This window comes from Micromys minutus, assembly GCF_963924665.1.
Source record: "Micromys minutus genome assembly, chromosome: X".
NCBI classification, from domain to species: Eukaryota; Metazoa; Chordata; class Mammalia; order Rodentia; family Muridae; genus Micromys; species Micromys minutus.
The window spans coordinates 14,656,003-14,796,518 of record NC_137970.1 but is presented as its reverse complement, the minus strand read 5'-3'; the positions used below and the strand labels follow the sequence as shown (position 1 = coordinate 14,796,518).

The 140,516-nt window shown below is 46.2% G+C and overlaps 7 protein-coding genes and 1 pseudogene across 14 annotated transcripts; 6 read left to right on the top strand and 2 right to left on the bottom strand.

The window, feature by feature from the left end:
• Window positions 1-8,816: 8,816 nt before the first annotated feature.
• On the top strand, window positions 8,817-22,207 carry GPKOW (G-patch domain and KOW motifs; the record flags this gene model as incomplete). Its single annotated transcript, XM_080911064.1, has 11 exons — window positions 8,817-8,986; window positions 10,075-10,235; window positions 10,338-10,462; window positions 13,522-13,631; window positions 14,682-14,895; window positions 16,848-16,980; window positions 17,698-17,836; window positions 18,034-18,157; window positions 18,244-18,313; window positions 19,336-19,421; window positions 19,520-22,207. The coding sequence occupies 11 exons, from the start codon at window positions 8,817-8,819 to the stop codon at window positions 19,652-19,654; spliced, it is 1,467 nt and encodes a 488-aa protein (XP_080767190.1). The 3' UTR covers window positions 19,655-22,207.
• Window positions 22,208-24,076: 1,869 nt separating this feature from the next.
• On the bottom strand, window positions 24,077-24,683 carry LOC308415863 (NADH dehydrogenase [ubiquinone] iron-sulfur protein 8, mitochondrial-like; annotated as a pseudogene). The gene has a single exon. The product of its transcript is annotated as an NADH dehydrogenase [ubiquinone] iron-sulfur protein 8, mitochondrial-like (transcript).
• A 7,104-nt stretch (window positions 24,684-31,787) lies between these two features.
• Window positions 31,788-37,353, top strand: WDR45 (WD repeat domain 45). 4 transcript variants are annotated; one of them, XM_080910996.1, is made up of 11 exons: window positions 31,788-31,922; window positions 33,352-33,423; window positions 33,526-33,600; window positions 33,689-33,793; window positions 35,145-35,250; window positions 35,390-35,484; window positions 35,908-35,987; window positions 36,102-36,310; window positions 36,394-36,495; window positions 36,575-36,720; window positions 36,962-37,353. In XM_080910996.1, exons 2-11 carry the CDS (start codon window positions 33,369-33,371, stop codon window positions 37,069-37,071), a joined length of 1,083 nt encoding a protein of 360 aa, XP_080767122.1. In that variant the 5' UTR covers window positions 31,788-31,922; window positions 33,352-33,368; the 3' UTR covers window positions 37,072-37,353. The 4 variants fall into 4 exon arrangements, with proteins under 4 accessions (XP_080767122.1, XP_080767119.1, XP_080767121.1 ...); XM_080910993.1 differs by having other exon boundaries at window positions 35,142-35,250; XM_080910995.1 differs by having other exon boundaries at window positions 31,791-31,922; window positions 33,356-33,423; window positions 35,142-35,250.
• A 415-nt stretch (window positions 37,354-37,768) lies between these two features.
• Window positions 37,769-40,254, top strand: PRAF2 (PRA1 domain family member 2). The gene is made up of 3 exons (XM_080909726.1): window positions 37,769-37,971; window positions 38,950-39,167; window positions 39,475-40,254. The coding sequence occupies exons 1-3, from the start codon at window positions 37,793-37,795 to the stop codon at window positions 39,612-39,614; spliced, it is 537 nt and encodes a 178-aa protein (XP_080765852.1). The 5' UTR covers window positions 37,769-37,792; the 3' UTR covers window positions 39,615-40,254.
• A 1,343-nt stretch (window positions 40,255-41,597) lies between these two features.
• Window positions 41,598-48,429, bottom strand: CCDC120 (coiled-coil domain containing 120). The gene is made up of 10 exons (XM_080910369.1): window positions 48,373-48,429; window positions 48,167-48,257; window positions 47,893-48,026; window positions 46,650-46,790; window positions 46,041-46,326; window positions 45,105-45,167; window positions 44,673-44,847; window positions 44,443-44,541; window positions 42,533-43,447; window positions 41,598-42,074 (listed from the first exon to the last, which is right to left on the bottom strand). The coding sequence occupies exons 2-10, from the start codon at window positions 48,213-48,215 to the stop codon at window positions 41,960-41,962; spliced, it is 1,977 nt and encodes a 658-aa protein (XP_080766495.1). The 5' UTR covers window positions 48,216-48,257; window positions 48,373-48,429; the 3' UTR covers window positions 41,598-41,959.
• A 22,023-nt stretch (window positions 48,430-70,452) lies between these two features.
• TFE3 (transcription factor binding to IGHM enhancer 3) lies at window positions 70,453-82,659 on the top strand. 3 transcript variants are annotated; one of them, XM_080910720.1, is made up of 10 exons: window positions 70,453-70,773; window positions 73,153-73,266; window positions 74,223-74,511; window positions 74,967-75,212; window positions 75,425-75,529; window positions 76,942-77,059; window positions 78,275-78,331; window positions 78,500-78,575; window positions 79,899-80,046; window positions 80,924-82,659. In XM_080910720.1, the coding sequence occupies exons 1-10, from the start codon at window positions 70,658-70,660 to the stop codon at window positions 81,362-81,364; spliced, it is 1,710 nt and encodes a 569-aa protein (XP_080766846.1). In that variant the 5' UTR covers window positions 70,453-70,657; the 3' UTR covers window positions 81,365-82,659. The 3 variants fall into 3 exon arrangements, with proteins under 3 accessions (XP_080766846.1, XP_080766847.1, XP_080766848.1); XM_080910721.1 differs by lacking the exon at window positions 75,425-75,529; XM_080910722.1 differs by lacking the exon at window positions 70,453-70,773 and having other exon boundaries at window positions 73,149-73,266; window positions 74,276-74,511.
• A 13,726-nt stretch (window positions 82,660-96,385) lies between these two features.
• Window positions 96,386-123,143, top strand: GRIPAP1 (GRIP1 associated protein 1). Of its 2 annotated transcripts, none has more exons than XM_080910616.1 (26): window positions 96,386-96,463; window positions 98,393-98,459; window positions 98,579-98,640; window positions 100,511-100,537; window positions 101,236-101,343; window positions 105,071-105,209; window positions 105,927-106,111; window positions 106,305-106,352; window positions 106,962-106,993; window positions 107,083-107,130; window positions 107,270-107,369; window positions 108,915-108,992; window positions 109,203-109,295; window positions 109,972-110,106; window positions 113,619-113,714; window positions 113,933-114,145; window positions 114,290-114,403; window positions 115,807-115,884; window positions 115,986-116,081; window positions 116,213-116,269; window positions 116,356-116,455; window positions 118,179-118,309; window positions 120,888-121,010; window positions 121,158-121,251; window positions 122,063-122,232; window positions 122,914-123,143. In XM_080910616.1, exons 1-26 carry the CDS (start codon window positions 96,422-96,424, stop codon window positions 123,004-123,006), a joined length of 2,529 nt encoding a protein of 842 aa, XP_080766742.1. In that variant the 5' UTR covers window positions 96,386-96,421; the 3' UTR covers window positions 123,007-123,143. The 2 variants fall into 2 exon arrangements, with proteins under 2 accessions (XP_080766742.1, XP_080766741.1); XM_080910615.1 differs by having other exon boundaries at window positions 96,404-96,463; window positions 122,078-122,232.
• Window positions 123,144-126,606: 3,463 nt separating this feature from the next.
• Window positions 126,607-137,882, top strand: KCND1 (potassium voltage-gated channel subfamily D member 1; the record flags this gene model as incomplete). Its single annotated transcript, XM_080909611.1, has 6 exons — window positions 126,607-127,727; window positions 133,177-133,339; window positions 133,438-133,521; window positions 133,604-133,702; window positions 134,261-134,511; window positions 137,645-137,882. 6 exons carry the CDS (start codon window positions 126,607-126,609, stop codon window positions 137,880-137,882), a joined length of 1,956 nt encoding a protein of 651 aa, XP_080765737.1.
• Window positions 137,883-140,516: the final 2,634 nt, after the last annotated feature.

Genomic DNA, 140,516 nt, shown 5'->3' with positions numbered 1-140,516 from the left:
CAAAGAACAACAAAACAAAACACACGCACGGGCACGCACACACCAAAAGAAAAAAAAAACCAAAAACCAAAAAAACAAAAACAAAACAAACAACAAAAAACAAAACAAAACAAAACAAAAACCAAAAACCCACCACCAACAACAACAAAACAATAGCCAGGTTTAGTGGAACACACCTGTAATCCCAGCTTCTAAGGAGGCTCCAAGGCAGGGGGATGACAAGTTCCAAAACAGTCATCTGGGTTGTGTAGCAAGAGCCTGCATTGTTGATAGCAAAATAACAACAAAAGCCTAGCTAAAGAAATAAGCCTTAAAATAGATAAATGAAAAGGAAGATAATAGTTTAGCACTCAGGAAACTCAGGCAGAGGGATTGTCAATGCACAGTAAGCTCCAGAACAGACTAAGCTATAGAAAGTGACTACACATGCAAAATTCCCATAACTCCACTGTGGTGGTTTGGGTAGGTTTGGGGCCCCATAGATTCATGTGTTTGAATGCCTGGCCATAGGGAGTAGCACCATTAGGAACAGTGACCTCACAGGAGAAGGTGCGGCCTTGTTGGAGGAAGTTTGTCACTGCTTTGGGAGGCTTTGAGGTCCGCTATACCCAGGTTCTGGCACGTGTGGAATTGAGTCTCTTCCTGGTTGCTTCGAATCAAAAGGTAGAACTCTCAGCTCTTCCAACACTATGTCTACCTGGACGCTGCCATGCTTCCCACCATGATGATAATGGACTGAACCTCTTAACCAGTAAGCCAGCCCCAAGTAAATGTTGTTCTTTACTAAGAGTTGCCTTGGTCATGGTGTCTCTTCACAGCAATGGAAACCCTAACTTTGGCATTCACATAAGCCAATTAAAACCAATTTTTAAAAACAAAAAAAAAAAAAGGCTTTAAAGAAAAGTACTTTGTATTAATGGATAATTCTGCACCCAGTGGCCATAAGTTATTAAACAAAAAACCCACTTGCAATGTAAGTGCTCCTATGGTCAGGGACCATAGGTCCTGAGAGTTAGGACACCAATAGCTGATGTTTGGGGTTTTGTTTGTTTGTTTTTACTAAATAAACATCTTGTCAAACCACTTATTAGATATTTGTATATTTATTTTTGTTGATTTATTTTTGAGACAAGGTTTCTCTATGCATCATTCTCAGGGATTCACTTGCTCCTGCTTCCCAAGTACTGAATTTTATGCACTGCTGTGCTCCGCTCTAAATGCTTATGCTTAAGACCACAAATTAATTTTGTCGGCAGTGGTGAATGCAGAGCCTCAGAACAAATCAAAGCGAGGAAAAGAAGTGACTTTGAGTCCTCGGTCCTAAATAAGACATTTATATTACAATTACACACACAGAGAGACAGACAGACAGACAGAGAGACACAAAGAGACAGAGACACAGAGAGAGACACAGGAAGACAGAGGCAGACAGACGAGAGAGAGAGAGAGAGAGAGAGAGAGAGAGAGAGAGAGAGAGAAGGAGTAGAGGTGTAGAGACCGGCCATGAGCATGTGGAGAGAGGGGGAAAGGAGAGAGGGGCAGAAACAGAATGACAGCAAGAGAGAGAGAGGAGGGGTCAAGCAGCCCCTTTTATAGTGAGTCAGGTATACCTGGTTGTTGCCAGATAACTGTGGGGCAGAACTTAGACCAAATCCTAACAGCTGTTGTACTCATGAACGCATTCACAAAACGAATCATCAACTCATCATTGATGGGGGAAGACCACAGCAGGCCCCATCATTCCTTGGGAAGTCTAGGCAGTTATTAGTTGGTTGGTGTTATATTCCTCAGTGGTATAGCTGCCATAAACTGCCCTTACTCAAGTAAATAACTCCTCTCTGTGCTTATAAGCAACCCTAGTTAAACACAGGGTGGCAATGAAGGTACCTAAAGAGTTTAGCCACACTGAGAGTCTGTGGTCTGAAAAATTCTTTTTCCTAAGGCTATTTTTCTATTGTATTTTATATGGATATTTTTCTATTGTATTTTATATGGATATTTTTCTATTGTATTTTATATGTGTCTTAGTCGAGGTTTTATTACTTTAATAAAACATCATGACCAAAGAGCAAGTTGGGGAGGAAAGGGTTTATTTGGCTTACACTCCATATCACTGTTCATCAGTGAAGGAAGTCAGGACAGGAAATCAAGCAGGGCAGGAATCTGGAGTGAGGAGCTGATGTAGAGACCATGGTGGGTGCTTCTTACTTACTCCCCATGGCTTGGCCCAACCTGCTTTCTTACAGCACCCAGGACCACAAGTCCAGGGATAGCACCACCAAATGGGACAGGTCCACCCCTATTGATCACTAACTGAGAAAATGCCTTATAGCTGGATCTCAAGGAGGCATTTCATCAACTGAGGCTCCTTCCTCTCTGATGACTCTAGCTTGTGTCAAGTTGACACACAAAACCAGCTACTACATGGTTATTCACTTTACATATAATTAGATACAATTTGTTTTTTATACTTTATTTATTTGTTTCATGTATGTGTGTATGCATCTCGTGACAGTTATGGGGCTGTCAGAGGCAACAGTGGCTAGTTCTATCTTTTCACTATGTAGGTTCTTCAAGGACTTAGGTCTTCAGGCTTGGTAGCAGACACTCCTACCCATTAAGTCATCTTGTATAAATGTAACTTTTATTTGTCTGATGTAATTGTTGGTTTACTGCTTCCATCTGCTAAAGTAGGCCTAGCTCTGGAAGCTTCTATTCTCCATACAATTGTTGGATCCACGTGGTCCAACGATTGGGGTGTCAATTGGGGTGTCAGAGACACAGATAGACTGAGACTGAGGCAATGACAAGAGATTTAATTCATAAGTCCAGTGCACTGGGGTCATTCTGCAAGCAGGACAGAGATGACCCCGAGGTTTCAAAGTACACAGTTTTTATACAGTCCTGAGGGCAGATTTCAGCAACAACGTGGGGTGGTGGTGTCTCATTGGTGGGTTACAGTGGCCCTTGGATTCATTGGATGAGGGGGTTTAGGCTGATGATGATGATGTATATTTGGGTCTTTTCTATAAGACCTTGGGGCTGTCAGCCAGCAAATTCTGTGGGTTTTTATCCTTGTTTTGTTTCTCAGAATTGGGTGATTAAAGCATGAGCTAATTATGACATTCGTCAGGACCCTATCTAGGGTTTTCTAGAGGGCCAGGTGGCATATTCTGCGGTTTTTCTGAGAATTACTCTGGGCCATTGTTTTTATTTGTCAGTCACAGGCAGAATCTCACAGCCTTGGGATGAATGGAAAGTCTCTGAGTGGAACTTCAGTCATTTCTGTATCTTTAGGGTCCCATATCCCACCCCCCTTTTGGAGATTTTATTTCAATCTTGAAATTATAGGTTATTCTAGTGTAATTCTTGATATTGTTGTCTGAGCATCATAACATGGACTGTACTTATGCGTTCTCGGATAAAGGTTAGCAGGCGATTTTAAAATGTAAGGCCGGAAGGTGAAAAGCAACAGCAGAATAATCAAATGTCTTATCAGAGTTGAAACTAAAGTGACACCCCCTGCAATAAAAACAGTAGGTCTAGCCCTCTTCTGTTCTATAGGACTACCTCTGCCAGGGAGGTGAGTGACTCCTGAAGGTGGGAGATAGAATCTTTTATCCTCTGGATATCAAGGTCAACGGCTGCATGCAAACTGGAATAATGGTTAACAAGGAGGCAATTTTCATTTTTAACTCTCCCAGGCTGGCTCCCAGAAGCACACTCAGGGTTAAGGCTGTAATCAGTTCTCTCTTTCTACAGCTTAGACCCATTCCTTTCTCTAGTATCTTAATGACCTTGGATCCCTCATGATATAGCAGCCGAGGCATCAGCTGAACTAAGACACAAAACCCCTTGGTCTGATTCAGGACCTGAAGGTGTACACAAGGGGTCAATCTTGAAGAGCAAGCCCACCAGGTATCCTCAGGGGGAATTGAATACCCATCTGGTCTACAATAGTCATGAGTAAAGTTACAAAGAAACTTTTTTCTCTGGGAGGACAGTGCCTGTGCATAGTCTTTCTCTCAGTTTCTGAGTGGGAATATCTCATGTGAAAAACCCAGCATCGAATTTACACAAATCAGGGGTTAAAGTGGGCCACAAGGTGTAAGGTGGTGATTCTTTAGATGTGGACCACACCTGTAGCTGATAGGATCTGCCATGTAAGTCTAGCAGGGGTGTGGGGGTGTTGCTCACAGTTCTCAAAATGTCCCCCACCAACCACAGACAAACCAGTTCATAGTGTTCAGGATATCTTGAGTTTTAAGGGGTTGTCGGTCTTTTCAATTTTTTAACTGGAGATGTCAGACGGCTCAGGTCTGTCAGCAGGACAAGGTAGGGTCCTTTCTAGCAGGGCTTGAGTATCTGGGCCCAGTGTCGCCGTACATGGACTGAGTCTCTAACCTGGAACTGATGGATGTCTTAGGAGTCCCCGGTTCATAGGCAGCTGCCAGCTGTGACCATACTTCTCTCTGCACCACCTGCAAACCTTTTAGACACATATAAATCATTATTATTATTACAGGTTTATTCTAGGGTATCTCATATAACAGTCAGAGGTGTTGAAGTTTCATACAAAACTTCAAAAGGAGTCAGACTAAAACGGGATGGGGTGTTTCTAGCTCTTAACAGGGGGAGGGGGAGGAGCACCACCCAGCCATCATGGCAAGGGATCTTGATGGCTTGCAAGCAGACATGGAGAAATACATGAATTCTACATCTAGACCTGCAGGCAGCAGAGACAGAAACCCTGGGCCTGGATTGAGCATTTGAAACCTCAAAGCTCATTCCCAGTGACACACTTCTTCCAACAAAGCCACAGATAGCCCAATAAGGCCACACCTCCTAATCTTTCTCAAGTAGTGTCACTCCTTGATCATTAAACATTTGAATATATGAACCTATGAGGGCCATTCTTATTCAAATAACCACACTGAATAATTGAGTAAAACATTGGAATTTTTTATGCTAGAAAAAAGTGATTATAGCACTCAGGAGACAGACTGATCTGTGTGTATTTGAGCTCAGTCTGGTCTACATGGTGAATTCCAGAACATCCAGAGTACATAGAAGGACCTTGTCTCAAAACAAAACAAAAAAGTGATTATTTTTAGGGTCAAGATAAAAGCAAGTCTTTTCTTAAAAGGTTAGTGTACTGGCTGGTTTTGTGTCAACTTGACTCAAGCTGGAGTTATCACAGAGAAAGGAGCCTCCCTTGAGGAAATGCCTCCATGAGATCCAGCTGTAAGGCATTTTCTCAACTAGTGATCAAGGGGGGAGGGCCCAGCCCATTGTGGGTGGTGCCATCCCTGGGCTGGTAGACCTGCTTCTTGGTTATGATGTTTTGTGCAGGAATAGAAACCCTAAGAAAAATTGGTGCCAGGAGTGGGGTATTCCTGTGACAACCTGACCATGTTTTGGGGAGGACTGTGGAGGAACTTTGGAACTTTGAGCTAGAAGAGTCATTGGGATGTCAAGAGCTCTGTGGCAAGTTCAGTAGGAGCTTGAAAGATAACGTTGAGACCAGTGTAGAAAATGGAGGCCTAGCTTGTGAAATATCAGAGGGAAGATTAAAGACTCTTGTCAGGGATGTTGTTGTTTTGGTTGTGAAGATTCTGTTGTTTATATTAGATTAGCTGGGGCTGAAGAATCAGCTGTGATTAACGGATACCTGAACTAAAACTAAAGCAAAATCTTTGCATTACTGGAACTATTGATGCTGGTCAGCTGGAGTTAAGATGTTTTAAGAAGAGACCAGCATCATTGAGGTGAAATCTTCTGGAAAGTGTTTTCTGAGAGCACAAAGAGGATGTGTTCCAGAGATAGCCAAGGTTGTACCTCATGCTGAGGCTGGACTTGGTAACGTGTAAGAGTCACCCAGGTGGTACTGGTTTTGAAGGCATGAAGGGGTAGTGAAGAGCAGCTGAGGCTTGGCACTGTGAGAGGCCATGGAAGGCCACTGGTGAAGGTTCAGCCTCAGTTGCAATTAGTGCCCCAGGACTGACAGTAGTGTTTTGGAGATGCCAGTACCATGAGATGACCACCAAGAACAGCAACTGCAGTGGAGAACAGGCAACTGCAGCCTAGAAGACAGGGTGTGTGCTACAAAGGGCAGAGCTGGAGAAGTGACCCAAGCCTTGGAGGAGCCCAGAAGTTTGTGAGTGGATCCCAGACATTGGATGGTTAGAGTTTGATTTTGCTTTTTATTGTGACTGTGCCCTGATATTTTTCCCTCTTGAAGGAAGAAAGTATTTTAGTGGAGCCCTCAGTTAAGAGACTGAATTGAAAAATGACTTTGAATTTTAAAAAAGATTGGATATTTTTAAAAGTATTGAAATTTTAATATGTAAAATTTTGTAAAGACTGTGGGACTCTTATGGTTATTTAGATCTTGGGGTTGAATAATAAAGTAAGGCTTAATAGTGATGTGTTTGTGTGTCAACTTGACACAAGCTGGAGTTATCACAGAGAAAAGAGCCTCAATTGAGGAAATGCCTCCATGAGATCCAATTGTAAGGTATTTTCTCAACTAGTGATCTAGGGGGGAGGGCTCAGCCCATTGTGGGCGGTGTCATTACCTTGGCTGGTAGACCTGGGTTCTATAAGAAAGCAGGCTGAGCAAGCCAGTGGAAACAAGCCAGTAAGTGACATCCCTCCATGGCTTCTGCATCAGCTCCTGCTTCCTGACCTGCTTGAGTTCCAGTTCTGACTTCTTTTGGTGATGAACAGCAATGTGGAAGTGTAAACTGAATAAACCCTTTCCTCCCCAGCTTGCTTCTTGGTCATGATGTTTTGTGCAGGAATAGGAACCCTGACTGAGACAGTTAGTTTATTTAATTTTGGTTGTAGTTGTTATATAATAATTGTACACATTTAGGGAGTTTAGTGTAATGCTCAAATATGTTTGCAATGCTGAGCAAATAAATAAAGCTAATTAACAACTGCAAAAAAAAGCTCAAGATTTCAGGCATGGTGATGCATGCCTATAATCTCAGTACTCAGGAGGTGGAGGCAGGAGAACCAAGAGTTCAAGATAAGCCTCATCTACATATTGAGTACAAGATCAGACTAAGCTAAAAGAGACCCTGTCTCAGAAAGGGTTTTTTAATACATAAAAAGTAATAAAACATATAAACGTCATCATAACACTGATTCATGCTAAGAAGGGCATATCATCAATGAAATTTTTTTTAATTTTATTATTTTATGTATGTAAGTACACTGTCACTGTCTACAAACACACCTGAAGAGGGCATCAGATCCCCCATTACAGATGGTAGTGAGCCATTTTGTGGTTGCTGGGAATTGAACTCAGGACCTCTAAAAGAGCAATCTGTGCTCCTAATCACTGCATCATCTCTCCAGCCCATGAAATTCTTTTTTGATTTAATTTTATACGTATAAATAGTATGAATGAAGAGCATGTATGTGTCTGGTGCTGGTGGATTTCAAAGAAGGACAATGGGTCTCTAGAACTGGAATTGGGATGGTTGTGAAACACCATAAGGGTGCTGGGAATTGAACAAGTGGTCTTAACTGCTGAGCCATCTTTTTAGCCTTGCCTCTGAAATTCTTGTCCCAAACTTATAACCTCAGACTATTTATGAAAAGTTAACGGAATAAGTCATATTGGCATTATGTTCTTAAAAATAACTGAGCTATACCTTTAAAAAAAAACCCTACCACTAAAGACTACAGAAGGCAAAGGAGACATACAATTATATTGCAGTGTATGAGATATCAAAACTGGATCCTGGAGGAAAAAAATGACTTAAATAACAGAATTGTACCCAGGGCTGGGGGTGTGGCTCGGTTATTAAAAAGAAACAGCATTACACAAACGTTAATCTCCCGTTTTGAATAATTTATAACACTGTTATGGAAAATACATAATGTTTTATGGGGGCTGAGCATGGAGGCACACGCTTTTAATCCCTGCACTTGGGAGGCAGAGGCAGGCAAATTTCTTTGAGTTCTAGGCCACCCGGAGCTTATAATGAGACCCTGTATAAAAAGCATGGAAGGAGGAATTTCAAAGGGTAGCTATTCTGATAGTGCCTCCTCCAACACACACAACCACCTTTTGTTATTGGCAACTAGCAACAACCTGCTGTTCTCACGGGGGTGGGGATTGAGCCAGGCAAAGAGGCTCCAACCCAGAAGACACTGCCTCATCCAAAATCTCAAAAGGGTTAGAAAATTGCAGCACACAGACCATGTGTAACAAAGGCACTTTACAAGAAGGCATAAAATACTGAGGGATGTGGGAGATAAAAAAAAGAAATTAAAAGAATATAGTTTAATGGTACAGTGGTTGCCTAGGCGAGGCCCTAAGTTAAATTATTAGCACTGCAAACTGAACCACATCCCTGACACAATCCTGATTTTTCACCTTATGACACTTTCTACATCATTGTGGAAGTCACATTATGTGCTTGTCAAACACAAGGTTTATTTGTTTTGTGTATATACACATTTTGCTTGAATTTATGTATCGTGTGCATGCATGGTGCCTGCGGGGATGTCGGAAGAGTGTATAGGATACCCTAGAACTGAATTCCTAACCTAGGAATAACCTAATCAATCTTCCACTGCGATTATACCACTGAGAACTACATTTCCCATAATGCTTGGTACGGCTCGTTTCTATGACGCTTGAAAGAGTTTCCAAGTTCTGATTCCTGTTTCCCACGGCTTCAAGGCACCTGTTCATGAGGCGTTGCATTCTGGGATAGGTTCTTGCGTTTCTGGGCCGGCCCTTAAAGACGAGCTAAACTTCCCAGCAAGCAGAGCGCTGGGCTGGGACTAGAGCCAAGATGGCGGGCAGTGAGAGTCCGCCACCGGCAACCCCGTCAACGGCTCCGATTTCTTTCGGTTTCACTCGCACGTCTGTTCGGAGGCGACTGGCAGACCTCGGAGAGGGCGAAGGACAGGCCCCAGAGGAGAAAGATTTCTTGAAGACCGTGGAAGGGAGGGAGCTGCAGAGGTGAAACGCCGGGTCTTTGCACGTTTTGAAAATCGGTGAAATGGGTTTAAGCGGGAGGACAGAATAAGAGTAGTTTGTCCTGGTGGCAGTGGCCTGAAAAGCCTGAAGCACAGCCTCGGGAAATGTATGGAGGTAACCAGGTGTATCGGCAAATGCCTATAAGTCAAGACCTGGGAGGCTAACTCAGGAGGATCAAGAATTGAATGCTAGCCTGGCCAACTTGAGAGCCTATATTAAAAAAAAAATAAACAGAAAATACTATTTTTTTAAACAACTTTGTTTTAAAAAACAGATAAATGTACAGATTTTAAAAGCATTTTTACCTAAAACTATATGAAAGTACTAATTTAAGGGCAGGAACAGGGAGGTTTGTTAGGTGGGTAAAATGGGGCCTGAGAACCAGAGGTAAAGAGTCCTCTGAAAAAAAGTTGTTGGGACTTGACGCATGCGTTTTTTTGAAACGGAAAGGAGGGAGAATGACAGGATTCTTCCCGTCTCAGCTGAAATGTTGGGAGCTTATTCGATTTGGAGAACGGGCAAAGTCAAGTTTGGGGAGCCCATCACAAGCAAAATTAAGAAATGAAGGTCCGAAAGGCCTAAGTGGGGAACATCTAAAAGGCAGCTTGTGGACCTATGAATCTAGAGTAAAGGTGGTGATTTGTAGGTCATTGTGGTTGGAGGCCTAAGAATGATTCCCACAAGACACAGTTAAAGCTGGAGGCACGAAGAGAAATGAAGAGGTTGACTGAGAGTTTATAAGACCAGCCTGGGCTACATTGTGAGATGACTCAAAAAAGATGAGTGGACCTATGAATAGTAACCTGTGGAACATAGTCCATAGGTCTGGGCATTGATATTTATTTGGTTTGTTTCTTCTTTTCTTTCTTTGGAGGGGGTGTCATGATGATGTTTCTCTGTATCCTGGCTGTAATGCAACTCACCTTGTAGACCAGGCTGGCCTTGAACACAGAGATCCTCCTGTCTCCTGAGTGCTACTGGGATTAAAGTCATACCTTGCCATAACCTGGCTGTTATTTCTACTTTCTAATACATCTACTTTCCCAACCCCTTTTCTCTATCCACATTAGTGTGAACCCTCCAGAAGTCCCCAAGGAGCTGGTTATCCCATTGATCCAGAATGGCTCTCGCAGGCAACCACTGTCCAAGAACCCTAAGCCATCCTCAGAAACTAGCACTGTGTTGATGTCAGATGGTGTGTTGTCCCAGGCCGTGAAGGAACTCATTGAAGGTGAGTGAAACCTTCCTCTTTGCTCTGCCCCAGTGCAGATAGAAGGGAAAGAAGTTGGAAGGATAGGGTATGGCCTCATTTATCCCTCCCATTCTTCCTTAGAATCCAAGAAGTCTCTGGAGGAGAGGGAGAACGCAGGTGTTGACCCCACGCTCACTATTCCCATGATCCAGAAAGGATGTACTCCCAGTGGGGAAGGAACAGACAGCGAACCTCAGGCTGAGACAGTGAGCTGTCCCTTTGCCTCCCTCCTACACTATCCCTCTACCCTGTCTGCCTAGCCTCCTTGCACTTAGCAGGGAAAGTGTGTGTGCATGTCCCAAAGCCCTGCCAATTAGCATTTCCTCCTTCCATCCTTATTAGAAGAATTAAGAAACTAGATAACAGGGTGTCCTAAGAAACATACTTGAATTCTGGGATTGTCTGAATGAGGTGGATATACAAATGCCATGAGGGTATGTACTGTTTGGAGCCACGTTTGTCTGTTTCCTCTTTCCATCTTTCTTTGTTCTGATTTTAGCCTGCAGTGCTTGAGGAGCACAAAGGAAGCTTATTATTGGATTGGAATGAATGAGGAGGGGTTGGGCGGTAGATGAAGGCAGAGGGGGCCAGATCAGAAAGGGTCTTCTGACCCATAGAGCGGACTTTTGTCTTTTACTGTGAGTGAAGTGAGAGCTAAGGGGAAGTCTTGAGCAGACAAGGTTTATAACTGGGTCCCCTTTGTCTTCCCTGACCAAAAATAACTAGGAAGTGAAGGTAGGGACAGAAGGAGTAGCCTAATCCAGAATAGATGTCGAAAGGACACACACATACATAGGAGTGGCTGGAGTGAGGCCTGGAAGGATAGTTAAGGTTTAGTGAGAGAAGAACAATCAGAGTGGATACTCTTAATGGCAGTAGCAGCACAAGAACCCCACACTTGTGGGAAATCACTGTTATGTGTCAATCTGAGGCAACTTACAGTGTGCTGAGTAATCATAAAGGAATGAAGAAATGACAGCAGAAGAGATGGAAAGTGTGTTTGTGGAAATAAGTTTTGACCTCAGCTTCTTAGCTTTTTAGCTTTTTTTATCCTTTTTGACACAGGATTTTTCTGTATAACAGAGCTCCTCTGGCTGTCCTGAACTCACCAGGCTGGCCTCAAACTCACAGAGATCCCTCCCTCTGCCTTCTGAGTGCTGGGATTAAGGGTGCTCAGCTAACGTTTTAGCTTTTATTCATAAAATTTTTGTATATACACCCTCTCTTTCAGCTTAGCTAGTCTCAGTCTTCCAATGTGCTTTGGATTCTTCTTTTTGAGACAGTTTTATGTAGTCTAAGCTGGCCTTGAATTCACTCTGTTGTCAAAAATGACCTTGAACTTCTGGTCTTCTACCCCATCTTTTTTGAGACAGTCTTGCTGTATCTCTGACTGTCCTGAATTTCTATGTATATTAGGCTAGCATCAAACTCAGAGATCTGCCAGTTTCTGCCTCCCAAGTACTGGAACTAAAGGTATACAAACTACATTCCACTTTGCCTCCCTTAAAAAAAAAAACTCTTTTTTTCTTTTTTTCTTTCCATTCTTTGGTTGGAACCCAGGACCTTCCCTGTGCTAGAATGCCTGTTATTGAGCTATACTTCTTGCCTGTACTTCATTTTATCCTGTTCCAGCCTTGACCTTGTTTCTCTTAATTTCTGAATTTCCAAGCCTCCACACCCTCTACATCTCAGATGACCACAATTCTATCCATCCTTCCTCTCAGCTTAGAATCCTTGGAGCCAATCCTTGACTTCCCTTTTTATTTCATACCCTATACATAGCCAATCAGCTTAACCTCATTATCTCCACTTCAGAAGATCAGAAGCCGATAGCTTCTTGTCATCCACATTACTAGCATCCTGGGCAGAGACAGCATCTGGACTAAGTTTCTCATGGGTCTTTTTTGAGACTCCCATGTGACTCTTGGTCCCATGTCTCTTTTCCAGCTCTGCTCATTAATTTCTTGCCATCTCTGCTTCCCCTTTTTGTGTTGATTTTCATGGTTTTTAACCATGCATACAAAGTCTTTCCTTACCTCAGGCCTTTTTTGTTTGTGTTTTAAGACAAGGTCTCACTGTGTACCTCAAGCTGGCCTTGAGCTCACAGAGATAAAATGCTCCAACCTCCCAAGTATGGCCTTTATTTTTACAACCATGTCTTTTTGAAGCAGTCTTCTCATATCCTCATCCGTTCTTCTATCTTTTATCATTTATCTGATTAAATGTTATATCAGTGGCTCCCCTCTCCCTTTGAATTCCCTTAGCCAGGTATTTTTTGGAATTGGTTTTGAGATGGAGGTGGGCAGTCTCAGCATGTTGCCGAAGCTGGTTTCAAATTCTTGGGCTTAAGCCAGACTCCTCCCTTACTTCATACGTTGCTGGAACTACTGAACAATGCTACTTTATTTTTAAATGTATCACCACTTGATATATCATGTTTTCTGAACTTGATTTATTGTATGTACTGACAACTAGAACATAAGTCCCAACAGAGGTTTTCCATTTTATTGGTTCCTTATCCTCAGCACCTAAATAAAATAGCACTTTTCATAGAATAGGTCCTTTAAATTTTTTTGAAGGCATGTGTATTTTTATTTCATGTGGATGACTTTTTCATGTATGTGTGTATGTATGTATGTATACCATGCTTTTTAACTGCTGAGCTGTCTTTCCAGCCTCTATAATAGGGTCTTTATAAATATTTGTTGAAGTTGGGTGTGGTGGTCCATGTCATTAATTCCACCACTTGGAAGACAGGGATCTCTGAGTTTAAAGCCAGCCTGGTCTGGTCAATGTAGAGAGTTCCAGGACAGCTAGGGCTACATAGTGAGGGCCTGTCTCAAACAGCCTGCCTCAAACAAACAAACAGTGGAGGGGAAGGAGCAATAGAGCAGTGGCTCAGTGTTAAGGGCACCTGTGGCTCACAACCATCCATACCTCTAGTTCCAAGGCATCCATCCTCTCTTCTGACCTCCACTGAAACAAAACACAACACACATCATGGACACACACACACACACACACGTAAGCAAATCATTCAAACAGATAGCATAGAATCATTGTAAAAACGGTTTTGTTGTTACTGAAAGATGGGGGGTTGTGAAGGAGCAGAGTGAGGAATGATAAGGAATGAAAACTGTCCTGGAGTTGTCTGTTAGGGGCCAGAGCTGAAGAAAGTCATCCCTTGATTGACAGGCAGCAAATGTACCGCAAACAGGGCTCATCCCAAGCAAGGTCTGACACTCTTCTCCTGCCTGACCAATAGGTGCCAGAGGACGCCGACTATGAGGCAGTCCCTGTGGAGGCCTATGGGCTGGCCATGTTGCGAGGCATGGGATGGAAACCTGGCAAGGGCATCGGGAATACTTTCAGTCAGTGAGTTTGGTGGGGGGTTTGAGGGGAACAATGGGTATAAACAAGACCCCCATAGTTACATTTAATCTAGAACCATCCAGATGGTGATCATCGCCCTCACCAGTTCAGTAGTTGCCTACTACTGTTTCAAACTGTGCTTTCCACAGACTGTAGGGTTAAGCCTCTATTCCAAAAGAGCAAACAACCTCAGATTTCCTTCTAAACACTAAGAAGATCCTCTCTGTGAATCAATTTCCTCGTCTGAAATATGCAGGTGGTACTGCCCTCACAGGCTTGTTGCAAGAATTAAATGATTTACTCATGAAGTACACATGGTAGGATTTAGTCGCTAGTAAGTGGAAACTAAATATCATTACTCTTATAAAATTATAATACTTTCATTGGGGTGGTGTGTAGCCCAGTGATACAGGCTTGCCTAGCATGTAAAAGGTCTTTCATCCCTAGAAGCAAAATTTCTTTGCAGTTGTAAATCCTAAAGGATTCCTAAGTCATTTTGTAAGCCATATATGACTATGATTGCTAGTGAACATTCTTTACTCTTTACTGTTCCCCTTGTCTCTGTACATACTATAAGATTTCTTCTGAGACATACTAGTACATTTGTTTATACAAACTTGGCACTTGTAGATAGGAGTAGTAGAAGTATATGAGACAATTTAGTTAAACTGCATGCAATTGCTAAAAGTGAAGCTCAATGGCAGAGTATGCTTATGCATTGAAGCCCTGGATTTGACCCCTAACACCACAAAAAAGGCTGACATTTTTATAGCTCAAAAAGTTCCTATATGATATCAGAAAGGGTAATTAAATATAGATATGAGGCTGCTGAGGTATCTGGGCAGGTAAAGCTCTTGCCTGTAAACCTGATGACCTCAGAACTCACATGGCTGAAAGAGAACAGACCTTCCCACCCCCCAAGCAGTCCTCCGATTTTCACATGTGTCAAGCATACATAAGTAAATAAAATATTTAAAATTTCTGAGGGGGGTTTGGATGCTGGAAGAGTTGTGTTGGGGACTTGTACTCCCACAAGCCTATGTTTCTCTGCAGGGTAGTGAAGCCCCGAATCAACTCCGTAAGGCCGAATGGCTTAGGGCTGGGTGCCAACCTGATGGACGCTCAGGCATTGGTTTCCACTGGTTCTCACTACCCACTAAGACCAGATGGGGATCGCGAGAAAGCTAAGGAAGGCCAACCTCAAGGGCTGATGCATGGAGGAGCTGTGGTTGTCCTTTCTGGCCCCTACCGCGGCCTCTATGGGAAGGTAAGAAACAACACGTCCCTGAAGCTGTGTCAGGTAGCAGGGGAAATTAATAGGAGGGCTGCAGTAAGGAACAATGGTGGCTAGGAAAAGTTGCCAGGTGTCATGGTACATGCCTGTAATCCTAGCACTCCAGAAACTGAGGCGGAGAAATCACAAATTCAAGACCCTCTTGGGAGCTGGAGAGATGGCTCAGTGGATAAGAGCACTGACTGCTCTTCCAGAGGTCCTGAGTTCAAATCCCAGCAACCACATGGTGGCTCTCAACCATCTGTAATGAGATCTGATGCCCTCTTCTGGCATGCAGATATACATGCAGAACACTGTGTATATAATAAATAAACGGATCTTTAAAAAAAAAAAAAAGACCGCCTAGCAATTGTCTAAAGTAATAAAAATGTTAAAAGCATAGGGATCTAGCTCAGTAGTAGGAAGAGACACCTAAAGGAAAAAATAAAACAATGAGAAAGAAGCAGTACTGTACTATACTATACTATACTATACTATACTGGACCATACCTATAATACCAGCACTCAGGAGACTGAGGCAAAAGAATTTCCAAGAAGAGTTCAAGGCCAGCCTAGGATATTCTCTCTCAAAAATAAATAAGAAATACAGAGTTGTGAAGTCCAATCCCAATGGAAACATCTACAAAACACTTTGAACCTAAGGCTCAGAGAACATTGCAGAAGAAGGAACAGAAAGACTGTAAGAATGGTGAGGACTTTATTGTAAGATTGTCTCCTAGCAATATCAGAAGCTATACCATAAAGTGTCACCAACATGACTGTCCAAACATGAGCTAAACGAGAACAACACTGGTCAACATGTCAGAATGGATGGAGAAAGCCCATCATGAGGCCTCAGCCCTACACAAAGAACTCTATGCAACTGAGGAAAGCTGGGAATGGGAGAGATGACCTTCCTAGGGAAGAGCACACCAACTGATTGGTCAGTGCCAAAGTGCCAAACAGCCCTGAAAATGTACATACAGATAGTATTATATGGACTGAACAGGTTTTGGAGAGGGTGGGGGAAGAAGGGAGGGAGAGAGACAAGGGATGGGCACATGGTGGCATAATTGAGAGACTGAAGCAAAATTCAGGGCTATCCTGAGCTATGTAGTGAGTTCATAGCAACCTCAGGTATTTAGTAAAACCTGTGTCCAAAGAAACAAGGGGTTGGGGATATAGCTCAGTGGAAAGTGCTTATTACATGATCTTGAAGATCCCAGAGCCCATGTAAAGTCCAGGAGAGAGTAGCAGCTGCAAGGCCTTTTTGAGCCTCAGTTCTGAACCAGAAGGGAGAAAATGCCATATCCCACAACCTCCACAGTAAATGTGGGAACTGGGGAGATGTATCCATGTGTAAAGTGACTGACTAGCGTTGCAAGCACGAGGACAGGAGTTTGGATCCCCAGTACCCACATAAAAGCCAAAGGTAGGCAGATCTCTGCAACTTTGAAGACAGCCAGCCAGGACTATCTACATCTATATCATTTTTTAAAAAAGGAAAAAGCATGTTAATAAACATTTAAGGAAGATACCTGCTGTCAACATCTGTCCTCCACACACATGTGCACACACCACATAAACAGCAGGTATTTGCATGTATACCACATATACACACGAGTCTTCCTTTTACATTTTGCTAAGGGAGACACAGGAACATATAACTGGTCCCATTTTTCAGGAGTCATGGTTTGAGAGAAGAGACGAACGGTCACAACCTATGTTTGGGGATAGTGGTGTACACCTTGAATCACAACACTCAAAGACTGGTGGATCTCTAAGTTATAGGCCAGCCACAACCACCTAGAACTATTCAAAAACAAATGCAAAGGTCACCGCCTGCTCAGAGAGAGAACCCAAGTCTGTTGGAGGTAAGACCTAGATATTTTAGGTCTAGCAGCATTAGTCCATTTACCCTCTTCCTTCCATCTCTCACATTTTAGGTAGAAGGCCTAGATCCTGACAATGTACGGGCCATGGTTCGGCTGGCAGTAGGCAACCACATTGTGACTGTTAGTGAGTATTGCCTGCGGCCTGTTTCCCAGCAGGAGTTTGATAGCCACACCTCCAAACCAGGTGAGACTCTTAGAGCTGGAGACTTGGAGAAGCATGGGGACAGGCAGGCTCTCCAGATCTGTAGAGAGAAGGGGCACTTTGTGACTTCCAGTTAGAGGTCAGGAATGAGAGACAAGAGTAGTTTATTTTTCATCATATATTATGTAACAAATTTTGTAGCTATAATAATATTTTATAAGATAAATAAATTAATAAAAAAGAGTAGTTTATTTACTTTTTGTTTGGTGGTGCTGGGATTAGAACCCAAAACCTTGACAATGCTAATCAGGCTCTACCAAGTAACCATACCCTCAGCCTAGTTTGTTCAGTTTAACTGAGAAGAGCTTGATCTAATACCATGCATCTTCATCCTCTCTGAGCCCTAAGAAATGAACATGGAATCCAGTTTCTACCCCAAGAGGTCCTCATGTATTTAGAGTAGCAGTCCCCTCTTTTACTAAGTATGAGACTATGGTGTGAGCAAGGAGAGACGAACAGAACAGTGATGGTTGTAGGAAGGCCAGTTTGGAGGTGCCTGCAGCTCTTCGTCCAGTCTTGCAAATGAACACTAGGCAGTTTACTCTGCTGTCTTTGTTGTGGGCCAGGTGGTTGAGAGGGACTTCTTGAAGGAGGCGGATAGGGAATGGGGCCTTTGCCAAGAGGACAATGACCCTTGGATGGAAATGTCAGTGAGATAGTGAGGCTTTCTTCTTGCTGTCCCTATTGCCCCTTGAATAGGCCATGTGAGCAAAACTTCCACAGAGCAGCAGAAGAGAGCAACTGGAACAGCCTCGTCATTGAAGGCCCTGCAGAATCGGGAAGACTCAAAGAGGAGGCAGAAAGATTCAGAGAAGAAGCGGAAACACTCTCCTGACAGGTAGGAGCTGGTCTACTGGGCTTGCACAGTATGGGGTGGCTCAAGCAGTCAGGGAAAACTTCTAAGGCAAAGCAGGGCATTAGAAGCAACTGGAAACAGCAGTAGGGGTGGGTTTTACAGCATGCATGGCTTTTAAAGTTAAGCCAGATGCAACATGTATGACAGAAAGCTAAGCCAAGTTCTGGCTTTCTCCTCAGGCAAGATGGACCTGATCCCAAGACTGAGAAAGCAGGCTCTAGAAACAAGCACTGGTTGCACAGGGACCTACGTGTGCGATTCATTGACAAACTGCACAAGGGTGGCCGCTATTATAACACCAAGGTATGAACCCCACAACTTGAGGCCCTTTCCTCACCCAGGACTGGACCCTTTAACTTTCTAGCATCTTACCTCTATTATCTCTCTAGATGACAGTTGAAGATGTCCTGAGCCCAGAGACATGTGTGTGTCGGACAGATGAAGGCCGAGTTCTGGAAGGTAAGTCTGAGCTACTATACCTGGGATGTTCCCATCTTAGAGGATAAAGAAAGGGTCTATTTGAGGAGCTGGAGAGATGGCTCAGTGGTTAAGAGCACTGACTGCTCTTCCAGAGGACTCAAGTTTAATTCCAAGTATCCACATGGCAGCTCATGAGTATAACTCCAGTTTCAGAGGATCTGATGCTCTCTTCTGACATCTGTGAACAACAGGCACACACATGGTACAAGCAAAACACTCATGCCCATAAAAGAAATAAATCTAAAATAACTTTTAAGAAGAAAGGATCCATTCCAGTTCCTGGGTGGCTGAGGCAGGATTCCCACAAGTACAGGGTCAACCTGGGCTGCAATGTAAGATCCTATTTTAAAAAGAAAAGAAATGGGGGCTGGAGAGATGGCTCAGCGGTTAAAAGCACTGATTGCTCTTCCAGAGGTCCTGAGTTCAATTCCCAGCAACCACATGGTGGCTCACAACCATCTGTAATGGGATCTGATGCCCTCTTCTGGTGTGTCTGAAGACAGCTATAGTGTACTCATACATAAAATAAACAAATCTTTTAAAAGGCAAGAAATAGCAAAAAAGAGGGGAGAGGAAAAAGTACAGACCAAAAAAAGCAAGAGCAATGGAGTTGTACAGGGTTCCGGTTCTTAGCAAGGCCCAGCATCCTCTTCCAGAGCAAATACTTCCTTGAGAGGGATAACCTAAACCCTATGTATTTTCCAGTTTGTCCCTGTCAAAAACTATTGCCTTTACTGGAAGAAGTGTACTGAGCTTGTGCTGCAGGGCAGGCTGAGAATCTACCCAGTATATAGTTTCTGTAGGAACATGCTCCTGTATGGTGGTTATTTCTGTGACCTACTCCTTGTTTTTTTTCTCACATGTGAAATGGGTAGAGTGGCACTCCATCTATCAACCAGGTGTAAGAGTAGCTCTAATAAATATTAGCAAAGGCTCTCCTGACAGAATCTGGCCAGGCTGGCCCTTACTATGGACTTTATTCCCCTCTCTCTCATCTGTAGGTGTGAGAGAAGACATGCTGGAGACCCTGGTTCCTAAGGGAGAGGGCCACCGTGTGATGGTGGTGCTGGGACCACATGCTGGAAAGGTAAGTCCCATGTCTGGAAATGAGAGTCTGGAGATCACATCACTGAGGATCTGGGGGATCTGGGCTGACCTTGCTCACTCTGCCCCATCCCTCCTCAGGTCGGACTTCTTCTGAGTCGTGACAGAGTACAGAGTCACGCTTTGGTCCAACTTAGGAGAGAGAATCGGGTGGTGGAGCTCCACTATGACGCCATCTGCCAGTACGTGGGCCCCGGTGACTCAGATGAAGACTGACACATGGACCACTACCCGTCACTCAGGCTGTCACTACTTTTGTTACAATCTATAACAGATGCCAGGGAGAAGATGGGAGATAATTGTTCTGTCCTTTGAGATGCGAGGATGGGGATGTGACTAGATAGAGCAAACTATTCACCAAAATTTAGAGTGTAATAAAAACGTTTTAAATAGTGGAAGGATGAAATTCAAACCAGCATGTGAACTGTAAATTTGGGTGGGAACTGAGATAACAGAAGTGGAAATACTTCAATTCTTAGCCTCATTTCCCTGCTGAAGGTCCAGGACAAGTTAAATTACCCATTCAATACATGGCTCATCCTTAGAAGATAAAAACTATGAAGTCTGTCCCCAGACAAACTATAGAATCTGCTGCATCTCAAAAAAAACTTCCTAAGTTTGGATCTTGAATGGCCTTCAAAGGCCCATATTTTTTCTAAGATTTATTGTATTTTGTTGGTGTTATTGTTGTTTTATGTGAGAAAAAGAGTATGTGATTGTGAATACAAATGCCTCTGCAGAGAGAGAATATGTGTTATCAATACAAATGAACTCTTTTAGAGACCATGAATGTTGAGTTCCCCTGGAGTTGAAGTTACAGGCAATTGCAAGCTGCCCTGCATGGGTGCTAGAAACCAAACTTGGGTCCGTGGGAAGTGCGGTAAGCACTCTTAACCACTGAGCCACCTCTCCAGCTCATATGCCCATATGGTAAAGGATTCTTGCTCAGGATTGTGCTACTAGCACATACTTTTGAACTTTGAACGATAAAGGCCTGGTGGAGATTACTTAGGTCATGACTTAGAACCTCCAAAACTGATCCAAATGAGACCTTTCCTCCTTAAAATTTAATTATGGCTGGTAGTTTGTCAGAGGTAGGGGAAACTAACTGTTGTGCCCATTGACAACTCTAGTAGGGACATGTTTCGTCCTTGATCCAGGGAAGAAATCCAGGATTGTCCCTGAGCTGATGATGCACTGAAGAGAAAGAAGGACTTCTTCACGAATAGAAGGGTTAGTTTCAATTTCCAATGGAGCTAGTCACTTTTAGTCCCAGAATGTTACTTAGGTCAAAAAGTATATAAGACTCATACAGTTTCTCTGCTTGCCCTAGGTGATTATATTCTTTAAAAAAAAGTTGAGGATTATGAACCATTTTCCTGCTTAATGGTTGGAGAAGAAAAGTCAGAGCCTTAGACACAATTGTTTCTAAATCATCCCTAAATTTTATACACACGCACACGATGTTTGACTTAGATCTGGGCCACAGGTTAAAAAAAAAAAAAACCTAACTTGTCAGCCTGTGGCACACACTGAAAAGAATCAAAACACCCCTGAACAGGTTGATACTGGTAAATGTGGCTAGAACTAGGGCTCAGTATTGGTATATTTGCCTCGCATATGTAAATCCCTGGGTTCCACATCCAGTACCATCAGGGGGAAGAAGGAAATTGCTGTCTCTGTTGAAGTCAAACTGAACTCTTTCTGGCCAAATTGAACAGAAAAAAGGACATGAGTTACACCGAGTGCGGTGGCCCATATCTGTAATCTAGCACTTGAGAGGCCAAGAAAAGTTCATATGAGTCCCAGGACTCTGAGCTTCACTGAAACAACCTTTCTTCAAAACCTAACAGGAAGTGTGCTAGGTGTAGTGTAGCACACACCTTTGATCCTAGCACACAGGAGACAAAAGTAGGCAGACTGGAGAGATGGTTCAGCAGGTTAAGAGCACTGACTATTCTTCCAAAGGTCCTGAGTTCAATTCCCAGCAACCATATGGTGGCTCACAACCATCTGTAATGGGATATTATGTCCTCTTCCGGCGTGTCAGCAACAGTGTACTCATAACATAAAGATTAAATGTTTAAAAAAAAAAAGGTAGGCAGACCTCTATGAGTTCGAAGCCAGCCTGGTCTACATAAGCTCCAGGCCACCCAGAAGTCATAGTAAGAACCTGTCTCAAAAAACAAATAAGGATGGTGTGGCTTTTTCCCTTCCTATTATCCCTTTTATGTCTCTCTTATCTAATTGCTATAATCTAAGACTTTATTGATACTTTATCAAATAAGATAGGAGAGAGTGGATATCTCATTCCTGATTTTAGAGGAAATGCTCAGTGTGTGTATTTAATATAATGTTGGCTATAGATTTATTGTATATGGCCATTATTATTTTGACATATTTCCATGCATTCCTACAGTCTCCAGAGCTTTTATCACAAAAATATGTTGGACTTTGTCAAAGGGGTTTTCAGCATTCATTGAAATAAGTCAAGTTTTACTGTCCTTGAGTTTGTTTATATGCTGTATTCCATTTACTGGTTTATGTATGTTGAAACACCTTTGCCTTTAGGGAATGAAGCCTACTTGTTCATAATGTGTAATCTTCTCCATATGTTCCTAGATTCAGTTTTTAAACATTTTGTTAGGAATTTTTTAACATATTTTTATTGACTCTCCAGGAATTTCACATCATACACCCTGATCACACTTCAGTCCTTCCATGTCTGTCCTACTTTGTGACCTCCCTGCCAAAACAAGTTAAAATAAAAATAACAGTAATTTAAAATTAGAAAATAAAACTATGTCCCATTTGTGTTGTCTCTATACTCACTGGAGCATGGTCACACTCTCAGTGGCCTGTCTCCTAAGTAGAACTGACTCCTTCCTATCTAGACTATTACTTTTGGGGGGTTGGGTTAGGGGTTGTTAAGGAAGCCTTTCATGTCCTTCCATCTCAGCTGTGCATCTGCAGTCACCAATATTACAGCAAAAGTACCCTCCTTGCTCTTCACAGCAGAAGCACAGATCATGAGCCTTCACAAAGTTTATGATTACAGCAGACTAAACGTGGCCCCAGGCTGCAGTAGGACCACAGACCCAGACAAGGCCCATCTGGCAACAAGGACACCGTGGCCTCAGGTGGCAGCACAGACCATGAATATCCCCATGGTCTTCAGTGGTAACATGGATCACAGACATCAGGACAGATCCTGGCTGTAGTAGAAGCACAGACATGGTTCTCAGCAGCAGTACATGCCAGACATAACCATGGCCTCAGATAGCAGTGCAAGCCATTTGATTCAGTATGGTCCTCAGGCTGCAGCACAGTCAAAGGTATCTGTATGGTCCTCGGTAGTAAAATAGGCTGCAGACATCAGCCCCCTGTGGCTAGCTACCATGCCTGTCTAGGAATTTTTGAATCTATGTCCAAAGAAATTGCTCTGTAATTTTCTGTTCTTTATTTTCCTTTTTCTTCTTCTTTTTTTTTTTTTTTTTTTTTGTAGTTTCTTTACCTGGTTTTGGCATCAAAATGATTATGTCCTCCTCATATGATTCTTTATTTAAAAGACCCTATTCAGCCTACTAGAAAATTAATGGACCAGATACACACTCAGAATAAGTTGTAGGATACGAAATATGCATTGAAAATAGCATTTCAACACTCAGAAATCAGAGGCAGGCAGGTGTCTGGGAGTTCAAGGCCAGCATGGTCTACATAGAGAGTTTCAGGCCAGTCAGGGCAACATAATTGAAATTTTGTTTCAAAAACAAAACACAAAACCAAGTAGCCCTCATTTATACTAACAGTCCACTTATCCAAGAAAGAAAACAGGGAAAGTACTCCATTCAAAGCAACTCCCCCCAAAATAAGTAGGAATATGTAGAACCGAAGAAGTGAAAGAGTGAAAGACCTCTACAAAGAAAATTTCAAGATACTGAACAAAGAAATCCCAGAAGATATTAGTCAATGGAAAATTATTCCATACTTCTGGATAGGCAGAATAAATATTGTAACAATATCTATACAACCAAAATTAATTTACAGAATTAATGTAGCACTTGTCAGAATCACCAAGTCATAGTTAACAGGTTTAGAAAAAATTCACATGGAACAACAAAAGACCATGTCAAAGCAATTATTCTGGACCTCAAATTATACTACAGACCTGTGGGGATAAAGACAGTGGTACTTCATAAAAAGGCACATAGACCAATAAAATAGAGAACCCAGAAATAAAACGGCCAAACTATACCCACATTGTTTTTGACAAAGGAAATGAACATTCTTTGCAAAAACCCTAGGAGCTAGAGTCCATTCAGTGGTTAAGAGTACTTGCTGCTTTTGCAGAGAACCACGATTTGCTTCCCATAACCCATATTGGATGATTTACAACCTCTATCAGATGCCATGATTTATAACCTGAAATACTCAAGTTTAGAAGAAAACATAGGAAATACCAACATAGTCTTAATATTTAGTCCTGGACCTCTGCCTCCCAAGTGCTGGGATTAAAGGCATGTATCACCATGTCTGACCCAAAGACCTTTTTTGGGGGGCAGGCAGGGATCATAGTTTCTTTATGGGCTACGGGGGCCATGAGGCTGAGCCAGGTGGCCAAGGTCACCAGTCACCTGGTCACCAGCACAGGTAGTCAGCCTGGATGTTGGCGATCTCAGCCTCCCACTTGTCTTCATTGTTGAGTAGCTTCTTGTATAGCAATTCCTCGTGTGTCTCCGTGGAGAACTCAAAGTTGGGGCCCTCCACAATGACATCAACAGGACAGGCTTCCTGGCAGAAACCCAGTAGATACACTTGGTCAGTGTCAGCGTGTAGTCCGGCAACTGCCATCGGCTCTTAGCTCAGCCTCAGTGGTGATGGCCTGTGCAGGACAGATGGCCTCACAGAGCTTGCAGGCGATGCAACGCTCCTCCCCAGATGGGTAGCGGCGCAGTGCATGCTCTCCACGGAAGCGTGGGCTCAGTGGGCCCTTCTCAACGGGGTAGTTGATGGTGGCAGGCTCCCGAAAGAGGTAACTTAGGGTCATGCCCAGTCCTCAGAAGAGTTCTGTCCACATCAGAATCCGAGCTGCACTTCATGTCCGCCTCAGACTCCTGTGCCTTCATATTCACATACTTGTATGTAGCCGCCCCCGCACTGCTACGAAGGCTTTGGCCATTAAAATGTTCTGTGCGCATGGCCTGGGCCAAGGCCCTGGCAGCATTGACAAACTCAGACAGTACATCTTGAAGTGCGGTGGCTCCCTCCCGCCAAAGAACTTTTCTTAATAGATCACCAACAGCACAGGCACTAACCTAAACATGAAAATAAACACTTTCTGTACAGCAAAGAGGACAGTAGGCAGAGCAAAGAGCCTCCGGAAGAAACTTCACTAGCTCTACCTCAGACAAAGGGCAGGTACCAAGCATTTACAAAGAATTGCAGAAATTAAATAAGGAGATAAGTCTTCCAGTCATCAAATGAGAAAGTGAATAGACAACTTTAAAAATTCAAATGGGGGCTGGAGAGATGGCTCAGCGGTTAAGAGCACTGACTGCTCTTCCAGAGGACCTGAGTTCAATTCCCAGCAACCACATGGTGGCTCACAACCATCTGTAATAAGATCTGATGCCCTCTTCTGGTGTGTCTGAAGACAGCTGCAGTGTATTTATATATAATAAATAAATAAATAAATATTTAAAAATTTTCAAATGGACCAGGCACATGCCTTTGATCCCAGCACTCCAGAGGCAGAGAGGCTAGTGGATCTCTTGAGTTTGAGGTCTACACAGAGAATCCCTGGTCTTAAAAAAAAAAAAGTCAGTAACAACTTTGAAAGAGTTCAGGATCCCTGGCCATTAGGAAAATACAAATTAAAACCACTTTGAGATAACACCCAATCCCGGTCAGAACAGATATTGATAAATATGACAATGTTACAAAGGATGTTGGTGGTGGTGCAAATTAATAAATTTGCATTGTTTGGAGACTTCTCAAAGAACACAATACCTTACCATAGAGATATTGACACCCCCATATTAATTGCTGCTTTAATTACTATAGCAAAAAATTGGAATCAGTTGTCCATTAACAGACACACACATACACCAAATTTTCATTAGCCTCATTAAAAAATGAACTCTTATTCAGTTCTTAACAAAAGAAGTTAAAATTTTTGCAGAAAAATGGATGGACTTAGAATGTGTGTTATGAGAGGTAAAAAAAAATGTGCACACATGGATACAGTATAACAAGGAAAAAGAATAAGAAAGGCTAAGTCTAATAAGATGAGGAAGGACTGTATGCAGGTAATGGACATGAATTATGAGTGAAGATAAAAAGCAAATTGTTTTTTATTTTACATCTGTGCACCGCGTGAGCGCCTGATGCCTGTGGAGGCCAGGAAAGGGCTTCTGATCCTGGAACTAGAGTTACAGACAGTTGTGAGCCACCCTTTAGGTGCTGAGAATTGAACTGAGATTTGCTCTTCCTTTGGAAGAGCAACTAGTGCCCTTAACTGCTGGGCCATCTCTTTAGGCCTTATTGTTGTTATTTTCCTTTGGGGGGGGTGGGGGACGGGGAGGATGTGAACATAGGGTTTTACCAGAATCCTGTCCTGGAACTCAGTATGTAGACCAGGATGTCCCCAAACTCACATAATTTTGCCTGCCTCTGCTTCCCGAGTGCTCGGCTCCCGACTGTTATTTTTATAAACTATCAGAGTGATGTTCAGTACTCCCCCAAGCCCCCAATGTGGCCAGCACGGTATGCTCGAGGCCAGCTTGGACACACATAGTATGCGACCTTGTCTCAAATAAGAACCAGGTCGCCCCAGCAAGTCTTCCCTCTCACAAACGTTTGTGATCTCAGGACTGAATCGACCCTGAGAATTTGCGCCCAGGGAAGTATCCACTTCAAAGCCTGTGACGCGAGCACGGCCCAAACCACTGCGTGCGGCCCGAGGGGCGCCCACCCTCAGCCCGGCACACGCGCCGCCCCGGACTGAACCAAACGGGCGTCGGGCGTGGGGGGGAATCGGGAGCCGAGCCGCCGCCCGGGCCACTGCGGAGGGCGGCCATCTTGGAAGGTTCCACTTGTTGGTGGGGGAGGAGTGAGGAAGCGGCACCTGGCACCAAACGGCCACCCGTCCGCTCGCCCCAGGACCCCGTCCTGGCCTGTGTCTAGCCGTGTGACTCTGGCGGACCGCAGGATAAAGTCAGCGGAAGGACTCTAGCCCACCCACCGCCTTCCCACGCTTTCCTCTGACCCCCCAATCCTTCCGTTTGGAACCTGCTCCCAAGGCACTCGCGCAGGCCATTGGATCGGGAGCTGCTTGGTGAGCTCTGATTGGTCTCTGGCTGGATGGAGGCGGGTCTTCTCCGTTCTGAGGCTGCGGCCTTGGGGATAACGTGGCTCCGCCCCTATTATACCCTTGCGCCAAGTTCCGGTTGACTGCTTCCGGGCATGTGCAGTGATTGTAGCCAGTAACTGGGCATAGGGCGTGGATCATGGGTTCAAATACCACGTCAGTCTGTAAAATTGGTGGGTAAGGGTCAGCGCAGGGTACTTGTTTACTGTTGAAGCTCTCATCAAAACTACTGTTTGAGATAGCATTTTTAAAAGTTTTAAAATGCTTTCCTTTTAAATTTTAAAATTTCCATCCTTCTGTGTGCATGGTTGAGCACACCTTTAATCCCAGCACTACAGAAGCAGAGCCAGGCTGAGTTCTTGAGTTTGAGGTCATCCTAGTCTACATAGTTGCAAGCCAAATGGGCACACGGTGTTAGAAATGAAGCAATAATCTTGGCCTTGGATAAAGGGACACTTAAATAGAAAAGTAGGTGTTGACTGCATTTTAACCCATTGGTGGGAACTTGACTTCACTATCCGACACAATCGGCTAACCAAAGCTAAGGGGAATAGAAAAATCCCGGAATACAAGCCCTTGCCAGACTAACTAGTTTTGATTGAAAAGAACAGCATTTTCTCACTATTCCCCCTGTTTGCTATGCTTCGTAGCAAGCATATGTTGACCATTTGATGTCTCTAGTAAAGATATCACTGTTATAAGTAATGACGTAAACATGCCTTAAACAGTGATTCTCAACCTTCCTCATGCTGCTTATGTTGTGGCTACCCCTAAACATAAAATCATTTCCTTGCTACTTTATAACTGTAATTTCACTTCTGTTATGAATTGTAATGTCAATATCTGTTTTCCAGTTGTCTTAGGTGGGGGCCAGTGGTGGGCCATGGCCTGCATGTTGAGAAACCCTGGCTTAAGGTCAGTATGCTTCCCAAAGGGTAGTCCTTTGATCAAGCAACTGAGCTGTCCCAACTAGAATGTGAGGTTTATACCATGTCCAGAAATTCTATTACTTGACTAGAAAGAACCTTATCTTTACAAGCCTTTATTGCTATTTACTATTCTGCCCTCTGGAAGGGTCACTGTAGAACTGTTTAGGAGCTAGATTAGAGGTCAGGTTTCCCAAAATATGCTGGCATGTCTAGTCTTGGACAAGGAAGAAGCTTCAAATGGGCACAGATATTTTTGTCTTTTAGAAATGCAGAAGAAGGAGAGAGAGGGAGAGGGAGGGAAGGAGGTGGGGGGGGGAAGAAAACTATTTACTTTTCCTTGGCCTTTTCACTTTAAACTGTCTAGCCAATTTCTACCTCCCATTCATATCATCCCCCTGCCTCTGAAGAGGTACCTCTAGTTGCCATTATGGGATTGGAGTGAGGACTATCTGATTTTGTCCAGCTAAATTTTTAGTGTTGGGTGTGGCATTCTGGAAGTAACCTGCCTGGGGGCCTATCCTAAAGGCCATCACAGTCAGAAGTGAGTAGGAAAGGAAGTCCTTAACTGGGCTCTGGGAGAAGTAAAGGCAAGAGGTAGGGTAGACAGGGAATCAGGAGAATATGGGAATATGTCAAATCAAACAAAATCCATTAGGATTTCCTTTCTTTTTTACAGTTTTTTTTTAATGTATGCAAGTTCACTGTGGTTGTCTTCAAACACACCAGATGCCATTACAGATGGCTGTGCGCCACCATGTGGTTGCTGGGATTTGAACTCAGGATCTTTAGAAGAGCAGTCAGTGCTCTTAACCACTGAGCCATCTCTCCAGCCCCGTCCATTAGCATTTCTTGTTGGGCTCACAAGAACACCCATCTACTGGACTCCTCCTTTTTTTTTAACCTAAGGCAGGATTCAACAGTGATACACTCAGGATCAATGTGTTCTGGAAACGCATTCCATGTCTGTTGGAAGAAAAGCCAATGTTCTTCTAATCACTGAGCTGTCTCACCAACCACAAAACATACATAAGGTTTTAAAATATTATTTTGTGTGTATGGATGTTTTGCATGCATATATGTCATGTACCACATGCATTCAGAGCCCCAAAGGCCATCAGAGGACATCACATGTCCTGAGACTGAAATTACAGTTCTAGCCTTGGATGGCCTCGAAACTCAGAGATCTGTCTGCTTCTGTTTCCAGCGTGTAAGGCCAATACCACCATGCCTGGATTTGGTGAGCCCCTGGGTCCTGTCACCCCTCCTGTGCCCCACTGCTGGTAGTACACACAGGACTCTGTGTAGATTTTACATGAACTCATGTCCTCAATAAGGCCTACTCACCAAGCACTTTATCCACGGATGGATCTGTACAGCCCATTTTAAATTTTATTTTAGTGTTTAATGTGTATGGGTGCTTAGTGTGTGTGTCCATCTGTGTGCGACTTTGCATGCCTGGTACCAGAAGTCAGTAGAGGTCATTGGAACTGGAGTCACAGTCAATTGGGAGATACCTTGCTGCTGGGACTGAAACTCAAGCCCTCTAATAGAGTGGCAAATGCTCTTAATTGCTGAGACATTTTCTAACAACCCATTTGTTTTTGAAACAGGGTCTTATTTTCTTAAACATTTATTTTCATTTTTTATCACACCAGAAGAAGGGATCAGATCCCATTACAGATGGTTGTGAGCCACCATGTGGTTGCTGGGATTTGAACTCAGGACCTCTGGAAGAGCAGTCAGTGCTCTTAACCACAGAGCCATCTCTCCAGCCCTGAAACAGGGCTTTTTAAGTCCAACTTACCTCAACCTTGTTATATAACCGAGGCTGGCCTTGAGCTCTTGATCCTTTTGACTCCACCTCTCAGATGCTGAGATTGCAGCTTGGGCTACCAAGCTAATTCCCAGATCATTTTGTTTTTCCTTTGGGCCTGGAACTTGTGACAATCCACTTTAGCCTTTTTGCCTCCTATGCTGGAAGGATGAGCATGAGACAATGTGTTCAGCCATTTCTGCTATCTTGAGAAGCATCTCTAGATCTTTTGAATGTGGAATCATGACTGTTCTCCCCAGTTGGGGACCAAGGCTAAATGGTCCCTGTTCTCAGGTTTAAACTCCCGGAGCTCCAGTCGCTGCTGGACGCGCGCCCTCTGCTGGCAGGAGGGGAGAGCAAGGTGTTGGTTTTGGTACACTGAGCCACATTAAGGGCTTAGCCTCTTCGGTGGGTCTGAGTTGGCCAAGAACAGGGTTCTGGGGGGATGAGGGCCCAAGACTGTTAGATAGGTTCCTGGCTAGGGGCAAGTGAGTGTACTTCAGAACAGAAGGCTTAGGAGACGGGACTTTAGGTTAGCTTAATGTATTCCACATACACAGCGTTCTCAACCTTCTTAATGCTGTCACCCTTTTACAGAATTCCTCATGTATGCTGACCCCTAATCATAAAATTATTTCATTGCTACTTCATACTGTAATTTTGTTACTGCTATGAATTGTAATGTAAAAAATTTTTTGGAACTAAGAGTTTTGCCAAAGTGTTTCAACCCACAAGTTGAGAACCACTGCTTTACAGTTTTGGTTTCTGTGTTAGAACATGTGTTGGGTCAGGCACTCAAGCCTGTGATCTGGACCCTTAGGTGACTGAGGCAGGATGACTGTCATGATTTGGGGGCAAAAGAAAACTCCACAATTTCTCAATGTTAACAACTATTGAGGATAGATATAAATTATAGATAAAGAAGTAAATAGATGATCATGAAAGAAGCAGCACTGGGTGGGAGCCCCTGGACAGTGTTTAAGGCTTTACAATATGTTCTGAGTGGAGGTCTCATTCTGTATCTCTGATTAGTCGTGCCTGAAACTCAAGAGATCCACCCTTCCCAGTCTCTGGAATACTAAAGTTAAAGGCATGGGTCATCATGCCCAGGTATCTGTTTTGCCTTAAACATTCTTTCAAGAAGATGCAACACTTCACCTTAAGCAAACTTTCTAGTGTCATACTTTCTTTTGGTACAGTAAGCCATGAATTTATGGAGATTGAGCTCCACCAGCTCAGGGCTCCTTCCCATCAGCTTAATTATTTAACAGATTTTCCTCCTTGGCTTTGCTTGTTTGAAACAAGGTGTCATTATGTATCCCTGGCTGATTCACTATATAGGCAAAAGGGCCTCGACTCCCAGAGTTCTGACACCCTCCTCAAGCATCGAAAGCATGTGGTGCACAGACATACGTGCAAAGAAAACAGATACGCACAAAATAAATAGATGTCAAAATGGATTCTGAGGATCAGTATCACAGATGATTATAAAACTTCCATTTATTTTCTGTAACCCAGGATAGCATAAATCCTCCGATCCTGTTTCAGCAACCAGTACCAACTTCTCACAACTGTTGGGCATACTGCACTAACCTCAAAACTCTAATATTTTCAGTGTGTACTTTGGGGCTTTTTGTGTTTCCATGTAAACATTCTTCATTTGTACTATTTCTTAAAAGACAGGATTTCATACAGCCCAAGATAACCTTGAATTCTTTCTCTTACCTCTTCCTAGCCAAGTATTATGACTACAGGTGTGTGAGCAAACACGCCTGGAGTACTCATACATTTTACCATAAAGAAAGAAAAATCCCACTCCCACCTTCTGCCCAAGACGATCTCAACTTTCAAGATCTTTTATCTTCCAGCCAGGAGCTTCCAGAGGCTCAAGGTAAACAAACATCGGGCAGCCACTCTAGCATCACTCCGAAGACTCGTTAGCCTAGGAGGTTTACCCTTCTATCTCTCTAAGGGTTAACGAGTTCAATGCTTGGCCCGTTTCCGTTAAGGGAGGGGCAGGCCCTCTCTCTCCAGATAGTCCTGCCTTTGTGCCTCTTGTGCGTCCAGTCCTCTAATCCGCCCTCATTCTCCTTCCGGAACTTCCCTCGGAGGACTCTACTACTGGTCAGGATGCTCCCCAAGTCGGACAAGTGGGTGAGAAGATCCAAGGCTGGATTTTCTGCCCAGAATGAGTCACTTCCGGTCACAGACTCCCTCCTCCGGAAGTAAGACCTGATGTAAACAGCAGAGCCGGGCACCAAAGCCCGGGAGGTCAGAAATTCGTGCCGCAGGCGGCACCCACGGTTAGGGAAGGGGCCGGGGAGTGGTGATCAAGTCAGCCAAAGCGACGTGCATCAGGAGCAAGATCCAAGGGTTGGTCACGGTCATGGGTTGGGTGTTTCTACTAGAGGTCTTGACAGGTGATGGCTGGCTGGGGATGTGGGGTTTGAGTCGGTGCTGTCATGGAAAAGAACATGACTTTTGGGAGAGGGCGAGGCATTTCAATTAGGGTTCTTGGCTAGTGTGGGCATTTGGAGCAGAGATTTAAAAGAGCTTCTTGGAAACTAGTGCTATCCAAAGCATGGCTTATGTAGAGAAGCTAGACCCGGGTTTTACACCAGAAATTTGAGATCTTAGATGATAGGTAGGAGGTGTGCCTGGACAGGGTCTTGGGAATGATTGGATTTGAGAAAAGGTTGAGGTTTCTAAGGAAGGAATAGTTAAAACAGAGAGACAGAGCAGCAGCCTTGGTAGGTTGAGGTTTTCCTAGGCAGGATTATTTCTGGGCAGGGAAGCGGGGTTACTGGGAGAAGGTCTTTAGAGGGTGGCTGTGTCCCTAGGGCAAGACCTTCTGGAGATAAGGGGACAAATTTTAGGGGGAGGGGGATCTTGAGTACCTATGGGTCAGCTCAGGGGTCATGGGTAGAGAGTATAGGGAATGGAATGTGTCAACTGTTTAGAATTTATAATGTCAAGGGAATGCCTCGGGCATGGGTGGGGTGTGGATTGGTCTTCTGTACTTGGAGGGAGTGGAGGGGGTTCTCAAGCTTGCCTTAGTGCAGAGTTAGCCTTGTGAAAGAAGGGTTGGGGAAGTGTGTTGCAAGGGAGGATGTAAACGAGATGCCCTGGAGGCAAATAAACCTCCAGGTGAAGTTAGTTCAAAAGACTTGAGGAGGGGAGTTCGGTGGGTGATGAGCCATTCACAGCTGTCTCAAGAGGATGCAGGATACCTTTGCTCTTGTTCCACTATTTACTGACAGGTGGAGTTGGGTTCCGGTGTGAAGATGAAAGCTTGTAGAAAGAGGTTTGAGGTCATATCAGATGTTAGAGCCAAGAATGGCTGGGAGGGAGGAGGTATCACGGGATATTCCCTACCCCATTACTTCCTGATGGGTTCAGTACGGGTTGGTGTTTGTGGCCGTCGTGAGTCTATGTCATTGTAGGCCGGGGTACGTCTGCCTGTGGTCTTGGTTTAAACAGATACTCTGAGGTATCCTCCACTTGTTTTTGTTTTTTGCAGTCTGGCAAAGAAAAGTATCAAAATGGGGAGGAAGCCAGGCGTGGTGGCACACGCCTATAATCCCATCACTCAGGAAGTGGAGGCTGGAGGACTGCTGGGAATTGAAGGCCAGCCTGTGCTACATAGGGAGTACCAGGACAGCCAGGGCTACATAGCAAGACCCTATCTCAAAACAAAATAGACCAAGTGGTGAGGAAGAGGAAATCATTTGGGGGACAGAAGTTGTAGGACTTAGGAGAGGACACTGGGGACTCTTCACAATGCTGTCTTTTTTGCGTCTAGGAAGGCAGTCCTGAGCCATGACTCAACAGCCACTTCGAGGTGTGACCAGCCTACATTTCAACCAAGACCAAAGTAAGCTTATGCTTGTGTCTCTGTGGGAAAGAGGGACCAGAAGGGTCAGAGATGACTATGAGTCCCAGAAGTAGGAGTCAGCCTGATTCCTTCCATCTCCAGGCTGCTTCTGCTGTGCCATGGAGACAGGTGTACGGATCTACAATGTGGAGCCACTGATGGAGAAGGGGCATCTTGGTGAGTGGCTGCTGTGGTGGGCCAGTGGGCAGAAGGGCTGATGTGGACATTGGTATCTACCTCTCCTGACACCTCTGTCCCTGTCCAGATCACGAGCAGGTAGGCAGCGTGGGCCTTGTAGAGATGCTGCACCGATCCAACCTGCTGGCCCTGGTCGGCGGTGGTAGCAGCCCCAAGTTCTCAGAGATCTCAGGTAAGTGCTTTCATCCTGTACTTGACCCAGATTCCTCAAATTCCTCACGTCCCACATACACCCTGAAGCACTGGCAGATAGTCATCGGCACTTCAGAGTCCCACAGTAAGGCACAGGTTGGAAGTCATGGATCTTACTCTTACAGCTTAAAAAGTTTGGTATCTTATTTTTTGAGGCAGGGTCTCAGAAACCAGGCTGGTCTCAAGAGTGCTGTTGGGGCCGTAGGTATAGCTCAGTGGTAGAACACTTGCCTGGTATATACAAGGCCCTGGGTTCCATCCCTAGCACTATAAAAACAGCAGACCACTCATTGCCTGTCTCCTATTTGCCACATTTTTAACAATTGGGCGCTTACTGGGATCCTAATAGTTATTCTAAGTGCTTTGCACACAAAGCCTGATATGACTTTGAATCGCTGTATCTCTCAAGTGCTGGGATTATAGGCTAGTGCCATCACATCAGACTATATATTAGCTCATTTAGTTCTGTGGTGTTCTTTTTCTGTTTTTTCTTTCTTGTTTGTGTGTGTGTGTGTGTGTGTGTGTGTGTGGTGACTTTTTGAGACAGGGTCTTTTTATGTAGCCCTGACTGTCCTGGAACTTACTATATAGACTAGGCTGAACTCAGATTTTCCTCCCCTGCCTGCTGAGATTAAAGATGTGCCCCTCCATCACTGGCTCATTCTGTGTGGTAGGAAATACTATTATCCCTTCTCCATTTTCATACTATGGATGGAACCCAGGGCTTTGCATGTGTTGTAACACTAAGCCATACTCCCAGCCTCCTTAGCCTCATTTTTATTGATGAGAAAACTGAGGCTCAGTTAATGAACTTAGCCAAGATCACACAATTAATAGGGATTCAAATCTCAGGGCCATCTCTCTTACTTCTTGGCTTGAGTCTGAAGTGCCATCCTTTTTTTTTCTTGTTGATCCCACCAAGACATGGCAAGGGTTGCCATAGGTGAGTCACAGAACCCTAGAGTTCATCACAGAAATTTCCTGAGGGTACAGCCTGGATTCTGAAGGCTGAAGTAGTTACTGAGAGGAAGTTGTAGGTCTGAGTATGCATCCTTTTAACTGTTTGGTCTCGTGCTGTAAGGCACTTGACCACAGTCAGGTCATTTGAGCCTCAATTTCCTTACCTCCAAATGATATAGCTGTTATAGAATGAGTTTTTTTAGAGATCTGGTCGACAAGTGTTCACCTAGTGTGAGGCACACATTGAATATGTAGTGAAAGCTGAACCAAGTGGTTGAGGTCCCATAAAGAGTTGGAATGCCGCCCTATGTCGCCCAGTCTGCCTTTCATCCTAAACCTTGGTCTTACCGACCCACCCATCTGCCTAGCAGTGCTGATCTGGGACGATGCCCGAGAAGGCAAGGACTCCAAGGACAAACTGGTGCTGGAGTTTACCTTCACCAAGCCAGTGCTGGCTGTGCGCATGCGCCATGACAAGTGAGCTTGATGAAGACTGGGGAAGGGGGGGGCAGAAGGTCCCAACAGCAAGTAAGTTCAACCCCCCACCCCTGCCACCGCCCTGCCCTGGCACTTGCCCTCTCCTTATGGCCCTCTCTGTTCTGTGTGATGTCTACAGGATTGTGATTGTGCTGAGGAACCGCATCTATGTGTACTCCTTCCCCGACAATCCTCGAAAGCTGTTTGAGTTTGACACTCGGGACAACCCCAAGGGTGAGAGTACCCAGTTATGCAGGTGTAAGAATGTGAGGCTGTGGAAGAGGCAACGAGAGGAGGGGATTATGGAAGGGACACATACTGACATGCTGGGGCAGAGGCTCTGTGCAAGAGATGGAGCCCTTTCAGTTCCAGTCCTCTTCCCTACCCCCACATGACAGCAGAGAGCACTCACTGAGAACATGAGTAGGTATGTCCATGAGCCCTGGGTCTCCAAGGATCTCCTAGCAACTTAGAATCTGTTCAGACCGTGGAGAGTAGAGCTTAATGCAAACCCTACCCCTGTGAGGTTACTATGGGTACCATGCCACACAGGGCTAAAGTCTGGCCCTCCCTCATCCAGCTCTGTCCATTCTGAGACTCAGCCTTGCCCTGGCCTCTCCTTCACCTGCCCATCCCCACTTCATCCTCACAACTTAGGGCTGTGTGACCTCTGCCCAAGCCTGGAGAAGCAGCTGCTTGTGTTTCCTGGACACAAGTGTGGAAGTCTGCAACTTGTGGTGAGCCATCCAGTGGGCAAGGGTGGAGAGCTGGGTGAGCTGCCTCTCTCTGTGAACATGTGGTCCCTCCTCCATTAATCACCCCCAAGCCCAAACTACTCCCTCCTACTCCAGGATCTGGCAAGCACAAAGCCTGGTACTTCATCAGCTCCCTTCACTATCAATGCACATCAGAGTGATGTGGCCTGCGTGTCCCTGAACCAGCCAGGCACTGTAGTGGCCTCAGCCTCCCAGAAGGGTACTCTTATTCGTCTTTTTGATACCCAGTCCAAGGAAAAGCTGGTAGAGCTTCGAAGAGGCACTGACCCTGCCACCCTATACTGGTGAGCACAGGATATGTGTTGTGGGCTGGTTGTCTTACAGCACAAGTCATCATGTTGTACATCATTATGGGTCTGTCTTGCAGCATTAACTTCAGCCATGACTCCTCCTTCCTCTGTGCTTCCAGTGACAAGGGCACTGTCCATATCTTTGCTCTTAAAGACACCCGCCTTAACCGCCGCTCTGCGTGAGTATCTTCACCCTATCTTATCCCAATCCCTCTCTGGCCATGTGCCATACCTGAACTTATCAAGTGCTGCCTACAGGCTGGCTCGTGTGGGCAAAGTGGGACCTATGATTGGGCAATACGTGGACTCTCAGTGGAGCTTGGCCAGCTTTACTGTGCCTGCTGAGTCGGCATGCATCTGCGCCTTTGGTCGAAATACTTCCAAGAATGTCAATTCTGTAATTGGTGAGTGACAGCAGCCCCTTGGTTTGTGGTACTAAGTGGGTAAAGGACTACAGGTCCCCTAGAAGACTTTAAGGGCTATAGAAGCTGGCGGAAACTGGAAGGTGTGGCTCAACCTCATTAGTAAGGGGTGTGGTACTTGGGCAAGGGCCTGGAGTTAGACCGTAAGCCACAGTGGGATGCCCGAGAAGTTTGGGGTATGTGGCTGGGCATCTAACCTTTACAACACCTCAATCCTCCCCAGCCATCTGCGTAGATGGGACCTTCCACAAATATGTCTTCACTCCTGATGGAAACTGCAACAGAGAGGCCTTTGACGTCTACCTTGACATCTGTGATGACGATGACTTTTAGGAGTCCTGGCAGCTGTATCAGGAACCTACAGTAGCCGACAGCTGAACTGAGTCTTGAGGGCGGTGAACCAGCCAGCAAGCATAAATGAGCCTTTCCACTCTGCATTCGAACACAGCTGTGTCTAAATAAACAGCCCACTTCCCCTACGCACTTTTTCTGACTGTGCTAAAGGCCAAGGACAGATTCCCTGGGCCACCTAGTCTGGAAAACCCAGTGATCCAAAGGGATTATCTGAATCCAACCTATGGATTTAAAAAAAAAAATGGTTACCAGGAGATAGTCTCTGTGATGTATATGAATAAAAAGCCTTTGAATGGCATTTACGGCTTGACCTCCAGGGTGGGGCATACTTTTCCAGGAGCAATGTGACCTAGGATCCTGACGGGAAGTAGAATCCAGCTTGGGATCTGACTTCCTATTTTTAGAATAGGGGTGGAGTCAACACACTGTCCGCTGTGGTGCTCCGCCCAGGGGTAACGAAAAGTTTGAGTTTTAAGCTTCTCGCCGCGTGGCGAGGCTCCGTTTCCCAGCAGTCTCTGCTGCCGGAGTTGGTAGTTTCTGGTCACGTTTTTTTTTTTTTTTGTTTGCGGCTGCGCAGTATAGTTACATTGCTGGTTGTCTCCTCCCTAGACTCCATTTCCCAATGTGCCTCGCGGTGATGTGAGTGATAACTGGGTGTTGTAGTCTCCCCGCCCTTCGGGCTGGTCCAGCAACCCGCAGGATGTCGGAGGTGCGGCTGCCACCGTTGCGCGCCCTAGATGACTTTGTTCTGGGGTCTGCACGTCTGGCAGCTCCTGATCCAGGCGATCCACAGCGATGGTGTCACCGCGTCATCAACAACCTCCTCTACTACCAAACCAATTACCTTCTCTGCTTTGGCATCAGTCTCGCTCTGGCCGGGTGAGGGAGGGAGGGAGCGATTGGCTGAAGATACTAGTGGGACTCAGGGTGGATTTGTGGGTCTTTGAGGATGAGGAGAATCTAAGGGAAATGCTAGACTTGAGTAGTGTGAATTCGGTAGAAATTGAAGGCCTGAGGGGTATGAGTGGAAATTTTTGAAGGAGGTAGATCTTTGTTATAAGGAGGGTCATGGAGGTGGGATGGGGGAGGTGTCTGGAGGAAAGACACAAGACCTGGGTAGAAAGGGGAGGAGGGTTGAAGAGGAATGTGGGCTAGGAGGTGGACTTTGGACTTAAGGAAGGACTGAGGGGGATGTGAGAGTATCTAAGAGGTTCAGCGATATGAGTGATAGAGCAGATTATGGGAGCCCTGGAATGGTTAAGACTACACCTGGAGGTGTGGTAAAGACAGGCTTTGGAAAGGGAGCTAGCTGGTAGAGAACCTGCTCATATTGGGCCCAGAGGGAAGACCCAGAGCTGAGAAGCTTGAGGCCAAAGACAAACAATCTAGAAGAGGTACTTGGGCAGGGTTATAAGAATGGGACTGAAACCAAGAACAAGTTTGTCCATTCGCGTAACTGGGAGAGGGTGGCTCTATACAAAAATAGGGTAGTGGAGGGAGGGCCTCTTGAAGGAGATGACACCTGGAAGTGCCTACGTCGACTGAAGGCCTGGAGGGGGATCTGCCAGGGTTAAAGTCAAAGTAGAGGAACGTGGGAGCAGATGTAGGAATACTAGAAAGAAGCCCTGCAGGTCCAAAGTCAAAGAGCAGAGACGTGTTGGGAGCCTAGGACCTCCAGAAGGACGTGAGGATCTGGTAGGACTATAGTGCCGAAGAATTGAGAGTCCACAGGAATTGCTGGGGGGTGAACTTGTTGGAGACGGGCCTGGTGAGACTATTCTGGGGTCAGGGAACAAAACTCTTGGGGTCCAGGATTGGGTGTACAATGAGGCTAGCCGACTGCTCTTGTTCCCGCAGGTACATTCGTCCACTGCACACCCTCCTGAGTGCACTGGTTGTGGCGGTGGCCCTCGGGGTGCTGGTGTGGGCTGCTGAAACCCGTGCAGCTGTGCGCCGCTGCCGCCGCAGCCACCCTGCTGCCTGCCTGGCTGCAGTACTTGCCTTTAGTCTCTTCATCCTGTGGGCCGTGGGCGGCGCTTTCACCTTCCTTCTCTGCATCGCAGCTCCTGTGCTTTGTAAGTCTCTCCTCTCCCTGCTATAGCTGGGGAAAATGGGCAACTCAGGCCTTCCCAGCTCTAGTTTCTGAGCTAAGAGGGAACTAGAAACCCTGGAGGACAGACATGCTTCCATTAAATGTGCCTTCCTTTGCTTCCTTTCTCCTCTGGGAGCCTCTATTACTTTTGTGGGTCTTCCAGGGTTAAGTGCCTTAAACCGTCCAAGTCCCAATTTACTGGGATGTCCTTTTTGGCTATATCCCCCCGCATCACCCACTCAATTAGCCTGCCTCTGGGTGAATTCCCCATTTCTTGGTATCATCTACAGTGATCCTGCTGCATGCTTCACTACGCCTGAGAAACCTTAAAAACAAGATTGAGAACAAGATTGAGAGCATCGGTCTAAAGCGGACACCCATGGGACTGCTTCTAGAGGCACTGGGGCAAGAGCAGGAAGCTGGATCCTAGGACCTTGGCATCTGTACCCTGGATCTAGAGGACCCCCACCCTATACCCAAGACCAAACCTTTTCCTAGCCATTAAAATAGGTGCCTAGAGCCCTCTGGCCTGTCCAAAAAAAAAAAAAAAAAAAAAGCCACCTGTGACTGCTCACTGCAGCTCCAAACTGGTCATATTAGCCTCTAGCCCCTGTTATCTAGGGACCAAAGTCTTCCACAGTCCTGAATTTGAGACTCAGTCACCTATATCCACCTTGAAACTGGATTTCTAAGCCACAGCATCTGTGGCCAATCTCAAAACTGGACCCAAAGATACTCCCCCAACCCAAATGTGGGACTCACTGGTCTTCCATACTTCAAAGCTAGGCCCTATGGCAGGGCATTCTCAAATCTCAAGCTCTAAAGATTTTTCAGACCCCACACAGCTTGGAACATAGGTTAAGACCTGGCCAGATCTTGAGCCTAAGTCCAACTGTTCTCAGCCCTGACCACACTGAACCCTTGAACTCAGATGACCCTAACCCTCAACAGTCCCAATAGCCTCCCTCCAACTGTTTAGAGGTTCTCTCCCTCCCCTACAACGTTCTCAGTATCAAGGACCAATGTGTGGGGCTGGTTAAGGATAGCCCCAACTGGGAATGGGGCACATATAACAGTGTTGCTACAATAAAGCCTTTGAATCTCAAGCTGGTTTGGCCTCCTGTGTGAAGTCTTTGTACCTTTCAGTGAACAATCCAATGGCTGTCTTCAGTTTTGCTGGACACTAGCTGGCCCGGTTTATGTATAGGTGCTGAAATGGCGACTACTATGGTCCTCAAATCTGCTACTTCTGAATTAGGACAGAGGGATACACAAATGTATACTATCATTTTGGGCTGTCTCTTGTTACACATGGGCTAGGGATATAAGCACAGGAAGGCAAAGAAGCTGCCCCATCTCACAAAGTGAGGGAAGTCAAAAGATGACAGTTGAACATGGTGCCACATGTAATCCCAGCTCTGGGGAGGCTGAGGCAGGAGGACTGTGAGTTGTGGCCAGCCCTGCCTACATACAATCTATTCCAAGGAAACATAACACATGACACTATTAAAAGCTACTTCCAGTTGGTTTTCTTCCCATAAATTTTTTTTTTTCTGGCTGGGCATGGTTGTACATGCCCTTTATTCCAGTACAGGTAGATCTCTGAGTACAATACATAGTAAGTTCCAGGTAAGCTAGGGCTATACACTGAGTTCCTGGTCAACTCCCAGCAACCACATGGTGGCTCACAACCATCTGTAGTGGGATCTGACTCCCTCTTCTGGGGTGTCCAAAGACAGCTACAGTGTACTCAGATACACAAGAATAAATAAACCTTAAAAATATATGATATTGACTTAACTAGAGGTATGAAGCAGACACAGAATCCATCAAGTTCAGTTGTTTATACATTTATTATAGAAATCCCCTTCCAGTGTGAGTAGTGTTTTGGGCCCAGATCCATTGGTACAAAAAGAAAAATTTCAACACCAGGTAAAGGGGGTAAGGGAACCCCCGGCTCCAGAAAGTCACAGACAATATAGAAAACACAGCTTATATGGATTCGTTTAAAAAGTGGTAAATAGAAGGAATGCCAAGGATGACATGATGTGGCCTGTGGCCCATGGCCAGATGTCACCTGAGGGTTTTACTGGCATGTACTAGTTGCCAGGTTTAACCACTGCAGCATCCCAGGATGCAACATACTCAAACAGCTCTGTTTCTTGACAACCTCTTGTATATGGCCTTCTGACTGGGGAAGGACATCACAGAGGCTATGGGCAGAGACAGACGTAGCTCCTTCAGGTACCCCACTTAGACTTCCATCCTTCCAAATGTAGACAGAAACCCATCTGCTCAAGAACTCTAGCAGGAGGAGGCAGAGAGTTCTGTTCACAGCGGTCTCCCAGCCCCGAGACTATATAGTCCATTTTGTTGAGGCAGGGTGGTGGCTCTGGAATGGAACGGGCTGGACATAGGGACAGGAATGAACCCAACCAGGAATGAGCTCACAGTTTCCCTTTTATAAAACACCTAGTGTTGGGCAAAGATAGTGAGTACTAAATCACAAGTGTAAACAGAAATGGAGGGAGGGGCAGAGTCCCCACACCATTATCCCATTCTTTGAAGCTACCTGGGGCCCTCCAGTCCCCCAGCACAGGATGAGAAGGAAAGCAGGGGTATCAGATTATCTTCCTGGGCCAAAAAGAAGCCAGAGGTCCTGTGAGATCAGGCAGTTGTCCCTCAGGACCAAGAACAACCACATCTCAGGGCTCAGCGAGGTTGACTGTGTGCTCCTCAGACTGGAGTCTGTCCAGACCGACACAGGGCTTAGGGTCAGACCAGTGTCCCTGGGGTCTGGGTATCAGAACTGGAAGACTGCTCCCCCTCTAGCGTCAGGTCACTTAAACGAGCGCTCAGCTCCGGGGGATACAGGAAATCCGTGTAGTATCTTTAGAAAGGACAGCAGGAATCCGGAAGACAAGGTAAGAGAGGAAAAGACGGATAGGACACACACAGAGAGAGGAAAAGCTTGTTAAAGAGCTGGAGACCGGTACAGGACAGCACCTTCAGGTTCTCGAGCATGGAGTAAGCTTGGAAGAGAAAGCCAGGGAGAGCACAAGTCCCTTCCTCCCAGCGCCCTGACTTCAAGGCTCACTGCCTGCTGCCATACACTAGGGAGAACAGAAACCCCCTTCTAAAGCTTGGGAAAGAACTCCTGCTACCAACACCCAAGATCCTCCTCACCCGGACCCCGAGGACTAATAAAAGTTATATCTGATAGTGACCCCATGCCAAGACTACAGTTCATTTCCTTGTGGTCCCACTCATCAGCTACAGTGACAAAGTGCTCCCTGGTTAGGATACCTTTGTTAACACCCCTACCCATCAGTAAAAGCACCCCCATACCTGCCAGAGACAGGGGGCGCTGTAAAACTCCTGGAGTGCGGGAGCGGTGCCTGGCTGGGAGGGCCATACAGTGACTGGCCCACCTCATAGCAGCGGGCATGGAGGAAGGGTGTGTGTGTTGGCCCCACGTGCGGGAGCATTGGCCGGCGCTGGGGACCCACGGCCAGTCCCGAGTTCCGGATGTACCAGTCCCGCAGCCCCTCCAGGGCAAGATTCTTGTGGCCACCTCGCTCACCAGCTGGAGGTATCCGAGTGGGTGGGGGCATCCAGAGTAATGGGTTTGGATGCACTTCCAGGCCCTCCACAGCTTCTGGGGGCAAGCCACATGGCTTGGAACGGATGGCACGGGTGTTTGGGTCCTTGCTGCGGAGGAGAGGGCTGCTACCATCAGCTGCATATATAGGTGGAGGACCTGGGAGCATGGCAAGAAGCCCATCTCTGCGGGAAAGGGGTCCTGGGACTTCAGGAGCAGGCAGCAGCTCTCCCCAACCTGCCCCGCCACTACCACGGGGCAAGCCTCGGTCCAATGAATAGTCCAAGAGGAAGTCTCCACACACAGGTGGGAGCCGGGGGGGCCCACGGGATGCAGGGGCAGCTGAGCTAGGCCTGGCAGCCCGAGGAGGGTCTGGGGGGCCAGTGGTACGGGAAGAGAAGGAAGGGATTGCTTGGGGGCGCTCATACAGCACCTCACTGCTCTTGCAAACTGGGGGACCGGCAGCAGGGGGAGCCAGTGGAGCAGGTGGAGATCCAGCTCCCCCAGCAGCTGCGCGGTCCACCAGCAGGGCCTCAGAGCTATTGCTGCGGCGGGTACGAGCTGCGAAGAGGGAGGCCCGATCCGAAGCAGGGTCAGGCCGAGGAAAGCCCATCTGGGAATCCTGACTACCGGACCACTGACGAGAATGGAGGCCTTCGGGTCTGGAGAGCAGAGGTGAGGCAACAAGGGCAGGGTCAGACAGAGAAGGCAGACGATGAGTGCCCTGACTGCCCCATCTCTTCCTGAGCTGCCACTATCTCTAAAATGGGACCAGTATTAGAAGGTGTGTTCCTATAGCTGCTAAGTAGTGCGTGTGATGGAATGGGCCAGTGAGGCTGGCTCCCGCACAGGGAAGCTGGAGCATAGAGCACGTAAATGTACACCAGGATGGGGTACATGCTCTTAGGGTTACGTAAACGTTTCTGGGACGGAAGTAGTAGCTAAGGAAGGGCACACCCAGGTACTCTTCTGTTACCCAAGGGCTCCTACTCTTCCCCTAAGGTTATCCTTATGGCTCCTTGCTACCTCCTGAAGGAAGTCTTAGGCCTTATGCCTGGAACTACAGGCCTCGCTGAATTCTAACCCACCACATCTACGAACCATCCCCAAACAACTGTCCCACCACGCACAGAATGTAGGCTTCTGTCCACAGCATGGACAGATGGACATTTAAACACTGCAGAATCATTCCAGTAGAGTGCTTCGAGGCTGACACTAGATTCCAAAACTTTCCAGGGGTTCAACCGTCAGAACTTCAGTTTGCTCACAGGCTACCCAATTAACCTTTCTGTGCTTCCGTTTCTACATTTATAAATTGCAAATCATAGATAGCATCTCCTCAGAGGGATCTCGGGATGATTGAAGGAGTTACTATCCACCGCGAGCGCTACCGATTATTAGCAGACAGTAGGCATTTGGTACATGCTACCCAACATGCACTATGCCTGTGTCTTTCAAAGGCAGATATCACACTCCACAATGAGGAGACAAAGATTCAGAGAAAGAAAATGACACCTCTGCCTCCGATTCCCACTCCAACTTCTATCCACCTTTCAAAGGCTGCCCGTGTCCCACATCTTTGGGTATTCAACATGTACAGTTAGAACTAAGGTTTTCCTCCTCTGGTATTCAGACCCACCCTCAAGAGTCCCCTTACTTGCAGAGCCGGGGGCCACTGCCCCGGGTGAGGACAGGGGTGGCAGGCACACTTCGCCCCTCAAAACTGGAGGCACTCCTGGGCAGCGAGCGTGTGGGGCTAGACAGAGATGGCAGGCCCACATCGGGACCCAGGTTAGAAACTGGACCCACCAGTAGACCCTCCTGCCAACCCAGGCTCAGGATCCCACTCCTGGTCCCGGGAAAGGGGGAAAACAGATTCCTCTTTACCTGGTGGGGCTGGCCACAGAGTTGCGCCGGCTCTTCAGGTCCCCATAAATATCTGATGGTGGAGGTTTCCATGGGGCACGTCGCTCAGGGCTCCCTCCAGATACTGCCCGAAACTGGTCCCAGGCTTTTGGTGGCGAGGGACGCTCCGTTAGAGGGAAGCAGCTATGAGGCTCCTCTGGGTAAGGGAAAACGGGTAAAATTCAATGAGAGAGGGCCTAGAAGGGGCGGGGCAGGCTTAAAGGGGAGGGGCATGTGCTAGGACAGGGTTCAGCAAGCTAAGAGATGAAGCAAGGCAAAAATAAGGTAGTATAGGGTCTGGGGCAGAAGAGGCAGTGACAGGAGAAACTAAGGACACATAGGGAAATGGGTCATGGCTAAAGAGGAGCTATAGTAGGAGGGGCTGAGCACAGGTTTAATGGGGACAGTTCTCACCGTTATCGTGGCTGGCCCCTGACTCTGAGAGGGAGCTGCTCTCCGAATGCAGAACTACATCCTCTACAGGTGAGAAATGGAGAAGTAACCTATCAGTCAAGGTCTGGCTTCTATCCCCTCACACCCGTGGATAGAGGCACCTCTCTGTAGCCTGCCTGATGGCTACTGGCTCTGACCCCTCCCCAAGAACCCATCTTTGCCAGACACAGGCGTTTAATTCCAGCTATCTAAGAGGCTTCATGAAGTGGTGTGTGCATTTGTGTGTGCGCGCACATGTGCCTGTGTGTATGTATGTAATGTGTGTGTTTGTGTGTCACAAGTTCAAGGCCAGTCTGGACTACGGAATTAGTTCAAGGCCAGCCTGAGCAACTTACCAAAATTCTCTTTCAAAATCAAAAGTAGAAACAAAGTAAGGTGTTGGAGAGATGTCTCAGTGCCTAAGGACGCTTGCCACCCTTGCAGAGGACCTGGCTTCAGTTCCAGCATCAGGTACCTCACAATAGTCTACAACCCCAGTCGCAAGCGTTCTAAAGCCCCTGGCCTCCATGAGCTCCCGCATGCATGCAGTAAACACAAACACATGCAGGAGCATATACATGTAAATAAACGTGAATAAATCTTCAAAATTAAAAAGAGAACTGGGGCTGGAGCTCCATGGTAGAATGCCGACCTAGAATGCTTAAGGTGGGCTAGGTTCAACCTACCACACCCAAAAGCATCTACCGCTACCGGAACTCAAGACCACCATGAGCTGGATGGAGTATTCATCTTCCCGTTGTCTACTATTTAAGCCCTCTCTTAACCTCACGTCAGGTTATCGCAACTCTCCTTGATCGGTGAGTCTATTCAGTCCTGGGGCCTCTCCGCCATCAATGGCTGCTCAGGCTCTCCACCACGCCCACATACCGGGAGGATGCTGGGACCTACGTAGCTTACCTTGGCTGAGTTGAGCAAGGCGTGTACCCAGGCAGACACCCTGGGCATTGACTAGTGCTCCCGCAGACAGTGGCAGTGGCTGGAGCACCGGGAGGCCAAGGCGGGCCCGGAAGTCCCTGAGCTGCTCCTCCAGCTCATGCAGCCTTCGCAGTGCATCGACCTGTACCTGGCGCCTGCGCCGCCTCTGTTCCCCATTGAGGTCAGGGGCCAGGGCCAGGCGACGGGCAGCAGCTGCAATCTGCTGCTGTACTGACACCTCCCGCTCCAGGGCCTCAAGAGCCAGTTCCTGCACAACCCAAAGGGGGGGGGGAACAGAACTAAATAATAGAAATGACTAGGCGTAGGAAAGGGAAGTTGGCAGAGCTGGGCTACACAGGAAGTGGAGCCTGTTCTTTCTAGGGGCAGCCTTGTTTGCCTGAGAAAGGAGCTTAATTCATCCTCAAGAGACAGGATAAGGGGCTGGGCCTGTGTATCTTCCTAAAGATGAGAAGCTTGCTTGTCTTGATAAGAGTTGGGCCCCATTTCCTTCCTCAGCTTCTTCCCCTCCCGGCGATAACTGTCATTCCACCCTTGCTTGTCCCTGACCCTCACCAGCATCATCTTGCTCACCTCAGCAGGACACAAGGAGTGGTGTGCTGGGTTTGAGTGTGGCGGAGGGTAGGCACGTGCTGCAGGGGGCCTCCGGCGTACCAACTGAGGTCGTTCACCAGGCTCCAGTGGGCACTCAGGGGGCAGCTGACCAGTTAGCTCCTGGAAGGAATGTAGACAGAAACTCCAAGAGTTAGAGGGATGGCATCAAGTAGCAAGAGTCAGAAACTAGCCCTCCCAAGAAGCCTGGCCTTGCTCAATACTCCACACATATTAGGTCTCCACTTCTCCAGATCTCTACCAGCTAGGGTAGGATGTGTTCATTCTGAGTCCTTCAGTGGCCCAAGTCTCTGGGCCAGTGAGCATGGGGATCTTGGAAATCTGGAGGCCCATATTCTTTGTTTTTATAATTATAAAAGTCCAGACCCTATGATGCAATACTGGGACCGTATTTCTGAATCCGTGTGTGTGTGTGTGTGTGTGTGTGTGTGTGTGTGTGTAGACCAGAAGCTAATCCTAGCCGTTGTTCTTCAGGATGCCAACCCCCCGACCCCCGACACACACACCTCATCCTCTGTCACCAGCTTGGAACTTACTGATTCAGCTAGCAAGCCTACCTGACCCCCACTTCCCTGTACTAGGATTACAAGCACAGCCACTACAGCTGGCTTTTCTTTTTTTACATGGGTTCTATGGATTGAACTCAAATCCTTACATTTCCACAGCCAAGTGAACTAGTTACCCTGAAACCCATGATTAGCTTAGGCAAAGGATGTGGACACTCACACTATGAAGGGTAAAGTCAGAACTACTGCCGGGTGTGGTGTGGGTCATGCCTACAGTTCCAGTTCTTGGCAGGCTGAGGCACGGGCAAGAGACTATCTGAGACTACAGTATGAAGTCTAAGTTAGCCTGGGCTACAGAGTGAAACCTTGTCTCCAAAACCAGATGAATGGATGGATGGATAGAGGGACTAGTGGAGGGAAGGAAAACACTCCTGTGTCAGTTCAGGATGGATTTTGTTGCCCAATTCTTCAAACAGTCGTTCCTTTGGGGGAGGTTTTAAATATGTGCAAGTAGCTATGGGCCTGTATCACCATATTGCGCTGATTCTGAGACTTCTAAGTCAAACTCTGAGGACACATGATGTACCAAAAACTAAATGTCAAGACAAGAAGTTAGGCGCCCATCACTGCAGTATGCCCACCTAGGTCCCCAGGCTACCACTCCCTCCAGGATGTCAGCCCTGGGGCTAGGCCCTCACCGCCTCCTGCAGGCACACTTTCCTGAGCTCTTGAAGTTTCACACTCAGGGCCTCTTGCAAGGCCCGCTGGCGGTCAAGCAGCCCCCGAAGGCGGTCAGACTTCACCTGTGGGGCAGCCTCTCCAAACAGGGCAGCTGCACAGAGGGATCAAAGGTAAGGAAGGACAGCTAGAACATCCTGGAGAACTGCAGGCCCATTGGCCAACCCCTCCCAGGCAGGCACAAGGAGAATCCGGGCAGGGAGAGGGCAGTCGGAAGTGGAAGCAGCCACTGACCTGGGGCATTGAAGGTAGGAGAGCTGATCAGCTGACCTTTGACTTCCATCCTTGCACTGTTTGGACCTTGTGGCTGATGGCTGGATAAAGCCTGGCAGTGACACAGCACAGGAGGCACTGAGGAAGCATACTCCATGGAACCTAGCCCAGGCCCGCTACCCGTGCTCCAGCTCCGAATATAAAGTCCCAGGGCCCCACCTGCCTACCTGGCCTTCCCGCTCAGATTCCGTGTCAATGTCTGGACCCGCTTGGCCTGGTACCTTGGTTCCCTTCCCATTGAGTGCTAACACAGTAAGTGGGAAGCTGGGCAGACTTACAACGCCTCCTCAGAGGCCCATAGGTCACACAGTCGGGAGTCTCACCTAGGGAGAGAATTAACAGTAGAAAATCGACTGGGTCTAAGAACACTGAGCACGTCTGAAACCCGGCAGGCAGAAGGTCCGTCATCATTAACTTCCCCTTTGAGATCAGAAGTGGAAAGCACACGGAGGTGAAAGAATTCCCCAGTAAAGGGCAGAGCCTAGGACCACCTCTCTTATGGGAACAGCTCCAACCCCAACACTTTCCTCTTGATCACCTCAGCCCATCCATCAAAATTTGGGGGACCTTTGCCCAGGCTGTGGCCACAGTCTAGGGTGCTGTTTACAGCCTCTTACCACCTGAATCTGTTTCTCCCTTAGCATTTTGTTTAGGCTCTATTTGTAGCCCAGGCTGGCCTGAAAGTCACTGTGTAGCCCACACTGATCTTAAACTCATGGCAATTCTCCTCCCTTAGCCCCCCCAGATGCTAGGGTTCGAGGCAGGCACTATTGCCCAGCTCATTCTGGGGCTTAAATGTTCCTTTCAGAGGTGGCCCCTGAGTGACGTCTTCTCATAAATACTGTGGAACAAGACACTGCGCCTCTCTGCATTGTCATTTAGACAAGAAGCATGTGTGCCCCAGTGTATCCGACACCCCAAACACTGCTGCACACAGCAAGCAGTACACAGACGGACGGCAGCTGAGCCAGGCATCAGGGGTGGATCTGCGTTTCTACTCCCTCTAATTCCATCCCGCTGCCCCTCTTCGCACCCACCCTGTTCTGAGACTGGCACACGGAAGTTATCTTGCCGGGATGGGTGAGAAGCACCATCCACAGCCATAGAAAACACATTACCTGCCCATTTTCTGTCCCTGGAAGCCCTGGCTGATCATGGAGCCTGCTTTGGCCAGCTGCCAGCCCTCCTTCTGCTTTTCTGGAGTTTGCTCCCTCCCTCCCACATCCTGCTCAGTCCCCAGCTGGGCAAGCAGGTGACATCACCTCCCACCACCTGTCCTAGCCTCCAAGGCAGGTGACTGGAGAGGCCCAATGGAGACGGCGGAGTTCTCATTTTAACCTACCTTGAACTCCACAGCTCGTCATGATGTGATAGAGTGGACCCAGACAAGAAAGCCTAGGGGGAAGCCCCTTCCCATTTTCACACTATGGGATTTGGTCACACTGCTTCCAAGGTCCCCCCAGTTTTCTCTGTAGTCTTCCTGCTTGTTCCACAGAGTCTGTATCCCTCCCTCAAAGGACTCATGAACTATCCTCAACAGCAATGATGAAGCAATCCCGTAAGCCGTTCTTACAGACAGCGCGTATGCTGCAGAGTCTCTCAGGAGTCTGAGCACTTCCAGCACAGTAGGACATCTTTAATGTCCCATCTCAGCTTCCTTGGTCCCTCAGCTCCCGAAACGCCTACTTTCCCAGGACCCGTTTTAATTTGGAAAACTTTCAGAAAGCTTGCCTGAACCCTCCTCAACCTGAACAGAAACCTAACTCCTCCCACCTTGGGTCCGTTTACCCTGTTCGCCGTTCACCAACATTAGTCTCATGTTTCACATCAGGGAGCTTCAATCCTTCCTTCTTTAGAAAATTAGAGTGTCCTGAAGTCAACACAGGGTCCAGTCAGAAACCCCGACTCCACCCTATCAGCCTGACCTCAGGGACATAGTTAGAGCATGAGTCATTGGGTCACTAGGCAGGCTAGACATGGGTCAACGCCCCACACCTCCATACCTGACTCAGGAATCTGCTTCTACTCTTCTGCGCTCTGTACACCTACCTTGGGACTTCAGACTGCTTGACAGCAGAGATAGTAAGAAGGCAATCGGCCACAATTCCAGCATCACTAACACACTCTCACACGAAACCGAGACCCTCCTGTCCATACCAGAGCTTTGCCTTGTCATCTCTGGTCCTGTTCCAGAGTTAGGTTGCACCAAGAGAGCTACGGAGGGCACATGCGGGGACACACACACACACACACACACACACCTAGAGGCAGGCCCAGCAGGTTTTTCAGGTCTGCCCTTCTGACACCATGGCTGAGAAAAATTCCTGGCTGTAATGACTGTTTACAACCGAGCCACTTCACCTGGGTGGCACTCTTAACACTGTCAATGAGAACTCCGTTTCCACATCCTGCCACCACTTGAGCAAGTGCACAGAGTCCGGACCTGCTCCCCAGTGCTCCCCCAAACATACAGCACACCCCCTGCCTATCGCTCTAGGTGAACAAATGGGGGGACCAACAGATATAGATTCCTGAACAACAGAGGTTTCTAAAAGGTTCAGTCCAGATTTTCTGAGGCACTAGTCTTGATAAAAGGCCACTCTGAAAAGGGCAAAGGGCTGAGGACAGAGGGGTGAGTCTCTTTGCCCCATCTCTCCTCCTCCATTTTCCAACCAAGAATTACCTTCTATCAAGAAAGGAAAATGGACATGTGAGGATCCTCCTGTACTGAACACCACCCCTCCTATCGCTACCCTAGACTGTCAGGGTCCTTCTTCCTCCTGTGCCGTCGCCATCTCGTGCCCCTGGCCCATCGCTCTGAGGTACTCACCAATGCCAGAGTGCTGTATGGCAGTCTCAAATATCTCAAACAGAATGCCTGTCTCATCCGGACCGGACCCTAGCTTTCCGAGCAGTAGAAGTGAGCAGCAGGGACTGCTCTTGGCTACCTCCCACTAGGTAAAGGCCCAACCTACCTGGACAGGAACGGGGTGGGCCCACACCTTTTAACCCTTACCTGCCCGCTTCCAGGGCTAGGGCCACCTCTGGGAAGGCAGTCTTGGGGGCTAGGAGCCTTAGGGTGCCAATCATGGTCAAGGAGAAAGCATAGAACACTCTCCTCACCGAGGATATCTAAGAAAGAACTGGGGGGAAAGCTCTAAGAATTGTGGGAGGAGCGACTGCCTCTCCCGGCTGCCCAGATCGGCTGCCCAGATCCCCAGGCCACTGGAGCGTGCCTACACAAGGTAGCACCTCAGGGCATCGGGGCTAGGAAATGGAAACAGACAGACAGACAAACAGATGGACAGACTGACTGACACATACACATATATCTTGGGACAATTTCTCCCATAATTAGAAAATTAAGGTTTTTTTTAAGGTTTATTTATTTTATGTATATGAGTACACTGTCTTCAGACACACCAGAAGAGAGCATCAGATCTCATTACAGATGGTTGTGAGCCACCATGTGGTTGCTGGGAATTAAACTCAGGACCTCTAGGAAGAGCAGTCAGTGCTCTTAACCACTGAGCCACCTCTCCAGTCCAGGATAATGATTTTCTAAGTTGCAGAGAGAAGTTAACCTTTCTAAGGAGAGAGCAGATCTTAAGACACTCCCACGTTCTGTACTCCAGGAACAAATGATCCTAATAAACATCATAACTGATACCATACAAACCTGAAGAATGGCGCAGAAACAGCCTCCTCCGAACCTTGTTACAAATGGGAAGCAGAGGGCCTGACGGAGAACATACTAACATAAAAGTATAAGGAGCCAGGCTGGGGTGGTGCACACCTGCCTTTAATTCCAATCTCAGGAGCCAGAGGCAGGCAGATCTGAGTTTGTGGCCAGCCTAGTCTACAGATCGAGTTCCAAGACAGCCAGGGCTATGCAGGAGAAAAAGAACAAAACAAACAAAAACAAGCATAGGAAGGAGTGGCATCAGGATACCAGCGCTGCACCCTGGGCTAGAAGCGGCCGGTGGCTGCTCCTGCTGAAAGGAGAAAGAAGAGTCCACTTCTTTATCCCTGTTCTCCCCCACTCCTCCTCCTTAACATTTCTAGCCCGGAGCGGAGCTTTACACCAGATAAGGAAATTGAGAACTCTGAGTCCCTATAATGCCTGTCAACAGGACCCTACCTGGGCTCTGAGCCTGTCCCGGGCACATACCAAATGTCCTGTACTCCAGGTAAGACAATCTATTTTGTGATGTGAGAACCAAAACCTAACTTCTACAGCAGCCCCTGGCATGGAGGAACAGGGAGGGTTGTTAGGGGTGTTCCATGTTGGGGAGGAGCGTTCTCTCAGTCACATGCTATTAAGGCCTGCTGCCACAGGTGCCCACCCTTCTTCCTGGTTGGGAAAGTTCTGTGTGTAACACAAAGGACCCTTTCATGCCTTGCCTCCCCTTTCCCTCCTTTGGTGGAAGCAGCAGTGGGCTGATGATCAACTTGTCGCATACCGGTAAGGATATCTTCTTGGCATCCATGGACTTCCTCCCCCCCCCCCCCCCGCAGGAGGCCACTAAGCATGTTGGGAAAGTGGATTTTTTTTTTTTTTGGTAGTGTTTGGTTTTTTCGAGACATGGTTTCTCTGTTTAACAGAGCCCTGGTTGTCCTGGACTTGCTTTGTAGACCAGGCTGGCCTCAAACTCACAGAGATCTGCTGCCTCTGCCTCCTGAGTGTTGGGATGGAAGATGTGCGTCACCACAGCCACCTGGGAAAATGGATGTTTATGACCAGGAACAAGAGTAATGAAAAATTAGGCAAATAATTCAGAGTTTAGGTTACCTCATCTGTAAAATGGACAAGATAGACAACTGAGGTCAAAAGAATTTTAGTACACATAACTCACACCAAATCACTAATGGCCGATCATAAGAACAATGCATTTGTAGTTAGAGTGATAATTTAATAGTTAAAGAGTATATACAGTTCTTCTGGAGGACCTGAGTCCAATTCCAAGCATCTATATAGGAGCTCACAACCGCCTATAAATCCAATTCCAGGGGAATCTAACCTCTAAGGGTACCTGTGCACATGCACCAACACCACACACACACACACACACACACACACACAAACACACACACACGGTTAAAAATTACAGCTTTAAAATTTTTTAAAGATTTTAATTACTTTTCTTTTTTTCGAGACAATATTTCACTATGTAGCCTTCGGTGTCCTGGAACTCACTATGTAGACCATGTTGGCCTCAAACTCAGAAATCCACCTGCCTCTGCCTCCCTAATTCTGGGATTAAAGTATGTGCTACCATGTCCAGCTTATTTTTTGAGATTGATATATATCTTTATATTACATCATTTCACTAAGTTTTGTCAGTTATATGTTGCCATTTTATTTACTATCGATAACATGTCACATTTCTATGTGTTGGCCTGATTGTATGTCTGGGTACCATGTATCTGCAATGCCTGTGACGGCCACAAGAGGGCGACGAACTCCCAAGACTGGTGCAACAGATGAATTGTCATGGGGCTGTTGGAAATTCAATCTGGTTCCTCTGGAAGAGCAGCCAGGGTTTTTAATTGCTGAGCCTTCTCTCCGGCCACAACCATTTGAACAATTTTGTTTGTTTGTCTGTTTCTTTGTTTTTAAAGAACAATAGATTTGAGACTTGAGAGATCTGGCTTAGTGGTTAAGAGCGCTTGCTCTTCTAAAGGACTGGGGTTTGCTTCCTAGCATCCTTACCAGGCAGTTCACAACTATCAACTCTAGCTCTAAAGGTTCCAACACACCCTCTTTCTGGCCCCCATGGGTACCACTACACAGGTGACCCAGATACATATACAAAAATAAAAACAAACCTTAAACCTTAATGTCTGGTGATGGTGGCCGCACAAGCCTCCCTTTAATCCCAGCAGAGGCAGGGGGCTCTCTTGAGTTAAAAGCTAGCCTGGTCTACAGAGTAGCTTGGTCTACAGAGTGAGTTCCAGAAGAGCCAAGGTTATACAGAGAAACACTGTTGTGAACCCCCCACCCCAAAGCTTTTAAACAACAACAACAATAATAAAATCCACAGAGGTATACTAGTTTAGAAGAAATTAGGAAAGATATAGTTACTAGACAAGTGTGGCTGAGTCACCCCATACATCATGGCCCCCTTCATGATGTTTTTTCTCAGTACTGGAAATTGAACCTAGGGCCTGGAGCACCCTAAGCAAGCATTCTCCACGGGCTACAGCACTAGCCACCCAATTTTAACAGACTAGAAGATAGTCTAACCTCTAAACACACATGGACCCGGCACAAATGGTAAATGGTGAATCAAGGATTTAACTCTATTGTCACTCACAGTGACAGTATGTGACTACTTAGAAAACTCACTTTTCTGTGCCTCTATGCCCCCATCTGTTAAAGAGGGAAACCAGGGTTGTGAAGGGGACATTATAGGGACACAGGGTCTTCAATGTTAAGTTATAGAAGAATTAGTTACCAGGTAAGGAGCTGTTTAATCCCAGCACTCTAGAGGCAGAGGCAGGCAGATCTCTGGGAGTTTGAGACCAGCCCGGTCTACAAAGCAAGTTCCAGGCCAGCCAGTGGCTTTATAGTGAAACCACGTCATATATATATATATATATATATATATATATATATATATATATATATATATATATATATATATATATATATATATAATTGGTAACAGACACACATTGAGTTGGTTCAAGCAAGTGAATTAACCCATTTACAGCTTGCTAGGACACAGCAACTGGCTGGGTATTAGTACTCAAAGTGTGCCACTGTTATAATTACGAGTGTTCCTTCCCACTTGATCAAGCAGACATGCTTGGATGCTTCTTTTGAGACAAAGCTGGATCATTCAGCTTTACCCAATAAATCAGAAACAGACGTATATATGTATATATGTATGTATGTGTGTATGTATGAATGAATGTATGTATGTATGTGTGCATGTATTTTTTTTCTCTTTTCTTGGGTAACCTTGTCTGAATTCTCACTATCCAAAATCAAGAACTGAAAGTATTCATGGAGGCATCCAAAGAGATGCCTTAGCAGGGAAAAACACTGGTGAAGTCATCCCCACGTTTGGATCCTTAGAACTCATATAAAAGCCAGACACAATGTTGCAGGTCTGTAATCTTAGCACTCCCACAGCTATAGCAGGCAATGATAGAATTCCCCTGAAACTTGTGGGGCACCCAGCCTAGAATACACAGCAAATGAGAAACCCTACCTCAAAGGAGTCAGAGGCCTATGACCAACATCTAAAGTGTTCCTTTGACCTTGACAGGAGCCCTCACATACAAGGACACACAAATACAAAATAAACAGAACCAGCAGGATAGGTAAAAAGTTACTTGCCACCAAGCTTGAAGACTGAATTCAACCCTTAGAACTCAACATGGTACAAGAAGCCAGCTGACTTCTGAAGGTTGTCCACACCCACACACTCACCTGTGTGCCTGCCCATGCTCCTGCACTTCCCCCCCACACACACAGAGAAAAATATTCCTTACTTCCTCATATGAAATAAACATAGCAGACTGGAGAGATGGCTCAGTGGTTAAGAGCACTGACTGCTCTTCCAGAGGTCCTGAGTTCAATTCCCAGCAACCACATGGTGCCTCACAACCATCTGTAATAGGATCCGATGCCTTCTTCTGGTGTTCCTGAAGACAGTGACAGTGTACTCATATAAATAAAATAAATCTTAAAAAAATATAAAAGGTTTCATATTTTTTTCTATAAAGAACTAAACATATTCAGATGCACATGAGATAGACAGAGCTGGTATCTCAGCCCCTAAGTTCTCCCTCCTTGCCAAAAGCAGACATATTTGAAAGAGAGGTGTCTCCCTCCAACACACACATGCACACACAACTCAGGAACTGGGATAGGTGTAATGCATGCCTGTAATCCCAGCACCAAGGAGGATAAAATACTGGACAATCCGGACTTCCAAGCCAGGCTGGGTTATGTCGTGAAACCCTGTCTCAAAAATCACAGGAACCAGATACATTTCACATCCATTGCTGTTCACATATATTGCTTCAACTCAATCTGACCCAAGGAATAAGTGCCTGCTAGAGATAAAACTTTGGGCCTTAGGAATGTACTTCTGAGCAAGATTCCTAGCTCCTGGATGTATCTTTTAGTCAGCCATTGTCCCTATCATTTGAACCCATCTTCCTATATAAAACACAAAAACAAAGTGCCTTCAGATAACTTAGTGTTTTTCACTACTGAACTCTTAGAAGTTTCCCTCTCTTGTAACTTATCCACCAAATAGTTTGGGACAGGGAGTAAGCCCTGAGTTGGTAGTAGGATAGGTAAGAAGTGTCTCACAGTCCTTACTCATAATCAACAGTCAAAGAAACTAACACATTAGCCTCTGTTCTTCCTATTTATCTCAAAATCAAGGATCCGGGCAGCACGGGAATCTCATTTTCTTGTCACTACAGGATGAGCCTGAATTTTTATTTATTTTTTCCCACAACACTAGGGATGAAACTTACCAGCTATATCCCTGATCCACTGTGTTTGTGCATTTGTTTGATGTCTTTGTGTTCTCTGGGCAGGGTCTCCCTATATAGCTCTGGCTGTCCTGGAACTCACTGTGTAGACCAGGCTGGCCTCAGACTCAGGATTTGCTTGTCTCTGCCTCCCCAGGACCAGGGCTACAAGTGAGTACTGCCTGGTCCGTATTCCCACTGTTTAAAAGAGATGTGTTGTCATGTCCTCTGTGTCTATACAGCATAGCTCTCAGTTTCATTTTTAGTTTTTTTGTTTGCCTGTTTGGTTTTTGGAGACAAGGTTTCCCTGTGTAGCCCTGGTTGTCCTGGAACTCAGAGATCCACCTGCCTGTGCCTCCTGAGTGCTGGGATCAAAGGCGTGCGCCACCACTGTCCAGCTTCTATTTAGTATTTTTCTAAAGATTTATTTATTTATTTATTATAAGTACACTGTAGCTGTCCTCAGACACACCAGAAGAGGGCATCAGATCCCATTACAGATGGTTGTGAGCCACCATATGGTTGCTGGGATTTGAACTCAGGACCTCTGGAAGAGCAGTCAGTGCTCTTAACCGTCGAGCCGCTGCTCTTAACCACTGAGCCATCTCTGCAGCCCCCAGTTTGGTATTTTTATAGGACTCCTGTGTATGCAAATGAGTGGACCTCTGACTCTTGGACCTTTTCTTGGGGTCTTTTCCTTCTATTGGTTTACTTTGTTCAACTTCAATGTGGTGGTTTTTTCTTTAAATCTTATTATATTTTATTTTGTCAAAAAGTATAAAAGGGGCCCCAATGTGGCCCCCATCTTTTTAATCCCAGCACTACAGAAGCAAAGGCAGATCTCTGAGAGTTCAAGGCCAGCCTTGTCTACAATACAGCCAAGGCTATATACAGAGAAACCGTGACTTAGTTAAAAATATATAAAAGTATTCCAGGGGCAGGGGTGGGGCGCGGCGGCAGCAGAATGTGTCTTTCCAGGTATTGTAGCACACATTTATTCTCGGCACTCTAGAGGGAGAGTCAGGTGTATCCTTGTGAGTTCAAGGCCAACCTGGTCTATAAAGGGAGTTCGAGGCCAGCTAGAATTACACAGTGAAACCCTATCTGAGAAGCAAGCAAACAAACAAATGGTGCATCTTGCTATTTCCGGGGTCGAACAAGGACTTCTGGGATCAACATTTGCTTCTTGGGTAGCTGGAGACACAGGTGCATAGCTATCAGGCTGAACGGGCATGACTCTAATATTCAGCAAAAGTCACTGCCTGTGCCCTCCACACTCACACAGAGATGCTGTCGGAGGAGATAGGTTTATCACCAAAATGTTTATTGAGAACTTCGTAAGGGAAAGGGAGAAAGCCCTTCTTTCATTCCACCCCTACCAAGTCCTGAAGTCTGTGACCTAGAAAAGTGTTTTGTTTTGTCTTGTCAGTTCCCGAAGAACCAAGATCAAAGTCAGGTGAAGCAGATACCATGACTTCAAAGATTTACACATACCCCGAGTCTGTCTCTTAACCTAGTACGTTTCCAACCTCCACACCTCCCATACCCAACATGGGACAGTCCTCAATATAGAAAGGCTGGAAACATGATGCAGACCTCTCAGACTCCCAGAGAGTCAATGAATAATTTAGGCTGTTCTTTCACATTTGGGGAGAGCCGGGAGGTGTAGGAACATTTCCATGCGCTCCTGGGGCAGTAAGAGAAATGCAAGCTGCATGTGAGCTCACTAGGATGAAGGTGGGGGAGGGGGAAAGCCCACACAAAACTGCACGTGCCACCAGGAGCTTACAAGTGCTTGTTCCTGTTAAAAGCAGTAGAAGGAACATATTTTAGGAGCCCTGGGGACAACAGAGCCTTCAAGTTCTAAAGCAAGGTATAATGAGATGCAGATTGTAAGAGGGATAGGAAATGGGTGTTAAGGAAGAGGGACTGAACGAGTTGGAAGGTTACAATAACAGGCAAAATAGAGGGCTTGTTTTGGGGGGATGGTATGAGAGGCTAAGACACAAATGAGACCAGGATGTAAAACAGAAAAAGTTCCTATAGGATGGAGATCAAAGGCAGGGCAGGTGCCAGCTAAGGTTAGATCCACCTGTAACCCTAGCACTCTGGAGGGGCAGACAGAATGATTGTAAGCTCCAGATCAGCCTAGGCAACATAGTAAGACCCTGTCTAAAACCAAAGGTATGGTGCTGGTACATGCCTATTCCCCCAGCACTGAGTAGGCAGAGGCAAAAGGATCCCATCACAAGTTTGAGGCCATCCTGGAGTATATAGCAAGTACTAAGACAGCCAAGGCTACATAGACAAATCCTATCTAAAAGGAAGACTACGGCTAAGATGAGATGCTGGATCAAAGACTAGGGTTCAGAACAGGACAGAAACTACAAGGAGACAAACATCAGTATAGAACAATGGCTAGAAGGCATGACTGAGATAAGCCAGCCAGTGATCAGGGGAGGGAAAGGGGAAGCAGGTTCAGGGCGAGGTCAGGAACAAGAAAAGCCCGGGGCAGAAGGAAGACAGGGATGAGGTGGTGCTGCTGAGACAGAAAAAGAGAAAACTGCAGGAGACAGAAAGGGGTGTCTGAAGGTAGTGAGCCATGATGGGCATGAGCAGTGAGGGGGGCATGGTAGGGAGGAAGCATTACAGAAGTCAGAGGTCAGCAATCAGGATACAACTGGAACAAATTAGGGTTACAGAGCGTCTGAATATTCGACTGGAAGGGATTCAGAGATTAAGCATTTTAAGAACAGTGTGGTCAAGCATCAGATCAGAACTGGAGTTAGTGCCGGACATTGAAACAAGGGCTTTGGAAACAGGATAGGGTCAAGGAAGCAAAGATATGGACCAAAGACAAACCTGGTTGGGGCTGGGAATCAAAACTGGGCGGACAAAGAAGGGGTTCAAGATTACACCACGCCAAAATAGAGTCAGGTCAGCGGTATAACCGAAGGTTTTGGCCAAGGTTGCTAGGACTTTGGGGTTGAAAAGAGATGCCAGGTCAGACAGGGGTCAGGGGTGGGGGCACAGGGTCAGAGGGTGTAGGTGCGCGCGCAGGTCCATCCTTGTGGGCGTTTCCAGAACTCGTCCCGCCCTGTCCCCACCCTTCTTCTCCTGGCAGGCACGGTTACTCACCGAGGGTCCTGGCACTGCCGCGCAGTTGGGGTCCGTTGAGGCCCAAAAGGATCTAGTGGGCGCGCCTTCCCTCGCAGCGCCCCGCTCGTCCCTGGGCGCGCGCCTCCTCGCCTGCTCCCTACCTCTGGGCCGCGTTTGACCGCACGCAGAAGCGTTCGCCTTCAGGGGAAGATGGGGGACCCCCTGATGGTTGGGGAGGTGCGGTGGCCCCGCCGTGGGCGGCGGCTCGCGTCCCTCACCTTTAACTCAGGACGTCCGTTTCTGGCTGCACAGCCACCTCCGCCGCTGAGCGCGAACCTAGGGGGCTGGAGGACGAGGGGGGCGGGGCGCGGGACCACAGCAGCGGCAGAGACAAAGTGCGCAGGCGCCTGCTTCGGTCTTAGATTTTCCTGCTTTGGGAACACCAGGAATGAAGAAGAAGCGGGGAGTTTGTGCGCACGCGCTTTTTTGGGGCGGCAGAGCTTTAAGCCACACCCCCTAGGTGAGCCGCCCTGATCCTCTGACTCCAAGTCACTCTTCCCGGAGACAATATCCCAAATGTTATCTATAAGCCTTTATCACGTCTCTAAAGTACTCCCAAAAGCTCCTCTTGCCATCTCCTAGATGCCCCCCAAAACGACCTTCCATCATCCTCCAAATTATATCTCCAAAGTATTGTCTCATCTCAAGCAGTACCTTTAGGCTAGGCCATTCTCTGCTGTCAACTGGCCTGCACCAACACACAATTCTATTAATTAAGCATGCAGAAGTCATTTGTTGACCTTAGGTTAGACCTGAAAGTTATACTCCATGTATGTCAAAACTGTATGCTCAATTTCTTATAGCATGCCCTTAGAGTGTGTGCTTCAAGCTACACATCAGTAGCCCGCAAATCACTCTTTACTTCTGAATTGCACCCCCCAATAATTTCCCATAGTTCCCTCAACTATTAATCCTAAACAATTATTCTAACAAAAATCCTAAACAAAAATCCATTCATCAATACTCAGTCTACACTAGTGAACGGCCATCTATAGCCTCCAAATTGTCCCTTCTTCACTATCCTCAATCAACCCTCGAAACCAATAACTTCTAAACAGCATTTATGTTAATCATTCACTCATTTTGCAGTATCAAGAATTTCAGGAATCCACACCCTCATATGTATGTAATATGATAGAGCACTGACTGTCAGTGCTCTATCAATGAAAAAAAAAGCCAAACTCCAAATATCACTTCTAAATCCTAAATTCATGGTGCACGAGAAACACCTTCTGTTAACCCCAAACCCTCTCTGCAATCTCCACACTACCCTCTGTTGATTCTGAGTGGGTTATCCAAGAACCTGCAACGCCGCCCCAAAGATCTTCAATGTTCAATATAGGCTCCACCTCACCTCTAATTGCTTCCAACTGTCATTGGTCTAACTACAAACCACCTTCCACTAACAGACCATTCCATCTCTACAAAATTTCCTTTGTTGTTCTTTTGGTTGTTTTTTTATTTATTTGTTTGAGGGATGAGGCCCCATAAGGTATAGGCTGATTCCCAATTCTAAGTAGCCAAAGATAGTCTTGAACTTCTGATCCTTCTACCTCCACCTCCTGAGCCATATCCCTCGACTTTCCCCCATTTTTAAAGACAATTGCATGTGGCCTAAGATGGCCTGGACCTGGCTGTGTGACTGATGATGATATTCAACTCCTGATCCATGGTGCTGGAACAATGGCACAGATGATTCGGAATGGTGGCTGCTATTCCGGAGGACCTGAGTTTGGGTCCCAGCATTCATATGGTGGTGCTCACCCATACATTCGGGCAATACGGGCATACATGTAAAAACAAAAGAAATAAATGAATTAAAATCAACCCCTTAGCCTGTTACCACCACCATTTCAATAAGGTCCAATCTCACTCCTAGACAACCACAAATCGTCTGTCTATAGATTTCCTTTATTCTAAACATTTTATATAAGTGTAATATGTAGATTTTTAATGTTCATTTTTATTCTATGTGTAAGAGTGTTTTGCCTTCATGTATGCAAACAACATGAATTCAGCGCCTGTGGGGGCCAGAAGAGGGCACCAGCTTCCCTAGAATTGGAGATACAAATGGCTCTGAGCCACCAAGTGGGTCCTCTTCAAGATCAGTAAGTGCTTTTAACTGTGGGGTCATCTCTCTAGCTCCAATATGTAGATTGGGGGGTGGCATTGTTTCTTTATATTTTGTTTTACTTTGGTTTTAGAGACAGGGTTTCTCCGAGTAGCCTGGCTGTCCTGGACCTTGCTCTGTCAGCCAGGCTGGCCTCAAACCCACAGATTCACCTGCCTGTGCCTCCCAAGCGCAAGGACCAATGGTGTGCACTACTACCCCATCCCCCATGCCCACCCAGGGCTGTAGCGGTTTTAATGTCTAGCTTAGCAGAATGTTTGGGAGTGGGAGTGGTCTTTTTTTTTTTTTTTGAGACATGGTCTCACACTGTGTCCCAGGCTAGCTTGAAGTCTTTGTGATGCTTCTGACTCAGCCTCCCAAAAGAGCTTCACCATAGAATAGGATTTGAGGATTTATACATGTTGTAGCATGTAACGAGTGGTGTCTACTTCGTTGTTTTCATTACTGAATATTAGCCTAGCCAGTGATCTATTAATTCTACCCCAAATCACTCAGTTTTAGCTATGAGCTACGAAGCAGAATAGCTCGCTGAAATCCACATACAGACCCACAAACATACAGAGGGTTTTTTTTTTTTATGTTAAAACAAGCCTAAAAATAAACACAAACACAAAAAACTTCCAAAATATCCCAAAACGCTTTTTAACAATATATAACATCATTGACTCCAAACTACTTTTCGATAATTATGTCACCTCTAAAATTGCCCAAGAGCCCCAACTCTGCCTATAAATACTCCCTAACTCCCTTTCCCGAGTCTCACAACTACACCCACAAACTGTAAAACTAGAATCCCAAACTATATTATTTAATGATTTTCATGCCTAACTTGTCTGACCCTCTGTGTGTGTGTGTGTTTGTGTGTCTTTTGTCTCTCTGTGTTTTATTTCTGCCATTCCTGCCTTTCTTTTCCTCCTTTCCTTCCTTTCTTTCTTTTATTCTTTTCTTTCTTTCTTTCTTTCTTTCTTTCTTTCCTTCCTTTCTTTACTTTTTTGGATACTACAAGGTTTATTCACTGGAAAAGAAAAACAAAACTGGATGGGTCTTATATAAAAAACAAGTTGTTGTTTTCAAGGGTTGAAAGCACTCTAAAAATGTAAGGTAGGAACACAGACGACACAACGCTGTTTTTCCCAGAAACACACGAACAAATGTGCACAATGGATTTATTATACATAGATCCAGATCATTTAGGACCACGATAGGACCACTATGGGACCACAGAGCCCCGAACCCATCAAAGCTCCAACATGGCAGACATGGAGGATGGTAGAAGTATGTGTCTGCATGTGGGTACAGAAGTGAGTTACAATTTAGACCAAGGTGCATAAAGTAGAAAACTCAGTTCCATGTTAGAATGCCTGCACAATTCAGCCACAAAGTAGACACATAGCAATTCAGTGTACTGAGATGCAGAACTCAGGGGAGACAGGTGTAAATCACAACACAGATGTGATCCTCACAACTGGAGTCTTCAGCTTCCAGTTGCCACAGGTAAGTCATCACCAAAGTGGTACTGCTCTGCCTAACCCCAAAGACGCCAATGCCTGCAGCCTGGCCTCGACATTGGCCAAGCCCTTCTATCTCCTGGGTAGGAGAAGGGTTACAGAAAGCCATACACATTGCTGGTGTTTCCAGGGCTGGGGCTCAGCATCACAGGTGGCTAAGTTGTTTGGGGACCCTTTCCTTCTTTTCTATTCTTTTCTCTTTTGTTTTGTTTTGGAGACAGGGTTTCTCTACAAAGCACTGGCTGTCCTAGAACTACGTGGACCAGTCTGGCTTCTGCCTTTGAGTGCTGGAATTAAAGACATGCGCTGTGATACATCTCCTCTTCTCTCCCCTGTCTCTCCCTCTTTTGAGACGGTCTCATTTAGCTCAGGCTTGTATCAAACTTACCAAAGATCCTGCTGCCCCTCTATCCACCTCCTAATGGGTGAGATTACAGACATTCACCACCATACTAGGGAAGCTTCCAGGCCACCTACCTGGATGAACAGAGTGTAGCCACAGGGAGAGATTCTGCCTCAGAAGCAGAAGAAAAGCACTGATTCCTGAAAACTGTTCTCCACTTTTATACTTTCTTTCTTTCTGAGCACACATACACACACCATTGTATGTACCACCGTTTTGTGTACAGTCTTTCTGTAACACCAAAATCTCATCTATATCATGCCCCAAAAATTTCTAACTACACCCTAAAATTGCCCTTCAGCATCCCCCAGTGCTACTTGCAACCATTCCCCCCTTTACAGCCCCAATCTCCTAACTATACACAAATCAGTCTCCAGGGACCCCATGTCCCTTTGATGGTTCCAACCACACCCAAGTACTTTCCAGTAGTCCCCAATTATGCCCTTAAATTTCCACTAGTGATTTCCTAGCATATCTAAGTGCCTCACAACAACTTCCAACTTCACTACCCAAAGCTTGAGGGTTAGCTCTCCTGTGGCTGCTGTAACTCATCACTATTAATCTGATGGCCTATGACAACAGAAATTTGGAAATCTGTTCTTTCATAGTTCTGGGAACTAGAAATCTAAAATCAATTTCACTGAGACAAAAATCAAGGTGTCACCAAAGCTATTCTCCTGAACTTTCTAAGAGAAAATGTAGTCTTTGTCTCTTCCAGCTCCTTTGTGGCCACCGTCATTCCTTGGCTTGTAGCCCTATCACCATAATCCCTGTCCCCACTATCACTTCCTCCTTGTCTGTCAGCCAGACCTCCTTCACATACCTTCCATGAGAACACTTGTGGTTACAATTAGGGTCCACTTGGATAATCCAGAATAATCTCCCCATTTCAAAATCCATCATTTAAAAGCTGAGACTGCTGATGTATTCCTTCAGTCCTAGCTACTCAGGAGACCAATTTTATAGATCACTTAAGCACAGGAGTTTGAAGCCAGCCTTGGCAACATAGCAAGATCCTGGTTTCTCCAAACCAGGCGTAATAGTGCAGACCTTCAATCTCATCACTCAGAAGGCAGAGGGAGGTGGATCTCTGTGAGTTTGAGGCCAGCCTGCTATGTATGGTGAGTTCCATCCAGAGCTATGCAGTGAGACCCGATCTCAAACAAACACACAAGCTAAATATGTGTTTAAAGCAACTTAGTCACATCTGAAAAGTCCTTCTCAAGACCTCCCTCCAACTCTTGGTCTTGCTTTCAGGTCTGCCCCCACTCCTGCTCTCTCAGTTGTGATATAACACACATGAAGGCCAGTAGGCTCACTCAGTGAGTAACAGCCCCTGCCACAAAGCCTGAAGATCTGAGTTCAGTCCTCTGAACCCATGAAAAGATAGAAGGTAAAAACTGACTCCTTCAAGCTGTCCTCTGACCTCCATATGATGCCTACACATATACAGCACACACACACACACACACACACACACACACACACACACACATTATACATATATATGAACAAATACATATTTTTTTCAAAAGCTTCAGAGTGTGATGACACACCACCTCTCATCCTGGCCACTGGGAAGGCAGAAGCAGGTGGATCTCTTATGAGTTTGAGGCCAACCTGGAAATCTACTTCGAAAATTCCACTCCAGACAGCTATCCATACTGAGATCCATAAAAGAGATAAGGAAGGAAAGACAGTAAAGAGAAAAGTCATGGGTCAGGACAAAGGTACCTCTACAAAGGGTAGCTGCTACACTCCTCGATGACCTTATAACTACCATAAATCCCTCCTGCCATTCTATCATGCCCTGGTCTGTCAACTCTATTTCCAATCTTACTCCCGTAGGTCCCCACCTCATCCTGGAACTCTGGCAGCCCCCTTTCTTTCCTTGTAAGATCATTCAGCTAAATGATAGCTGCCTCAACCACCCTTGATCACAAGGTTTATATATCCATAAACATCTTCAGTCTTACCTTCCAACTGCACTCCCCCTGTGTTCCGAATCTCCCGACTGCTGGTCCCAAATTGTCTCACAGTAACCCCCTGCTACATCAGATGGGAAATGGGATGGGCCCTGTTGAGGAGGTTGAGAGTGAGAGATTAAGAGACTATTTAGTACATGGTATGCCTCAGAAAAGCACTTGTCTTGGACACACTTGGGACAGGTGGATGAAGTTAATGCTTGTAAAACTGGGGGAGTGTGAAAGAATAATTAATCTGAAAATGGTTGGTTTCAGTCTGTTGCAAAGGTTTTTTTTTTTTTTTTTACACCATTGTGTCTTTCCATCAGACCATGCTTTGCTTTTTGTCTGTTCTGAAACTCACTATGTAGACCAGGCTAGCCTAAAATGCACAGAAGATCCACATACCCCTGACTTCTGAGGGTTAGGATGAATGTGCACTACCACATCTCGCTTCCTTATTTATTTTTGAGATAAAGTCTTGACTATGTTGCCCAGGCTAGACCCATACTCTTAGCCTCTCAAAATCCTTCCACCTCAGTCTCCTGAACAGTTGGCTGTTCAGCCAGCTTTTTTCCCCCTTTTTTCAAACTGGATTTGAGATGGGAGATTTATTTCTGAACCTGATTCTGTGAGTTATGGGAGAGCACAGTGGAAGCCCTCAGGAGTGCAGACTATCTACTTGTCCAGGGGACCATGATTGGGGGTACATTTAGCTACATAGCCATCGGGAATGGGCCACGTCTTAGCTACCATGTCTTCAAATTAGGCTGCATTCAATTTAGAGACCACCGTTATTTGAGGTGTGGCTCTTCTGGCAACAAGGGAACTTGAACTTGGCTCTATTCAGGAACTTGATTTCATATTCCTTATTCTGCAGCTTGGTGTAGATGGGTATGATGATCTAGCCAATGTGAGCCTGGCTTCTGTGTCCTGGGGCCTCCCAAAGCCACCCACATACCCGCCTGGAAGCTAGATTGGGGGCAGCCATTGAAATGAGAAACATGAATATCTACTGGAAAATTGTTTTCAAGGTCCTTTAGGCAACAGGCTACATGCACACAAGGCCCCAGGTTTCTTTTTTTTTTTTTCTACTGGAAGCTTTAAACATATTCTTCAGGAGATGTCTTAACTATGTTGCCCAGAGAGCAACCATGCTGTTCTAGAGAGGTATGGTGGTACACACCTTTGATCTCAGCACTGGGGAGGCAGGGACAGGTAGATCTCTATGAGTTCAAGGCCAGCCTCATTTAAACACAAGTTCCAGGACAGCCAGGGCTATGTAGTAAGACCTTGTCTCAACTCCTCCGCACCCCCTCATTGTAATATTTTTAAGGAGGAAAAGAGATTTTCTCCTTAATTTTATTATAATTTTATTTTATGTGTAAGAGTCTTTTGCCTGCATATATGTATGTGTGCCACCTGTGCCTGGTGTCCACTGAGGCCAGAAGACAGAGCTTTTGGAACTGGAGTTACAAATGGTAGTGAGTCACCATGTGGGCTCTGGGAACTGAATCCAGATACTTTGCAAGAGCAACAAGTGCTCTTACCTGCCGAGCCAGCTCTCTAGCCCCTTCTATTTTATTTTTGAGACAAGATACTCCTATGAACCTATGATGACCTCAAACTTGTGATCCTCCTGCCTTATCCACGTGAGCTGGGATTATAGAAACCACTATGCCTGGCTTAAGGATTTTACCCCTAGAGCATTCCGTTTGAATGCTTCAAAGCATAAATATAAAAAGGGAAACTGTCAAAATATATAAAATTCCCAAGAAAAAAATGTTATAAAATGATATTGCTGTCTCCTAGGAGGCTCTGCCAGAGCATAACATATACAGAGGCAGATGCTGGCAGCCAACCATTGAACTAAGAACGGGGTCCTTAATGGAGGAGTTAGAGAAAGAATTGAAGGAGCTGAAGGGGTTTGTAACACCATAAGAACAATACCGACCAGAGCTCCCAGGGATTGAAACACTATCCAAAGAGTACACATGGAGGGACCCATGGCTCCAGCTGCACATGTAGCAGAGGATGGCCATGTTGGACATCAATGGGAGGAGAAGCCCTTGGTCCTGCCAAGGCTTGATGCTGCAGTGTAGGGGAATGTCAGGACTGGGAGGTGGGAGGGGCTGGGTGGGTGAACACCCTCATAGAAGCAGGTGGGGGGATGATGGGATAGAGAATGTGGAGGAGAATCTGAGAAAGGGGATGACATTTGAAATGTAAATAAAATATATCCAATAAAAAATGTTTAAAAAGTAATTTTTAAGAATCTTACAATTGTGCCGGGCACTGGCAGTGCTCTCCTTTAATCCCAGAATTTGGGAGGCAGAGGCAGGCAGATCTCTGAGTTTGAGGCTAGCCTGGTCTACAGATTGAGTTCCAGGACAGCCAGGGCTATGCAGAGAAACCCTGTCTCAAAAACAAACAAACAAAACAAAACAAAAACTTATTTACAATGTCTCTTCTTGGGGCTAGAAAAGATGGCAGTTAAGAACATTATTGCTCTTCCAGAGGACCTAGGTTCTAGCACTGGGTATGGGTGTAGGGGAAACTCATATACATAAAATGTATCTAACAGAATCATCATCATCATCATCATCATATGGGATTGAGAAACCAGAGGATAGCAGCATTTGCTTTAGTAGAGGACCCAGGTTCTGATCCCCAGTAACCACATGAAGGCTTAGAGTCACCTACAGCTCCAGTTTCAGGGCATCCAGTGCCCTCTTCTGACCTCCACAGGTTCTTGGATGCACGTGGTGAATGTACATAGAGGCAGGCACAGATACATACCCTAGATAGATAGGTAAATATTTTAAAATCTAGTAGCCTAGGGCTGGAGAGATGACTCAGCAGTTAAGAGCACTGTCTGCTCTTCTGAGTTCAAATCCCAGCAACCACATGGTGACTCACAACCATCTGTAATGGGATCCGATGCCCTCTTCTGGTGTGTCTGAAGACAGCTACAGTGAACTCATGTACATAAAATAAATAGATAAATCTTTTAAAAAAAATAGTAGCTTGGAGTAGTGTTGGTGGAGGAAGACCTTCAGTCCCTTCTCTTGGGGACCGGGAGTTAGAATCAAGAAGATTTCTGAGAATTCAAAGCCAATGTGGTTTTCTGTAGTGAGTTCCAGGACAGCTAGGGCTACAAAAGTAGGTCCTGTCTCAAACAAAGCAAAAACAAAGCCTTAAAAAATAACTTAAGACTATAACCTGTCTTCTGTAGAGGGTCCCCATTGTGAGATGGTTAGGGGTGTGCAGAAATGTGCATATTTACAAAAACCAAGTGAGGCACCTGGAAAGTGGCGTTGACAATAGTACCAACTGCAAGCCCAGTGAGTCCCCTTGTCTGTTTCTTCCAGGAGGGCTGCTTGTATCGCAGACCACTCTGCAACGCACCGTGTGGCTAAGGATGATCTCGACCAACAAATTCTCTGACTTTCGACTTCCCTCCTCCTGCGATGACAGAGCTGTCGCACCATACTCTCACACCCGCTTTCATACTTTTCCTCCTGCTCCAACGGATGGTTTCGGGATGCTGGGTGTTTTATGATCTGTGTGTGTACCTGTTGGTGTCAATGCACTTCTGTGTCCACGTCACCCTACATTTATCTGCCACACACAGGCTCCTCCAAAATGGTCAATCAAATGAATTAGTGAGCAAATCGATTAAGGTTGGGGAATTTCTTGGATGCAAAACAGCTGGCCTGTCTTTTTCATTATTTATCTCTTATCCCGATAACTTTGCCGGCACAGTTTTATTGCCCCACTTGATAGGGCGGGGAAGTGGAGGCACAGAGGGGAGCAGGTCTTCTGCATTATTAAAATAGTTCGTTATGATTACAGAAGTCAGTCTCTGGCAACCAGATCTAATTACCATCCGTCCACTCATTCATGCATCTGTCAAAAGCTTCATTAACCATCTATTGCGTAGTACAATGATCATAGTACAGTGAATACTTTAGATAACAACAAAACAGGCTGAGCTCTTTCCGGAAGACCAGCTCCGTGGCTGGGCTGTGGGCAACGAAAGGGCAGGATTTCAGCACCACCTTCACAGAGTGGCTTGAGAAGGTGTGGATGGGTACCAAGAAGTTGGAGTGCGGGCTGGGATGATCCAGGGCCAAGAGCCGGCATTGGTGCTACTAAAAATGCTTGGTGTAGAGACTTTCCACGCAGGCGCAGAGAACCCAAGACTCAGCTTAATATCTTGCTGGGACTGGGGGGGGGTATGAGGATGGTGTGGATAATTTGAGGGAGGGGGTGTGGCTCAGGAAGCTACGTAAAATAGAGGCGTGGCTCAACAAAAATCACTCCTTTGCCTATTTGCTTCCGCCTCCTGGGGCGTGGCCTAAAGGCCCTCTTCTCTAAAGGGCGGGCCAAAGCCGGTGTTCCCAACAGCTCGAAGTCGTGGCTTAGGGCGGGCTCTCCAATCTCCAGGCTGCAACTGGCTGCCTTGCTCAGGAGGTATGGCCCAACCAGACTTCCATCCCCAGTGTGGTCACTTCCTGTGGAGTTTCCCCAGCCCAAGGAGGAGGGGGAAGAGGACGAGAGGGAGGCGAGCGGTCGTTCGGGGTTAGGTTGGGGGTGTCGGTCCGTTCAGGGCGGGTGATGACTCACGGCCCATCCCATCTTCCCGACGCCGCCCGCCCACGCAGAGCTAGCTCCATGGCTTAACGGAGGAGGCAGCGGCAAGCGGGGGGAGGGTACTCTTATTTTGTTAGGGGGACCGGGCAAAGGCCCGACCGGCCTGGCAGGGCTCGCCCGGGGCCGGGCGTCATGTCTCATGCAGCCGAGCCAGCTCCGGATGGCGTAGAGGCCAGCGCGGAGGGCCCTCGAGCCGTGTTCGTGCTGTTGGAAGAGCGCAGGCCAGCTGACTCGGCCCAGCTGCTCAGGTGCGGGGCCACCTGGGGCCGGGAGTGACAAGTGAGGTTCCCCAGGGACTCATCTCAGGACACTGGGGGGTCCCGGACTGGGATGGGAGACTCTTGGCCTAGGCTTGAAGGACGTCGGAGTGCCCATCTTGGGTGGGCACCTCAGAAATCTGGTACTGACCTGCTTAGATGGGAGAGCATTGAGGAGGACAGAGTCTTATTTGGGAGGCTCTTTGCTGGGTCTAGCGGGGGGCAGATTGTAGAGTATACAGAAACTGGTCTGCTGTAGTTGAACTTGCGAAACTGATTAGAAGCTGAATTGGGGCTTGTTGAGCCAGTCGCGGAGGGATGAATTTGAGGGCACACTGTCAAGTGAGACACAGATTTTAAAGAAATCCTGGGGTTTTTTTCCCCCTTCAGTGTGGGGAAAAAAAGAATCCTGGGAGGCAGAGATGTTATTTGGGGCACCTAGTGATTCCCAGTAGCCGGTGCTGTGTTTTGGGAAATAACGCGAATCCATAGGAGGTAGGGGGTGGTCTCAGATATGCCGGGAGTGTGCGTGAATTACCGAGCGAAGCAACTTGACAGGCCTAATCCGTTCACAGTTTGTACCCCGCTCACCCGACATCTGTAAGAAAGGCCGAGATAGTGGAAACTCCTCTGGTCTTATCCAGTGGGTGCTTAAATGTGAGGCGGCAGGGTACACTGGAAAGATGCAGTTCACTTTTTAGGCGAGGGGGAGGGTGTTGGGGGGAGGCCCCAAGCCTTATTTGGGAACCCAGAGGAGGGTCTTGTTTCTGTTGCCACTCGCCTTAGCCTTGCAGCCGGCCCTGCCCACTCCCTACCCACACACCCCCTCTTCCTTTTATTTCGCCCTCCCAGCCGGTCTCTCAGTTCCCGGGTGTAATCTTGAATCAGTCACTAGAGCCGGAGTGAGTACCGATTGCACCATCCCGGTCTGGGTGGGTCCTTGGTCTCTCCTTTTCGGCTCCTCTCACCTCCATCAGCCTTGCTTGGGAGCTCCAGCCCTTCCTTGTCCATATCCCTGCCTTCCTGAGCACCCATCTTTGCCAACTTACGCGCAGTGGTGTGTGAGTATGGGAGGGGGCTGCCTCCTTTCTGCCTGGGATTGTGCTGAACTCGGCTACTCTCAGAGCTTCCTCTTCCCAACTTCCTGGGTGGCTTTAGAGCCACATCTGTGGGCAAGGAGAGGAAGGAAGACCATCGTTGGGGAGGGGAGAGACTTTTTAGTAAGCGGAGTCACAAGTTTAGTGGATTCCAAACTTGACTAAAATTCAAGGGTGCATATTATTTGGAGATGCGGTGGGTGGAACCCAGGTCTTCACACTTGCTAGACGGGTGCTGTACCACGGAGCTAAACGCCTCCAACAAGGACGTATATTCGCCCTCGTGCATGTTTTGCCGGGACACTAGGGTCCTCTATCCCCAACCTGGAGGACTAAGCAGACCTTTGGATTGCTTATAACCGCCTATATTATCACAGTAGTGGGCACAGTGGGAAGGAGGGACAGAGATATTGCATTGTTGATTCAGTGCGAATCCCAACTCCGGTGGTGGTTTTCCAGTCTGAGATGCAGACTCCGTATGTAGTCTAGGTTGACCTCAGCCTTCTTCCTTCATGTGAGGTACAGCATGTTTTGTGTGCAGGTGGATGTTATTGAAATCGGGTGTGTGTTTGGAACTATCTACAAAGTAGTAGTAGGAGGAGGTTGGGCAGTTTCTCCTAGCTGAGAAAGATGCTCCTCCTGCAGGGCAGATCAAGCACTCAGATTGTCTCAAAGTTGCTCACGGCTGGAGTGAGGGGAGCATTTCCTACTTCCGTTCTTCTATCTGGGTGGGCATCGCCTATGAACTCTGGCTGGGGCTGGAAGAACTCATTTGCAAAGTGGTAACTCTTGAAGCAAAGTGCGCCAGAGGGCCCGGATCTCTTTGTGATGCATAAGTTGGTGTTAAATAGAGTGTTGGGCTGATGGGTGTCCTTACTTGCTCTGTGTGCATGTATACAGATATGGGCTCACATTCAGCTGTGGGCAAAACAGTAGGGGGTGTGGGGGCTGGGAGAACTCTGAATGCAAAGCAGCCCGGAAACCTTATTCAAAGTGAATTGTCATTCCCAAAGTTCTCTTGTGTCGCCCCCCCCCAATCCCAGGTCGTTGTGATGGTTCAAAGGAGGGAGTGGGGGTCCAGACCTTTCTATTGTTCTGACCCTTAAGGGCCTGTGGGTAGCAAGCAGTATGGGGTAGGAAAAGGGAAAGGATATGGGATTTGGTCGTGACAGTGCCCTTCTGGACATGAGCCCGCCTTGGTGTCTGGGGAAGGGAGGTTATTAGAACTCCCGGCAGTCACTGATCACCACTCCTTCCTCCCTCCCACCCTCAGCCTTAATTCTTTGCTTCCGGAATCCGGGATTGTTGCTGATATCGAGTTAGAAAACATCCTTGATCCCGACAGCTTCTACGAGCTCAAAAGCCAACCTCTACCCCTCCGTTCAAGGTAGGACTGGCCTAACTGACCCTGCTCCCTGTCTTTCTCCCTATTCTGTGGCCAAGGACCCTCCCAGTCCACCCAAAACCTCAGGGGCCTATATTTTCCCCGTGCTGAAATTATCATCGGCATGGAGGAAAGCGGCTGGACAAGTCAGTGTGTCTCTGGCCTGCCTTTTCCTGCCCTATCTCCCTATAAGCTAGAATTCAGGTGCAGAACTCGCAAACCTGACTACTCAGATGGGCGTGGTCTTCCCAAGCTCCCGCCCTTCTGTGGGTGGGGCCATGCAGCCCCTGCTCAGCCCTCACACCTGGCAAACCCACCCTCCTGCCACAGCGTCCAGGCTGGTGGGTGGAAGCTTAAATGTGCTGAGTCATCGGCCTGGGCTCTAAGAGAGGGGAGGGGACCTGGAAGGGGGGCAGGAAGAGAGGATTGTGAAACCTCTGAGATTTTCTAGACTAACTAGCTCCTGGCAGCAGAGCCCTGGGCAGGGAGGAAATGGAAGGCTGGGGCTCCTCCAGAGCCCGATGCCCACTTCCAGGAGCTCCGGGTGAGGCTTAGCAGCTTTCTGTGTTCAGGTTTCACTGTGCAATTTCACTTGCCCTTGAGCTCACGTTTTTCAGTAAGAACAAAAAAACAAAACAAAACAAAAACAAAACCTCTTCATCTAGTCACTGTGTGCACCTGCTCTGACTGCGGCTTCACCATTAAGGCCAAAGGCTACAATCTTATTTCCCTCTCGAGGACTTGGCCAGACTGTGACCTTTGAATGATGGGCCTGTGTCTGGTCTCAGTGTCTCCTGAGTCCCACATCCAGACCTGGAACCTCTGTCTCCTGTCCACACGTTGTGGTCTCGGAACACCGAGAACAGGACTGCTTCTGGATGTAGTCCGGCACACTGTGACCCTTAGGCTTGGAAAGAGACTAGTAGCTCACCTGTGGCCCCATATTTCCCATTCCACAGCTTCCCAATATCACTGCAGGCCACAGCTACACTCTCTGCATCATCTTCTGCAGGGGGCTCCCGGACCCCTGCCATGTCGTCCTCCTCATCACGGGTCTTGCTGCGGCAGCAGCTTATGAGGGCCCAGGCACAGGAACAGGAGAGGCGTGAGCGGCGGGAACAGGCAGCGGCTGCTTCCTTCCCCAATCCTGCACCTGCCTCACCAGCCATCTCTGTGATTGGCGTGTCTGCTGGTGGCCACACATTGAGTCGTCCACCCCCGGCTCAGGTGCCCAGGGAGGTGCTGAAGGTAAGGACAGATCCAGAGGCTCAAGGAACCAGTGACTCATAGGAGCTAAGGGATCACCCAGGTTCCTCATGGCTTTTGGACAGGATCCATGTGGTTCTAAGGACAGTTCATGATAGTGTTTAAATGGTCTGCCATTGTGCCCCGGGTGTTTATGGTTTCTTAGGCTTTCTTCTGTATCTGTGTGGAATATTTTGGCCATTGGGATGTCTAGTGAAGGCATATGTGGAAGGCATTCCTGGTTCTGTTGGGTGGTGTCAGAGACAAAGTAGGGAGCCCTGAGGATTCTGACAATGTCATCTAGAAACTGAGGGAACTTATCAGCCTGGGTAGGATTTCTGGAAAAAGAAGTTTGGGGTCTTGGGGAGATCCACTAATATTTTTTTCCATAGTTGGGTTACAGGCTGGGGCTCAGAGTTCCTTCTCTGAGCTCTTTCATGTGGTCTTTTATTTCACAGGTTCAGACGCACCTAGAGAACCCTACCCGGTACCACCTGCAGCAAGCTCGCCGGCAGCAGGTGAAACAGTACTTGTCTACCACACTTGGACCCAAGCTGGCTTCCCAGGCCCTCACCCCACCACCAGGGCCTTCCAGTGCGCAGCCGCTTCCTGCCCCTGAAACTGCTCATGCCACCGGCCCTACGGGCAGTGCTCCTAACAGCCCCATGGCGCTGCTTACCATTGGGTCCAGCTCAGAGAAGGAGGTAAGAGGCTGCAGATAAGCTTCCCTTATGCCCTTCATCCAGTTGTTTTATTATTGTTGTTTTGTTTGTGTGTGTGAGAGTACCTGAGATGCTGGGAATAGAACCTAGGGCCTTGCCCATGCCAGGCCAGCACTCTACCATTAAGCTACTGCCACCCCCAGCCTCCCCTTCCAGTTCTTCTAACCCTGTACAGTATTTACTTCTTCCCCCAGATTGATGATGTCATTGATGAGATCATCAGCCTGGAGTCCAGTTACAACGATGAGATGCTCAGCTATCTTCCTGGAGGCACTGCAGGGCTGCAGCTCCCCAGCACGGTGAGGCCCTAAGAAGGGAGGTGGTCTGACAATTATGGCATTCTTCTGTCACTAAGACCACACCGCATTGGCTGTGTGTATATGAGTGACCCTTGCCATGCATTATACTAAGATAGAAAGGCCTTATATTGAGAAGGAGGCTTGGGCCACTACTACCCTCAGGCCTCTGTTAGACTTCACGGAGAGGTGGCCCTGGTAGACTTAGGTATATGTAATACGGGGAGTTTAGAGACATACCTGGGCACTTGGGCTATGCTCTGCTAAGTACCAAGAAGTAGAAATCACATAGCAGTTCCAGCATCCCAAGAGATTCAGGTACTACCGTGTAGTGATTAGAATCAAAAAAGCTTGAGTTATAACAAGTCATTGGATCTTGTACTACTTAGTGCCAGGTCCCTTGCAATGATTTGGACTAAGAAGCTCAATCCTTGTTCTTAAAAATAGCTCTGACTTTCCAGAGATCTGCTGTTATAACAATCTGATTGTGGAATATTCAGAAAACCCTCATCACTTGCTTTTGGCAAGTTATCTCATAGCTTTTCCTAACATCCCCAAAGGATGGAACCTTGTGTAAAAATGGTAGTAGTTTGTGGATGTAGCTGAGCAGAGTGCTTGCCTCGCGTGGGTGAGGTCTTAGGTTCTGTCCTCAGTGCCACACACACAAAAAGGTCCACTTGATAACTTTTTACTGGTTTGGAGACAACTAGAGCTTCTGAGGGATTTCAGGACATGACAGTTTGTCAAGGGCTAGGACTGGGCGCATTGTATTGAGTGGATTGCAGCAGACAAACAAGGCTGCTATAAAAGCAGCACTAGCTGGGAAAGAGTCAGGCTAGAGCATCTGAGAGATCAGAATATGTGGGTAGATCTAGAGTCAAGACCTTGGTAAATGACCAGTAAGAGCTCATGGTTTTTAAAGTAGGGATCACACTTAAGGCTGGGGATTAGGCTGGAACTCTCCAGAAAGCCAGATTTGGGGTGGCAAGTTGCCATGATAATTTACCAAGGTCTGAAAAGATTGAGTTGGAGTGTTCCAAGAATGCTGGTTTGGAATGCTGTGCTGGAAGCAGCTAATGGCCTGGAATGTCAGATCAGAACTGGCAGAGAACCTGAGAATTGTGATTTTTCCAGCATATTTCTTCTCGGAGCAAGCCTTGGAGTTTTGGAGAAGGGCTTCGGAGGCCACTGAGATTATTTGAGGGGCTGAGTGGACGCCCCCCCCCCCCAGTTCCCACAAACCGGGGAAAGTTCACTTGGTTTTGTTCCTGCTGTTGAGTACCATGTGAAACTTCCCTGAAGGAGGCCAGGAGATGCCATTCCCCAGACAGTGCATTAGAGGGTGCTAGCTTTTAATCTGTGAGGTTCGGGAGCCTGAATTTGAGGAGGCTGTTCTGTGCCTTTGCTGTCTACAGCTGCCCGTGTCCGGAAATCTACTTGATGTGTACAGCAGTCAGGGAGTGGCCACCCCAGCCATCACTGTCAGCAATTCCTGTCCAGCTGAGCTGCCTAACATCAAACGGGAGATCTCCGGTAAGTGTCAGGGTCTTAACCCTTTATCCCACCCTGTCCTGCCCTGTTACAACCAGAGCTGGAGCTAGATCTCATTCTAGGGTAGGGGTGTGACCTTTTTAGAAAAGAGTTGAGGCTGGGCTGGGAGGGTAGCAAGACACAGAAAAGAAAGACAAAGGCAGCTGCTGTTCTTTTTTGGTTTTGGTTTGGTTTGGTTTTGTTGTTTTTATGTCATGGCTCTTGGTCCAACTTTCACCTTTTTTCTCTGACTTCCTCTTACTCTTACCTTGGGCATAACAGAAAGCCTATACCACCAGGGTTTCATTTTTTTTTAAGGTAGCAAAGTGAGACATTTTAATTATTTTTTTGAGACATAGTTTTACTCTGTAGCCTAGGCTGACCTCAAATTTCCAGCAGCCCTTTTGCCTAGGTCTCCTGAGTGATGAAACTACAGAGATATGCACAAATGCACAGCTCAGGAACTCCCCATATAGCCCAGGCTGGCATTGAACTTGGAGCAATCTTCCTGCCTCTCCGTCACAGTGCTGGGATTATATGCATGAAGTGCCATGCCTGGTTCAAGACATCTTTTAAAACAGTCAACAAAAGTACAGTGGTGCATGATTGTAGTCCTAGCACTTGAAGACAGTAAGGGCTACATATAGAGGCCCTGTTTTTAGAAAAAGAAAGAAAGAAGAGAAGAAGAGAAACAGCAGCATCAAAAGAAGAAGAAGAAGACGACGATGATGACGATGATGACTACAACAACAACAGAGCTGGACAGACAGCCCAGCAGTAAAGAGCACCGGCTGCTCTTCCAGAGGTCCTGGGTTTGATTTCCAGCAACCACATGGTGGCTCACAGCCATCTGTAACTCAAGTTCTAGGGGATCCGGTGCCCTCTTCTGAGTTCTTGGGTGTGAGGCATGCGCATGTTGTCTGTTCACACATGAAGGCAAAACTGCCATAAACAGAAAATAAAAATCACTCTAGTTTTTAAAAAGAAATCACTCCCCAGTCTGGCTCTGCGGCCAGACTTTGTAGTTGCAGCTAATTTGGAGACTGTCAAGGAGGATGGTTTAAGTCAGGTGTTCAAGGCCAGCCTGGACAAGAAAGAAAGACCCCATCTCTAAAGTCTCAGCTTCTGTCCCTCTCCCACTAGCCCCTACCTCTGCGTCTGCAGGGACTCTGCTTCCTATACCCAGAAGCCCTGATATCCACCCTCACTCTCTTCCAGAAACCGAGGCAAAGGCCCTTTTGAAGGAGCGACAGAAGAAAGACAATCACAACCTAAGTAAGCCCCAGAGCAGGCGCACTTGCCGCCCTGCCACACAGCCCTGCCGTGCTCCTTGCTTCAAGGGCCGCCTTCATGGGGAGCCTCCCAGCACCCCTGCTCCTCTCTCTTTCTTCACCCATTGATGACTCTTTCCTACTCTTTCTTTTTCTCCCCCTCTCTTGAAAGTTGAACGACGCAGGCGATTCAACATTAACGATAGGATCAAAGAGCTGGGCACCCTCATCCCCAAGTCCAATGATCCGTGAGTCTGGGCTGGGGACCCCAGGCCAATGGGAGGTGGAACAAGCACCCTGGACCAGGAGAGTTGTTCCTTGGTGTGTCTGCCATGTAGTCTTGCCCAGACAAAAGTTCTCTGAGCTGGATGCTGAGGCTCATACCTGTACTCCCAGCACTGGGGAGGCTGGGGCAGGAGGATTGCCATGAGTTCAAGACCAGCCTGGGCTACATAGTAAGCTCTAGGCTATCCTGGGCTACAGAGTGAGACTCTGCATCAAAAAAAACCCTCCCTCCCCCCGCAAAAGAGCTCTCTGTCTGTCTTAGCCAGGGGACTGTAGATCCTCCGACTTTGAATCCACGGTTGTGGTCCTATCTGCGCCCTGTGGAACACAAGCACAAGTGTTCTAGTCTGTACTTCTTTATACTCAGGGTTCAGTTATTGGGCTCTGAGGATACCAGAGGGAACAAAAAAGGAAAATACCACTGTCCTTTTGGATCTGATGAAAGAAAAACCATGACATTGGTTTCTAGAGAGGGTTGTAGAGCATAATGAACACGGGATCTGGGCTATATGCCTATTAGTCCTGCACTCAGCAGTCTGAGGCAGGAGGATTTAGAATTTGAGAACAGCCCCAAAACAAAAAGGATACAGGGGACCTGAAGAGAGTGTTCAGCAGTTAAGAGCACTGACTGCTTTTCCAGAAGACTGGGTTTCTTTCCAGTTGCAAGTCATCTGATAAAACTTTTCTGGCCTCCATGGGCATCAGACAGATGCTGTTGCTGCTTACACATACATGCAAGCAAAACCCCCATACACAGAAGGAAAATGAATGGCTGCTGGAATAGTGAAGCTGGCTGCGAGCAGAGTAGGACTGAGCAGGCCTCAGCTGACAAGGAAACACTTGAACAGAGAGCCTACAAGATGGAGATCTGTATCTAGCTAAGCACAGTGCTTGCCTTCCCTGTGCAAAGCCCTCAGCTCATCCCCAGCCCAGAGCAGGAATGGGAAGATTGAGGAGGCCACATAATGGAGGGAAAGTGCTCTAGGTGCAGGGTTGTGTCTGAGTACATGGCCTGAGATGAAAACAGTTTCCTACATTAACACTTGAGAGGCCAGCCTTGGCTATTGTGAGGAAAGAGGAGCCAGAAAGGGCCAAGAGGGCTTCCAGGTTTCAGGATATAACGGCCACCACTGGATGATTACAAGCATAGGGTTTATTGTAAGCACTCTAACCCTTTGATTCACCTCAAATTCTGACACGTGGTCAGGTATTCCATCTACCTGGTACAATCCTCTGAGAGATGTCATATGCAGCACTCTGTCTTTCCTCCTTCTTGGGCCCCACAGGGAGATGCGCTGGAACAAGGGCACCATCCTGAAGGCATCTGTGGATTATATCCGCAAATTGCAGAAGGAACAGCAACGCTCCAAAGATCTGGAGAGCCGGCAACGGTCCCTGGAACAAGCCAACCGAAGCCTACAGCTCCGGATTCAGGTTTGAGGACAGACAATAGGGAGGGTGACTGGCACTTCTGCAGGTAGAGGCAGGCAAAGAGTGACCAGTTTTCCCTTTAGGCAACCTAGTTCAAATGATGAAGAGATAGTAATTAGCACACTAACAAGAATAGTTAGGGCACCTGGCATGGTTGTTCTCTGCTGTGCCTTTAACCTACCATTCAGGAGACAGGCTAGTGGATCTGTGAGTTCAAGGGCCAAGGTCAGGGCCAGGGCCGGTGCCAGAGTCAGACTCTACCTTTAAAAATTAGAAATAAGAAACAGATGGTTTAACGGTTCACTGGGTGCTCTTCCAGAGCACTGTTGGTTTTTGTTATGTTTTTAGAGCACACACAGGGCTGCTCTCAACACTCTGTAACTCTAGTTCCAGGGGATCTGATGCCCTCTTCTGGCCTCTACAGGCGTTTTACATATGGTGCACCTATGTGCAGGCAAAATACCTATACACACAAAAATAAATATTTACAAGAAAGAGAGTGTCATCTGGGCATGGTAGCATATGTCTTTAATTCCAGGGAGGCAGAGGAAGGCAAATCTCCGAGTTCAAGGCCAGACAGGGCTACACCGAGAAACTCTTGTCTAAGGGGTGGGGGGCATTCTCTAAAGTGCATAGCATCTATGTTGACTCATGTGCTGTAATAAGAGCTATATACCCATTAACTCACTTAATTCCCAGAGACAGCCATATGAGAGAACCCACCATTGTACAGTTTTACAGAATGGGACATGGGGGCTCAGAGACTAATGAAATTTGGCAAGTTGTGCTTTGGAACCTACCCTTTCAATGCAGACACTACCACCTGTGAGGGACTTTGAACCCCATCTTACTTTGTACCCACCCCTTGGTTTTTTTACAGGAGCTAGAACTACAGGCCCAGATCCATGGTCTGCCTGTACCTCCCAACCCAGGACTGCTCTCCCTAGCCACAAGTTCGGTCTCTGACAGCCTCAAGCCAGAACAGCTGGACATTGAGGAGGAGGGCAGGCCAAGTACAACAACGTTTCATGTGTCAGGGGGACCTGCCCAGAACGTTCCTCCACAACAGCCACCGGCACCGCCTTCAGATGCCCTTCTGGACCTGCACTTTCCCAGCGACCACTTGGGGGACCTGGGGGACCCCTTCCACCTAGGGCTAGAGGACATTCTGATGGAGGAGGAGGGGATGGTGGGAGGACTGTCAGGGGGTGCCCTGTCCCCACTGCGGGCTGCTTCTGACCCCCTGCTTTCTTCAGTATCCCCGGCTGTTTCCAAGGCCAGCAGCCGCCGAAGCAGCTTCAGCATGGAAGAGGAGTCCTGATCAGGCCTCACTCCTCCCCTCGGACTTCCCCACCCAGGGAAGGAGGACAAGCCTGGATGAGACCTTACCCTCCTGTGACACTGTCCTGTCCAGGAAATCTGGGGGAAGAGGAGTTGCAATCAGGCCCAAACCCTGTAATAGGCAAGGAGGAGGAATCAGGTGAGGCCCTGTCCCTTTTTCAGAGGAACTGCCCTCTACAGGTGTTTGTGAGGGAGAAGGCAGGAGAAAGCTGAGAAAGCTCAGTTTATTATGTGAGCATCATAGCCTTACCCCTTTGCCCCTAGTCCTACCCCTGCCTAGGTGAGGGAAGGCGGCAGGATAAACATGTCACCAAAGGAAAGGAGATGCCAGGATGTCACTCCATTCCTTCTCTAGGAATTGCCAGTTCAGCTTTTTTTGGGCACTGGAAGAAGAAAAATAAAAATGGTGTCCCACCCCTGGAGGGTTGATCCCTATTTCTTCCTTATGACCCCTGATTTGTTCTGGCAAGGAACAGAGAAGTAAGGGTGTGATCCAGCCCATTCCCCTGGGCCCCATCCCTTCTCTATAGGGAAAGCTCAGCACAGGTATTTCAGGTATAGAGGAATTACTAGGCTCTGATCTCCCATGTACAGGTTCCAGCCCCAGTCCTGACCCTTAGCAACAAACCATTCAGCAGTTTCTAATCTCCCTGCCTTAACTTGGGACCAACCTGGTACCTGACGTGTGAGGCTCTGTGCTGACCTTCTTGGGGAAGGGAACAGATTTTGAAATCTTGTGGATTGATTTTCTAGACCTAGATCAAGTGAGACTTAGATTCTCATCCTTGAGAAGATCTTGCCTTTTCTGCCTTGAGGGGCAGTTTGGGGAGATGATAGGGATTAGTGTGGACCCAGTCTAGGCACTCCAATTCTTCCTTTCAACTTGTAGGAAATGGTAAAGAAAGGGTGTGTCCAGGCTGTTTATCAGCCCAGGGAAAAAGAAAAGTCTCCCCTAAAAGGCAGGGGCCTGGAGGAATGGTGGCAAACATATATTGTATCCCTCATTTGTTTGTAAGTTTTTTTTTTTTTTTTATTGAATCTACCTACTCAGAAGCTAGGTCAACCCTGACCTCTGTCCCACCCACACTGTTATCTCTTCAGGGGACTACCCCTGTTTCAGAGCCAGTCCCTACCTAGTCCCATCCTTGCCACCTATACCCAAGGTCTTCAGCTTTAAATTGCTGGGGCCAGGCCCCAAGGAGGGTTTACTGAGGGGTCTATAGGTTTGACTAAAATAATAAATGCTAGGCGTGTTTGAAGCGCTTTTAACTTTGGCATCGAGTCTCCCGTTCTTGTTTTTGATGGTGCAATGAACATGGCCCCTGTGGGCCAGGAGAAACCACAATTCTAGAAAAAATGCAACAGATTTCGGAGGACCAAACAGAATTTTTAGGTAAAAGAGCCTGGAGGGAAATCCACCTGAAAGCAATGAGCATTCCTGAGGGCCTGCCACGGATCGCTGTGCTTTCCCCGTTTGATTTCCCTGGGGTACCAATCTCTGTGTTTCCTCCCATTTGCTGTTTGGAGAAGCAGTACCTTCTGCAGACAGGCAGCCTGTAAGTGTGCTAAGCTGGAATGACATGTGCAGAAATAGATACTATCTTCCTACAGGGCTGGAGTTGGGGACCCAGCTAGCTCTCCAACACTCAGCCACACCCCCAGCCTTGTATGCTCACTGATAAAGTATGTGAGGCATTCAACAAAAGGTATTCAAGATCATGGAAATAACAAAGACCAAAAAAAAAAAAAAAAAGTGCAGATGGGAGCAGGGTATTGCAACCACATCTGGAATTCCAACACTGGGGAGGTTGAGGTGGGAGAATTTGCAAGTTAAAGGAAGCATATTACTTTAACATTTGGGGACATGTAAATGAAGGTAAGTACACAGATGTCGCCTCATTTTTTTAAGACAAAGTCTCATATTCCAAGCTGGCTTAGAACTCTGGATCCTCTGCCTCTTGAGAAGTGGAATTACATACCTGGCCAATCACTTCAAAGCTGGGACAAATATTTTCCTGATGATTCTTCATAATGAACAACAGGACAAGCATCAGACTGGTCCCTATGAGTAGCCATTCCTGCTTACTGCTTCTCATGAGAAGAAACCCAGTGCTTAGGAGGCTGAAGCAGGAATAGGAAGGGAAGTCCTGCCCCCATTAGGCATGACATGCCAAAGCACTCCCAAGATCGAAGCAGGGAATGCGGCAATGAGTTCTAGGCTAGGCTTGAACTTATGAGTTGAGATTTTGTCTCAATAACCACAGTGGGCAGGTGATAATGGCTCAGCCCAATGCACTTGCTACGAACTGGAGTTCTATGCTTTGAATTTACATGAAGGTGGAAGTAGAGAACCAATTCCACAGCATTGTCTTCTGACAATCAGGGTACATGTGGGTCAGGACGTGTTTTCATGTAACCCACACACAATAACAAAAAGTAGCCAGCTGAGTAAAAATTCCCAGCACTTGGAAGGTGAAGGAAAGAGGGACCAGAAGCTGGAGACCAACCTGTACTACATCCGGAGCTTAAAGCCAGTCTGATATACCTGAGACCTTCCCCAAGCATGATGATGTAAAAATACGGAAGGTGTAGAGACGTTGTGCAGCAGTAAAGGGTACTGGCTACCCTTCCAGAGAACCCAGGTTTCAATTCCCAAGCCCTCCCTTTATCATGGCACTTAAGCAATCTGGAACCCCAGTCCCGGGGAATCTGATGCCCTCTTCTGACTATCTCAGGCACTGAATGCACACGGTACACTGACATGTAAAAACATCCATACACTTCAAAAAATGAAAAGAGAGATAAAAATAGAGAACAGAGACATGCTGGTATACCTCTTTCATCCCACTGCTTGAGAAGCACTGAAAAATAAATCTCTTGAGTTTGAGGCCAGCATGTTGAACACAGTTCCAGGCCCCACTCTTGGATTACATAGCCAGACTTTGTCTCAAAAACCTTAAAACAACCAATCAATAAACATGTAGAACACATTTTAAGATATAAGGCTTTGAGGGCTGGAGAGATGACTCAGCAGGTAAGAGCACTGGCTGTTTTTCCAGAGTCCAGGGTTCAATTCCGTGCAACCACATGGTGGCTCACAACCATTCTGAAATGAGATGTGTTGCCCTCTTCTAGTGTGTCTGAAGAGATAGTGTACTCACGCCTATAAAATAAATAAATCTTTTTTAAAAAAAGATATAAGGCCTCAGGCTGCTCCAGGGATAATTCAGCCATTAAAGCTCAGCTCACAACCAACACAGACAACAGTTATGCAAGTGATATGACCTAGACATAGGACATAGACTGTATAACTCACTCGTATGTAGTAGCTAGACTATGCACTTTACAGAAAAAGTACAACAGAGGTTACCAGAGGCTGGGAAGTTCAGAATAATAGATTTATTTTATGTGCAGTGGTGTTTTGCCTACATGTATGTCTATGAAAGCATCAGATCTTGGAGTTATAGGTAGTTGTGAGTTGCCATATGGGTGCTGGGAATTGAACCCGGGTCCTCTGGAAGAGCAGTCAGTTGTCTTAACCATTGAGCCATCTCTCTAGACCCCCAGGATAATAGATTATTATTTTAAGGGTACAGTTTCTGTTTGGATGATACAAGAGAGTTCAGAAAACATTTCGGCGGCTAACCATTGCAAGCATAATTAATGCTCCTGAATTTCGTACTCAAAAATGATAAAAATGCCAATTTTGTTATACATACACTATTTTTTAGAGACAGGGGCTTTCACTATGTAGTCTTGACTGTCCTGGAATTCACTATGTAGACCAGGCTGGCCTCAAACTCACAGATCTGTCTGCCTCTGCCTCCCCAAAGCTGGATTAAAGACATATGCTGCTACACCCAGTTTTTTACCATTTTCTGTGTATGACAGGTTTCCCTGCATGTATGTATATGCACCATATGCACGGCTGATGCTCTCTGAAGTCATAGGATCAGGCATCTGATCCCCTGGACTGGAGTTATAGACAGGTGTATGCTGCCATGTGGGTGCTGGGAATAAAACCTGGGTCCTCTGCAAGAGCAACAACTATTCTTAATAGCTGAGTCAACATTCCAGGTTCTATACACACAAGGTTGGGTTTTTTTTTTTGGTTTTGTTTTGGTTGATTTTTGTTGTTTTGTTTTGTTTTTCTGAGACAGGGTTTCTCTGTGTAGCCCGGGCTGTCCTGGAACTCACTCTGTAGACCAGGCTGATATCAAACTCAAGAGATTTGCCTGCCTCTGCCTCCTGAGTGCTGGGATGAAAGGCACATGCCACTACCTCCCAACTAACATATACACCACACACACACACACACACACACACACACACACACACAGAGAGAGTTTTAAAATAATAAAAGAATTTATGTCTGGTGGCTCACATTTGTAGACACTTGGGAAGCCAGATTGAAGGATCTCTGGAAAGAGCTGGAGAGATGGCTCAGTGGTTAAGAGCACTGACTGCTCTTTCAGAGGTCCTGGGTTCAATTCCCAGCACCCATATGGCAACTCACAACTACCTATAACTCCAAGATCTGATGCTTTCATAGACATACATGTAGGCAAAACACCACTGCACATAAAATAAATCTATTATTCTGAACTTCCCAGCCTCTGGTAACCTCTGTTGTACTTTTTTTGTAAAGTGCATAGTCTAGCTACCACATATGAGTGAGTTATACAGTCTATGTCCTATGTCTAGATCATATCACTTGCATAACTGTTGTCTGTGTTGGTTGTGAGCTGAGCTTTAATGGCTGAATTATCCCTGGAGCAGCCTGAGCAGCACAACTTTGCCCAAACCCTAAGGATTTTTAGGCAGTTAACTGTTGCTAGTGAGGAGAGGTTCATGAGTATAAACCTCTCTATCTCTGAGTGATTGCTGGAAGAAGAAAGGAACATTTTCTTCAGTGGTGGCCACTGATAAGGGGCTTATGCTCTTGTAAAGAGCCCCTCCCCCATGCTAATTCACTTGCTCACAAAAAATACCTGACAATAAAAAGGGAAGAGGAGGGGGACAGGAGAGGATACTAGAGATCAATATGATTAAAATATAAACATGTATGCAAATGTCTTAATGAAACCCATTATTATTATGCACAATTAACATATACTAGTTGATAAAAGGGAGGACGACAGTTTTGAACACCTTCATGCTTTTTTTTCCCTCAACACACCCACTCACACACACCCATCTCATGGCTCTAGCATCCTCCTACGCTGGGGCATCAAGCCTTCACAGGACCAAGGGTCTCTCCTCCTACTGATGCCCAACAAGGCCATCCTCTGCTACATATGCAGGCTGGAGCCACGGGTCCTTCCATGTGTGCTCTTTGGTTGGTGGTTTAATCCCTGGGAGCTCTGGCGTGGTCCAGTTACCTAATGTTGTTCTTCTATGGGGTTGCAATCCCCTTCAGCTCCTTCAGTCCTTTCCCTAACTCTTTCATTGGGGTTCCTGGACTTAGTCTAACGGTTGGCTGTGTGTGAGTGTCTGCATTTGTACTGGTCATGCTCTGGCAGAGACTCTCAGGGGACAGCTATATCAGGCTCCTGTTTGCAAGCTTTTCTTGACATCAGCAATAGTGTCTGGGTTTGGTGTCTGCAGATGGGATGGATCTCCAGGTGGGGCAGTCTCTGGATGGCCTTTCCTTCAGTCTCTGCTCCACTCTTTGTCCCTGAATTTCCTTCAGACAGGAGGATTTCTGGGTTAAAGATTTTGAAATTCATGGGTAGCCCCATCCCCCAACTTCGGGCAGGGAACATGCCTATTTACTGGGGGTGGTCCCTATAGGTTGTATCTTCCCCTTGTTGGGAATTTCAGCTTAAGTCATCACTGTTGGGTTCTGGAGCCTCTTGCTTCCCTGGAGTCTGGGACTTTCTAATATACCAAAAGTTTGGATAGCAAATTTTTTAAAGGACACAAAATGTCAGTGGGGAGAGATAGGGGGAGGCTGAGAATTCTACCCTAAGGGAAACATAAGACCAATTCTGTACTAACTTTTTCAGAGAATTTTAGACATGAGGATAGTTCCTGACTCAGTCTAAGAGATTACCATTAGTCTGTTCTAAGCACAGAGAAAGCCATTACGAGAAAGCTAATTTTTCTTCCTCAATCACAGATGCAAAATTCTTGTGTGTGTTTCTGTGTGTATACACACTAGGGATGGAACCCAGGGGCCTGGAAAACAGGATCCCACTAGGCTGCACTTGGTTTTAATGCCTTTATTTTAAAAATACTCTCAGAGTTGTAGAAAAGAAACAAAACAACCATCCCCAACGTTAATGTTTTACCATCTCTCCTCTTTTCTCCACAACTTTCTGAGTTCCAAGATCACCCTCAATTTTGGCAGAAGCCATGGTTCTTTACAATGAAAAAAGAAAAAAAAAATATATATATAGCATGGAATCAGAAAAAGGAAAAATACAGGAGCTGGAAGGATGGCTCAGCGGTCAAGAACATTGACTGCTCTTCCAGAGGTCCTGAGTTCAATTCCCAGCAACCACAGGGCAGCTTACAATCACCTATAATGTGACCTGTTCTGTCATATAGGTATACATGCAGATACAGTACTCATAGACATAAAAAAAAGCAAACAGACTACTGGTTTGACCTGAGAATGCCATTCATAGGAACTCTAAAGGCTTCTATTTAGCCTTTCCACCTGAAAAATCCCTTACAGAACAGGTCAGGGAACCAGTGAGAGATTCCTGCCAATTCCTAAGTATATCTCTCCCAATTATACATTCTTGAACTGGGGAAATGACCACGGGATGAGTTCAGGAACCCACTAAACCTACTGTGAACCAGACTTCAGCCAAAATTCCATTAATCGCATTACTTCCATACTCCCCACTTTAACTGAAAAGCTACAGTGTTTCTTAGGGTCTCCTGGAATCATCATCAATTTAGGACCAGTATGTAATCCACCGTGGAAAATCTGACTGTTTCCTTTCCCCCAGTGTAAGTCACCCTTGTAAAAGGCTTGTAGGTCCCTCTGGGGAAGAACTGGGGAAAGACTAACAGTAAAAGTCTTTGGCATTTTATTAAGGTCCTTCCTCAGGGGAACTTGGCTATCCCTTCATTCCAGGGGTTCAGAGTCTGTAAACTGGCTCACGCCTGCAAACTGGTTTACAAACCAAGATGCCCTTAGCCATTATTCAATCGTATTTGTTTAAAAATCTTTTCACTTACAGAAATCAAACAAAAAACGCAATAGACTTCTTATCTATTTCATGGCATAATTGATTAGCCAGTACCAAAGGTCCATTTGAGTCATACCACCATAAAATTCACTGCCTGTGGTGACCATTTACAGGTTAGGTCCCCATGAACATTGATTGTTTTGCCCATAAGGATAACTAAGGTCACCTTGCCTTTGGCAATTCAGTACTGCCACCTGGCTCCTACTATTTCAAGGCCAAATTAAACCCACTGCATTTAATTCATCTGAACAGCAGCATCTCCAGCCCCAATGTCTGATACCAGGAAAAGGGATGTATGTTCAAATGTGCTGATACCCGTCTCACCATTTTGTGTTTTATAGGATTAGTGAAGGGCATACCTTTTGGGCTTTCCCATTGTGGAGGATCAGGTTTTACACAGAGTACCCACTCTAGCAATGAGATTTCACCAAGTCTTAAATTCCATCCATCAACATTAAACCCAGGGATATCAGGCATCTTCAGCTTCTTCTCAATAGGTTATCTTCCTGTTGTTGTTTTGGTTTTCGAGACAGGGTTAATCTGTGGAGCCCTGGCTGTCCTGGAACTCATTCTATATATAGACCAGGGTGGCCTCAAACTTACAGAGGTCTGTCTGCCTCTGCCTTCAAGTGCTGGGATTAAAGGCCTGCACCACCACTACCCGGTTCAGTAGACAAAACCTTCTTTTGACAAAACCTTCAGCCAATCATTCACACAAACTTTTTAATGCCTTTTAACTCTGTGAGTTTCCATATTAAAACTAGAATTGCACTCAGCCTGACCTAATTTTATGTTCCTTCCAGCATTATCCCACACCCTTAAAATCCATTTCCATGCTGGGTAGCATATGCCTTTGATCCCAGCATTCGAGAGTCAGAAGCAATTGTATCTCTAAGTTCGAGGTCAGCCTAATCTACAGAGTGAGTTCCAAGCTAGCCAGAGCTACACAGAGAAACCCTGTCTGGAAAAAAAAAACAACAATAAAACCCAAACAAACAAATAAATCTATTTTCACACCTACTCCCCAGACTTCTGCTTGAATTAGTACAAGCATTAGTACACTCATGAAGTCCTTTAGTGTACTGTAGTGTAATAAGTGTTGCACACCTCCTCATTGACTACACTTTCTACTTTGCCACTAGGAGCCTGTTGAACCTTTAGTCTGGTTATAGGTCTAGAGGCAACTGTTGGTGGGTCCTGAGGGACAGCAGTATTGTCGTGCCTGGCATCTCCTTCAGAGAAAATCACTGCTGGTTTGGCAGACAATGGAGGATTAATTTCCTCGGTCAGAGGTGAAAAGGGCAATATTACTGGGTGTGGGGGATGTGAGTATATCTTCTGCTGTGGGAAGAGAGATTACTTCCTCAGGTGAGAAAAACCCTTCAGAATCAGAGGATTCAAAGTTCTCGGCTTCAGTAGGATCCTACCACACATTCCATTCTAAGTTTCAGGATCCCATTTGTCTTAGAGTTTCTGTTGCTGTGATGAAACATCATGTCCAAAAAACAACTTGGAGAGAAAAGGGTTTATTTGGCTGATATTTCTAAAGCATGGTCCATCAATAAAAGAAGTCAGGACAGGAACTAAAGGAGGACAGGAACCTGGAGGCAGGAGCTGATGCAGAGGCCATGGAGGGATGTTACTCACTGGCTTGCTTCCCCTGGCTTGCTCAGCCTGCTTTCTTATAGAACCCAGGTCTACCAGCCCAGGGATGGCACCACCCACAATGGGCTGGGCCCTCCCCCCTTGATCACTAGTTGAGAAAATGCCTTACAGCTGGATCTACTACCTGATCTTATGGAGTCATTTTCTTAATTGAGGTTCCCTCCTTTCAGATGACTTTAGCTTGTGTCAAATTAACATAAAAGCCGACTGGACACCATTTTTAACCAATTAATGTCCTTGTTCTTACTGCAGACACCCTCTGAGGCTGGGACTTGAATTTTCACTGTGATTCAGCCAACATTATTATGAGGACTTCTGTTTGATTTTCCACAACTTGAGCTCTGTGAGTTCTGGAGCAAAGATTCTCTTCCGGGGCACATTTAGAAAACTTTAGTCTGTGAACATCTGGAGCTGGTCAGTTCTATCACTGAGTTCACTGTTGTACCTCACCCTATTCTGAGATGCTAGAAGTTGGTTAATTATATCATGGAGCTCATTCCTATCCCTTGTCAATTTATTCAGAGATGCTAGGAGCAACGGACCACAGCAGCAGCATTTTCTTTATTTTTCTATAAATTGTCAACATTTCCACCAAATCTGTTGCCTCTCTCAGCTGGTGAATCAGGAGAAGCAAATGCATTTGTCTCTTTAAATTTGTAAAACTGTTCACACCACAGGCTTTCAGTGCCCTCCAAGCGCCCAGGAGACAGAGTGACTACAGACGCTCGGGTAGCTGTAGGTGCTGATACTCATCATATTTATCCTTGGACTTCTGCTGTTTTCTAGTCATTTCTAGTACCAAAATTTGTATTAGTCAGAATTCTCTAAAGTAACAGAACTTATAGAACACACACACACACACACAAAGCTGAATGTCTCAACTGATCTTCAGTATTCAATAGAATCCCCAAAAAAGTAGTGTCAGGAGCCATCCCGGGAAGGCTAAGACTAGCAAATGGCTTTTCTGGAGCTGGCCCAGTTTTTTGCATGGTCTTCAATGGGTGAGCTCTATGAAGCAAGATCCCAAAGGAATGTCATCTCAGGATTGCTTCTTGCAGCGAATATGTCTTTCCTGTTATTATTAAATTAATATAATAATCCTTGGGCACCATCCCACCCTATTGAGCAGATTTCCTGCAGATCAACGTAAAGATGAACTTTCATGAATTAATGCTGTTTAGATGAATTAATGATTTTATAGAGTTCCTGATTTGATTAAAATGATCTTAGGAAAAAAATTTTAAGAGATAGTTCTTTTGCTAGAAAGATGTAATAAAGTTAGAATCAAGAATAGAATGTGCCCATTCCTCATAATAGTAAGTAAAGGCTGCATGAATAAATACAATAAGCTTTCATAATTACATTAAAAAGAGAAAAAGAGAAATTTGGGACAAATTTGTGTTCAAAGAAAAGTATTTAGGTCCAAAGATGAAGCCACAGATGTGCACTATGATAAGGCAAGGTCATGTAAAAACTGTTGCTTTGAATTTATGAGTTTACAGAATGAAACAGTGAATTTACCTTGTTAATGAAATCCTTCTGTTACTCCCCTTTTATCTATGAGGTAATTCATTCTTACATAGAGAACTTTTTGTATTAAAGATACAAAGAGCTAAAAGTAATAAAGAAAGACGGTGCAGCCATTTTCCGCTTCACCTGTTGTGTATGTGTCTGTGTGAGAGACGTCTTTCCTTTCCTTTTTCTCTCTGGTTCAAATAGAGTTAACGAGCTCCCTGGCCAGCAAGAGGCTTCTGGCTGCCTGGCCAGAAAAAGGAGCACTAGCCATAAATCCTCTTCTAATTTCCCTGCTGCTATACAACATATGTTAATTGCCAAAGAATTATACAGTAAGATTATAAAGTAAATAAGAGTTAAGTTTTCCATTGCTTAATGAAGCACAGAACAGAGAATTAAAAGGCCAGAGATCATCAGTCCCTTGACCTACATCCAACTCTGTGTTCTACTTCAACCCTTTCGAGCCAGGCAGGCTGCTGGCAAAGTAGAGTCTAATGCCAGTGAAGGAATGGACTTGCTAGCAAGAACTAGTGCAGCAGCCAAACAAAAGCTTCCTTTTCCCACATCCTTTCATATGGGCTTCCAGCAGAAGACACAGCCCAGATTAGAGGTGGATCTTCTCACATCAAAAGATCTGGATTGAGGTCTGAAGAGATGGCTCAGTGGTTAAGAGCACTGACTGCTCTTCCAGAGGCCCTGAGTTCAAGTCCCAGCAACCACATGGTGGCTCACAACCATCTGTAATGGGGTCTGATGCCCTCGTCTGGTGGGTCTGAAGACAGTGACAGTGTAGTTACACATATTGAATAAATAAATCTTAAAAAAAAAAGATCTGGATTAAAGGCTTATTTTCGGGCCCCAAAGATCTGGATTAGAAGTGAGTCTAATTTAAATACTACAAAATGTAGAATAAAAACGCCCCTAAGTGGGGTGTTGAAGTGGAAAGATGAGCTGGTTCAAGTCATTTAGAAAATGATGTAGGCAATGGGTGTGATGGTGCATACCTCCCACTTGGGAGGCAGAGGCAGTACGTTCTCTGCCTCCCAAGTTTTAGTTCAGCCTCATTTACAAAATGACTTCCAGGACAGCCAGGGCTATACACTGTCTTGGGAAAAAAAACATACAAACCAAACAAAGCAACAACAACAAAAGAAACTGATGTGGGAACTTCAAGATCAAAGTCAAAAGCAATTGTACAAAAGCCCTTAACTGTTAAGTGCTACTCTTTTCCAAGGTCACATAGGTGCTTCAACAGTTTGTTTTTAGTATTTATTCCTAATTGTGTGTATGGATTTGGTATATGTGCAGGTGTACAGAGATGCCAGAAGAAGGCACTGGATTACCTGGAGCTGGAGTTACAGGTAGTTATGAACTTCCATGTGGGTGCTGGGAATTGAACCCAGGTCCTCTGGAAGAGCAGCCAGTTAGCCAGTGCCTTACCCACTGAGCCAGCTCTCTTTAGCCCTAACAGTTTTATTGCTATATATGTATAGTAGCAGTGAACAGTTAAATGAACGGAGGGTGAAAGTTGGAGGTAGGTTTTTACTGTTGGGAGTAAAAAAAAATAATCAAGAAGGGAAGTCTATAATAAATCAAGTATGTGGTGCTAGAATATCACTATTAATTCATGTTTGCTTGAAGTACATACAGGCACATACAGAAATAATTACAGATATGTATATATATGTGCTGACATATATGATACATATCCCATGGGGTGTGTGTGTGTGTGTGTGTGTGTGTGTGTGTGGGTGGGTGTGTATAGTTAGTATGATAAATGTGGATGAAAGACGAATGGCAAACTGTGCTGGCTGTTCTTGCTTGTCAACTTGACTACATCTGGAATTAACTAAAACACAAATGACTGGGCACACCTGAGTGATTTTTTAAATTAAATCATTTGCAATGCAAAGACTCACTTTTAATCTAGATCTTCTGAGGTGGGAAGATCCACACTCACAGGAAGGCCATGGAAGTAGGAGGCTAGCTAGTTCTCTGCCTGCTTGATCTCACCTTCCCTAACAAGTGTTCCTTCACCGGCATTAGAACCTACTTCTTTGTGGACTGAGCAATTACTGGATTCTTAGACTTTCTATTCACAGCTAGGCATTGTTGGATGAACCAGACTGCATCCTATTATTTCATTCTAATAAACCATATTTATGTCTGTGTATATATATGTATACACACACGCACACACGCACACACACACACACACACACACACACACACATATATATATATATATATATAGAGAGAGAATATGTAGAAAGAGAGAGGAGAGGACAGGAGGGAGGGGCATTCACTCTGTAAGTTGTAGAGAACTCTGACTAATACACAAGCTGAGAGAAAAAATATAAACGGTATTGCAGCAAAGTTTCAACACTTTGAATATACAAGAAGCTCTTGAAATTTGAAGTGGGAGACCAAAAACCAATACAGAGAACGGACAGACAATGTAAAGAAAGTCATGGAATATTTTTTAATTTGTTTGTTTTGAGACAGGATCATACTTTGTAGCATGGAATGGTGTGTGTGTATGTGTGTGTGTGTGTGTGTGTGTGTGTGTGTGTGTCTGAGTGTGTAGCTTAGTGGCAGAGTGCCCATTTAGCATGTACACATCCAAGGGTTTAATTTTCATCACTACTAAAACCAAGCAAACAATGACAACACAGAACCCCCACTAACTTCTCTTGTAAAGCCCAAAGTCATGTCATGGATGTGTACTGTCACTTTCTTAGCCATCTCCTCTGTCTCTCTGTCTCTCTCTGTGTATGTTTAAACACACACACACACACACACACACACACACACACACTTCTTCCCTCCCTCTTTCTTTCACTCAGCTCTGGCTGGACCACTAAAGGTGTGTGCAACCACACCCAGCTAAAAACTGTTTCTTAATATCTCCAATTTTCCTTCAAAATATTATATTTATGGCTGGAGATACAGCTCAGAAATAGAGCATTTGCCTAGCGTGCAAGAATCTTGGGTTGATCAAAAAAACCACACACACACACACACACATGACATGACATTAAAACAGTCTTTAAACACAGGAAAATATGTTCATTTTCATTCATAACAAAAACACAAGTTAAACCACACTAAAAGAATAAATAAGCAACTTGTGGCATATGCATAATAGGAAATTCTATCTGCTAACAGAAGAAAAAAAAATCTGCAACAAGTGTATAGCACCCACTTAGAGTGGGGTACACCTAGATCTTAAATCATTAATAACTCAAAAGCTAAGAAGATAGCCTTATGGCAATTTTTGGTATTTAAAAAATTATTATGTTTAATCTATACACACCAAGAAAACTTTGACTATTTCCATGTTAAGTTTTATTTTACATGTACTTTGTGCTTATGGTAACTAGTAAGATTTCAATGCATACTATCAAAACTTTAAAAAAATCAAGTACTGACAAAAATATATTCATATAGTTTTATGCCAAAATGCTTTTAAAAATCTGTACATGTATCTCTTTTTTTAAAAAAATAAAGTTGTAAGAAAAAAAAATAAAAAAAAAATAAAAAAAAACACAAGACGACTTGGATGAATTGTAAGAGCCAAAAGTGAAAAAGAAAAGAAAATACAAAAGGAGCACATTGTATCGCATTCTACCTGCAGGAGATTTACAAAAGACAAATGTACTACGGCCCGCTGGAAGATTAACAATGTTGCTGGGGTTGTAAAGTTGTGTGGAGCCAGAGAACCTTTAAGGAGTGATGGAAGTGTTCTCCCTGGATTGTGACGACATAGTTGTCTGAAAAATCATAAAATGGTCTCCTTTAAATGACTGCATTTATATTGAGAGACAGCATATGTCAATAAAATCTTTCAAATTACAAGGGCCCTGCTTGAATATATTTTCCATAGCGGGAGAAAAATTTCATTTCTCCGAGAATACGCTGAGCAACAGTTTCTTTCAGATCCGAGATGGTTAGGACGCACTGAAAGACTTGTTTCTGATGTTTTTGTTTCGGTGTTGGGGATCACATACAAAACCTTGAGCGTGTTACCAAAGTTTTTGTTTTGATCTGTAATGGGATTTTCTGTTTTTGTTTTATTCGCTACTGTTCTCCTCATGAATTTTCAGCTTTCTCAATGACTAGATCTTTTACCTAACACGATTGAAAGCACCGTGTTAATAAAAATCTTTGTCAGATTTTTTTTTTGAATGAGGGGTGGGTGGTCAAGGACTTTACGTGAGGCAGGATTCCCCTTTGGGGTCACCCGTAGAAGGGCCGGAACAAGACTCTAGGAAGCTTCCGCTTTCATTTCCATGGTTATTAAGTCACTTTCTCTTTAAAGGAGCGTCGCGGAAGGGTAATTTTCTGTCGGAGGACTACTTCCCTCCCGACGAATCCACCCACGATACAGGGATACCCTAATGTCGCATAGCAATAAGTACTCTATAAATGCTCAAAAGCCGTAACAGATGATTTACAACTTTGTAAAAATCAAATCAAAAATTTGTCTGACCTTTAAGCATCATTCTCTTCTCTCCGTCTCTAAAATGCTGAACATTTGAATTAGGTTTCTTCCCCTCCATTGCTGGTCAGTGGTTCGCTCCGACCTTAGCACTGACAGGCCGCAGAAGCTGCGGCTGCGCACAAAGCTTGCGGGGGGTGGGGGGAGGAACATGGCGCAAGCTCTGTCTGAAGAGGAGTTTCAACGGATGCAGGTGCTGCTGGATGTGGGGAAGACCACCCGTTTAGGAGACTGGGGGCGGGGTAGAGAGAAGACATGCCGTCGGCTCTGAAAATTTGGTTGGGACGGGTCTTAACTATAAGGCGGGGTGGTCTGGAGAAGGGACACTGAGGCTCTGAGTGGCGATCTTACTGATTTCAAAGAATCTACGTGGGTTCTGAAGGTGGGATTCTGTTCGCCTTGTAGGGAATGGAGAACGTCTTTAGGCGATACCTTTCTCAGTCTGTTTTCGGGGTGAAAGCTTTGGGTCCATTTATAGGTCATACCATTAAATAGTGATGATGTTAGACTTTAAATGATGGAGATTCGGAGGAGAAATTATTTTGTCTGGAGAGAAAAGAAGCAGGCATCTGACCATTTGCGTCGTGGGGGTGGGGGGGGGGCGCTAGTTGGTGATTTGACAGGACAAGACCATGAACTGGTGGGAGGTGGAAAGTTTGTGGGAGATACCATTACCACTAGGCCAGGGGAGTAGGGAAAGACCATGGTTCTGTTCCCTAGAGTTGTGCCATTGATGATAGAAGCCCCTAAGAGGAGGGACGTGTATCATTTCATGGACTGGGGTGATTCCTTTAGCCCCGGGGTGAAGAGCATGCTGAGTGGGAAATACCATTAACCCAGATTAAAGGAAGGATATTTTTTAAAAAAGACATCACTGGTTTGGGGGAGTAGTCAGACCTGTTGATCGTTTTCAGGTCATCCCGAGAGGGAACACTAGCACTGCACAATGAATGGATACTTGGTGAGAGAGCATTAGTGGGAAAGACTGAAATGGGGAAACCTTATGAGTCCTGTAGGTTGAGGATACAGAAGTATTCGATTGGCCTGGGTGCTAGTTGGTCAGCTTGAGAGACACTGAGGATGTAGGAGTGAGCTCACTGGACCATACTGGACCACTGTAAATTGCAGAAGATTCTGAATAAGACTAATTTAACTGGCCCACCCGAGGGAATTTGAGTGATCCTGAAGGACAGACATAATGTCCCCCTATTGAATCATGACTGAAGACATCTTGTGAAGAGTGGGTAGATTTATCCTATTTGGGCCAAATGTAAGAAATAACTATTGGGCTCTTTTGGAGAGGGACTTCAAGGTGGATAGAAAGGTATTCCAGTTGACGTAGGGTTAGGAGAGATGATATCTGGGACCTGAGGAGAACAGGACAAGAACGTTCCTTTAATAGCTACGCCTTCTGACCTGTAGAGAGGTGGAACTGGTGCTTTTGGAGGGACACAAAAGCAGGGGTAGGGGATAGCAGGTGGTTCTGAGAAGAATCAGTTTCAGGGCTCTACAAGGCAGGAGATATGCATATACGGTGTGAAGTGGCCTGTGCTGCACTTCCTCTTAATTCTGTACTGAAGGGGACTCTGACTTGTTTTGAAAACCTTGGCAGTTCCACAGGACCTTGAGCAACATCCCCTGACTCATGGAACTTAGGAAGGGAAAAGACCAGATAGATTCTCTTTCCTTGGGAAAGAATTTGGAAACCGCCCTCTCCCCCCCCTCACCAAAGGGGCCTCCTAGATCTAGGCAGGATAGTGTTCAGGGTGTAAGGTCAGCCAAGATGATTTTATCTGCATGTATAATCACAGGAACATATATGAACAGAAGCCTAAGTATCCCAGTACCCTTCAGTATGCCAGCACCCTCCAGTGGCTCAGGTGTGGAATGGGTTAGTGGGGAAATGGAGGGGTGAGGCTGAACAAGGTGCAGCTGGGGCTCAGGGCTTGGCTGCCCGTTTAAGAAGACAGTATCCAAAGATCTTAAAGAGCAACCAAGGAACTGCATAGGGGATAGCAGTCCAATCTTTAGGGCTTAGGGGCTTGGTTGCCTCATGTTGGGGGTCGGAATGCGTTCCTGAATAATGTTTTTGTTTTGTTTTGTTTCTTGGTTCCTCCCAAAGACACAGCTCCTGGAACTCCGGACAAATAACTATCAGCTTTCAGATGAACTTCGGAAGAATGGTGTTGGTGAGCCAAGAGAGTCTCATTAGATGGGGTGGTTTTGTGGGGAATAGAGGCCCGATAAGATGACCCTTCAGTTCCTTATTACCGCCTGAGGCTCAAATTCTCTGCTTTCCCTGCACCAGAACTTTCCAGTCTTCGACAGAAGGTCGCCTACCTGGATAAGGAGTTCAGCAAAGCTCAAAAGGTATCTCCCTCCGCCCACCCCATCCACCCACCACTTGCTTCGCCCCTATCCATCTGACTCATTCCCAGTGAATACACCTACACTGAAGCAGACCTAATGTCACATGCTGCTTTCTTATAGTCATTTGAAGTTTGTTTTTTTTTTTTTTCCACAGAAGTCTCTTCAGTTGGCTAATTTTAACCTAATCTTGCTTAATTTTTTTTGTGTGTTTCTTTTGAGACAGGATCTTGCTATGTAGCCCAGAATGGCCTTGAACTCTTGATTGTCCTGCCTCAGCCTCCCAAGTGCTGGGATTATAGATGTGTGCTAACATGCCTGGCTTTGCTTAACTTATTGATTTCTTTTAATTTATTCTAATATCAATTGCTTGCTCATTTTCATTCACTTTTTTTTGCAGTGCTACAGATCGAGCCTAGGTTCTCATGCTAGGCAAGCTCTCCATATTTGATCTTAGCCAAAAGGCTAAAACGTGATCTTTTTGTTGTTTACAAGACAGAGTCTCTTGAAGACTAGGCTGGCCTTGTGCTTATATGTAGCTGAAGATGGCCTTGAATTCCTGATCCTCTATTCCTCATCCTCCTGTCTCTGCCTCCCAAGTTCTGGGTTTACAGGAGTAAGCCACCATACCCGGCTCTAAGATGCCTCTGCTCCTGTGCTACATCTCCAGCCCTCATTCATTAACTTTGTCTTGAAAAGGGTATCTAGTAATGTTTCTCAGGCTGGTCCCCAATTCCTGGCCTCAAGTTGGCCTCCTTCCTCAACCTCTTGAGTACCTGGATCTATAGGCATGTATACCACACGTGGCTTCATTCATTAACTTTTAATTAGTCAGGTCTATCAATAAATCTGCCTTGAGTCTGCCTCCTGTCTTCCACTTACACTGCTTCCTTTTGCTCCTACCCCATCCACTTGTCCTGGTCCTGTTGGTGACATGAGACCAAACTCACCTTTTGGATCCTTTAAAGATAAGGTAGAATTGAGCCTAGCATGGCTTCTAAAGACAGGCTAAATCCTTATTTTTATCCTTCTTCATTGCTCTGTGTCCGTATGTAGTATGATGTTGCATATAGTACATGCTGAGTAAAATGCTTGTTGGATGAGAGGCTGGAGATGGTTAAGAGCACTGACTGCTCTTCCAGAGGTCCATCCTCAGCATCCACATGATGACTGACAAACTGGCTGTTAACTCTAGTTCCAGGGGATACAATGCCCTCTTCTGGTTTCCAAGAGCACTGCATGCACTAATACACACAAAAATAACATGAAATTGTCCTCTGATCTCCATGTGTAAGCTGTGACATGTGTACACATGTGCACAGACACACACAATAATAGTGAATAAATAGAATTTAAAAAATACTCGTTTGAATGAATGAATGTAGAATTCAGGAAAATCCAGCAGTCAGGAAATGGGAATTTTTGATAGGGTATTAGTTTCTTTTCAAAGCCCAACACTATCCTTGGCTGCCAAGCAGAAGGGTAGAAGTTGCTATGTTACATGAGAGGGAAGCACATTGATGGGCTTGAACAGACGGTGTGACAAAGCCACAATTTACTAGCTTGGAGATCCAGTATATAAAGGGTTACATCCCAAGACACAGTTCCACCCTCTCCCTCAAGCTCTCAAGAGCAGAGAAGAAAGGGACACTTTGAGTGCTGTGGCACCAAGGCAACAGCATCCTCCACCGTGCTTCAGTCATTTCTTCTGTTATTTCTGTGGGCTTCCAGTTGTTATGCAAGTTCTCTGTTTAAACATGTTTCCATCCCACAACCCACCATTGCCCTCACTTAGCACCTGCTGCAGTAGTCTCCATTTCCCACGGGGGGTCCATTGCTGTTCACTTTAGCTCTCTTCCACCCTTCCTTTTAGGCACTAAGCAAGAGCAAGAAAGCTCAGGTAAGGGGGTCTTTGGTGGGTGAATATGTGTGCAAGACTGTCACAGTGGGGCTATTTCTGTTTGGTGGCATTGTACTGGCCTTTATCTATGTACACCTATGTACCTGCAACTTCCTCACTGCTGTGCGTTTCTCTGTCTCTCTTTGTTTCCCCGTGTTTGTCTTGCACTCTGCTTCTTTTTCTTCATCCTCGCTGAATCCGTGTCCTCCTACCTATTTCCCTCTCTGCTTCTCTTCAACTTTCCCCTTTTCTCTTCCACCTGTTTCTCTTTCCTTGTTTTTCCCCTCCGTTTGACTTCTTGTTTCTCTTTCTCCCATTCCTCTATCTCCCTTCTTTCCCTTCTGCTATATTCTTTCTCTATTGATACTTCTTTGTTCCTGTCTTCTTGTCGTTTTTCTTTCCTTGTCAACCTCCTTGCATCTTCTCTCCTTTTCTCATCTCTCCATCATTATTCCCCTATCCCCTCATCCCCTTGTCTATATCTACCTTCCTGTTTCTTCTCCCTACTTCCCCATTTCTCTTTTGCCCTCTCTGTCTCTCTCTCCTTCTCTGTATGTCACTCTTCCTATATATCGCCCCATTCTTTCTATCCTATATGCCTCCGGCCCAATACCATTATTTCCTTCTCTCTCCTTCTTTACCTACGTCCCCATCCTTTCTACCCCTGTTGGAGTCCTGGCCCATGTCTGCCACTGCAGGAAGTGGAGGTACTGCTGAGTGAAAATGAGATCCTGCAGGCAAAGCTGCACAGCCAGGAGGAGGACTTCCGTTTGCAGAACAGTACACTTATGGCCGAATTCAGCAAGGTGCTGGTGCCTGGGATAGCTGAGGGGGGAAATGGGAATGGTGCACCTGTGTATGCATGGGCAAGACTTACCTAGGCTGAAAGCTCAGCAGTAGAGGGTGGACAGGGGCTGGCGCAGAACACTGTCCATGGTGCTGAAACAGGCTTTAGTCTGTTGCTGGGGGCAGTAAATTGACAGATGGGGCCAAACACCCTCATGGAATTAGATCCTTTGATTATTTGGTTCTTTAGTCACTCCTTTTGTGTAGTTCAAGTCTCCATTTGTATAGTTTTGGGCTGATTCTATGGAGCCCCAGTGTATTCTGGTGCTTTAAGTAACGTTCTTATTGTTTAACATGGATGAAAAAGTGTTTGAACTGCTTTATTTTCTTTTTCTTTCCTTCATCCGACATGAATCTGGGTTCCACTTCTTCCAGGTAATCCATCCTGGATTGGCTAACTCTATCTCCTTACTGACTTTAATATCCTGGTTGTTTCTAAGCCTTCTGGGCAGTTGGAAGTCCAGTATTCATTCTATTCTCCTAGTTGTCTTCTGTACATAGATTGATCAGTTTGTGAGTTTTCAGTGGGTTTTAAGGACAAATATGCTGTAGAAAAAAGAATGCTATTTCCAAGGTTTCGCCTGATGTGAATATACTGCCTTAAAAAGCAAAATGAGTAATATGATCATGATGCATATATACAGTAAGAAATTGTCAAAAATAGCAATAGAAACCTCACAGGGGCTTGGGATGTGGCTTTATTGCTGGAGTGCACTGCAGAAGCTGCTGTAGAGGGGCTCATGCCTATTATCTTAGCATTTGGGCTTTAGAGGCAGGAGAATCAGAAGTTTAAGGTCATCCTCAGCCACATAGTGAGTTCCAGGCCAGACGGAGCTACATGACAAATCAAAGAATAGAAAAAAATATTTAAAAAGAAGTTCAAAACAAAATACAACAGAAAACAATCTTTAAGCACTTACGATGCCAGGAGAGGCGGTTTAATGGTCAGTAATTCTAAGTAAGGATTCTGGAGCCAGAAGGCCTTGATGGGGTCTTAGCTGTGTATTTTACTAACTAAAACTTTAAATGTGTTGCTGAGCCTCCTGTTTCTTGATTTCCAAATGTTTAAAATGGTAATGGTAGTGCTAGAAGCACCTGCCATACTGGGCTTTTGTGAGGATTTAGTGGGTAAACATATGTAAGTCACTTAAAACCTCCTATGTAGAATCAGCTATGGAAGTGTTCACTAGTGACATTATCTCATTAGCTCATCTTCCCTCAAAACCATGTCTTTATTTGTTTATGGCGATGAAGATCCAAGCCAGGAGTCCTGCATGCTAAATATGCATTGTATCTCTGTGCCACATCCTCATCCCTTTCCATACATTATATATATATATTATATATGAATATATATATATATATATGAATGGGGAGACCAGAAGAAGGTAAATGAGAGGGAGGAGTTTAGATCGAGGACTGTGGACTGTCACCCAGTGGGACATGTTTGTATTCATTCTGCTCTCCCACCTCTCCTGTCCTCTGCTTCTGCAGCTTTCTGCTTTTCTTTACTTGGACTTTTCTCGATTGGTCCACTCCACTGTTTCACAGAAGTTATTTTGACCTCTAGTTCTGACCCTACTGTTTCTTTAATTAATACCTCCTGGTATGACGCTCTCTCCTAAGTCCCTGGAGCTTTCTGGTGCTCTCATAACTGCTGGCAGTGATTTTCTGTATTGCTCTGGGTTCCTTCATAATCCCCTCCCTACTCTTCTCAGGCCCTGATGGTACTTACCAGAAGCCCTGATGCTAGAGCCTGCCAAGATATTCCATCAGCTCAGTTGTTCCTTTGACAGATAAAAGGACCTGCTATATATTCTGTGTTCTGAAAATAAAGTTGTGAGCTACACAAAATGGTCCTAACTCTTGGGTAATTTTCCTGTTAAGGTTTGCTGTAATAAAACACTGACCCAAAACACAAGGGAGGAAAGAGTTTATTTGGCTGACAATTCACAGTTCATCATTTTAGGGAAGCCAAGGCAGGAACTGGAGGCAAGAACGGAAGCAGAGACTACGGAGGAACCCTGCTTATTAGCTTCTTCTCTGTGGATCACTCAGGCTGCTTGCTTATACCACCCTTGTCCATCAGCCCAGGGGTGGCACCCCTCACAGTGGGCTGAGTGCTCCCATATCAATCATTAATCAAGAAAATGTCAGGCTGGAGAGATGACTCAGAGGTTAAGAGCACTTTCTGCTCTTCCAGAGGTCCTGAGTTCAAATCTCAGCAACCACATGGAGGCTCACAACCATCTGTAATGGGATCTGATGCCTTCTTCTGGTGTGTCTAAAGACAGTGTACTCACATAAATTAAATAAACAAAATAAAAAAATCAAGAAAATGTCTAATAGACTCAACTACATGCCAAGTTGATATAAGCTGGTGAGGTTTTCTCTTCCCAGATACCCCTAGCTGGAGTGAAGCTGACAACAAAGTGGTCAGAACACTTATATTTTATGGGTGGGCTGGGAAGAAATAAGAATAGTGATAGTTTATGAATGCTATTTCTTCTATTCCCATTTGAATTGTTCTACATCGTTCAATTAATTCTTACAGTACAATTACGTATTATAACTTGAGCCTCAAGGAGGTGAAGTAATTTGTCCCCAGATCACCCAGCTGGTTAAGTAGGAACTCATGTCTAAGTGATCTAGTTTTAGGCTCTGTTTTGTGCTTCCATGCTACAAAGCAAAATCTAGCCAGGCGTGGTGATTGTGCATGCCTGTAATCCCAGGCAAGAAGATTTTAGGTTCAACACAAGTTTAAGTTCTACATGGTGAGATTCTGTCTAAAAGAATCCACCCTCCAAAAAATCAAGCAAAAAACAGAAACCACACACAAACACGTAAAATAAAATAAAGCAAAAATATAAAACACATCAAAATTTAATTGAGATTGATATCTGGTCAGAAAGGAGTGAACCAAGAGAATGCTGTGGTAAAGTACTAGACTAGATTTGTGTGTGTGTGTGTGTGGCTAATCCTACGTTAAAGATGACAGCGGTAAAGGATGCATAGAAGCCAGTCAGGTGAAAAAATGGTTGAAAGAAATGATGCTACTTCTGAGGCAATGAAATATTTTTCCTGTGGGCCTTGCTCAGTTGTTTAATCTGAGAGCAAAGACAGGCAATTGTCTTGTGAGACCGTTGTTTTTAACCAGGAGATTGAACAGTATGCATGTTGGATTTCATTTTCATGGTGTACTTCTTCAGAGCTAAAGACCAGGACTCTAAGAACTGTAAGATGTGCTTACTCTGGAAATGTTTTGCAAGCTGTCTGTGATGCCTGGGTCGAGAGGGAGCTGTCCTTGGATCCAGGGATCTAGGATATTTTTTCCCAGATGGAGGAAGCATGTGTGCCAGTGAGGTTGTCCGTGGTGGTAACAGCTTCCATAACAGCCTGAGATCTTTGCATCTGAGAGGGTAGGAGTTGGCAAAAGGAAGGTTGTTCTCAGTATTCTCACCTTTTTTTTTTTTTGACTTTGTTACTTAACAGTTGTGTAAATTGGAAATTGTTTAATATCACCATGTGTCAGTGTCTTTATCCACAAAGTGAGAGGGCAACCACACTATTTGGTTCCTGGGTGGGGGGATTTAATGAATTCTACACTGAGCGGCCAAATGCTATTTGTGTTTTGGTGAATATTGTTCTGATTTGCTATGTCTCTGTCATCTTTCTCCCCCTGCTCAGCTCTGCAGCCAGCTGGAGCAGCTGGAACTGGAAAACAGACAACTCAAGGAAGGGACAGCTGGAACAGCTGGACCACATGTGGACGGGGAGTTGCTGAGGCTGCAGGCAGAGAACACAGCCTTGCAGAAGAACATGGCAGGTGCATGGAGACCTTCCCGAAATATAGAGACTTCAGGTGTTGAGTGGAGCCAGGATGGGTATAGTCCTCTGATGGGAGAGACAAGGAATTTCAGAGGGAGACTTGGCCTTACCCAAACTAGTATATGATTTTGGATTTTGGAAGGCATTTTACCTCTCTGGGTCTAAACTTGCTCATCTACACAGTACACCAGAATGTCTCTGCCAGGAAGTTGGAGCAATTAAGCAGTTTCATTCTGCATTAGTTCAGTGTCTGCTACGCAGCAAATGTTAGAGAATAGCAGAATGAATGTTGAAAAGGAGATGCAGATGCTAACTCAGAAGAACTAGGATAGTGGGAAGAGTCTGAGCCCAGATTGTAAATAGGGTCTGGGATAAAAGCAGAAAGGCAGCTTGGGAGAAGGGCCTGACACATGGCCTTTGTTGAGTAGCTAAGGCTTATGTGGTAGTGGGGGATCGTTCCATGATCGGGAATGAGGCCAGGTCCACTATGAGTAGAAATTAGGTTATATATATAAATATGGTATAGGACATGGTAGATAGGATTTTTGAGGTTTGTGGGTTTTAAGAATCATTTGTGACAGGCCTGAATGAGGCTTCCTTTGGGGCACAGTCCTGTGTAACCTGAGAGGCTGAAGGATAAATAGTTCTCCTTGTATTTGAGACATGGCAAGGGACTTCAGAGACAATGTCATTCATCAAACGTTCTACTTAACAGCACTGCAGGAACGCTATGGGAAAGAGGCTGTAAGGCCCTCCGTTGTCAGTGAGGGCCAAGGGGATCCCCCGGGAGATGTACTCCCCACTTCACTGGCCCCCATGCCATTGGCAGAAGTGGAGCTGAAGTGGGAAATGGAGAGAGAAGAAAAAAAGTTGCTCTGGGAACAGCTACAAGGCTTAGAGGTAAATCTGAGTCTCTTGGGACTGGGATGCTGGGAGACAGCAGATGCCTTACCTCCTGTTTGTGGGCCCATGGAGATGTCTGTGACATCACCATCTTATGGGCTAAAGGGAGGCGGGACAAGAAAAATTAGAGGCCTTTCTCCATCTTTGCTAATAACAACTCCATCCCTTATCTTCCCCCTACCACCTGCAGAGCTCAAAGCAAGCTGAAACCTCTAGACTCCAGGAGGAACTTGCTAAGGTGGGATTTGCCTGGCTTTCTCCTGACTTCATAGGAGCATTGTGCCTCCTCAGAGCTTGAATTTGATCATATGTGAAACAGAGGCTCACAAATCTAAGAATTACTTTCATTGTAGAATAAGCTAATGTGGTCCCATCCTACCTTGTGCATGGCAGGCCCCATCCCTTCTGTTACCTGGAAGCTTTGCCAATTCATCCACATAAGAATGCCTTTAGAACCTGCCCCCACCCCACCCCCAGTGCTGACACAACCAATCAAGATCCTATTTTCCAGGCCTTCCTGCCTAGCCATTCTCTGATGTGGCCATTGGCACCACTTTGGGAGCATAAATAATGGCCTTTGGAATCCAACGGAAGTAGTTGGAGATGATGTTGCTGCTGCTGAAAAAACCGAGCCATCAAATTGCTGAACCCTTCTGAGACTCAGTTTACCCATTTGTAAAATGAGTAGTTTTCAGTTCTCAAGGATGTCCTGAGAATTCCACAAGAATATCATAAGTAAAACCCGACTTATAGGAAGGATGCAGCATGAAGTCTCTATAAGTGTTGCTATTGTTTGTTTTGTCATCCTTACTGTTATTGTTTGTACTTTTTCCTCTTTCTCCCTCAGCTCTCTGAGAAGTTGAAAAAGAAACAAGAAAGGTATACTTTTCTTTTCTGGGGTTTTTGTGGGCCTGGGGGGTGTTGGCTTGTGGAAATGACATATCTGTGTCTTGTCTTTCTATGCCTAGTTTTTGCCGTCTGCAGACAGAGAAGGAAACACTGTTTAATGACAGCAGGTAACTGCTGGGGTTGTCAGTAGTGGAAAAACAGGGACCATGCCCAGGCAAAGTAACCAATGGCCACAGGGGCAGAGATGGGAGAGTGGGCTTCTATCCATGCCTAATGTACCCTATCCCTTATCCTCCTCACCTCTAGAAACAAAATTGAAGAATTACAACAGCGGAAGGAAGCTGATCTGAAAGCCCAGTTGGCTCGCACCCAAAAACTACAGCAGGAACTTGAGGCTGCCAATCAGGTGATGGGGCTGGTTCCCAAGCTCCCCTGAGTGGAGAACCAGGGCTGGCAGTCAGGAGTGGTCTGAGGTCTTTAGAGTCTGATTGGGATGTCTGAGATTTGGAGATATAGCAACCTGATGAATATGTGTTAAGCCCTCTAGAAACTAGAAAAATAGGAACTCAGAAACCCAAGAGTCTTAGGAGTTGGGATAGGAGTTTACATGAATCAGAGATTCCTGAAGTAGGAGCCTAAGGACACTGGTTGTATACAAGTTTCTATGAATCAGAACTCTCTCTGGGGTCTGGGATTAGGAATTAGGGCAAATGTAGCTGTGGAACTTTCCCATTAGAAACTGGGTGATGGACTGGAGAGATGGCTCAGTGGATAAGAGCACTTTCTGCTCTTTCAGAGGTCCTGAGTTCAAATCTCACAACCACATGGAGGCTCACAACCATCTGTAATGGGATCTGATGCCCTCTTCTGGTGTGTCTGAAGACAGCTAGTGAACTCACATACATAAAATAAACCTTAAAAAAAAGAGAAGAGAAAAGAAACTGATGATGTTGAAACCTTTAAAAACTGTGATATCAGCTGGGCAGTGGTGGCGCATGCCTTTAGTCCCAGTGCTTAGAAGGCAAGGGCAGGTGGAGCTCTGTGAGTTTGAGGCCAGCCAGAGACACATAATGAGACCCAGTTTCTAAAACAGACTAAGAAGTTGTGATATCAGTACATTTGAAACTCTTAGGGGTCAAGCACATGAGGGTTGAGTAGATAGTAGACTTTCAAGTATGGTGCAGTTGGGGTTGGAGGCACAATATAGTTGAGACCTTCAGGGTCTGGTTCTATGATGTTTAAGAAGTGACTTGTTCATGTAAGTTGGATGGTCTTGAGGTCCTTGGGTAGCCTTTGGGTTTTACATGAGAGGTGACAAGTCTGAGGTTTCTTGGAATGAAGAATATTGTGCAGGGACCCTAGAAAGCTGCAATGTGAGAGCCAGGACCAATTCTGGATAAAAACCTCAGGAGCTGTTGAGGATCTAGGGCTAAAGATTCCCAGCAACGAGAAACCAGAGGGCTGGTGGAGATAGGTCAGTCTGAGGCTTCTTCAGGAGATGGAAACTGAGGTTGTGAGTTTGAGATCTCTAGGATCTGGGGCTAGGTGTCTCTATAAACTGAGGCCCCTGAGCTTGGGATATTGGGGTTCAATATATCAACAACTTAGGTTGGGCTTAGGTTCTGGAGATGGGTAAAGTTACAGTCCCTGAGGACTGAAACCCCTAGTGTCCCGAAGCTGGAATCTGGATGTGTATGAGTCCCTCGGAAACTGGGTTCAAGATGCTCGAAGGCTGAGAAAGTGGGAGGGAGTGTGTTTAAGAGCTCTATGTATAAGTGATGTATGTATCACTTGGAGTCTGGATGAACATGCAGTCTCTGACAGCTAGTCCAAGATTCACAGATGCCAAGAACATGCTTTTAGGTGGTCATAGAGGGAGTCCGTGTGTCTGTGTCCACCCAGGGAAGAATGAGGTCTGGAATGTGGTTACCTGACATCCCTGTCCCCACAGAGCTTGGCAGAGCTAAGAGATCAGCGGCAGGGGGAGCGCCTGGAGCATGCAGCAGCACTGCGGGCCCTACAAGATCAGGTATGTTGTACGTGGTGGGCTCGGGAGGTGGGGTTGAGGGTGGTGAGCTGGCTGAATTGGTATCTTACAGGCAAGCATGGCCCAAGGGGTCTTGCTCTTCCTAGTCCTGGTCTGTGTGTCTGTGTGTCTGTCTCCTTTCTTTCTTGGCTGCGGGTAGGTCCTGTCCCTCTGTTCTGGACCTGCTCTCACCTGTCGTGGGGGTGGGGCCAGGTGTCCAACCAGAGTGCAGATGCGCAGGAACAAGTGGAAGGGCTCTTGACTGAGAACAATGCGTTGAGGACTAGCTTGGCTGCTCTGGAACAGGTACAGGATACCTGGGAGCCCTTGCTGATCTCTCCCTGTTTCCTTTCCCTCTCTTGCTTTTGGTCCACATCTGGCCAGAGTGATCTGGACCCTTTGCCGTTCTGTGGTCTGATTTTGTTCCTCCTTCCTGTTGGCTTCAAACCTTCTCCATCTACTCCCGCTGTTCTGGCATTCAAGTTTCTCTATGATAAAGTGCATGAAATGTAATTATCTTAAGAGTACACTCAGTAAATCCAACGTGTCTATCCATGTTCCTTTATAATTCTATGTAGCAACCTACTAGAACAAGATACAGAGCATTTTTTTCAGTATGTTAGAAGGTTCCTTTACCCTTCCAGTTAGCATATCCTTGGAAGTAACCAGTATTCTGACCTTTAACATTTGTTCTGCTCTTTAACTTCATATAAATGGAACTGATACTTTTCTGTCCTTGCCTACTTTCTGGTACCACTGTGTCTGTGAGCTTTACCCATATGCTGTATGGCTCCTTTTATCACTGAATAGTATTTTATTGCACGGATGTTTCACTCCTCCCCCTGCTTTTCTGTTTTAAACTTTCCATCCTTCTTCCTCCCTTCATACTTCTCTCTCTGTCTCCCCGGAACTGGGAGGTCCAGGGGTTCCCGAGCTTAGGGCTCCCTGCAATTTCTTTGCCCACCATCACCACATTGTCTAGATCCAGACAGCAAAGACACAAGAACTGAATATGCTTCGGGAACAGAACACTGAACTGGCAGCTGAGTTAGAGCATCGGCAGGCTGAATACAAAGAGCTCATGGGACAGAAGGACGACCTCAACTCCCAGCTCCAGGTGATGCTTCATCTGACCTGCCGTGCGGTTTATTAGTACTAGTGCCTTGACTTGCACTTGAAAGGAATTCAGGTTGGCTTCTTAACATCCTAGCACCTATATGTCTCGACATGGGTGATTTTTACTTCCACAAAACTGAGCCTCCTCATTTAATCCAAGTTTCCACTCACGTATCATAATGTACAGACTGCATGTCTCTCATACATGATGCTTATGATTGCTTCATATTTTGTCTCATTGGGGACTATTTGCATATACTTGGAGATGGAACCTAAATCTAAACATACCTTATACATGTAGCCTGAAAGTAATTTTACAAAATATTTTTAGTGCTTTTTTTGTTTGAGATGAATTAGGGCTCTCTGTTCAGCCCTGGCTGTCCTAGTATTTGCCCTGTAAACAAGGCTGGTCTTGAACTCACAGAAATCCACCTGCCTCTGCCACCCAACTGCTGAAATCAAAGGTGTGCAATGGTGGTCAGGTGTGGAATTCCCATGTGTGGTGTTATGTATAGACTTAAAAATGTAAAGGATTTTAAGCCAGATATACTGGTGTATGTCTATAATCCTAGCACTCGGGTAGCTGAGGCAGGAGGATTCCCATATGCTTTAGGCCACTGTTGGTTGCATAGTGAATACTAGGTCATCCAGAGCTACATAGTGAGACCTTGTCTGCAAGAAACAAAAAAAAGTTTCAGATTTTAGATTTTAGGATGAAGGATGCTGAGCCTGGAGAAATTAAAATAATACTGGATCAAGAAAGAAATTTGGGGCCAGACATAGTGGCACACATGTTTAAATACCAGAACTTGAGAGGCAGATCTCTGAGTTCTAGGGTTGCTTAGTCTATGTAGTGAGTTCCAGGGCAGAAAGAACTACTTAGTAAGACCCCCCCACATATACAGGTTTAAGGGTGGTGATACAGTTTAGTTAACAGAATACTTGTATAATGTGCACAAAACCCCGGGTTTAGTCCGTAGCACTGCATAACACAAGCTTTGTGATATTTATGTTGTGATCTCAGTTCTTAAGATCTCATGCACACATAACAAAATGAGGATCCAAAGTTCAAAGTCATCCTAGCTACATAGACAGATTGAGACTAGTCTGGGCTACAGAGAAGACTTATATGAAGGCGTGAGGGGTGGGGTGGGGCAACTGGAGAGATAGTTCAGTGAGCAAGAGTACTTAGTAAAAGAGCAAGCATGAAGACCTATTATGGCCATGAGCCTTCACAGCTGTCCTGAATTATGGCTATCCAATCACCAGGGACCTAGGTTCTTTCTCCCTTGCTATTTTACAGCCTTTGACACAGACCTGTGCTTTGTTTTCAGGACAGTTGTTGAAACTGTTTCATAATTTACACTGTATGTGGAAGGAAAGAGGAAAGGGAGCAGGGGATAGTAGTAAGCAGTCTCTTCCTTTCTTTTGAGAACATGCTCTGCTGACTAGGGTGGTTCCTGATTATAATCCCAGCACTCAGAAAACTCACACAGGGCTGGAGAGATGGCTCAGTAGTTAAAAATCACTAGCCGCTCTTCCAGAGGACCCAGGTTCAATTCTCGGTGCCCACCCAGCAGCTCACAACTGTCTGAACTCCAGTTCTGGGGCATCTGATGTCCTCTTCTGGCCTCCAGAGGCACCAGGCATGTAGGACACAGGCATAATGTGCAGGCAAAACACCCGTGCACCTGAAATAAATCCAAAATAAATAAATAGATAAATAAAAAATTAAAGAATAAAAAGCTTAGGAGGATTATGAATTTGAGGCCTGCCTAGGTGACCAAAAAAAAAAAAAAAAAAAAAAAAAAAAAAAAACCCAAAACAAAAACAAAACAATCAATCTAGTCATAACAGGTGGCCTTTATTCCAAGGAGGCAGAGGCAGATAGATCTCCATGAGCTAGAGACAAGTCAGGGATGTAGAGTGCGACCCTGTCTCCAAAACAAACAAAAAATCATCATAATAAAGACCTAAGTTACACTTGGATAAAAAATAACCACCCGAGCTGAGCCCAGCGATACTCATCTCTGTTCCTAGCTATTGTGAAACTGAGGTAGGATTATTTCAATTAAGGAATCAAGACCCAGTCTCAAAAAAAGAAAACACAGGCCAGATGTGGTGGTAGTGCATGCCTTTAATCGCAGCCCCTGGAAGGCAGATCTCTATGAGTTTGAGGCCAGCCTGGTTCTATATAACAAGTTCCAGGACAACCTGGGCCACATAGAAAGACCTTGACTCAAAACAAAAAGAAAGAAAGAAAAAAGAAAAGAAGCCATCTGGGCAGCTGCTCTTGGTTGGGGGCGGTCCTGCACTTCAGGGAGAGAATGGTGGCTGGAAAGAGGATGAAAAAGTCTCTGGGGTCAGTCAACTCTATTCTCCAGTTTGTTATGAAGAGCAGACAGTGCATGCTAGGATACAAGCAAACTCTGAAGATGGCCAAACAGGGAAAAAACATTGGTTATTCTTTCCAACATACCCGGCTTTGAGGAACTCTGAAATAGAATATCATTATTCCATGTTGATCAAAACTGTTGTCCATCACTACAGTACAACATCTGGAAACTATCAGAGTATGCTATGTGCACTAGCTTTGTTGGCCCAGGGATTCTGATATTAGAACAAATTGGTGAAATGCAAACCTGGAAAGATTTCTTTAAGAGAACTTGCCAGAGCTTATTTGCTTACTTGTTAAAAGAAAGGGAGAGAGAGAAGAGTTGGGCGGTGGCCAACACCTTTAACCTCAGCACTCAGGAGGCAGAGGCAGGAGGATCTCTGTGAATTTGAGGCCAGCCTGGTGTACAGAGTTCCAGGACAGCCAGGGCTACACTGAGAAACCCTGTCTTGAAACAAAATGAGCAAACAAAAACGAAAGAAGGAAGAAAGGAGAAAACAGGGCTACACTGAGAAACCCTGTCTTGAAACAAAATGAGCAAACAAAAACGAAAGAAGGAAGAAAGGAGAAAACAAGCCCAGACACGAGATCCAATGTCTGTGATCTTAGCATTTGGAGGTAAAGGCAGGACCAGGAGTCCAGGGTCACTGTTGGCTACATAGCAAGTTTGAAATGAGGTCCTATCTCAAAAAAAAAAAAAAAAAGATTTTTAACAGAACATTTTGTCCCAAAAAATAGAAAGGAATGTAGCCTGATCCTTGGGAGGCAGATGAATGCCAGGCCAGCCTCGTCTACATAGAGAGTTCCAGGCAAGCCAGGGACTCATAGTGAGATCCTGTGTCAAAAAAAAAAAATACAAAAAAGCCAGAAGTGAGTCACATGGCCCTACCTGTCTATGACGGGAGAAATACTTTCGATGGTCCTATTCCCAACTATAAATTCTATTTTTAAGGGACCAGGGAAGAAAGTATTGAGCACACAGCAGTGTCTGTCATTTCTTCCATTATGATTAAGATTATAACACCCACTTTATTCGGGGGAAGGTCTACAAGAAGTGTTCTAGTTCATTGGTACCTAGCAGGGACTCTTTTCCAACTTCCTCTTTCCTCCTGAATTAGGAATCGTTAAGGGCCAATAGCCGGCTGCTGGAACAACTTCAAGAAATGGGGCAGGAGAAGGAGCAGCTGACCCAGGATCTCCAGGAAGCTCGGAAGGTGGGGCATCATGGGAAGAGGGAACGAGATGGCCAAATCTTGGCAATGGAAAGGGGGGAGGATAGTAATTTCCAAAAAAGACTTGTGAATGACAATTTGAAGGGCCAGGGAAGAGATGGAGTCTGACTAGTTCCTTGGGCATAGAACAGAAGAGTGATCATTTTGGGGTGTTGGGAGATAAAATGGTCACTCTCTTGGTCCACCCTCCTGGTCCCCAGAGTGCTGAGAAAAGGAAGGTCATGCTGGATGAGCTAGCCATGGAGACACTGCAGGAGAAGACCCAGCACAAAGAAGAACTGGGGGCTGTCCGGTTACGGCATGAGAAGGAGATGCTGGGGGTGCGAGCCCGTTATGAGCGGGAGCTTCGTGAGCTGCATGAGGACAAGAAACGGCAGGAGGAGGAGCTCCGGGGGCAGATTCGCGAGGAGAAGGTGGGTGCGGTGACAATACCCTTTCTCCTCTAACAGCTAAGGACCATGGCGATGCTGCTGATGACATGGTGGCAGGTAGGTGATATGCAAGGTGGCCAGGGCCAGTCCTCTGCTGCCCACCTCCTATCTGTGTTCTCCTTCTAGGCTCGAACAAGGGAATTAGAAAATCTTCAGCACACAGTGGAAGAACTTCAGGCTCAGGTACACTCTATGGATGGAGCCAAAGGCTGGTTTGAACGGCGCTTGAAGGAAGCTGAGGTGAGTTGCTAGTGCCTGCTAAAGGTGCAAAGTTGGGTAGTTGTAGATTTGAACAGGCATTTCTTCCTTCTAGATTGTTTATGGTGTCCTCTGCCCCCCCCCCAAAATGACAATATATATCTTTCCATGTTTGGTAATATATTAATTTTAAAAAAAGACTTATTTATTTTATGTATTTGAATACACACTTGCAGTCTTCAGACACACCAGAAGAGGGCATCAGATCCCATTACAGATGGTTGTGAGCCACCATGTGGTTGCTGGGAATTGAACTCAGGACCCCTGGAAGAGCAGTCAGTGCTCTTAACCACTGAGCCATCTCTGCAGCCCTGTTAATTTTTATTTTATTTTATTTAAGATTTATTTATTTACTATATGTGAGTACATTGTCACTGTCTTCAGACACACCAGAAGAGGGCAACAGATCTCATTACAGATGGTTATAAGCCACCATGTGGTTGCTGGGATTTGAACTCAGGACCTCTGGAAGAGCAGTCAGTGCTCTTAACCACTGAGCCCAATTTTTATTTTAACAAGAACATTTATACCCTTTTTGTTCCTGGAAAACTCATGACAATAATAAGAGGCAGTGTTCTGTAGCAAAGAACATATACTCAAGCCGGGTGTTTCCCTAAGTTTGAATGCTGACTGGGCCACTTCCTAGCCATGTGATCTTACACAACGTATTTTCTCCTTCTATGGTCCATTTGCATCTTTGGCAGAAAGGAGATAGGAGAGACTGAGAGTATAGCTCATTGGTAGACTACATGGTTAGCATGAATGAAGCCTCAGGTTCAATTCCCAGCAGCAAAACTATTAATGATGAGCCACATCCTTTTAATTCCAGCACCTGGGAGCCAGAAGTAGGTGGATCTCTCTGAGTTCAAGACCACCCTGGTCTACAAATTGAGTTCCAGGACAGCCAAGGTTCTGTTACCCAGAGAAACTCTGTCTTGAAAACCAAAACTAAACAAAATTAATGATGCAAATAATGCCTTACTGTCTAGATATTTTAGGAAGATGACAGAAAATGACTTAATATATATACAACCACTTGGATGTCCCCAGCATGCAGTGTTGTCTTGTTAAATAAAGAAAATATAAATGCAAATCACTTGCTCTACTGTGTGAATGGTATAGTTAGTTTTCCACTTCCTATTTCTGCCTAAAGGCATATGCCCTTTTCTACAAGATGTTCCCATCTGGAATGGCAGTGAGTTACCTGTAAATCCAAGCACTCAGGAGCCTTGAGGTAGGGTTATGCAGGCTATATACTGAGACCTTGTCTCCAAATAAAAAGGTGTTTTCATAAATACCCAAAAAACGTGGCTGAAATTTACTTGTCCTTAACTGGACACACTGTCTTCTGGGGACCATGAGTAGACCTGGGACTCTTCCCACAGGAAACATTGCAGCAGCAGCAACAGGAACAAGAGGAAACCCTCAAGCAGTGCCGGGAGGAGCATGCTGCCGAGCTGAAGGTGCCTCTCGAATGGGGGCGTTCCTATCTCAGGGTACTGGATACCCCACAGGAGAATGGGGACTTCTCAGATAGTAACCTGAGCTGGTGTTGGCTTTGCAGGGCAAGGAGGAAGAGCTTCGGAATGTGCAGGACCAGCTCCAGCAGGCCCAGGAGGAACGAGATGGCCATGTAAAGACCATCAGCAACCTGAAGCAGGTCTGTGTCCGATCTGTGGTCCCAGACACAGGCATGGCCTAAGCGTGCAGAATGAGGCAGGGGTAGGGAGGCTGGGTATGCTGCAGGCAACTGTGCCAACACCTGCCCAGCTGTGCCTTCTGAAACCACAGGAGGTAAAGGACACAGTGGATGGACAGCGGATCCTGGAAAAGAAAGGCAGTGCTGTGGTAAGCTAGTGAGGCCTGTGACCTTTACCTTTCTTTCTGGGCCCCCTAGGCCACAGCTCTCACCCCACCCTGCCCCTTTCCCTTAGCTCAAAGACCTTAAGAGGCAGCTGCACCTGGAGCGGAAACGGGCTGATAAGCTGCAGGAGCGGCTGCAGGAGATCCTCACCAATAGCAAGAGCCGCACAGGTGAGAGGGCAGGACAGTTGGAAGCTGCACCTTTGGGCTGCCTTCCATACCTCCCTGAGCCTTGCTCCTGCCCTTTGTCCTGCCTGAATTCTGTCTTTTCTCTCTCTGTACTCTTGGCTTTGTGTGTGTGTGTGTGTGTGTTCCTAGACATACAAATACACCCTGATCAGTCCATATAATGTTATATGTGTGTGTGTGTGTGTGTGTTTTTCCTGTTTTCTCTGTTCCTCCCTCTGCCTGCTGTGTTCTTTCTGTTTGCTTTCTATCTGCCTTTATTTCTCTTCTTTTTCTACTGTTTCCATTCTTGGATTCTTGAAATTCTCACCACATAAGTCTAGGATCTGTGATATAAGCCCTACCCCCAACCCCCAGTCATTCTCCCCTCCAGACACTCACAGTGAATCAAGGGAGACAGATTTCCATAGTCAACAGCACTACACAGCCCACCTCCTCCTCCTCCTCCTCCTCCTCCTCATCATCATCTAGACAGCATTACTTTGTAACCCATGCTGATTTCAAAGTCATGGTGCTTTGCCTTAGGGTCCTGGGAATTTGGTTGCAGACATCCGACACCATGTTTGGCTTTGTACTGTTTTTAGGATAGAGCTAACTCAACCCACGATGCTTCTGCCACTGAAAGCAGAAGACATGCCCACGCAAAACTGGAATTGTTTCCACCTTTTTCTTGGTTGGGAGTAGCCGTAAATACATTGGAATAACTCAAGTTCAGTGACGGTTCCAGTGCTTGGCTTAGATCACAGACAGACGTAGAGCAAATGACTGTCAACCAAGGTGCTGGGGGAACTCCACTCAGGCGCTGCATCCTTTCTGAGCATCCCTTCAGAGTACAAAACCCTTTCCCTGACACCTGGGAACAGCTATGTTCACTTTGGGGACAGGATTTTTCTCCATTGCTCAGACTGGCCCTGAACTCAGCGCAGGCATGTCCCCCACCCATGCTCAGCAAGTATTTAACTGACATAGCAAGTGACATTTCTCTCAACAAGCCAGTTTCCTCCTGAGACATTCAGCCTTCTGAAGTAATTTCTCATTTTAATAGATTAACAAGCAGGGAATTGGTTAGAATTTTATTTATTTGTTTGTTTGGGGTTTTTTGTTTGTTTTATTTTGTATCTTTTTTTTAAGACAGGGTTTCTCTGTGTAGTCCTGGCTATCCTGGAACTTACTCTATAGACAAGGCTGGCCTCAAACTCCACCTGCCTCTGCCTCCTGAGTGCTGGGATTAAAGGCGTGCACCACAACCCATGGGCCTAGAGTTTTAAATTATACATCTTTCTTATCCATTATATGGGACTGGGGACTAGGCAAATGGCTACAAGTCCAACTCCATCTTTGTTCTGATTTTGCTCTAAATGTGTCTTTCTCTGTGGCTTCTGTCAGTCTCTACCATGTGCTGGCTTTCTGTCCCTGCGCTTTCCCCTGCACGTGTGTATGAGCCACCATACACTCTCAACTCCCTGTCCTCCTCTCTCTGCATCTGGCTTGGAGTGCTTTTGCCGCTGGAATCTTGTGTCTACTCCTTGCCTTTTCCCTTAGCCTCAGCCACTTCCCAGTCCCTGAGTCTGCTTGCCTGGGGGTATCTCTTTTCCTCTTTCTATCTCTGGCAAGTTTTTTTTTTTTTTGGATGAGGTCTCTTCCCACTGGGTACTGTCCTGAAATTCCAAGGGATCTGGACCCAGGTTGCTTTTTCTTCCACACCCAGGCCTTGAGGAGCTGGTTCTCTCTGAGATGAACTCACCAAGCAGGACCCAGACAGGGGACAGCAGTAGCGTCTCCTCCTTCAGCTACCGGGAGATCTTGAAGGAAAAGGAGAGTTCGGCCATCCCAGCCAGGGTAAGAGTCACCTTCTAAGTGAGTCTGGAGCTTCTTTGTTTTTTCATCCCTGGGAAATGTCTACACTGATCTTTGGACAAGCATTTTTTCTCTGTCTCTTAATGTGTTTGTGTGCGTGTTGTGTTTTTAATGTATGTGTCTGTTTGTCTCTGTCTCTCTTGGACTGAGGATTGAACCTGGGGCCTTACACATATACATCCATGCAGATCACATATCACCATATGCCATTCCTCTGAGCTGCAACCCCAGCCCCTGACAAAAGTGTCTTGTCAACTTCTCCCTACATCCATCAAGCTGAGACTGATACTCAAGAGGCAGGCCAGGTACTCCTATACCCCTCTATTTTATTGTTCGTAGGTTAAGCCCGCTGTTCCTAGGGCTAGAAAGATCAAGCATTGTGGGAAGTGCACTGCTCCTGGAAGTTCCCTTTTCCAGCTTCTTATTATTTTCTGGAGACAGTGTCTTGCTATGTAGCCCTGGATGACCTGGGACTTGCTATGGAGACCATAGATGAGATCTGCCTGGTCTGCCTTTTGAGTGATGGGATTACCCGGGTGCTACCATGTCTGGCTGTTTGTTCCTTTTTTTAAAACTAATCTGTGCGGGAAAGGGGATACCATTTGAAATGTAAATACGGAGAATATCCAATAAAATGGAACATAATGAGATAACAATCAAAAATTCAAAATACAGCTAATTTGTATTGAGACAGGATCTCCATACATAGCCCTGGCTGTCCTAGAACTCACTCTGTAGACCAGGCTGGCCTTGAACTCATAGAGAGCCTGCCTCTACTTCCCAAATGCTGGGGTTAGAGGTGTGTGCCACCACCACCACCTGGCTAAGTATCATATTTTCACTACCCAAAGAATATTATTGTACATTCTTAGTTCATATTGGGCATAGTGGCACATGCCTTTGAGCCCAGCTCTTCGGGGTACAAGAGGGTCACTGGAACGCAGTAGTTTGAGGCCAACTTGGACAGTATAATGAGATCCTGTCTGAAAATATTTACTCTTTGTGGTGTCAGGGCTCGAATCCAGAGTCCTCTTACATTTTAGGTGAATGTTCTATTACTGAGGTGCATTTTCAACCCCTTGTATTAGTTCTTTTTTAAAATCCTTTTCCTATTGTATGTGAATGGGCGTTGACTGTATGTGTGTTTGCACACCACATTTGTGCCTGATGCCCTGTGCCCACATAGGTCAGAAGAAGACATCAGATTCCCTCAAACTGACAGATGCTTGTAAGCTGTCACGTGAGTGCTGGGAATTGATCTAGAGTCCTCTAGAAAAGCAAAAAGTGTCTCCAGCCCCATTGTTCATTATTCAATGAATTTTATTCATTATGTTTGTATTTATGTATTCACATGTATATGGATATTTTACTTTCATGTATGTTGTGTGTCACATGTACTTAGTGCCCACAGAGGCTAGATGAGGGTGTCAGAGCCCCTAGACTCTGGCACATGCATGTGCATATGCATGCAAGTGCCCACGGATGCCAGAAGAGGGCATCATTGGATTGATGGGCAGTTATGAGCCTCCGGATGTGGATGTTCGGAACTTTTTCTTGCATGAGCAACAAGTGATCTGAATTACCATTTCTGATCAGAATATATTGTTTGAAAACTTTTTTTGTTTGCTTTTTCGAGACAGGGTTTCTCTGTGTAGCCCTGGCTGTCCTGGAACTTGCTCTGTAGACCAGGCTGGCCTCAAATTCAGCTATCTGCGTGCCTTTGCCTCCTGAGTGACAGGATTAAAGGGCATGAACCACCACCACCACCCAGCTAAAACCATTGTTTTTCCAGTGGGGAAAAAAAAAAAAACCAACTAGGAGGCTAAAGAGGTGGCTCAGCTGTTAAGAGCACTGACTGTGTTTTTCTAAAGGACCCAAGTTCAAATCTCAGCACCCATACCAGGCAGTTCACAACTACCTGTAACCCCAGCTCCAGGGGATCCAACTGTTGCTTCTGACTTCCTTGGGTACCAACATACCATATGTAAATAGATAAAAACAGTAAAAATAACTATTTTTTTTCAAAGAATTAATTGAGATGGTGAATGTCCTGGTTTATTAGTTGCTTATTCCAGATGGGAAATTTCCCCTTTATCTAAAGTGTCTTTTCTTTGTATCGGCTAAAATTCATGTTTGCAGTACACCTTGGTTTTGCTTGTTCTTAATTTGTTTTCCTTCTGTCTCTTGTGTCTATTCTGGTCCTATCTTCCTGACATCAGCTGGTGGAGGAAACTAGACCATCTCACCTGCAGGAACTGTCTCACCTTTAGCTTTTTCTGCTCTCTTCTTAATGGTACCATTTAGCTCTTCCCACTGTTGCCTCCATTTCCTGCCATCTGGGAATTAGATGTCATTTGCTGCTGGATTTCCCTCAATTCTCTCAGCAACGCTCTTGTGGCGGTGTTAACACTGTCTGCCAAAGGAAGTGATGCGAAGTTTTCTGAGAGTGCCAAGTGTGTGGCCTGTACCTCCAGCCCCAGAGCCTATACCCGGGCCCTGTACCTCCAGCTCCTACCTCATGCTGAGAATGGTTAGATTTTCCCTTTCTTCTTTCTCATAGTCTCTATCCAGCAGTCCTCAGGCCCAGCCCCCTCGGCCAGCAGAGCTGTCAGATGAGGAAGTGGCTGAGCTGTTTCAGAGGCTGGCCGAGACACAGCAAGAGAAATGGATGCTGGAAGAGAAGGTGCTGTCCGGCTGCTTTCTAGTCTTCACATGAAATGCCCTGGGATGGGGTTACCAATGGGAAGGGTGTCTGAGAGTGGTCTGAGTCCCTCCTCACAGGAGAAAATGGGAAGTTGAGGGGCCTGAGATGGGGTGGACCATCTTGCAGGTGAAACACCTGGAGGTGAGCAGCGCCTCTATGGCCGAAGACCTCTGCCGGAAAAGCGCCATCATTGAGACCTATGTCATGGACAGCCGGATTGGTCAGTGCCCGTCTCCAGCCCTCACCTACAGTGAAACCTTTGCCTGCCCCTCCTTTTCTATTGTTCCATTGCTCCTTTTCCCCATCTTGAAATTCAGTGAAGCTACTGACAAGATCATGACCCATGGAGAGGAGAGCAGGGAAGCAGTGCATTTTTGCCTGGCCTCTGCTTTGTACTCATCATTCCTCCCCTCCCCCACCCTCTAGTGGTTTTCCCTGAACTTCAGTCTCTTTTCATTTATACTTCTTTCTCCCCTGCTTTCTATTCCTCTATGCATTTTTTTTCTTTTCCCCTACTTCATCTTAGTAGCTCTGTTGCTCTATTTCCAATTTTTTTAAATTTGTTTTTTTTTTTTTAAACTGGATTTTTCTATGTAGCCTTGTCTGGATGGTACTTGCTTTGTAGCACAGGCTGGCCTCAAACGCTCAGCAATCCTGCTTTAACCTTCCAGGTGCCAGGATTCTAAGTGCGCATGCCTACACCTAGCCATACATTTCCATCCACTGTGTCCCTCTCCTCCTCTCTGATGCTTTTATTCCCTACCCAGTAATAACCGCTGACATGCTCTGAGGGTTCGCTGTGTGCCCCGTGTGTCACATGCGCCATGAGTTAACAATTATCCTATTTTTCAGGGTCGCATAACTAAGAACAGCTGGGTTTCCCCATGTCAAAGCCTCTGTTCCCCAAACAGAACATTGCCTTTGTCCCTCCCCTCTTGCCTGCTCTCTGTTTCCCTCCTTTCTCCTTTGGTTCTGCCCAGTACCCCCCACCCACCCACCAACCCCGGCTCTGCCGAGGGGATGGTGCTCAGCCTGGACCCTTGCAGATGTGTCTGTGGCAGCAGGCCACACAGACCGAAGTGGGCTGGGCAGTGTCCTGAGAGACCTAGTGAAGCCAGGCGATGAGAACCTTCGGGAAATGAACAAGAAGCTGCAGAACATGTTGGAGGAGCAACTGACCAAGAACATGCACTTGCACAAGGCGAGTGTGGACCACCAGCCTGCCTACCCGTCCCTCCAACTACCTGCCCACACAGTCCCTGACAGTGTCCTTCCAACTGGCCCTTGTCCCCCCCATCTAGCGCTTTCCAATCCTCTACCACCCTTTGGTGTTCACCTCTTCTTACCCTCCATCAGCTTCCCAGGTTACCCTATCAGTTGGCCGTCTGTCCTTCCGCCCACTCATTCATCCACATTTGCACTTGCTCCCCATTTACCCATTTACCTGCTCTACCAACTCTCTGTCGAACTGTCATCCCAGTGCGGCCGCCATCCATTTCCCAATGCACCGGTCTTTCATCAACTCATCGGCCTGCCTTTTACCCCACCCACTTGTCATTTGCCTACCTACTTGCCTTCTTGTCCTCAAGGAAGTTCATTTGTGAACCTATCCGCCTGCCATAGGCCCACCCACACATTAACTCCCCCCCATCCCGCCCAACCACTCCTTCATCACTGAGGGAGTCAGAGCCAGGTCTTGCCTTGAAGAAGCAGGCTAAGTTTGTTAGAAAGTGAAGGTGGTCGATCTTCTGTCCAAGGCCGGATACCACTGGGCACTGAGAATCCATCAGCCCATCTAACTACAGATAACACCACACATTTACCAACAAAGCTGCCCCTTTCTTCCCCTCCTCTGGCTCCTGATGGCTCATTTGTTTCTTAGGACATGGAAGTTCTATCCCAGGAAATTGTGCGGCTCAGCAAGGAATGTGTGGGGTCCCCTGACCCAGACCTAGATCCTGGAGAAGCCAACTAAAGACCTACAAGGCTGCAACTCTTCCCAGTCCTTTCCAGAATGCTACTCACTCCCCTGGGCTGTGGTGGGGAAATATGGAGGCTGGCACCAAATCTCATAGTTTGGGAGATGGACATTAAAGGGGCTAGAGGCCTTTATGTGGCTGGTGTCGATGACCCTGATGTGTGGCAGAGGCCCTTGGGGAGAAGAGATCCCGAGGGAAGGGCAGGAGTTTTCCTTTTTGGCTCTGGTTCCCAGGGTCAGCTGCCTTCAACTCTGCATGAGCTCTCCCTCCCAGAGACCAACTCTGTTTCATTTTATTTTATTTTTTAATTTATGTCTGGAAGCCTGGCTAAACTCTGCATTTGGGACTGGGGGTGTTGGGTGGGGGTGCAGTCCATGTCCAATGTTCCAGCAATGTGTGTATGTGTGTGAGTGTGTGTGTGTGTAAAGGCTATGCGGCCAAAATACCATCTGGCCAGACGGGCCCACCCACTGACTGTCTGGTCTCATTCTTTTCAACCAAGAGGGATGTGTTGGGAGCAGGGTGGTCACTGCACTGGAATTGGGAAGGTGACCTCTGGCTATGGCTCTTCTTCTACCCTTACCTCTCTGGCTTCCTGACAGAGCTCTCAAAGAGAGCAGAGCAGAAATACCCACAGATATATGTGTGGGTGGCTGTGTATAAAATTGAGGGCGTAGCTAAACAGATGGGAGGGTGGATAAGTGGTTAGATGGACCAAGGGATAAATAAGCGGGTGGTTGTGCAGCAGGGAAATAAATGCATAGGTAGATGGATGTGTGGCTGGATGAATAAATGATTAGATGAATCAGTAAGTGGAGAGAGTACGGATAAATGGGGATACAAATGAGCAGGTGGATGTCTAGAAGAGTGGACAAATGGACAGCAGATGAATTAACTATATGGGTAGACTGATGGATTTATGGATAGGTTGGAAGTAATCTGGAAATGGCTAGAGTGGAATTCCGTATATATACGTGAGTGAAAGGGAAGGGTAAAGTTGGACACATACAGGCCAGGTGAAGCTATGGAGTGGTAGGTAAATGGGGTATAGATACTTAAGGATAGGTCAGCAAAGGGTTGGATAGAGGATGAGTGGGTAGTGACTCTGGACAGATGGGGTGGAGAGGAGTGGACAGAGGCATTGGTTTTGTGGCTGGAAAGATGGGCAAGTGAAAGCAGGGATGGGTAAATGGATCACGAGGCTAGGCAGCTCACTTTACCGCACCCGCCTTACATACCTTTAGTTACTTAAGACTAGGCATCCTGCCAGGCCTTACCAATGCCAACCCCATTCGTGAAACTTCAGTGAATGCTCTAAAGGACACTGTCAAGTTGGGATAAGTCTATCTGACAACTGGGGAAACAAGTCACCAGATCGAGGACATACTGGCAAAGCTGGGGTTAGAACTTACAGACTTATCCCAGAGGCATTCAGTACTTGGCTTCCAACACCCAGAAGCAGGGCCCACGATGGAAAGACGTGTGAGCTGAGGGCATTGGACACAGATGGGAAGCCTTGCTCTTTTTGGCAAGGGGCCTATGGTTAGGGGGGTGGTACCTGAACTGTCCCCATCAGTACTACCCTTGCACCTCCAAACTGGAAGATGTATACTGGAGCCCCAGAAGAAAAGTCTGCTTTAGAAGTTGGGTTCGGACCTGTGCTCTCCCTCCAGAGCAGATCTGGAGGCCTGGTCATCTAAAGAAACATTCCCACCAGTCCCTCCATTCCCCCCCCCGCCCCCCCGCCTTTCCACAGCCTGGGGGCAGGGAGGGGACACAGCACTGCATCATTCCCCAGTAGCACTCCGCTCTGGGGCCATTAACAGACGCCTCCCCATCGATTGGTTCTGCTAAGTGCTGCTGATTCAGACTGGTGGGGGTGAGGGCCCCTGGGGGCAGTGGGGGTAGGAGCTGGGCAGAAAGAAGGGGGAGTCCAGGAAGTAGGAGGTGGGGGGAACTGGCAAAGTTCCCTGCCACCCCCATTTTCCAGATGACGCGACTGAGGCCCAACCAGCTCTGTAAGGAGGCGGAGTTTCCCCAGGGTCCCTCTCAAGCTGTCCTAGGGGAGGGGGCTCTGGGAGCCACGGTGGCCCCTCCCTGCCTCTCGCTTCATCTCCCGACAAGCTCCAGAGGGGCGGGGAGAGAGCGCTGGAGGAGGAGGAGGAACTCCGGCAGCTCTGCAGAGGGGGCCAGGAGCTCCGGTATTTGGTACCCCCAGCCCAAACGCCGTTTGCTGCTGCAGCGGGGACACAGGTGAGGACAGCCCTGTGGGAAGGGGAAGGGGACCATCAATAGCTCTGTCCTTGTCTTTTCCTGGTCCGGTCCCCATGCCCTAGTCCATCTTGGAGTCTCCAGGGGTCCCACCGGACCTTGTCCTTCCAGAGCCTCCTTCCAAGGACCCAGAAGCCTCCTCCCCCTGTCTCCCACCCCGCCCCCGCTTGTGCCACCTTTCCCTCCTAGGCCTGGCCGTGGCTGCTCTCTTCCTCCTGCTGCTGCTACTGCTGCTGTTATTGCTGCTGCTCCCGCTGCTGCTACTGCTGTGACTGGGCACACACTGCCAGCTCCTCGTGTATGTTTACCTCAGACCTGCGCTCAACGGTGGGACCCAGCCTTCTGGTCTTCTCTACCAGCATCCTGCAAGGTTCAACAACCCCTCTCCCGGAAGACACACCCAACTTTCTTCCAATACCCCGCCCCCTCTCCAACCTATTTTGAGGGAACCCCCTACCTCTTAGCATAGTCTTTTTGAGTTTTCTTTGTGTGCTTAGGGGGCTATACCCAACTTCAGTACAGTTGAGTACCGTCCCTTTGGGATTCCCTAGACTCCCTCGTTCTCACCTAGAGCTCTTCAGATGTGGACCAGGCTTCCTGAGCCCCTCCAGGTAACCTCTCTGCCTGCTGTCTCCCAGCCTCTTAAAAACTAAGCCAGTCCCATATACCACTTCAGATATCCCCGCCCCAATCCTTACCTCTCCTGCCTTCCCTAGATCTCTTGTAGATTGTAGATAACACCCTCCAGGCTATTCTTGGCAGTGCTAGTCACTTCGCATCTTTACAACCTCCTGGCTCTCTATAGCTACCCTTGAGATGTTCCAGTCCCCTTTTGTGATCTCCAAGGGGGCTCTGACCCAGGGATCTTTTCCTGTAAGTCTTCTGGGTGTGGACAGCCCTTCCGTCTCCTTCCAACAGCTCCGGTTCCATCTTCACTACCCTGAATGCCCCTACCTGTCTCCTCTCCAACCCAACTGAGGGATTACAGGCCCTTCTTTACTGGGAACTCCTGAGAGTGAACAACTCCCAACCTATTTTGTGGTCCTTCTGGACACTCTCAGACATCTCTCAGGAATGTGTTGAGTCCCTCTAGAATCATCTCAGTCTTTCTAGACCTGAGGACCTTCTTACTTCCTCTGGTACGTTAACCCCTTCTCAGTCCCTTAGAAACCTCCCAAATATCCCCCAAGCTCCTGTCTTTCTTTCTAGTTCCTCCTCCTCTGTCTCTCCCCCCTCCCCTCTCTCCCTTCTCTACCATCCTGGAGATAGCCACATTCTCCTAAACATAACATCCCCAAGTCTCCGTGGGCCTGGGGAACTACAGGATGGCGGCAGGTGTGGCCACATGGCTACCATTTGCAAGGGCTGCAGCAGTGGGCTGGCTGCCCTTAGCCCAGCAGCCCCTACCCCCTGCACCAGAAGTGAAGGCATCCCGAGGGGATGAGGTTCTGGTGGTGAATGTGAGTGGTCGGCGCTTTGAGACCTGGAAAAACACACTGGATCGCTACCCAGACACATTGCTGGGCAGCTCAGAGAAGGAATTCTTCTATGATGCTGAATCTGGCGAGTACTTCTTTGATCGTGACCCAGACATGTTCCGGCACGTGCTGAACTTTTATCGCACAGGCCGGCTACACTGCCCCAGGCAGGAGTGCATCCAGGCCTTTGATGAGGAGCTAGCCTTTTATGGCTTAGTCCCAGAGCTTGTTGGTGACTGCTGTCTTGAAGAGTATAGGGATCGCAAGAAGGAGAATGCAGAGCGCCTGGCAGAGGATGAGGAGGCCGAGCAGGCTGGGGAAGGTCCAGCCCTTCCAGCAGGTAGCTCCCTGAGACAGCGACTCTGGAGGGCCTTTGAAAACCCACACACAAGCACTGCAGCGCTGGTCTTTTACTATGTGACTGGCTTCTTCATAGCTGTGTCAGTCATTGCCAACGTGGTGGAGACCATCCCATGCCGCGGTCCTGCACGGTGGCCCTCAAAAGAGCAGCCGTGTGGTGACCGCTTCCCTACGGCCTTCTTCTGTATGGACACCGCCTGCGTACTCATATTCACCGGGGAATACCTTCTGCGGCTCTTCGCAGCACCCAGCCGTTGCCGCTTCCTGCGCAGTGTGATGAGCCTCATCGATGTGGTGGCCATCCTGCCCTACTACATTGGGCTTTTCGTGCCCAAGAATGATGATGTCTCTGGTGCCTTTGTCACTCTCCGTGTGTTTCGGGTCTTCCGAATCTTCAAGTTCTCCAGGCACTCCCAGGGCTTGCGGATTCTGGGCTACACCCTCAAGAGCTGTGCCTCAGAGCTAGGCTTTCTCCTCTTTTCTCTCACTATGGCTATCATCATCTTTGCCACTGTCATGTTCTATGCTGAGAAGGGCACCAGCAAGACCAACTTCACAAGCATCCCTGCTGCCTTCTGGTATACCATTGTCACCATGACCACACTTGGGTAAGTGCAGACCTTGAGTTGGGAGCTGGCCAACATACTCTTTCTGTAACGTTAAGGTTAGAACTGGAATATCATACCCAGAGCGTCATCTGTGCAAAGCACATGCTCTTCCTCTGCCTGCTGTCCCTCTTTCTGTTTGCTTTGGATTTTGTTTTGTTACTGTTGATTTTTCTAGATGGGATTTCTCTGGGTAGCCCCACCTCTCTTGGAACTATGTCTGTAGACCAGGCTGGCCTCGAACTCACAGATCTACCTGCCTCTGTCTCCCAAATGCTGGGATTAAAGGCATGCACCACCACCTCCCAGCTTCTGCCACCCCTTTTTGGATACAAGTTTATCATGCTATGTATAGTCTGGGCTAGGGTCAAACATATTATCCCCCTGCCTCCACTTTCCCATTGCTGGGATCACAGATATATATCAGCATGGTTGGCTCCTTTATCTTCTTTTGAGGTCCAGTTTGTTAATCTGTAAAACATATAGACAGCTGGGATTGGAGAAATGGCTCACTAGTACACACTGCTTCTGCAGAGGATCCAAATTTGGTTCTCAGCGTCCAAGTTAGATGGCTCATAACTGCCTATAATTCTAGTTCCTGGGGATCTGAAGTCTTTGGCCTTCCAGGCATCTGCACATATCTGTTTACAGCTATATAATATACATAATTGCACATAATAAGAAAAAAAATAATCTTTTTATTGTTTTAGTTTTTAGGTTTTTTGAGACAGAATTTTACTATGCAACCTTGGCTGACCTGGGACTTGTTATGTAGACCTGACTGGCCTTGAACTCATTGAAATCTGCCTGCCTCTCCCTCCAAAGTGCTGGGATCAAAGGTACGTTGCCTCTATGCCTGGCAAAATAAATCTCTTAAACTGAAATGTAGGGGCTATAGAGATGCTCACTAGTTAAGAAAACTTGCTTTTGCAGAGGACCCAGATTTGGTTCCCAGCACCCACATGGCAACTCACAACCATCTGAAATTCCATTTCAATACCCTTTTCTGACCCTCCTTGGGCACTGAATACATGTAGTGCACACATGTACATGTAAGCAAAACACTCAGACACATAAAGTAAATCAATATTAAAAAAATTAGCTTGGTTGGTGTAACACACCTATAATCCCAGCACCCTAGGAGCAGAGGTAGGTGGCATCTCTGGGAGTTCAAGGCTAGCCTGGTCTACATATCGAGTTCTAGGTCAGCTAGAACTATACATCAAGACCCCATATTAAAAAAATAAATTAGACAGGGCTGGAGAGATGGCTCAGTGGCTAAGAACACTGAGTTCCATTCCCAGCACCCACATGGTGGCTCACAACCATCTGTAATGGGATCTGATGCCCTCTTCTGGTGTGTCTGACAGATACAGTGTACTCATATATAATAAATAAATCTTTAATAAATAAATAAATAGATAAATTAGACAAGCCAGGAGGTATGATGATATATTTTTAACCCTAGCATTTAAATGTCAGAGGCAGGCAGATCTCTGTCAATTTGAGGCTAGCCTGGACTACAGAGCAAGTTCCAGACCAGTGAGGTTACATAGCATGACCCTATTTACAAAACATGTAAGGAGTTATATTTAAAGTTTTGAATCCTTCTCAGCGCTGACCATGCCTTGATATTTCTGGGTCAGATTTCAGGATCTTTGTCACTTTTTCTCTTCCCACTTCCTCAGGGTCCCAGTTTCTTCTCCTTTCTTTGAGACAGTGTTACATTATGTAGCCCAGGCTTCTCTTTTAGTCCAAGGTGGCCTCAGACTCAAAAGCAATCAGCAGCCTAACTCTACTTGGGTTATAGGCAGAAGGCACTGTATTAGATTCCTCTTTGTAAAGGGGGAAAGGATCACTTTAAGAAGATTCAGTGATACCATGTGAGTTCTCTGAATGCTTCTGGCACAGAATACACAGACATCAGTTTCCTATCATATATATATATATATATATATATATATATATATATATATATATATATATTTACATTTTAGGATGTGCGTGTCAAGTCTGTCAACCTTCTAGAATTGTCTGCTATGTGAGCATTGCCTTTGGGACTTTGGGATTCTTGATGTTTTCAGGAAACTATTTTTAGCATTACTTTTCTTTTCATTGAGATAGATTCTTCCTAAGAAGACCAAGCTGCCTTTGACCTCGCCATCCTCCTGCCTCTACTTTCTGAGTACTGGGATTCCAGGCCTAGGGAACCCACCTGGCTAAGTACGTATTAATTTTTACTGCTGATCCCTGAGAGGAAACATTTGAGAGAGATGCAGCAGCTGGAATCAAGCATCTTATGATGTTCTTTTCTTGTTAGGGGAGGCCATTATTGGAGACTAAACCCAAAGTCTCACCACAGTATCCACAGGCTCTGTCCTAGCTCCAGTACATAGTGTTTGGTTTTGTGGCAGAAGCTCAATTTGTACACCAAGCTTGCCTCAGATTTATATAAATCTTTTTCCTGCCTCTGTCTCCCAAATGCTGGGAGACAAGTTTCAGACCAGAGAGGCTACGCAGCATGACCCTATCTTTAAAAATATGTAAGGAGTTATATTTAAATTTTGAATCCTTCTCAACAGGATTCTAGCCTTGTGCCACAATTCACAGCTTCCTCTCTGTCTGTCATGATGTGTGTACACCCGTGTGTGTGTGTGTGTGTGTGTGTGTGTGTGTGTGTATGCATCTGTATGTGTATGTGTGTGTACCCATGTGTGTGCACCAGTGTGTGTGCACCCATGTGTGTGTGCACCTGCGCATGTATACATTTAATCTGTATGTATTTCTAAGTTATTATTGTACATATGTATGTATGTATGGTGTATGAGTATCTGTATGTACATGTAATAGCAGGCATGTGGAGGTCAGAGGACAACTTCATAGAGTTGGTTCTCTCCTATCTTTACCTGGACTCTAAGGATTTAATTCGGGTTGTCAGCCTTGCAAGGTAAGCTCTTTGCAGCTGGGACTTTTTGTTGGTCCCTGTTGTATAGATTTTTTGACAACACATGCTTTCAACTGTGTAACCTTAACTGGCCTGAAACTTGCTGTGTAGACCATGCTGATCCTGAACTCATAGAGATCCACATGCCTCTGCCTCCCAAGTGCTTGGACTAAAGGTGTGTGCCACCGCACTCTGCTACTTTTATATTTTGAGATGGGTCTCTCATTGAGACAGAAGCTCATCCATTTAGCTAGATTGGCTGAGCTCCAGGGCTAATCTGATCTCTGCCCTCCAGGGCTGGGATTATGGGCACATGCCCGATACGGTGTTTTATATTGGTTCTAGAGATTTGAGCTCGGGTCCTGATGCTTCCATGAACAGCCGGTATTTTACTGACTGAACCATCTCCCCAGCCTCCTTACAGTGTTTATAAAGATACTGTGTGGAGCAGATGCTGGGATTCTTCTCTTAATTTCTTTCGCTAGAATTATGTAGGCTGTTGCTATTCAGTATCTGTACAATGAATGACTGAATTTGGTCCTTGCCCTAATAGTGATTAATTTTGATTGAAAGTTCATGTTTGGATCAAATCAATAAATCTTGACTCCTAACAGTTGAGTCGGCAGTAGATAATGTCTTTTGCCACATGCAGTCCTCAGAACAACTGTGACAGTAGGTGCTCATGCCTCATAAGTGAGACTTGGTCCAAGATGACTTATCACATAGCTAGAAATGTTCAAGTTATAGAGGCATTGGAGCAGAGTACCGAATGCTTAACCAAATGAAAAGCTCTGGAGATAAAGTTCAACCAATGGAATGCCTGCCTAGCATCCATAAAGCTCCCTGTTCAATCTCCAGCACCTGGTGAATTAAGCACCTCGTTTGTTCCTGATCAAATCAACTGTGGCAACTCTCTGAGCTTTGTTTTCCTCCTTTACGAAACAAGCCAGTAAGCTGTTGGTTCTACTTCATCTCCATCAGATAAGGGTGGCTTGGAGGAAGGCAGGGTAGTTTTGAGGTTCCCTATCTTTCATAGGAGGACACATTCAAGGCTTCTTCTGGGAGGAAGGGTCCTTCCTCTCAAGAGACAAGAGACAGGGACAGGCAGATCTCTGTGAGTTCAAGGCCAGCCTGATCTACCAAAAGAAAGCTAGTCAGTGGTGGCAGAGGCCTTTAGTTTCAGCACCCTGGAGACGGGGATAAGCAGATCTCTGTGAGTTTGAAGCCAGCCTGGTCTACCAAGAGAATTCCAGAACAGCAAAGACCAAACAGAGAGACCCTGTCTCAAAAAGAGTAAAAAACAAAATAAAATAAACTTCTTCCTAGAAAATGTAGAGAATACTCCTGGAATACAGAACCTCTTATCTGACCTGTAGTGGTAGGACTCTCCCCAGTCTTTATTTCTTGTTTTCTGTTTTGCTTGGTGTTTGTAGATTTCCATCTAACAATGATGCCCAATGCTTAGATAGGGGCAGCAGATGTCGACACTGAGGGCAGCCCCGTTTCTCATTTGACGGCCACTGCAAGGGACTAGAGAGGTCAATCTCCACATTGTGTCTTTTGTTGTGGAATTCCACAGCACCACTTCTCTAAATTGTTCAGTGTAACAAACTGAAGCTGGTGTTACATAAATTGGCTCAGAGGAAAAAAAGGGGGGGGGGGCTGGGGGATGGCTCAGAGGTTAAGAGCACTGACTACTCTTCCAGAGGTCCTGAGTTCAATTCTCAGCAACCACATGGTGGCTCACAACCACCTGTAATGGGATCTGATGCTCTCTTCTGGTGTCTGAAGACAGTGACAGTGTACTTATAATAAATAAATATTTAAAAAATGGCTCAGAGGTTAAGAGCTCCGGCTTCATTTTCAAAGAACCTGGGCTCAATTTCCAGGACTTTCACATGATGCATTACAACTGTCTGTAGCCCCAGTTCCCAAGGATAGGACACCTTCTTCTGGCCTCCTTGAGCAACCAGACAAGATGCATTTAAATATATGTGTGTGTGTGTGTGTGTGTGTGTGTGTGTATGTATATATATGTATGTATATATGTATATATATGTGAAAACACTCACACACATACAAATATATGAATAAATCTTTAGGAAGAAAGGAACTGGAGTTTGGGATGATGGCTTCGTGGTTAAGAGCATTTACTGTTCTTACAAAGGACCCAGATTTCCCCTCCAGCACCTACATGGTGGCTCACAACCATAGTTCGGTTCCAGTGACGCTGATGCTCACTTCTGGCCTACTCAAGCACGCGGCATCCATGTGATACACATACTTACATGTAGGCAAAAACACTCATGCACATATAATAAAACTTTAGAAGAAAGGTAGGAAGAAAGGAAAGAAGGAAGAGAGAGAAAGAAAAGACAGAGAGAAAGAAGGAAGCTGAAGTTCAGAAAGTCTGTTTGCCAGAGTGTGCTGAGCACTTCAGGAGGGGGTGGGTGGAGCAGGGGTACCACATACCTCTTCTAAGCTTGGCGTGCTTTCTGTCTTTCTCAGGTATGGAGACATGGTGCCTAGCACCATTGCAGGCAAAATTTTCGGGTCCATCTGCTCACTTAGCGGTGTCCTGGTCATCGCCTTGCCTGTACCAGTCATTGTGTCCAACTTCAGCCGCATCTACCACCAGAACCAGCGTGCTGACAAGCGCCGCGCACAGCAGGTAACTATATCTCCCCTTCTGAGCACTGACATTCCTTACAACCTAAGCCTGTCTTGCTCCTGGGCTCACCTATCTAACCTTTTGTCTCCTCTCTGTAGAAGGTGCGCCTGGCACGAATCCGGTTGGCAAAGAGCGGTACCACCAACGCTTTCCTGCAGTATAAGCAAAATGGGGGCCTTGAGGTGGGGATTGGCCTTTATGGGGGTGGTGAGCAGAGATAAGAGGGGAAGGTGCTCATTGCTTGTTTTCTGCTGTCTGTTCCAGGACAGTGGCAGTGGGGAGGGACAGATGCTTTGCGTTAGGAGCCGCTCTGCTTTTGAACAACAGCATCACCATCTGCTGCATTGTTTGGAGAAGACTACGGTGAGGCCAAGCAAAAGGCTGCATTGGCAGGGCAGAGGAGGTCTGGCTGACACCAAGCCTTTTCCCTCACTGAGACGGAAGCCATAGCGCTTAATTGTAGAGATCACATGATACTTACTTCAAGAGGTTGAGTCTTGTAATTAAAAAAAAATTATGTATATGAGTACATTGTAGCTGTCTTCAGACACACCAGAAGTGGTCATCAGATCCCATTACAGATGGTTGTGAGCCACCGTGTGGTTGCTGGGCCTCTGGAAGAACAGTCAGTGCTCTTAACTGCTGAGCCATCTCTAGACCAAGAAGTTAAGTCTCATGGCAGAGACCTCTGTATCTCTATGTGTTCTAGGCCAGCCTAGTCTATATGGTGAATTTTAGGCCAGCCAAGGCTACATAGTTTGCACCTCATCTCAAACAAAACAAAACAAAGAAGCAAAAGTGGCTTCTAGGATGGGCAAGGAAGCAGGAGGGAGAGCCACTTTTCTTAAGCAAAGGCCTGGGCGTTGTACTAGCTTCCATGATGGGGGTACCCTGTGATTCCTGCTTCCTTTCTGCCCACAGTGTCATGAGTTCACAGACGAGCTAACTTTCAGTGAGGCCCTTGGAGCTGTCTCACTGGGTGGTCGCACCAGCCGCAGTACCTCAGTATCATCGCAGCCAATGGGGCCCGGGAGCCTCTTCTCATCTTGCTGTTCTAGAAGAGTCAAACGCAGAGCCATCCGCCTCGCCAACTCCACTGCCTCTGTCAGCCGAGGCAGCATGCAAGAGCTAGACACACTAGCAGGTCTTCGGAGGAGCCCTGTTCCTCAGAGGTAAGTACCCAGCTCGCCTGTTTGACCATGGTTAGGAAATACAGAATTCGGATTATGGGTTTGAGATTGGGTGAATGTAGGCCTAACAAGTCAAGTCCAACCCCAGATTTCTCTGTGCAAGAAGGACCTTTAGTTTGTCTTGGGAACTCCTCTTTTTTTTTTCAAAATCTTCTAAGATAGGGTCTTGCTTTAAGACCAAGTTGGCCTCAAACTCATTACTGCCATCTGCCCTTCATTCATTCTTTTGGATACTTACTGAGTAGCAATAAGAGCATATAGCCCTAAGGAGTCAGGAAGCTACGGCAGGAGAATCACTTGAACTGGGGATGTCAGTCAGTGCTAGAATATTTGCTAAGTGTGCTGGAAGCCTTAGGTTTTAATCACCCCCCACCAATACACACACTGGCTTAGGAGAGAGGGTGGATCCTTGCGTCCTGAAACTTACATATAATAGGAAAACAAACAAATCCAGACTGCATGCTGGGTCAGCCATTTGTAAGTATGGCAGTGATAAAGAAATCGGGAACAAAGGCCAGAGAGTACTGAGCAGAGGATAATACAGGGGTTAGTCTTAGATTCATTTTTAATTATGTACCTCTGTGTGAGTATGTGCATGTAGTGCAGTTACCCAGGGAAGCCTCAGGCTTCAGATCCCCAGGTGCTCTTGTTTATGGGAGGTTGTGAGCTACCTGACGTGGGTATCAAGAACCAATTGTGGGTCCTCACAGTACTCAACCGACAGGCCATTTCTCTAGCCTCAGCTTTTCTCTTAAAAATTCTTTTCAGGTTGGGTCTGTAGTGGCACAAACCTTTATTCCCAGTACTCAGGAGGAAAAGGCACCCTGAGATCTGTGAGTTCAAGGCCAGCCAGAGCTCTATTAGTGAGACCTAGTTCAAAAAAGTAAATATCGTACTGGGAATGGAACCTAGGCTCTCACAAATGTGTAGCCAGATGCAGTTGTAGTGTGGTCAAGAAAAGCTTTTCTAGAGCTGGTGAGATGGCTCAGTGGATAAGAGCACTTGTTGCTCTTGAAGAGGACCTAAGGTTGATTCCCAGAACCCATGTATGGCGTTCTTCTGAGAAAGAACTTCATCTTCTTTCTCAGCAGTCCAGTCTCGTAGCAAACACCAAATATGATTCAGCAGCTGCAGCCCAGTCCCGTAGGCATGCAGACACCAGGCACAGACCAGCAGCTACAGGTCAATCCTGAAGAAACTGCCAGGAATCACCAATTAGCTTGAGAGGCAAGGCCTCGGGAAGCGGCAACCTGCCTCAGGAACCTCACAAGCAGTTCTGGAGTTTCTCTCAATGGTGGCATTACCACAAGTTGAGCTCAACAAGGCTATTAAGGCAAACCAATACCTGCATTTTGTTAGAGAAAACCGAGTTGGAGCAGACCAAACCAAGGCTGTCTCCCACTGTCTGTGAGGTCATATTTCTGCTCCGTCATTGAGTCTGTTCAGGTGTTTGCTATATCAAAACATCCTTTCACCTGAGTCCGCTTCAGGACAACATTCTTTCCCGTGTTTTCATTAGCAAGACACCCTTTCACCTGTGTGTCCCAGAAACCCACCACTTGACTAGAGAAACTAGAAGTTCCAGCTTCACAAAATAAGCCTTAAAAACTCCTTTTTTTTAAAGAAAAGAAAAGCTTGTCTGAGATGGTGTCTGAGTCCATGTCTGAAGGAGGCAAGGGGGTGAGCCATACATACAGATACGTAACTAGAGGAAGAGTCTACCTGATAGTGTTTAGCCCATGCAAAAGTCCAGCCGAGTACACCGGAAATCTGGCAAGGAAACTACTTTGCATAGAAGTGAAAGTGCGGGGAAAACCGAAAGGTAGACAATCAGGAAGGAAAGTCCTAGTGTCGACCTTCTCCACACCCCCCTAACCCCCGCAGGGGTTTCTCTGTGTGTAACCTTGGCTATTTTGGAACTCACTCTGTTGACCAGGGTGGCTTTACATTCAAAGATGCACCTGCCTCTGCCTCCAGAGCGCTGGGATTAAAGGCATGGGCCACCATTGCCTGGCTAGTGTAGACTTTTAAACTTTTTGGTTTGTTTTTGAAATAGAGTCTCACTATGTAGCCTAAGATGGCCTCAGAGTCAGGATCTGTCTACCTTAGGCTCTTGATCGCCAGAATTTCTGGTGGGTGGCACCATTACCTTTTGCTAGTATGGGACTCTTGTGTAATTTGGCATTGTTAAAGATAACAAGAGGGACTGGGGAAACGACTCTGTGCTTATAGAGTACTTACTGACTGGGCAGGGCAGTGGTGGTGCATGCCTTTTGTCCCAGCCCTTGAGAGGCAGACGCAGGTGGATCTCTGTGAGTTTAAGGCCAATCTGGTCTATGAAGCTGGCCCCAGGACAGCCAGGGCTACATAGAGAAACCCTGTCTCAAAGAAACAAAATAAACAAATAAATAAGTAGATAAATATTACTTATGGGGCTGGAGAGATGGTTCACAGGTTAAGAGACTGCTCTTCCAGAGGTCCTGAGTTCAATTCCCAGCAACCACAATGGTGGCTCACAACCATCTATCATGAGGTCTGGTGCCCCCTTCTGGTGTGCAGGCATACATGCAGACAGAACATCATATATATAATAAATCTTTTAAAGAAATATTACTCATGCTCTTGCAGAGGATCTGGGTTCAATTCCTGGCACCTATAACCACCCCTAACTCCTGTCTCAGGTGATTTGATGAACCGTTCTGGCCTCCTTTGGCCACCAGGAATGCACGTGTACATAGACAAACATGATGAGGCTCTGGATTTAATCTTCATCATCACACAAAACTGTGTGTGTGTGTGTGTGTGTGTGCATACCATGTTCAAGCACTTTGTCTCATTTATTATTTCATTTGGTCTCTGTAACAACCCAATGAGATAAGGATTTTTTTTTTTTTAATTTCTATGCTACAAATAAAAAAGGGATTTAGTGATCACAGTTTGAACCTAAGATAGCTGACTCCAGAATTCACTTCCCTTACCATAATTGAGGGTGCAGGGAGAGAATTTATAGCACAGTGCAAGGGACCCAGTTGGTGCTTAATTAATGTGAAGATGGTATGACAATTCTCCAGATGGCTTTCTAAGAGTATTTTGTCTTCCCCACCCCTGTTCACAGCCGCTCAAGCCTCAATGCCAAGCCCCATGACAGCCTTGACCTGAACTGTGACAGCCGGGACTTTGTGGCCGCCATCATCAGTATCCCCACCCCTCCTGCCAACACACCAGATGAGAGTCAACCTTCCTCCCCCGGTGGTGGTGGAGGCAGTGGTGGCACAACCAACACCACCCTCAGGAACTCCAGCTTGGGTACTTCGTGCCTCCTCCCTGAGACTGTCAAGATCTCCTCCCTGTGAGGAATGGGCCTGCCCATTCAGAGGGCCTTCTTTATTCTTGGGAACTCCTTTCCAAAGCCATATTTTGGGGAGGCAAAGAGGGGCAGACCTGGGAACTCCTTATGCCCCCAGACAAGAACTATGCAATGGAGTTTTGTGGAATGGCCCATCTGATGGGGGAGTAGGGAATGAGGAACTTCCCTCAGTCCAGACAGTTTTTCTAAAGGGAGCTTGAAGCACGGGACTCCATAGGTCCCTGGCCTCCTTGCCCCAGCATGCTGGGACTGGCCTCTCTCTCCTAGCTGGCCTCTTGCATGCCTCTTCCCTTGGGCCCTCAGAGGCAGGTTAAAGATTTCTATAGTCTGACATTTGAGGTGTGGTCTGACAAGAGTTGAGAGTTCCTCTTCTCTTTGGTTGTGTTGCGCAAGTTTGGGGGTTCAGGGAAGAGAACCCTCAACTCTAATTTAGCCTCTAGGGGGCAAGGTTTTGCCCTTTAACAGGCCCAGCATTTCCCAGATTTGGAAGCTTGGAATGCAACCCTGGGCTGGCTTAATGGGCTGTGGCCTCTGTAGTGACCTGCTACTCTCAAGCTTTGGCTGAGGGGGTCAGGCTGCTTCTCCCAACACAGAGATAGCACAAACACTACCACCCCCTTCCCTGGCTAGCTGCTGGCAGTGAGTTCCTGCCACCTGCCTTCTGCTGGGCCTCCAGCAAACTCTAGTGATCGCTGCTGCTGCCATATCAATATGCAAAGCCTTGGACCAATGTGCTGCAGCATATACATCTGCTCTGATCAGATGGGCCACATCTAACTACTCTCTTCTCTGATGTGCTTTCTTCTTGGGTTGGTCTGGAGTCTGGACCTGCTGAGATAAGAGACTAACATCCAGCAAGAGCTGGGCTGGGTGTTGAGGTCATGGGCTGGTTTACATATTCTTGGGCAGAAATCCAGAAGTAGTGTGGGCAGAGGACTGAGCTGTTCCTGACCCCCGGGAGAGATAGAAGATATCGCCTCCTTCTCTGCTGTAACTCCTTTGCACACTATCTTCTCCCTCTTGGGTCACCTTCTGGGTCTATGTTCTCAGACTGAATCTCACGTCATCTCAGGTTCCCTGTCTCCAGCTCTGTCCCTCTAATGCTGGCAGCTGACAAAGATGAAGTTTTCATCAGTCAATAAAACCTAAGAGGAGAGATGTGGACCGAACGTCTAATGACTCTGTGGATTGACTTTGAGGGCTGGGTTCGCCTGAGGGGTTGAGAACACTATGGTCTGAATTTCTTTCAACAGTGAAGGGACTGGTGTGGGTAGATGGGTGGCTAGTGCTATATTCTTGAAGATGTGGATTATAGAGAAATGAAAGAGGGTGCTTTGAAAAGAGTTGTTCTCTGTAGGCAGTGAAATAGGCCAGAGGGGCCTAAGACTGATGTGCCTTAGATACTAATTTATTCCAGATCCTTCATTCCTAGAAGGAGAAGCCAAGATCTAGAGCAACATGGAGTTATTTTGAGGTGAAACGTAAGCCCATGCTTCCCGGTAGCAAAAACCTATAGATTTAACCCTAATAAGATGATTTCTGAGTTTGGAAATAATCTCTCTTCCTCATGGATAGCCCCTCCATTATGTTGTTCTCTTCTGGATACCAGCTACCCCAGGCTAGTATGTGACTGAGTTGTGTAGAGTCTTGTGCAGACCAATTTTGGATTCAGATTGACGTATTTCAGTCCTTGGGTAAGAGACTCACTCTGTGTCAAGTTGCTAATTTGAAATGGAGACAGTAATTTCTTTATTCACCAAATATAGGTTAAGAGCCCATCATGTTAACTGATGTTAACATGGGTTACTAAGTTACACAGGTAAACAAAGTGGTATTATTAGATTTAATGGTCATAGATAAGCACGGAAGGCAGACTAACAATCACTATACAGCCTGGTACAACTGAGATTGACGTATTCTAGAAACATGTAGACAGCCAGGTAACCTAAATTGGCCAGATTTCAAGGAAGCAGGTGGAGTTAGTCAAGCAAGAGATGGGAGGCTAAAAATGTAGGTGGAGGGCACAGTGTGTCCAATGTTCCGGAGGTCAGAGAGTAAGTGTAAAGGCTTTGGGGAACTGAAAGTTCAAACCAGCTGGAAAGGGGAGCGAATGCAAGGCTAAAGGAAGGGAGTGTAGATGGTACAACTCACAAAATGATTTTGAAACTGGGAGGTGGATTTGAGATTTTGTCCTAGGTATAAGAGGCAGACTACTGAAGACTCAGAAACCGGCAAGGCATTACATTTGCATTTCGGAAGGATGATTTTGGCCGTGGGGAATAAGCTAGGGAGAAAGTCTTAGACGACGAAGAATAGGTCAAAGGGTTTGGTTAGTCTATTTGGTAGGGGTGTTGGCTAGGGTGGTGACAGCCGACTTGGAGAGGTGTGAAATTCCAGAGATGGAATGGGCCTGTGGGATTTGTAATTGACTGGAGGGTGAGAACCGGAGAAGAGGAAATGGTCCAATTAGACTCTTAGGTTTACAGGCCAAGAATGCCTTTTGCTATTGAAGGAAATTCCTACTGTGCCAGGTACATAGTTAAGTATGGGGTGGAGGCTAATCATGAATATTATGAGTTCAGTTTTAGATGCTGAGCTGATAGCTAGCCAGTAGGAAATG

Excerpts from the sequence above, each read along its gene's own strand:
- WDR45 (XM_080910993.1), top strand. The coding sequence starts at position 33,369 with ATGACTCAACAGCCACTTCGAGGTGTGACCAGCCTACATTTCAACCAA. Across the intron at positions 35,485-35,907 it reads CACTCGGGACAACCCCAAGG|GGCTGTGTGACCTCTGCCCA; the intron begins GTGAGAGTACCC and ends CTCACAACTTAG. Across the intron at positions 35,988-36,101 it reads GTGGAAGTCTGCAACTTGTG|GATCTGGCAAGCACAAAGCC; the intron begins GTGAGCCATCCA and ends CTCCTACTCCAG.
- PRAF2 (XM_080909726.1), top strand. The coding sequence starts at position 37,793 with ATGTCGGAGGTGCGGCTGCCACCGTTGCGCGCCCTAGATGACTTTGTT. Across the intron at positions 37,972-38,949 it reads ATCAGTCTCGCTCTGGCCGG|GTACATTCGTCCACTGCACA; the intron begins GTGAGGGAGGGA and ends TTGTTCCCGCAG. Across the intron at positions 39,168-39,474 it reads CATCGCAGCTCCTGTGCTTT|TGATCCTGCTGCATGCTTCA; the intron begins GTAAGTCTCTCC and ends TATCATCTACAG.
- CCDC120 (XM_080910369.1), bottom strand. The coding sequence starts at position 48,215 with ATGGAAGTCAAAGGTCAGCTGATCAGCTCTCCTACCTTCAATGCCCCA. Across the intron at positions 44,848-45,104 it reads AGGGGCCAGCCACGATAACG|AGGAGCCTCATAGCTGCTTC; the intron begins GTGAGAACTGTC and ends TCCCTTACCCAG. Across the intron at positions 43,448-44,442 it reads AGTGGCCCCCGGCTCTGCAA|ACCCGAAGGCCTCCATTCTC; the intron begins GTAAGGGGACTC and ends TCTGCTCTCCAG.
- TFE3 (XM_080910720.1), top strand. The coding sequence starts at position 70,658 with ATGTCTCATGCAGCCGAGCCAGCTCCGGATGGCGTAGAGGCCAGCGCG. Across the intron at positions 70,774-73,152 it reads GACTCGGCCCAGCTGCTCAG|CCTTAATTCTTTGCTTCCGG; the intron begins GTGCGGGGCCAC and ends TCCCACCCTCAG. Across the intron at positions 78,576-79,898 it reads ATCCCCAAGTCCAATGATCC|GGAGATGCGCTGGAACAAGG; the intron begins GTGAGTCTGGGC and ends TGGGCCCCACAG.
- GRIPAP1 (XM_080910616.1), top strand. The coding sequence starts at position 96,422 with ATGGCGCAAGCTCTGTCTGAAGAGGAGTTTCAACGGATGCAG. Across the intron at positions 116,456-118,178 it reads CAATAGCAAGAGCCGCACAG|GCCTTGAGGAGCTGGTTCTC; the intron begins GTGAGAGGGCAG and ends TTCCACACCCAG. Across the intron at positions 121,011-121,157 it reads AATGGATGCTGGAAGAGAAG|GTGAAACACCTGGAGGTGAG; the intron begins GTGCTGTCCGGC and ends ACCATCTTGCAG.